Raw genomic sequence first — 144179 nt, 5'->3', positions numbered from 1 at the left:
GACACTTGAACTTCCAACATAGCTATTTTTGAATTTAAACCGGTGAAGTTTAAAGCAAACTCTTTGGTTACCTGCGCATGTCCTCCTTGCAGCTTTTTACAAAAGTTCCAGCACCCGGCATCTTTGAATGCTTTCTTCACACCTTCATCTCTCAATGCTATGTCCAAACCTTCAGGTTCGGTCCTCTGGCATTTTCCAGATCTGTGTTCTTTCCTCTCCATTTTGCTTTTGAAATCTTCACACACACAATGACCAACAGCTTCAGTTGAAATGGCGGTTCAGTTCTCTTTAACTCGGCCTCGCTTGTAATCAGGCTCGCTTGAAAACAGCCTCGCTTGAAAACTCAAATACATCATCATACAAGCTTGTCACTTATGCATCGCTTACGATCATCATAAAGATCCATGCACGGTAAAATCCATTGGAATGATATTTCTGTGCATTTCAACAAATCTATTGGTGGAGTAGTGACTAATGAGCGTTTAGACATGCTACGGGAGGTACACAAACTGACATGAGAGGACAGAATTGGTGACTCATCAACAGACTTGACACTTTGGGAAAGATTCGCTGCGAAATGCACGAATCCACGATTTCGCAGCGCGGTTAGTTTTGAATTCTAATAATGCGCTGCGAAACGGCTTAACGATAACGCTCTGCGGAATGGTTGAACAATGATTATGCTGCGAAACTGGCCAATAGGAGATTACGCTGCGAAATCACGAAAAGAATCGGTGACTAGGATAAGACAAGACATGACTTATGAAACCATGATGGTGGAGGAGGACCAATAGGATTCGAGTATAATTTAAATCAAACACCTTTAAAGCTCCAAACCTAAGTAAGAAACATAAAATGAAAACAATTTAACACATACTTTTGACATTGAACTAGGACAAAGGATTATATGCAAAAAAAAAAAAATTAGTTCTAAATGATAACAACGGCTTCCATGCCGTAGACTAACCTGAATGGTGTCTGCCCCGTCAATTTCTTGCATGTGGTTCTGTATGCCCATAGCATGGCAGGTATGCGTAAATCCCAATCGGTTCGATGTGCATTACATACTTTAGTCAACGCAGTCTCCAGAACCTTGTTAAATGCTTCTATGGTCTCGTTCACTTGCAGATGGTACAACGTGCTTTGCTGATGTTACACCTGGAAATCCTCAGTAAGTGCACTGATAGTTTCATTTAGGAAGTGTGTTCCGTGGTCACTCATTAAAATTTTCGAGCATCCAAACCATGTTAACACATTGTCGAATAAGTTGTAGCGAATGTGTAGTCCTTAACGGGCTGTGATTCCGCCCATCTAGTCAAATACTCTGTCGCAGTGATAATGTAGTGCACACCCATCTTCCCTTGAGGTGTGATAGGCCCCACAAAGTCTATCGCCCATTTTTTGAATGGATGCAACGTCATCTGTGGATTGAGTGGCATCTCATCCCTTTGCGATGGTTTCCCAGTTCGTTGACATACGTCACAGGCCTGACGGTACGCTTTCGAGTCTTGATGTAGGGTTGGCCACCATAGTCCGGTGCGAAGAATCTTCTGTGCTGTCGCCCGTCCTACATAATGTCCTCCTACAGCCGCCCCATGTGCTTCTGCGAGGATCTGTCCTCGTTCAAATTCAGGTACATATCTTCGTAATATTTCATTGTTTCCCATTTTGTAGAGGTGCCCCGTGGTAACATTAAAATCCGTTGCGCACACCACCAATTCTTTCCTATGCTAAACTGAATATCCCTGTGGCGCGGTCCTTGTGGTTAAGAAGTGGATTATATCCTCGAAGTGGCCATCCGCGATGTGCACTGCATAGAGCTGTGCATCAGGTAGTCCTTCCTCCAAATTTGTTGTCTCCTCACCATTCTCAATTTGCGACAGGTGATCTGGTCCTGCATTTAGGCATCCCGGATTTACGATGACCTCGAAGTCATATTCTTGAAATAGTAATGACCATCTACAAATGTGCCCCCCAACACAGGCTTTTACACCAGGTATTTCAATGCAGAATGATCGGTATACATCTTGAAGTGTCCCTCGAATAGATAGTGGTGGTATTTCTGGAGTGCGTATACCATTGCCAATCCCTCACGCTCAGTAGTAGAGTAGTTATTTTCGGCTTTGGACAATCATCAACTTGCGAACACGATCAGGTGATCAATGCCTTCCACTCCTTCCTGCGTGAGTACAACGCCCAGCGCGATACATAACGCATCAACATGTACATGAAATTCGATGTCCCATTTTGGGAAAACCAAAATGGGGGCGGATGCCATCTTTTCCTTGAGAATCTCCAGGCTTTTCTTACAATCATCATTCCAACAAGATGTAGTGTCCTTTTTCAACAATTGTTCCATTGGTGTCGTGATTTGTGCATAGCCCTTAATAAACTTCCGATAGTAGCCAGTGTGCCTCAACGTGGTGCGGAGTTGTTCGAAACTTTACGGTGCTTGCAAATTGAGTATGACAACAATCTTCGCAGGGTCCACCATCAGGCCTTGTCTGCAGACCACATGGCCGAGCAAATTTCCAAAGGGGATGAGGAAGATGCACTTCTTAAGATTCAGCGTAATCTGGTGTCGTCGGCAAGTATCCAACATCAACTGTAAGCTCGCTATATGTTTCTTGACTGGCCCAAATACAGTCCAATCGTCAAAATAAACCTCCAAAAACATATGGATGAATTCCTTGAATGCGGCCACTACTACGCGTGAAAATATCGCTGGCGCGTTCTTCAACCCAAATGGCATAACAGTTTACTAAAAACATCCCCATTCGTTCGTGAAGGTTGTATTGCTTCTATCTTCTGGCGCGATCTTGATCTGATGGTACCCTGAGAACCCATCCATGAATGAGTACGCTTCTTGTCCGCCAACATTCTCCAGGACTTCATCTATAAATGGTGTCGGGAATGGATTATGAACACAGGCATCATTCAGTTTTCGGAGGTCCATGCAGATTCGAATTTCACCCTTCTATTTTTTCTCCTGCACTATCATAGGACTCACCCAGTCAGACTCTTCTACTGGTTCAATAATTCCTGCTGCAAGCATTTTGTCCAATTCTCCGCGGACCTTTTCCTTATACTTCGGATTCAAACGGTAAGGACGCTTCTTAACTGCCTTTGCGTCCGGTTTCAGAGTTATCTTCATCATCCCTAGGTCACCGAGGATCCCTTTTAACTCTATTATTTTGGTTGGGAATAAGTCTTGATATTGAGAGTAACTCGATGACCTTATCCACCATGGCATCATCCTAATAGTCCCCAAGTGTTGCGTACTTCGGCTCTGCATCTATACCAATGTTCACCTGTTTCGTTTTCAGTGGCACGGTGATGTCGGGGTCCTTGATTGATGGTCCTTGAACTTCACGACTCCCTTCTGTTTTCTGAATATTAATATTTTGGGGGTCATCATCATCATCCTCCACTTGCATGTTATAACATTCTAGGGCATGGCTTAACTAATGTGACCATACTGGTTGAACTATTTCTTGTGGTTCCTGCGGTATTTTGAAAATGGTGGCTTTCACGACTTGTAGCGCATCGTCAACAGTATCCGCCCATTGTTCTTCAAATAAGAACGTTAACAAAAATCCCTTGTGCAAGATATCCCATTCGCTCGTACCATGTCAGAGTTCTGTATCGGAATACCAGTTTCTTGGGATGACATCCAGGGTATGATAAAATAAGTATACCCATTCAGGCTGGGGCTCTTCACCATAGGCTTTGGTCCATTTTGTGAGGTGCATGCGTAGGTCATCACGTCCATCATACTTCTCGGTTATTTGTAGTTCTGACTTCCCAAACCTTAGCTGCATCATCCTTCTTCAGTCACGCTAGTTTTCAAAATTTCCTTCATGTGTTCCCCACCAACGCGTAGGTGTTGCGCGCAACACCCACTTTAATGCATCGAACCTCTAGTGCTCTGGTACTGCATTCTCAAACTTGTTCAAGAATTCATCCACCGCTGTCAATCCATCATATGTTGGTAGATCTCGAGCCTGGGCGGTTACGCAACACAGTAATTTGGTCATCATATTACAATTTAGCGTCATCACTTCACTCAACCAATTGTGCCATCGTTCATCTTCTTCGTCTCAATCTGACAGGCAGGACTCTGCATGCCCCCACAAGACCCTTCCATCTGCAGTCAGATTTAGCCAATCCTGGTTTCACGCGGTTATTTTTAGATACAATCCAGCTCCTCATCATTGTCATCCTCGCACACAGGTTTTGTTGTCGGGGTTGAGATCTGCAGTTAACCCATCGTGTAGCTAGTATAGGGTTTCTCTAGGAAGGGCAGCCAAATTCAATCCCCAGCCCCTCATGTCTCCTTTCACTTCTGCGAAGACGGCGCCATCTAGTAACACCAAAGTGTTCATTTTGTGGGCGCGCACCATCTACTCAGATTCAGCTATACCTTCTGCAAGGTGCGGTGTCATTTCTCCTAGGGGTTACACCTGTAATGTCTGCAATTGTACTATGAGCGCCCCCAACATAGTGGTTTGCTCCATCATCAACTCCGTCAGAGCATCCTTAGTGACTTAACGAACTGGTTCGTTACTGACAATGAGGTTTCCCTCTGCAGTCTTTGTTGTCTTTGTCTTTTTGCGCGCGAGTAGCTGCTCTTGGACGCGCGACCTCTTGGTTTGGGTCAATTTTGTTGTAAGGTTCGTGCATTCTGGTGTCTCCTCCTCCTCTTGTATGTCATGCTCCATGGACAATTCCTAACCTTCCTTGGTTTCCTTAGTGGGCGTGGCCGTGGTTCGTACCCTATGCTATGTTGATGCTGCCTCAGCCATATTCTTCTACGTGACCGCGCCTTGTTCCTGATGCTTTGACTCCACCAACTTCGTGATGCGTAGCTTTGTATCCTTATTCCTTTGCTGTGTTGCGATCTTTTCTAGTTCCACTAGGTCCAGGGCGCGCCACTCCGGGGACCATGACGCCATGACATCGAAGATCGCATCATCTATGGCAATGAATGGTATTTTTACCCATTCTCGGGTTGGATCCTTGAGCGCCCGGATATACAAGTTATGCATGTCCGCCTTGAATTCTGCTGCACTTTGTAAACTATTATATACTGTCGAGGACAAGCGCGGCGTGCGGTGGATCCATGTTCGTAAAATCGCCTCTATGAATGCCCAAAACACTTTTATCTCTAGAATTCGCGCTGCATCTTTTATTGCCTAGAGCGAGGTATACCTCACGACCTCGGTAGGTTCCTTTCAATGGCGGGAAACTGGCTGGCCGCCGACAGCTCTCTGGAAACTAGCAGGATAGATAACAGTAACCATGTGTAGTGGAAGGTCTTACCCTGGTCCTGGGCTTCCCTACAATTCGTCAAAAATTCCTCGCAGAGAAACTGTGCCTAGTTGAACTGGACCCCTTCTCCATACTGCTCCGCCAACGCAATTACAGATGCTAGCATTTCGTCTACGCGGCATTTCCTCATGAGCTTGCCAGCCAGTAGCTGGGTGGAGACGTGCACCCCTCGGTCCTTGATGCTTGCTATTACATACCCTCACTTCCTCTTCTCTAGCTTATATTTGGGCTTCATAGCTTCTACGAGGCCCAAGTCACTGCTCTTTCCTACAATGTCTGCAGGATTGCTTCCTTTAATAGGCAGTCGTGATAGTCAGTGAATTAATTCGGCCGTGATAGGAATTGACTCATCTAGCCACATATACCCATCATGTACTAGACACAGTAGCTGCCGGATTACAAAAATTGTGATGGGCGCGTGGTGGTAGTAGGGTATCCACCGCAGATGGAGTAACCCAACCATCTCCACACCATGCAACCATTTCTGCTGTAGTAATTTCTCCACGGCCAACTATGGGAACTTCTCATTATCTGCGAGGTCCTAGTCTTCAAATTTGATGTTCGGTACCTATCCCTGAGGCGGACCGTCAAATCTTATCTCGTTCGGAAGAAGCAAGGTCTGGAGCGCACGCTTCGTGGCTTCCAGGTCCTTCAGTATTTTGGCTGTCCCTTTCCACGGGGGAATTTAGGGGGGTAACTCTATCGCCGACAGTGCTTGGGAGACATTCTCCGCCTCATCGTCCTGTGCCTCAATTTGGGCTATTAGGGCTTGCAAATCTTCCTCCTCCTCCTCTGTTTCAGTGGTGACAACTTTTCCCTTCTCTGTTAGTGACAATTTACTAACTTTTGCGTTGCGTGGTGATACCTGGACTAGCCCCATTGGCTATTTGTTTTTCTGTGGTCGCGGAGTGCGTGGGGACTTCAGTACCTCTGGTGCACTTGCTACCTCTCCAGGCTCTTCCTGGGTCACCCGGGCTTCTGGGTTAACTTCTATGAATCACACTCTGGTTCTGGACATTGTGTCACTAGTGGGTTTGTTTGTTCGTGTCCTTACAGGTGACGAGGTAGCTTGGCTCTCGCCGTTATGTACTGGCTCAAAGCTCAACCCACCAAGTGTCGTTCCGCAGCTACCACATGGGATTTTATGGTAACTTTTGAATTTGAACTCGAGTGTTCCCTCCATATCTAAATCAGCAGTTCCTACTTGGCGGCAGATCATCTGTTGAAAAGTGTGCAACAAGAAATGCTTGTTGAGAATGCAACAAGATGATGGAGCTTAGTGAAAAGAGTCGCCTTCACTAAGTGGGCCCGCAAGCAAATTATGGCGCAAGTTCTATTTTTGATCCCAGAAGGGATGATCACAGTATGGGTGATCACGGTATGGGTGATCACAGTATGGGTGACCACAGTATGAGTGATCACAGTATGAGTGATCAAAGTCTACTTTTAGACTAGCTGTCAAAAATAGAAAAGTCAAATATTATTGTCTCATAATAATAGTTGGACTATAAACTTGATCTTATTCTCTTGGAGCACTTCAGGATGAGCTACGGATGTGGTACATGCAGATCCCAGAAGGAAATACGTGGTTACCTATGGGATAACTAATTTTTGCATGCAGGACTTCAGTTAGAACTCAAGTGAGTTGAGTTTAGTGCACTGGAGGTGCAATTGATGGAGTTGTGTTCAGTTTAGCTTTGTTAAACTAGTTGTATTTAGTCTAACTGATCAATAGACTAGAGATGAGTTAGGTGAATTAGTTATTAATTAATTCACAAGTTATTAACGCATAATGCAACTATAGAATACATCAGTTAACTTATTTTCATGTCAGTGCATGTTCAGTTCAGTAGGGACAGGTGTTAGAGGATCAGATTGCTATCAGTTGTGACTATAGCTGTGCATGATGATTTTCATAATCAGAGGGATTGAGTATGCCAATGAATTGGCCAATACCAAGAATTGTAGCCTATGCTCACGTCCAACACAGTGTGAGTGATTATTTGCAGGTCAAATACGAGTTTGGTAAACCATTCTCATCAATTCTTGAGCAGGTATTGAGCTGTGGAGGCAGGCAAGCAGCGGGGGAGATTTGGAGATTAGATCTGAGATGTATTGTGTGTAGCATGTGGAGATAGTACTGAGTACTTGTGAGGAGTGTTGTACTATGTATTGTTACATGATTCAATCAATATAATATACAGATAGTTGGGGTTTTTAGCGAGATGCTTTCCCCAGGAAAATACTGTGTTGATATGTGTGATTGATGCTTCTATGTGCGCCTGTGAATGTTTCTGCTTCTGTAAATTGATGATCAACGTAGAGGAGGTTATGTATTATGCATGTTCCGATTATAAGTGTATAATTAGGATAATCTCTATGAATATGTGTCATATTATTCAAAATTTCTACATCATCCCGAATCTAGCTCTTAATTGTTGTCTTAATGGCCTGTCATCCGCTACTTTCTACCTTAAATTAGCCCTCTTGTCATGAACAGTGACATCAACGGTCACTACCCAGCCTACCCACGCAACAACATAGGTTCTTAGGCGCGACCACGATTCTTATGACAAACTGACCCTGCACGGAACCTCCTTTCCGCGCATTTCTTCTGCAGACTTGTTTATAGTCTCGTGCCTTCTTTCAATTGCGTGGGGCGCTGAGACTGTGGTTCCTAATGATAGTTAGGTGGCCGCACCCCTGGTGCGAGGCTTCAATTTTCCTGCTAGCTCGGGTTGCGGGCATCCTTCAAATACTCTTATGGCCGGTGGTGCGTCGTGCTCGTCTTTATGTGGTACGCTCCTTTGTTCAATAAGGTGTGGTTGCAGCCATGATAGCAGGGTCACTACTCCTAATGCAGTAGTAGGGCTGGCTAGCCTTTTTCAGGCTAGGCAGTAACTCCTCAAGGCAAAAATGATTCGTATGTATTATTCCATCAGGTAGGTCTTCATTATATACATGAGGGAGAGACTGTTCACTTCATCTCCCATTGACTGTTCATATTACTTATTTATCTATTTACATTATATTCACCCAATCCTGACGATTAGGTGTCAACGTTCCCCCCCTTAATCTGAAGGGATGTTGGTGAGTCCAAGCATCATTCTGAATCGTTCAAGCTTTTCTCTTCCAAGTGCTTTGGTGAAGATGTTTGCAATTTTCTCATTAGTGGAACAATGACGGAGATGGATTGTTTTGGCCTCAACATGATGTCGAATTAGATGATGTTTAGTATTGATGTGCTTCATTCGATCATGGAACTTTGGGTTCTTGGCCAACTTTATTGCAGAGGTATTGTCAATCATGAGTGGAGTTGATTGTACTTGTTTTACCTACAAATCTTCAAGAATATTCCTGAGCCACACAATTTCTTTTGTTGCTTCAGCTGCTGCCATGTATTCTGCTTCTGCTATGGAATCTGCTGGAACTGATTGTTTGCGTGATCTCCAGGAGACAGCTCCTGATCCAAGACTCATAGCATATCTTGAAGTAGGTACCCCAGTTTCTTTGTCTCCATCGAAGTCTGAATCAAAGTATCCAATCAAGTTGAAGTTGTCCACTTGTGTATACTTGATTCCAAAGTCTTGAGTTCCCTTCAAGTACCTTAGAACTCTTTTTGTAGTAGACCAATGTCCCTCACAATGCTTTTGCATAAACCTGGAGAGGCTTCCAACAACAAACGAAATGTCTGGTCTCGTAGTAGTTAGGTAGTTGAGACTTCCTACAAGCTGTCTATACTTTGTTGCATCCTCAAATTCTTTTCCTTCAATAGATGTGAGCTTTAAGTTTTGTTTCATTGGAGTAGTAAGAGGATTTCATTTTGTCATGCCAAACTTGTTCAACATATCTCTAATGTATTTCTTTTGAGAAAGAAATATGGACTTCAAATGTTGGTTTACTTCAATGCCAAGATAGTAATGAACATAGCCCAAATCAGTCATTTCAAAACTTTTCCCCAATTCCTTCTTTATGGATGCAATGTAGCTTTCATTGTTCCCTATCATCAAAAGATCATCTACATATACCACAAGATATACAACTGTTTTGCCAACTTTCTTGACAAATAAAGTTGCATCATCAAGATCATAATGTTTGAAATTTAGTTTCAGAAGATGCTCAGTTAGTTTTTAATACCAGGCTCGCGATGCTTGTTTGAGGCCATACAAGGACTTCACAAGTTTGCATACTTTATGTTCATGTCCTTTCACAACAAATCCTTCGGGCTGAGACATAAAAACATTCTATTTTAGATCTCCATTTAAGAAAGCAGTGTTTACATCCATTTGATGGACTTTCCAACCATTTTGAGCTGCTATGGCAAAGAGTGTCCAGATGGTAGCCCATTTTGAGGTGGGGGCAAAAGTCTCCTCATAATCGACCCCTTTCTTCTGTGCAAAACCTTTTGCCACAAGCCTAGCTTTGTGCTTGTCAAGTGAGACATCAGCTTTATACTTGTTCTTGTAGACTTACTTGTAGCCAATTGGTTTGGTTCCTAATGGAGGATCAACCAGATTCCAAGTGTCGTTCTTTATGAGGGCATCATACTCCTTTTGCATCGCTTCTTTCCATTCATCATGAGAAGCAGCTTATTTGAAGGAAGTTGGTTCAAAATATAGAGATAAGTTCAACTCACAATCATAAGAAACATCCATATCAACAGGTGAATTAGAGTCATCCACATCACCTCCATTCTGCCGGTTTGAATTTCTAGTTCCTGTCTTTCCAACTTCATCAGGATGAACACTTTCAAGTGTCTTTGTCAGCCACTTTGGGGGGCCTTTTTTAGATGGTCCAGGCTTCTCCGCTGATTGGGTTGGGACTGAATCAAGATTGAGTCTCCCAATTCTATCAATCACATCACTTAAAGTATCATCTGTTGTTGGAGTTTCATGCGGGGGAGAGTGTTCCTTAGAAGAAGATTCCACATGTTGATCTAGTATAGGAATCCCCCCTTCAAGATGTGGAATTTGATTATCAAATTCTTGAAATGATTTTGCTTTTGCGAATCTATCCAAGCGATCAAGTTGCCGCTCAACAACAGTGTCAGTTTTGGATGATTCAAGAAAAATTACATCTATAGATACAACAAACTTTTTATTTACTTCATCATAGAGACGGTATGCCTTGGAGGTGTTTGAATACCCCAGGAAGATACACTTATGACTTCTAGCACCAAGTTTGTTTCTATGTACCTTTGGTATCAAAGCATAACAGGTGGAACCAAAGACCCTGAGATGCCATACCACATTTCATAAGGAGTCTTGTTTCTAATAGCATTAGATGGACATCTATTCCTTATATATGCAACACATAGAACAACATCAACCCAAAACATTATCTTTACATTTTTTAAGAAGAGCATGGATCGTACCATATTTAAGATTGTCCTATTCATTCTTTTAGCTACACCATTCTGTTGGGGATTATAAGGCACAGTTGTTTGATGTTTGATCCCATGTTGGCGAAGATAGTTTTCGAATTCATTTGATGTGTATTCTTTTCCATTATCAGTGCGAATAGACCCAATATGAGATTGTGCATCATTTTCAATCCATTTATGAAAATTCTTGAATGTTTGAGAAGCATTAGATTTGTTCTTCAATAAATAAACCCAACACATTCTGGTGTAGTCATCAATAAATGTCATCATATATTTATTTCCATTTGCAGAAGGAACATGCATTGGACCACATAAATATGAATGAATGAGTTCAAGTTTTCTATGTGCTCTTGAATGTGAATCATGAAAAGAATGCTTTCTATGCTTTCCTAGAATGCAAGCATCACATTGCTTAAGTTTCCTAGCAATTGTAGGCAAACCAGCAACACCATTTTTCTTCAACAAGCGGAGGCTGCCATAGTTCAAATGTCCAAATCTAGAATGCCATAATAAACTTGATGGAAGAGTACCTTCTTCATGATGAGAATTGTATGAGAAATGTTGTGCACGAGCAGAGGTTCCTTGCAGCTTGATAAGCCTTTCTTCTTATATTCTCCTCGTGACAAGTGAGTGGTCAGATGCTTTTCTTACCTCAAGTTTGCCATTAAACATATGAATGGAGTGACCTTGCTGACAGATGTGGACCAAGGACAACAAGTTTCTCTTGAGTTGTGGGAGATATAGAACATGATGCGGAAGAAAGTCTGGAAGACCAGGCAGTTGAAGCCTGATTGTGCCAAGCCCTGATGGCTTGAATTTTGATTGGTTTGCAAAGTATACTGCTCCATCAACATTGTCAGCAAATTCTTCAAAAAAATCTTTTCTATGAGTCATGTGGTAGGTTGCTCCTGAATCAAGCAACCAATCATTTTTCCAAGAAGCAAGTGAAGCATTAAATAACTCTTCATTTACTCCAATGTTACATTGTGCCACAACATAGTGAGCGGATTCAGGTGCTTTACCTTTGTCTGTATCATCAATTTTATCTTTCTGTTGGTTTCTTTGCTGCTCAATTTTGTCCCATGGTAGCTTGCATGTAGAGGCATCATGTGATCCATTTCTTTTGCAGCTTATGCAGTGAAAATCTGCCTTTTCTCCTTGAGAGTGTTTGCCCCCCCTGCCTCTGAAATATCTTCCTCTTCCTCTTTGACCACCTCTTCCTCTTGAAGAATCTTGAGCAGGATGCTTTATGAGCAAGGCACACAGCCTCTTTAGAAGATTCAGGGGTTGTCTTCTTTCCAAAAACTTTCTCTCTTTCAGCAAACTTTTTCACAAGAGAGTCAAAGGTGATATCTTTGAGATTTCCATTTGCTTGCAATGACTCAAGATAATTGGAGTAAGTAGGATAAAGTGCCTTGAGAAAAGCGATAAGAGGAATATCCAATTAAACCTTAATGGATTTAATATCATGCATTATAGACTTTACTTCAGATGAAAGAGCAAGAGGATCATTATTTTGCAGTTCAGGAGTGAAGAGCTTAATCATGAGTTGAACAACTTCAAGTGCAGAATGTGAGTCATAGAGTTCTTTCAGCTTTTGTAAGGTTTCAAAGGCAGTTGAAAATGACGAATTATGGCGACTCACCTCTTCATTTACAGATGTTGCGGTTAATGCATAAGCTTTCTTGTTCTTGTTTTCCCAAATCATGAGCTCTTTGTCTGAGGTAGGCTATTCTGGTTCATTGTCTCTGTCTCCGACACACACTCCTTTCCACAACTCATTGAAAATGAGGGTGTGTTTTATCATCCGGGACCACTCAAGATAGTTCTCCTTGCCATTGAGAACTATTCCCACAATAGATATGATTGAATGCATACTGTAAAAAAAATTACTTCTGCTGATAGAAAAATACTTTTGCTGGAAAAGAAATGCACTGTAGTAGCAATATTCTGAAAAATGAAATAATGGTAGCAATAGGACAAAGGTATTATTGCGGGAGGTATTATATGGAGGAGGTATTAGCTGGAATGGCACAAGTGTCAGGCTCCACACAATTAATAATCATGTACGGGAATCATACCACTACACAATACAAGAGTCATACCTCATTATATGGGAGTCATTCATATATATGGTATACGAAGGGTGTTATAGCGGAGGTATATAACACAACGGACATCAAAAATATAATTCAACATATTATACTGTGGACGGAGAGCAGTGCTCAAGCCTTCATTGTATCATAGTCACCAAAGTGTGGACATAAGAGCCGACTGTGGTGGAGGAACAACATTTGCTGTGCAATGTGAATACCAAGGAAACCAATGTATATCAAGGAGGCTGATGTATACCAAGGCAGTGTTACCCTGTCGCTGCCATACGCTCCATGTCAGACCGTTTTATCATCATCTGGCCAGCATAAACGCTTCTTTGTTCTTCCAGTCCACGTGCACAACTAATAACAAGCTGTCTGTCGGCCTGCTGACTAATAAGCAAGTTGTCCGTCGGTCTGCTGACTGATAAAAAAACGTAAGGGAGCCTGTCAAAGGAATGGATAATGGCGGAGAGGTTGCATTGTATATTTTTTTATGGAACACTAAGGGTTCAAGCCTGTCGTGCGAGGGATCTGTTACCAATGTTATTGTAACCACGATTGAAAGGCGTATATAAATTGAATGGTATGTAGAGGCCGAGGTGTATAACGCAATTTTAATACACAACTCACAGCAAAAGGGTTTTATACCACTACGTACAACTCAATACCATTTGCGCAGGAACTCACAGCAAAAGGGTTTTATACCACTACGTACAACTCAATACCATTTGCGCAGGAACTCACAGCAAAAGGGTTTTATACCACTACATACAACTCAATACCATTTTCGCAGGAACTCACAACAAATGAACTCACAGTAAAAGGGTTTTATACCACTACATAATACAATCAAGATATACGTACAACTCAATATCATTTGCGTAGGAAGAAATAACACCTCTAGGAAGCAGTGCCATACACCACAACACCTTCGGCTTCAGTGCATTCGATGCAACAACCAGCTCCAATGCAACGAATAGACTCCTTCAAGAGGTAACGCACTTCAACGAATATATTAAACAATGAATGAGATTTCGTAGGGATTTGACAAAGATGTTAGCCTGCAGAACATGGGCAGAATATAGGCAGAATATGCAGAAGGGAGTTACAAAGCAGAGGGAAGATAAAAAAATGGTGTTGTGTCTGATACCATGTCAGGCCAGGCAGTAACTCCTTAAGGCAAAAATGATTCGTATGTATTATTCCATCAGGTAGGTCTTCATTATATACATGAGGGAGAGACTTTTCACTTCATCTCCCGATGACTGTTCATATTACTTATTTATCTATTTACATTATATTTACCCAATCCTGAGGATTAGGTGTCAACAGCCTTGATCCCAACATGCTTAGTTTCTCGCGGCCTGCTTGCACGACTTCGGTGTTTAGTTCGTCAATTTCTTCGTCCATTGTCACAATTCCATTCCTTAGCTGTGCCCACTTGTCATCGGGTTCACGAAGTCTCATGACCCTTCTCCGAAGGTCTTCTTGCAACTGCCTAATTCCTTTACTCAGGTCCTCACGTCCTGTCCCTACCGTGGTCTAGGGCCTCTTCTCTGTCTTCCTGGTTTCATTTCTTCTTGATACTGTTGCACTAGGGTTTTTTCTTATGGTCCTATAGGCCCATCGAACTACTGGTACACACAGGTCCCAATCCGTTCGTCCCGCCTGGTAGACTTTATCCATTATTTCATGTAGCCTTGTGAATGCTTCATCATGGGGCATTTGTGGGGTGTGTCGCTTTTCCTGCTGCTACGTCGGGTTGATCCTTAGCCTGTGATGTGCTTGCCCAACATTCGTCTGTACCCATCGACACAGGTGGCTGTGGAAACTGCTTTTCCCTGGCTGCCTGGCTAGCTTTCGACGCCGGGGACTTCCAAATCGTAAGTGCATCCGTCTTCTGCATTCATGCCAGTTCCCAATATTTCTCTGGTGTGTCTGCCACCATCGTGCTGGTGTCGCGCTCAACGCCCATTTCATTGCACCGTACCTCTACTGTTTTGGTACTGACCATTCAAATTTGTCTAGGAATTCATCCACACCGGTCCCCCCCTTATATGTTGGTAGTTACCTTGCTTCAGACCTCATGCACCACAATGATTTAATCATCATGTTGCAACTTAGCGTTGTTACTTCATGCAACCGGTTCTACCAGCGTTCTATTTCTTCATCCGAATCCAAAGTACATGAACTGTCGCACTCCCATGAGATTCTTCCATCTTCTGTTGGGTTCACGCGATCCTAGTCTTGCGCCATTATCTAATAAACGCAATCCAGCTCATCGTCGCTGTCATCCTCGTGCACAGGTTCTATGTAGCATGCCCCTTCGGCCGGATCAAGCGGAACTATTACATGTAGGGCCTTTTTCTCAAAAATCATTTCCCGCTTCTTCAGGTTGATGACCCCATTCATATGCGTGGCCCAATCGATCCCTAACAGCACGGGGTAAGGGTTACTATCATCCACAATCTCTATTACTTCAAAATTGGTTTGTGTGCTCACAACTTCGATATCCACTGTTACCCCTTGCAATCTTCCCATGGGCACGATCTTTTGTTGGTTCGCCATCCGTAATTGAATAGGAGACCACTGTAGCGCAGGCCTACCCATGCGTTCCCATGTCTGCTTTGGTAACACATTCGCGTCTGAGCCCAGGTCTAGGATGACCTGATCCATCTCGTATTCACCAATTTGTGTCGTCAATTGCATTTCTCTCCCAGTGCGCAAGGCATGCTTCCCCAACTTTCGAACTATGCGTGATTCCCCTGACCCTGCACACCTAGTGATCAACTCTTGTAGTCCTTTAACTACCTTATTGTCATGTAGCAGCTTCATGCATGTCTCTAAAAAGGTAGTAAGCATAGAAGGATCTATTCCCGGCTCTGGTTGATCCTTACTATTTGAAGTAGAGGCCTCCATGAAGCTCTTCTTAGCTTCCATAAATGCGTCCTTTGTGCGCTCCACGTCAAACTCGAGTTCTTTCATGGGAGCCTTGCCAACCCATGTATCGCCCTCAGGTTGCTTTCCCTTATTGTCCCCTATAATCGCACCGCTTCTGAGTACCATGTTCACATTAGGGTCTTCTTCATACGGTTTTGACCTCATCATTTGGATATTGTGTCGGAGGAGGCTATAGTACCCCTTTCTTGCGCATCTATGCGATCAACGTTGGGCAATCTACTGCTTCATGGTTAAACTGATAGCAATACGGACAACATATTATGGTCGGATTTGTACAGTCACTCGCGTAGTGCCCAGGGCCTCCACAATTGTAGCAGATTAACTGTCCGCGCCCTCGTCTGGGTCCCATTCCTCGTCCCCGTCCACGCCCTTGGAATCCACCGCGCACTACGACTGCAGCTGGATCCTGACCTCGTGCCTAGATCTGCATCCTGTAGGCAGGCGTTCGATCCATCAATAATTCATAGCTCCAACAGTTTCTCTCATCGTGGCTTATTGATCTACAGAAATTACAAAATAGTTGCTGCGGAGGCTGCGTATACTTCTGCAACAGGTGATAGTTGTCTGTCGTGTGTTTTCCTCCCACTTGACAGATCGCACACCACAACGCGGGTGCCACGCTTGGGCCCACCTTTGCCTCTGGCCTCAACGTCATCGGTCCTCCTCTCGTCAAATAGTTTGCAAATATAGGGTAGTGATCCTTATCATGACCATGACCTTTACATTTTATGCACCACACTTCTTCACGCGCTTCCGGTCGAGGTGCCCTATCCTGCTTCAAACTCTGCATCTCCAAGCATAGGTTTTGTAGCTGCGCGTGGATTTGTTGGACTCCCAACCCTGGATCCTGTATAGGTGTCTCATGCAACCTCATCGCCATCTCCAATGCTTTCGCCTGGGTTGAGAGTTTTTGTTGTGACAATGCCATCCTCAGGTGTGGTGTCAAAGATGCCACAAACCACGCACAGTGTTGCGCATCTGTCAGTGTCATATTAGCCTCACGGATCATACTCTTTAGCCTCTGATCCAGATCCCAGGGGGTTTTGCCTAGGAGCATCGCAATCTCCTTAAATCTGATGATCGACTGCGTTTCAGATTTCAGCTGGCTAAACTCTCTATTCAACACGATCTAGATCTTCGCTATTCCTGCATTTGGGTGATCATTTGAGTGCTTGATATACCAAGTCAGCGAGCGGTCTTGCAACACGCTTACCAATGTGGTCTTCTTAATATTATCATTCGTAACCCCATGTGCTTCCCATATGGCTCTTACTACAAACCAAAACTGATCTGGATCTTCGTTCCCTACTCCTTTGAATACAGGTAGCTTGATCGCGCTCGCCATGCTAAACTACTGGTTTGGTGGAGGTGATGTGGGCGAAGATGGAGGCGAATGCGGTGACATGGGTGGCGGAGTACATGGGGATGGTAACTACGGAATGCATTTGTTGAAATTTGGTACCGGAGGACAGGTGGTTCCCTAAGGCTTTGATCTTTGGCCTAGGGAAAAGTGTCCAAAAGAATTTAATTTTTCTCCTAAAGTGACTTTATAATTTTTATAAAGCTAAATCTAACTTAAAAGTGATTTTAAGTGATAAAGTTACCAAAGTGTAATTCTAAAGTGACTTTGTTATAGACATTTTTGTGCCTTACAGCATGGAGCATGAAATGTCAATAATCCAAGGGATCCAAAGTCCCTAAAAATGTTGTTCTTACCCTTAGAGGAACAAGGTCAGCAAACCACAGCACTGCAAATCAGTTCTCCCCTGAAAAACACTCAAAAACAGGTCAATTTAGGATCAGAGCAGCTGCTCCACTAAGCATCTGCGCTGCATAGCAAGTGCAACAAAGGCTACCTGCACTACATAGCAAGTGCAACAAAGGCTACCTGCGCTGGGTGTACTTTGACATGTGGAGGAATCTTTTTCTCAATGTGCCAGTGCCCAGGAAGCTTCCAAAAAGACACTTGATCAAAAGATTCGCCTAATGATGAGTTAAGAGCTTCTAAAACTCCAAGTGGAAGGTAGAAACTCCGAGTGAAGGACTGAAGAACAACTGGAGTTGAAGAGGACAACAAGTCACACATCAAGCTGGCTTATCTTCACTCCAAAACTCTATATAAGGATCTCATCCCATGGGATCTAAAAAGGGCAGAATTTAGTGCAGAGAATTGCTGTTGGTTTACAGTTGTGAGCATTGGGTGATTTCTTGAGGGAGGTGAAGAAGAGATTTCTCTTCGTCGGGAAGGTGATGCTGGATTGGACCTCTCATGGTTGTATCACCGCCTGAACCTTACTTCCATATATTAATAAAGCATTTGAGGTTCTTCTATTCGCATGTGTTTCAATGATGTGTTGTCTTACTTGCGTATTTGATTTATGCTAATCCTTGAATCAGTTATGAATGCATGCTTCTTGTAGTTTCCTTTCTTTGTCTTGTTTGCAGGATCTCGTGTAGCTGGGCCCGTGAAAAGACTTGGAGCTGGGAGCAAGCGGCAAATAGAGGAGATTGGATCGACCATTTGTGCAAGACATCGGTAAGTGGATCTCTTCCTTTCATTCCTTGCATGTCATAAAGAAGAAACTTTAGATAGCTTTGCTTTCAGCTGTTGCTAAGGAACTGTCACCCTTAGAGTGGGTTAGGGTCATTCCGAGTTGGATACTTTCCCCCACAACAGACTGGCGACTCCGCTGGGGATCGTGTCTTGTTGGTAGCTTGTGTTTCTTGCTATTCATTTCTTAAACAAAGGGAGTACCGAATCGAACTGCATTCGAGTCCTTCGAATGCAAAGTAGAGGGCAGCTACTCTAGCCCAGTGCTGGGCATGTTTATGATTTGAAGAGCTGGTCCACAAGGACTCTTTTTAGCTCTTTGTGATAGTGTTCATCTTCCTTTAATCATCCTCTAGTGTATACTTGACTGATAGCCTCTGATTTGGCCAAAAACCATTGATTTTTGAGCAAACTGTGACCCGGAATCTGAGAGAGACGAGAGTTGTCTCATCAGTGTAGCTGCAGCAAAGGCTACCTGCACTGCAACGCAGGTCCCGAAGGGGCTACCTGCGCTGCATCTCAGATTGACAGTGCAGCACCTGCGCTGATCCAGTTTTGCCTTGTGCAACTGGGATTCCCCACTGTCTGTTGCCCAGTTTTCAGTATTGTTTTTGCAGCCTGTTGTCAACCTGTATACCCAGCTGAAACCACTTCTCTTTGCCTTCATTCCCCCTCAGTTGTATGAAGAAACCGTGATTGTTCTTATTGTATTTCTTGCTTTCATTCACAGTTTCCCATAACGAAAGTGAACTAGTCTTGCTATGACCTCTTGGATCTAGACCTATGAGAAAGTATCGTTGTGATTCTAAGAGCTAGTTTATTGCTGTTCATAGCTGCTTGAGCATTTGCTTTCGTTATATGGTTCGAATTTCAGTATTTCTTGTGTTGAAATGAGTGAATCTTAAGGTGTTCTTTTGATTATTGGACAAACACTTGTTTGCTTTCGCTTGAAATTGAATTCAAAATTATACAACAGCTTCCTTTTTGTAATACATCAACATTAAGGAAGAAGAAAAGAAATACTTGCATTGTGCATGTGCATTTTGATAGTTTGCATGTCGATTTAGGAAAAGTGCATCAGTGTGTGCTCTATGATCTGTTTGAAAAGATGATGTCTTTCTTTTCCTGCAGTAGTTAAGGTTTTCATAAGTTGAAAGAATTGAAAAAGCTTGCTTATCATTCTTAGACTGCATTTAGGAGTTGTATCATACATCACGTGGTGATCCATAAAGGCAAACTGCTAAGCAAGATCAACCTAAAAAGAACTGAATTTATCTAACAACGCTTTGAAACATAACGAAACACAGTAGAGGTCTAGGTAGAGACGTGAACCGGCGTCTTTAAACATAGTGACTGTCGATCTCTACGAAGGTGGGTGATTCCTCCTGAGGGACGATAGCACTAATACGGACTTGTGCCCCCGCGTACCGTCGCGTATATTGGGGGACCCCTATAGGAACAAAGCCTTTATCCATAGGAAGCCGTGTCGGCCGCCCTACTGATCGCGATGCAGTGAACACAACATTCACGAAGATCGACCACTCGTACCGTAAAACGTATTCTGTGGTTTCGCGAAAGGTTTGGCACACCCTCTGCCTAGAACTCCAGAGTAGTTTCTTTTGGCCTTTTTCAAACTCTATAACTGAAAAAGTCCATCCGAGCATTTGTCACTTAGGGCTCGTTAATACATCGAAGGAGACTAGAGTCAACTTCAGCTTTTTCTCGACTCTTAAAAAGTGAAAAAGCAAGTTGTGTCTTAAAAAGCGTCTAAAATTAATTCATTTCGAAAACACATTTTACCCTGTGCATTGTTGGTTGATCAAGTAATCCGCAACCGTGGAAGAAAGTCAATCGATGAACCGTCATTCGCGGAGGCGTACGAGTCAACCGTCTTTGTCTCCGGAATCAAAAACAACCCGGGCAAAGCAATCTCGTTCAACTGGTTCCAAATCTCCTGTCAAAGTTAGAACAAGTGTTCCGACGACATCTGAGGTTCCGGTTACTCCAAACATTTCTGGAAACCCTGCCCCTATTGAAGAAGTTCAACAGCCCCAGAAGGACAGTAACACTGATCCTAGTCTGAGAGCAAATACTTGTGTTACTGAATCAGTTCCATCAGTGATCGGTTCAGAGAGTCTTGCTCCTCAAATGACTGTCGCTGTCGAAACAACCCCTTCTTCGGCACCAGAAATATTCTACCGACCTGACGGTCTTCCTCTTCCACCCGGTCTGATCGCAATAGAAGAAATTGTAGAAGATCCGCAAGCAACTACTCCAACACATTTTGGAGCAGGGATCACTCTACTTCCTATTGCATCAGAAGCTAGCCTATCACCCAGAGAAGTTCCTGAAGAATCACTAGGCAATCTATTGGATAGACTCAAAATGTCTGAACAACCGTCAACATCTAGGACTGTGCCAAATGACACAGTGACAGCAGAACTACCTGCAGTCATTCCGACAATGTTCGCCGGCATACCATCTGTCCCTAACTCTCAACAGCTGGAGGGGGTCCCTTCGGGGGCCATGACGACAGTATGGTCTGTTCCTGTTTGTTCTCCCGGTATAATACCCAGTAACTCCTATGTTGGAACTCAACAGATTGATCCTTTCGGAAATCAGTTTGGGCAATCCGGTCCTCGAGGTGTGATAAATCCTCTCGGTTCTGGACCACCACCGTATGGGGGGCAATATGCTTTTTCATTACCCCCTCCGGGAGGTTACCCATACGGGAGCTCACAACCATACTCAGGTTATACTGGAATAACTACAAGTGGTTGGATACCTATGCCACCCCAGCAACCAAGAGTTGTGTATTCTATGCAACAACAGATGCCTGTGACGAACATCCCGACGACACCAGCAATTGTGACTGTGTCGCAAGTTCAAACGATACCTGTTGCATGTCAACCTCAGTTTTCTCAGGTTGTAATGCAACAACCCTTTGACCCTACAACCCAACCACAATCGCCGACTGGCGGGGCGACACAAGCACAAACGGGTACCCTTACCCCTCATCTTGGCCCAGTGGTAAGCATCGCACAACAACCAATGGTATCACAACCATGGTTGGTGCAGTATCAACAACCGCAGTTCCAGCAAGTGTACCAAGGTACCGAGCAACAAATTTTTGCGAATAATGGACAACCGTACCTACAATACGGTCAAAACCAACCACTTTACAGTGGGGTAGTCCACCAACCGTATCAATCATACCAGCATCAAATACATTATGCCGGTATGCAAAGACCAACTGCTCAGGCGATCCCTTCGTATCCTGGGTACGCTTCGCCTAATCTGAGTCAACAACTGCCATTCGTGGCAACTCTAGAGTTACTTGATTTACATCGGTTGACGAACGATCCGATTGCTTATGCCCCTTGGTGGCCAGCGATTCCTCACAAACTTCCCTCCGACATTCCTAAATTCAATGGAAATTCGGGCGAAGACCCGTCGAATCACGTCATGACCTTTCATCTATGGTGTTCATCGAACACTCTGAACGATGATTCGATAAGACTTCGCCTCTTCCAGAGGACATTGACAGGTCCGGTGGCCAAATGGTATATAGAATTTCCAAGAGCCTCTTTCGACAATTTCAGCTCCTTAGCCACGATTTTCTTAACCCATTTTCAATTACCTATCAGGTATGAAACAGGAACCGAGATACTAACCAACTTCAAACAGATGACAGCTACTCACATATCAGATCATATACATGAGTGGCGTCGCCATCGTAGGATGGTGAAAACATACGTTCCTGATCAGCTATTAGCCGAATGGTTTATAAAGTCATTACTTCCAGCTATAACGGAAGATGTGGCCAAGGGGGGAGTCGTAACAGAGGAGCAAGTCATTGCTCGTGCTCAATATTTAGACTTAGTATATACTCAGTCTGGCACGCTCTACGACAAAATACCTGACGCCCCTAGACCTGAATTTTCAATTCCTCCACCTCCTAAATCGAATATTGACTCTCATGCCGGAGATGGCATGATTGGCACTGCAAGCGCGAAGTCGAAAAAGGCTTCACCTCAGAAAGCCCGTAAGACTTCAGATCGAAATGCCCATGAAGAGATTCTTGCTTCGGAAGTAAATGCCATATCAGCAGATAAAGGCAAAGAAACCAATCAACCAGGAAGCAAGAAGAAGCAAAACAAAGGGAAGAAGAAGCAACAGGATGATCCGTCACCTGAAAAAACTTCTTCGAACTCTCCTGAGAAAGGGAAAAAGAAATGGCCCTGTATGATATGTGACGAAGATCACAAGACATCAGAGTGTCCGTACAAAGCTGAGCTCAAGAGATTCTTTAAAAGTCCAAAGAACCCAGCTGTATTGACTGATCCATTTCCCAATCCAGGTCAAAATATGGTTGATAGTGGAAATGCTTCCCCGTCGCAAGTACTAATGTTATCGATCTCCAAGCAGCAAAATGATGCTTTGATTTCGACAAGGAACAAAGATTATGGGAATCCGCAACTGTCAAACGAAAAAGGTAAAGATCAACCTAGTAGTTCGACAACAACTTCGACAGAAGTTGTCCCACCCATAATGCCAGAATTAACGATAAAACCACCTAAGGGTGTAGTACACAAGTCGACTTTTAATCCTCGTGCCAGAGCGGCGCAGCATTATAACATAGTGGAAGATTTGGCTCAATCGCCATCCACTATGTCGACTCTAGAAGTACTACAAAATTGTCCATCCCAAAGGCAGGCATTGTTATCGGCAATAGGGGGGGTTGATCCTAAGGATTCCAATCTTGTGTCCTTTGATCACAAAGGGTATGACCCTTAGTTACCAGCTCAACTAGCTTTCCTTATTCAAGTGAAGGCCCTCAACAAAACTGTTCACAGAACAATTATTGATGAGGGGGCATCGACATGTATTATGTCAATGAGCTGCTGGAAAACGTTAGGGTCACCAACCTTGTCGAGATCTTCGACAACACTAAAGGCTTTCGACGGTAGGACATATACCCCTTACGGTATCCTAAGTAACTTGAAAGTTGAACTAGGTGGAAAAACAGTAGAGATTGATGTTGAAGTCATAGATGGAAATCTGGATTACAACATCCTACTGGGAAGACCATGGATTTATGCCATGGCAGCTGTCGTGTCGACTTATTTTAGGAAGATCGCTTTCCCGTTTGAAGGAGGGATTACGGTCGTCGACCAACAGAACTTCCTCCTTAATGGTTCACAAGTTACGGGAAGCATTCCCATGATCCATGAAAGCGACCATTCAATTCAAGATATAGGAGTAGGCCTGTTGAAAGACCCCACGATGATGGGGACTTTCTCGCTACCAAATCATATGTACATAGTAAATGTACCATTGGTGGCTACCTGCAACATGATATCTTCCACGAAGGTCGCAAAAGACAAAGTCGTCATGGATCAGGCAATGGTGTTACACCCAAGCCCAATCGAAATATTGTAGCAATCAATGTTTCAGGCATGGGAGGCGAGCCCAAATCAATGATCGTCAAGCGTTTGGGTAGATAGGTCAGGAGAATGTGGTACCCCCTTGGATCCTTGGTCACGAGTGCATGCAAGTGACGAAGGAATCCTTCAGTCAATGTTGATTGAGGGGGCACCATGGGATGATAACCACCATCGTTCCCTTCCTCAGGAAGATACTCAAGGCGACCTGTATCACCCTTCAGTATTTGAATTCCTAACAAATACTGTAAATACGGTGGACTCCGAGAGAAACCTATCCAATATAGAAGAAACTATAGCCATAAATATCTCGACCAAAACAGACATTGTAGAGAATATTTATATCGGCAAAGGTTGTTCCCCTTCAGAACAAGAAATATATAAAGCTCTTTTCCGCGAATTTAGAGATGTCTTTGCTTGGTCATATGATGAAATGCCAGGCATTGACTCGAGTATCGTTGAACATGAAATTAAGATGTATCCTGATGTCAAACCAGTAAGACAACGGCTTCGGCAGGTACACCCCAAGAAAGCCGCTGCCATTAAAGCGGAAGTTGAGAAGCTTCTCCATGCTGGTTTCATCTACCCGGTTCCTCTAACCGATTGGGTATCGAATATTGTCCCTGTTATGAAAAAACAAGGAACAATACGAGTGTGCGTCGATTATAGGGATGTAAATCAAGCTGTCCAAAGGACAACTACCCTACACCCTTCATTGACCAGATAATTGATGAATGCGCCGGATGTGAAATCTTTTCGTTTATGGACGGATTTTCCGGGTATAATCAAATTAATATCCGCCCACAGGACCAGTCAAAGACTGCATTTATTTGTCCGTGGGGCACCTTCGCTTATCGAAAATTACCCTTTGGTTTAAAGAATGCAGGGGCGACGTTTCAGAGAGCAATGAATTATGCTTTCCATGACATCAAGAGCATCGTTCAACCTTATCTTGATGATCTTCCGGATCATTCGCAAAAGCGGACTGATCATCTGCATCATTTAAGAGCAATATTTCTACGTTGCCGACACTACAAGATAAGACTCAATCCGCACAAATGTGTGTTTTGCGTCGGTTCTGGTCGTTTACTTGGTTTTATAGTCTCCAAGGATGGGATTCGTCTCGACCCTTGCAAGGTGCAGGCAATCATTAATTTGCCTCCACCTTCAAACTTGCTTCAGATTCAGAAACTCCAAGGGAAAGCAAACTTTCTGAGGAGGTTCATTCCAAATTACGCAGAACTTGCTAAAGGTTATACCCGTCTCCTGAAAAAGGATGTACCTTTCGTCTGGGACCAGGTTGCACAAGCTTCCTTTGATGCTTTGAAAGAAGCGCTAGTCAAAGCATCATTAATGTACGCCCCAGACTATCTAAGGGACTTTAACCTGTATCTGGCTGCAGCAGATACGACCATAGCAATGGTTTTAGTTCAAGAAGTCGATGGAATTGAACACCCTATATATTATTTAAGTAAAAACTTAAATGATACGGAAAGTAGATATTCTCATGTTGAAAAGCTGGCATTGGCAGCTGTTCAAGCGATTCAAAGATTTCGACATTATGTCCTCTTTAGGAAGACCACCGTATTGTCAGATTGCAACCCCATGACTTATATACTGTCGCGACAGTTGCTTGGGGGCAAATATTCAAAGTGGATAGCTATCCTTCAAGAGTTTGATCTGGAATTTGTGAAATCCAAATCAAAGAAAGCTTTAGTTTTCGCAGAATTATTATGCGATCTCCCGTCATCATCCAACGATGAAACGTCCAAAGAATCGATCGTGGACGAAAGTTTGTTTCTGATATCAGCAAGTGATGAGTGGTATGGAGATATAAAAGTTTATCTCCAAACCCAAAAATTTCGGCCAGACACCTCTCACTCAGAACAAAAACGCATTCGATACCAAGCAAAAGACTACATGATCGTCGGTGATACGCTTTACCGTCGTGGTGTCGATACGGTCCTGAGAAGGTGTCTAACCCATGAGGAGGCCGAAAAAGCCCTAAATGAATGTCATTCAGGCACCTGTGGGGGGCATCAATCTGGATATGCTACAGCACAAAGAATCTTACGAGCAGGATACTTCTGGCCAACCATGTTCAAAGATTGCATAACCGCAGTTAGAAGTTGCCATGCATGTCAGATTTTTGATAGCAAAACCAGAAGACCCCCCGCTCCTTTACAGCCAATAATAGCTGTGGGGCCTTTCGCCAAGTGGGGCATCGATTTCATGCAATGTAACCCCACCTCGACCGGGGGGCATGGGTATATTATAGTCGCAGTTGACTATTTTACCAAATGGGCCGAGGCGATGCCTACATTGGATAACACTGGTGAAACAACAGCCCTATTCTTTTTTAATCATGTAGTCGCCAGATTCGGCATGCCACAAGCCATAGTAACAAATCATGGATCGCATTTTCACAATCACATGATGGTTGAATTAACTGCCAAACTAGGATTGTCTCACGACAGCTCTACTCCGTACTATCCGCAAACTAACGGACAAGTTGAAGCGATCAACAAAGTCCTGAAGCGCATGCTGCAAAGGATGGTGGGGGTTCACAAAAGAAGATGGCATTTGATCCTGTACTCGGCTTTGTGGGCCTACCGAACATCGGTAAGGAATGCCACTGGGTTCACACCGTTTCAACTGGTGTATGGCCTGGAAGCAATCCTACCAATCCAGTGCGAAATTTCGTCCCTTAAACTCGCAATTGATCTCCTCCCCGGAACCTCAGAAGAAGAAGCTCGTTTCTTGGAATTAATCCAGTTGGATGAAACCCGTCGTGATGCCGCCTTGGCCAACGAAGCCCATAAGAAACAAGTCAAAGCGCAGTTCGACAAAAATGTCAAACCCCGTGTCTTCTCGGAAGGTGATTTGGTCTTGCTTTATGACCAAGAATCCGATAAATTGGGAGCTGGGAAATTCAAGTCCTTATGGATGGGCCCTTATATTGTTAAAAGGGTGTTAGCAAAAGGTGCCTACGAGTTGGTAGATTATGACGGAATTCCACTGGCGTAACCCCACAACGGGTTGTACCATAAGCGTTATTATGCCTAATAGTAACCTGTATGCTTTTGTTACATTTTTGTTTTCGCTAAAGCGTTTGTTCGGGTTTAAGTAATCCGCTTTTTACACTTATTGCAGATGTCAAATCCATTGGAACCATGGGTTGGATATGCTGACGGAGCGAGTCGTAGTTCGAGGAACCTATCCTCAGCAGCATGGGCCATTTTTAACCCAAGCGGCGAGTTAATGAGTTTCAGGGGGGTATGTATTGGTCAATCAACAAATAATATCGTTGAATACAGCGCGTTGATAGAGCTCCTCTCTGATGCCATCACACGTGGCATATGCCGGCTAGTCGTCAGGCTAGACTCACAGCTCGTGGTACTACAGCTCAATGGTACCTACTCTGTCCGAAATCCAGCTATTTATCGCAAGTTCCTAAGAGTTAAAATCTTGGAAAGACAGTTTGATTTTATCCAATATCAACACATTTCCAGAAACTTAAACACATTAACCGACTCATTAGCAAACTATGTGTTAGATAGACATTTGCAAAATTGATAAAAAGAGAAGCATCATCGATGTTTCATATATGGATCACATAAAAACTGGAATAAACCCCGAAAATCAAAAATATATATAACTGTTTATGGTTTACATATAATGTTCTGTAACCAAGACATAATCGGTCATACGACCCCAAAACTCAAAAATGGCTGGGGGGCACCCTAGCCTAGTGATGCTCATGATAACATGTCACGGCCTGTGCGATCATGCACAGAAGACGAGACCATCTTCTAGGAACACCAGCAGTATGTCGCTGCAATCGCAGAGGCAACTCGTCAATCCGTGCATCCGGAATCCCGAAGGTAAGACCCTCGACCTGTTCTTGCACAGCAGCAAGAGTCTCGGCCAAGTCAAGGTCATGGAGAATAGCCCTCCCTGGAGCCTCCCCTGCTGGGGCAGCGGCCGGAACTCTCGGACGAACTGCTGGACGGACGGGGCCCACATCTGCATGCACACATGAGTTTGATTAGAGTCTTGATAGAGTAAAGCACAAGGACATTATAAATAAAAAACAGTAAACGGTGATAAGGTCAAAATATTTACCAAGATCACCCCACTGCTCGCCATCCGGTAGTACCAAATCCGGATCACCTCGGAAATCCATGCCAATATATGGATACTCGGAAAAAGCCATATCCTGCCGCTCGAACCACCTAAAGAAGGCATCAGTAAAGGTAATCCGAGATTGACCTGCATGTCTAGCCATGTGGTCAACCCACCTCTGCATGCGTGGCTCAGTAAGAGATGGCAAGTCGAGAACAATGTACTGAGGTTGCATCAGGGGTATCTTCTCCAAAGCGAAGGCAGTCAAAACTGAACCAAAGCCAAAATTCTTCAGTCTCCTGTCCTTTACTTTGGTCAACTGGTTTTTCATCTGAACCAGTACTGCATCACACCAGTTAAAAACTTTCGGCTGAAGACACTCCAGGGCGTGCTACACATATGACCTGTTGGCAACATGAGGGGATGCACTACCGGCCATCCTACAAATCGTGTACAGAATAGACCTGAGAGACCTGTCAGTAACATCACGGATAGAAACCTTGCCGTCTCTGCTCGGCTGGGATCCCTCCCTACAATACTGACGGATATAATCTTTCACGGAATCGCTCCCTCGGGCCGAACCGGACAAGGAAATGGGGGCACCCCGCCTTGACAACCCAGTCAAGAAGTAAATGTCCACTATGGTCAAGGGGATGGGCCTGCCCCTAATCTGGAACACTTGGTTAACAGGATCAAGCAGGTACTGCAGTAAACGTATCTGTGCCCTCATGCTAGATATACGGAAGAATTTTAGCAAGCCACAGTTCCGCAACGCGCTCACAGTAACAGGATCATGGAGGGCAATCATGTCCTCCTCTTCATGCTCTCGTTCTCGCCACGTAAGAGTCATTCTGCTCCAATAAACTCTGCAAAACCAACAAGAGGAGGAGTAAGATCCCTGACTGAGTAAAGAAAATGGCAAAAATCTCATGAAAAATTGTGCAATCAAGATGTTTTCTGCGCCCAACGCAGGTAGAGAAGGGTCTCACCTGCGTTGGGAGACAAACTGCCTTTGAAAAAGAGGACCCCCAACGCAAGTTTCGATATGGGGCACCTGCGCTGATGGCAGAACGCCCTAGAGAAACCCCAGGGGCTCATGGGGGCAGGAAAACAAGCATAAAACTGAGAAATAAGACCATGAAAAGATAGAGCTAGGGTTTAGCTCCTACCTGGTGGAAACGGCGCTGAAAATCATCCACAGAGTCTCCCGAAATCAGCTGGTGAAGAATCAAGAGGAAGGGGCACCTCCAAAGCTCCAACAAACCAAATGCACATGAAATGGTAAAATGAGAGGTAAAAACATCTTTTAAATTGCTTTTTACGTAGTTCAAAGTGAAATATTAGTATTTTTACTTCATGTTATCTGTTTCTAACAAGTTTGTTGCAGCAAATTGATGAAAACAGTACTATCTCTGGAAAAGAAAAACTAGTCATGGTAAAATATGAATTTGACCTTATCAAACGAGCAGTTTTGGCAAAGTTCATGCTCGTTAAAAAAATAAACGCAAGATCCGAGCAGTTTTAATGCGGAAATTCATGCTCGTTAAAAAATAAACATAAGCTAGTGAGCAGGATTCCCCTAGAGTTCAAGCTCATCCAGAAAAAAATGAACCGGTAAATAACCATTTGAGACCGTAAATTCATCAGCCATAAAAGCCTTGGTCGTGTTTGTGCACCGTCACCTCCACTTTTCATTTGGCCGATCATTCACATCCACTTGATTGTTTACCTATTTTGAGGAACAGCTGCGAAGAGTGATCCCACCTAGCCATCCTTGTAATACTGCCGTGATTGGAAAATTCCAACCTGTACCTGGAATCTGCTGCTATCCCTGTTTATCACTCGTTCCTCAAAATACGAGTCTTCTTTGAGCTCTTTTCACTGACTCGTAAAAAATGAAAAGTTTGCCGAGTTTTGACCTTCCAGCTCGTTAAAAGGACCGAAGAGCTATCCCTCCTCTAGATTTTAATCTTTTTGGACCTGAGGGATTATTGCACAAAAAGATCGAGTGCTTGTCTAGTTCGGCTCGATAAAGATATCGAACATTCATCCCTTCTGTATTGTTTTATACTTTTTCGGACTTAAGGGATTAGATGACGAAAAAGGACCCCTGGAGTCCACTTTATGTACCCTTTTCAGACTCTCTAAAAATGAAAAGGACCGAGTTGTCTTTGTCGCTGGGCTCGTTAAAAATATTAGATAGCGACAAACTTGTCTTTAGACGAGAACGAGTTTCCCTATCGCTAGGCTCGTTAAAGCATAGCGATGGGCTTGCCCGAAGGGCAGGTTATAGAACAAGCATATGTTATCCTCCTCAAGCTTGACAAAAATAAAGAGGTACTGGTCAGAAATGACTGGGGAAAAATTGGAAGAACCTCAAAGCTTAATGGTAGCAAGTCGCTCTTGAACATGACACTTTTGCCTCCGTAAATATCGGGTTGGGTTATTATCATTCACCGGTCCCTTCACCATGGTCTCGCCATACCATCCATACATGGGGTAATGCTACCGATCCATCACATCAGTGTCATTATATGTTCAAGAGATGTCATTCAGAAAGTGTCAACCGGGTCCCATCCACTACCATACATCATCTTTCATCCTTCCATGACCGCCACCCTGAATCATATTTCACAGATCGTTTTCACCATCATCACTAGCTCCGTTCCGTGTCACTGATGTGGGATTCATTAAGGCCCTCCTTTGACGGATCACTTCTTGTCGACATCAGCTCATTATCCAAGAAGTTGATCTAGGAACACCCCCTCAGTACTTTGAAGCTTGCATGCCTCAATGGCAAGTTTCTCACTTCCGGCGATAGGTATACATTAATGACCTTCGACCAGGAGACTTTGCGTGGTGTTCGACGTCAGATCCTATATTCACACCACGTGAATTGTGCTGGTGTACCTTGAGGGTCATCATCATTATCGGCGATTCCTCTCGCGCTTGTTAACAGTTTACATTATTGACTGGTAATCAAGCGATGTCTTTCCATGTTCGACTTCAAGAAATTCTCACATGGATCGACTTGTACTAGAGTGAAGATCGGACAAGTTTGAAGACCCTGGATCTAGTTTCATCCATCCGGGCTGCGATATATATTCAGGAGATAAAACATAGACATGTGCAGCAGATGATCATCCTCCTAAAAGGATGATAATTAAAAGCAGAGAATTATCAGTCTATTGTCAGACGATCGTCTGTTTATGTACATCAAATGTATTTATAAAGATGAGCATGGGAAATGCCCGCATCAGCTAGATCATGAAAAGAAAGTATGAAAAGATAATGTATTGTACTGTATTTTGTTACAGGTCACCTCCCGACGATTGAATGAACTTCGGATCCTCCTAATAAAGCATTTCACCCGATAAACGACCTCATACTTTAGGGGGCAACTGTTATAGACATTTTTGTGCCTTACAGCATGGAGCATGAAATGTCAATAATCCAAGGGATCCAAAGTCCCTAAACATGTTGTTCTTACCCTTAGAGGAACAAGGTCAGCAAACCACAGCACTGCAAATCAGTTCTCCACTGAAAAACACTCAAAAACAGGTCAATTTTGGATCAAAGCAGCTGCTCCACTAAGCATCTGCGCTGCATAGCAAGTGCAACAAAGGCTACCTGCGCTGCATAGCAAGTGCAACAAAGGCTACCTGCGCTGGGCGTACTTTGACATGTGGAGGAATCTTTTTCTCAATGTGCCAGTGCCCAGGAAGCTTCCAAAAAGACACTTGATCAAAAGATTCGCCTAATGATGAGTTAAGAGCTTCTAAAACTCCAAGTGGAAGGTAGAAACTCCGAGTGAAGGACTGAAGAACAACTGGAGTTGAAGAGGACAACAAGTCACACATCAAGCTGACTTATCTTCACTCCAAAACTCTATATAAGGATCTCATCCCATGGGATCTAAAAAGGGTGGAATTTAGTGCAGAGAATTGCTGTTGGTTTACAGTTGTGAGCATTGGGTGATTGCTTGAGGGAGGTGAAGAAGAGATTTCTCTTCGTCGGGAAGGTGATGCTGGATTGGACCTCTCATGGTTGTATCACCGCCTAAACCTTACTTCCATATATTAATAAAGCATTTGAGGTTCTTCTATTCGCATGTGTTTCAATGATGTGTTGTCTTACTTGCGTATTTGATTTATGTTAATCCTTGAATCAGTTATGAATGCATGCTTCTTGTAGTTTCCTTTCTTTATCTTGTTTGCAGGATCTCGTGTAGCTGGGCCCGTGAAAAGACTTGGAGCTGGGAGCAAGCGGCAAATAGAGGAGATTGGATCGACCATTTGCGCAAGACATCGGTAAGTGGATCTCTTCCTTTCATTCCTTGCATGTCATAAAGAAGAAACTTTAGATAGCTTTGCTTTCAGCTGTTGCTAAGGAACTGTCACCCTTAGAGTGGGTTAGGGTCATTCCGAGTTGGATACTTTCCCCCACAACAGACTTTATTAAAGTCAATGTAAAATTAGAAAGGAAAAATGACTTTGGAAATAAATGACTAAGTGGGTCTTTATTAAAGTGGGGTGAATTAAAAAATAGAAAGTGAGATTTAAATGAGCATTTAATCTCAGCCATAGATCTAAATCTATTTCAGCCATTGGATTTAGGCATTACCCAAAAGTCACTTAGGGTTAGATTAAAGGAGGAAAAGGAGGAAGAGGTCATTCATTCTTTCATGAGCAGATTGAGAGAAGGAGAGCAAGAGAGCAAGAGAGATTTCTGAACAGGGAGGAGAAGGAGACAGCAGCTTGGCACACATTCCAAGACAACAGTTGAGCAGATTTGTACAACTGATTCAACACACAGTGAAAGGCATATTTTGGCACGATTTTCTAGAATTCCGTACAGCTGGTTTGCACAAAAATCGAGGAGTGGTTTGCATAGAAATCAAGGAGCAGTTTGTTGTTTTTCTGCACGCAAATCAAGGTCTGTACAGTGCATTTATTGCAGTCCGCACAACACATTCAATGCACGCCGTACAACAACATTTAATGTTGAAAGTCGGCACAAAAATCGAGGAGGTCGTACAACATTTATTGTTGTCCTGTTTGCTGTAATTTCTAGTTTGTTGTGAGGCACGAGAAAAGAGATAAGTTGTAAATTTGCTTGCTGATTTTTTGCTGAATATTTCTCACTGAAAAAAGGCCTTTTTCAGAAATAAAGAAGAGCTCTCAAACTGGTTTTCCCCAAGAGTTGTAGGGGGTTTTTCCAGGGTCAAATTGACCAAAAATCACTGTGTTCAAATGTGTTAAATGACTGTTTGTACCTGCTGATTTTTTATTTCTACATTTTCTAGCATTCTGTAAAATTTCCAGAATTTGTGTTTTCAGCAAAATTTATTTTTCCAGCTTGTTGAATGTATGGATATGGGAAAGGGAATTTAACTATATGGGAGAAATAAGGTGAAACTGAAAACCGGGGTGGGAAAGCAGAAATTTTTACATGGTATCATAGCTTGAGTGCTGAAGTGCAGTTTGGGACAACAAGGAGGAAAATTACAACCTGCTGATTTTTCACTCAGAAAATTCCAGCAAGCTGATTTTTCACAAACATCAGTTTTTATCTTTACTACAGAAATGCTATTTTTCAGTTTTAGGACAGCAGGATGTCATTGGGATCAAGGGTGGAGGATAGGTTGGATGGGCATACAAATTACAACGTTTGGAAGGAGAAAATGCAGAGCATCTTTGAGGAGGCAGAAGTCTGGGGTATCATGGTGCATACCACACAAAACTCTCTTGTTGTGCCTACTGATGCTACTCAGTTCACTGCTTATAATAAAAAGAACAACAAGGGTAAAAGACTAATTCTAGACGGATTCAAAGACCATTGCATTCCTCATGTGAGAGGAAAGAGCAATGCCCATGAGATGTGGACAGCATTGTCCAATCTCTACCAGAGTACCAATGAGAACCGGAAAATGGTCCTGAAGGAGAAGCTGAAGAACATTAAAATGGGTAATGATAGTGCAGCTGGATATCTCACAAAGATTACTAATGTGAGATATGAGTTGGCAGCAATTGGAGAGGCCATTCAAACCATTGAGTTGGTGCGGATTGCAGTGAATGGCCTCCCCCGTTCATGGATGAACTCTGCTGATGGGGTTGTGCACGTGAGACCCTTCCCACATGGGAGAGGTTTTGGGATGATTGCATTCAAACAGAGATCAGGAAAGGTCAGCTTGGGGCAGCCAAGCCAGTTGAGCAAGAAGAGGATGCAACACTATCAGCACGAGGCAAGAAAGGCAAAGGGAAGAAGCAGGCTTCCACAAGAAATGGTGGGGGCAAAGGCAAAGGTAAAGGTAAATAGGGTAACACGCAGAAGGACTATTCCAAGGTGAAGTGTTGGAATTGTCAAAAGATGGGACACTATGCAGTTGTGTGTCCGGAGAAGAAGAAGAAGAAGGGGAAGGACCAGAACGTGGCAGCTTCAGCAGAGGTTGAAGACTTTGCAGTTCGTTTTGACCGAGAGTTTGGGTTCACTGCGTATGAGTCCTCTAGTGCAGGATCACCTGCCACACAAGTTCAGAGGGAGCATGCTTTTCCCTCGATTAGCGGAGCATCTTTGGGTATCTGGTATGTGGATAGTGGGGCTTCACGTCACATGACAGGAGTCCATGAGTACTTCTCAGAGCTTTCAGAGAGTGGCACTGATATTGAGGTATTACTCGGTGATGACAGAGTTGTTAGAGCAGTCGGGGTGTGGACACTGACATTTCAGAGGGAGTCCAAACCTCCCTTGAAGGTGACAGATGTTCTTTATGTGTCAGGGATGAGGAAGAACCTCATATCCGTATCAGCTTTGGAGGATAGAGGATATGAGGTACTGTTCAGGGGAGGACAAGTGTTGATGTATCCCAAGGGCACTCCAGCTGATTCAGCTAGAGTGATAGGTGTACGCCATGCAAAGGTGTACAAGTTTGCATTCCAGTCCCTTGTGGCATTGAGCAGTAGTACCAACAGCAGAGCTAGCAGTTCTGAGCTGTGTGAGATTTGGCACCGCAGAATGGGACATATGTATCATGGAGCCTTGAGGACCTTGCGGGAGATCACTACAGGTGTGCCAGATTTCAGTACTGATGATCTGAATTTGAAACTACTTGTAAATGGTTTGCAAGGTATTCAATTCAGATATATACATATTTAAAAGATGTCCATGTCTTGCAGAAAGAAAACAAATGAAATTTTCAGTTGTTCATGACCCATTTAAGCATAGCAGATTTATTTCCTTTTACTGTTTAACACACTAAAACGAATTTGTTCTGGAAAATAAATCAACCACAGATGCAAAAGAAGTTGATAAAGCAGTTCACCCCTCCTGGGCTACGTCTGCTGGGTCCAAAGCTCCCAAATGGGCCTGTACTTGTTTTAATTAAATGCTCAAATTGAATATACAGCTGAATAGAAGTATCTACAGGTGGAATAGATGGTAAAAATGGATTCAGAACACTTGAATCCTTCAGGATTGACTACTGGTTCACCTCCAATGGATACCTACAACCCTATACAGTCTTCACAATACTGGGCCCTCGTGGCTCTTAGAACTTTCATGGCTCCAAAACCTCTGCAAATGACCTCAGATGGCTATAAGACCTACACCAATGGCTTCAGAAGGTCAAAAATACCCAAAATAAAAAAGAAAATTCGTCCAAAACCGCCTTTCCTAGCCAAAGTTATGGCCCATTAAAGATTTCCTCCAGTTTGGCCTAAAAAAACTCCAGCTAACTGTAGTTACGACCAGATAGGCCCGCCAAATATGGAGCGGCCGCCAAATTTGGCACGCTCTGCCAAATATTCCACCATGCTAACTACAGTTAATAAATACATGTGAACAGATTTGTGGGGCGGCGGTTAGGCGCCTCGGATTTTGTGCCCGACGGTTAAAGGTTTGGCCCACGGTTTTTGGGTTGTGGTCACATGGTATGGGGGCTGGCCCCCTTCAGGCCCCACCTCAACACAAATTTAAACTTTAAATAAACTTGTCTCCGCCCTTAATTCACGACTCACACCATTGGCGCAACGGTAAAACGTTGTCTTTGCTCTAGTGAGGTCGCGGGTTCAAACCACAGACCTTGCCATATAATTTTTTCAAACATGCGCCCATATAATGCTTGCTGACGTCATCCTGGGCCACGTGGCGGCCTCTGGGCCTGCCACGTGGCAGCTTTCTATTGGCTGTTCAAAGGGAATATTCCCTAGAATATTCCAAGGAATATTCTATGGAATATTCTTTTTTTTTTTTTTTTTTGAAAAATTCAAAATTCCAATGTTACTGAGAAATTATTCTTTTTGCCATAACTTTCTCATACGGCGGCCGTTTTTCGAACCGTTTGCGGCACCGAAATTAGGAAGATGAGAACTTTCTAGTCGTTCAACTTTGAACCAGTTCTGAGCATTTTAAATTTTGAGCATTTTACGACACTTAGGACATGAGCATCTGATCACGCCTCCCCATTGGGAAGCTTTTGGACCCCAAAAACCTTCAACTACGTGTTAAAGAGGTGAGGGTACAGCTCCCTCACTCTGTCCACCTCCATCCACTTTTCCTTGTTTGGTTTGCTGCCTATGAAACCAACCCGAACATAATCTACACTGCCCCTCCTTGAAGTGCGTGTCCTTCTGTCAAGGATTGTATCTTCTTTCAGCTCATCTAAGAATTCTGGCGAGAAATCTTCTATAGATGGCAGCTGAATAGCACTTTCATGATCAACAATCAAAGGAGGTTCATACAAACGTAAGTTCTCCACATTGACAATAGAATACATTTGCATGTAGGAAGACAAATCTAATTGAAAAGCATTATTTCCAACCTTCTTGAGGATTTTGAATGGACCATAACGAATAGGCTTCAACTTTTTACCTTCTCCTTGCATCCTTTCCTTACTAATGTACAACCATACCTCATCCCCTTCTTGAAACTTGTGATTGACTCTATGCTTGTCGTGTCTTTCCTTGTACCTGCCTTGACTCTTCTCAAGTTGTTCTTGAATTTGCTGATGTATTTGCTGAATTCTTTCAATGAATGAACGAGCTTTGTCAATATCACTATGTCCCTCAATGGCAACATCTTTCTCAAGAATGAAATCAAGAGGTGATTTTGGCAAGTAACCAAAGCAAGCTTCAAACAGTGAGGTGTTTGTGGAAGAGTGCTTGGCACGATTGTAAGCATGCTGTAGGTAGTGCAAATGTTCATCCCACAGCTTGGGATGCTTGCTGCAATATCCTCTCAAGAGGTGCACAATGGTTCTGTTCACAACTTTTGTTTGTCCATCTGTTTGCGGATTGAAAGCAGTACTTTTCTTCAACTTGGTGTCCATCATCTCCCATAGGTTGGACCAAAAATTCCCCACGAATCTGGAATCCCTGTCACTAATAATGGAAGTAGGCAAACCAAAGTGAATCCATACATGATGAAAAAATAATTCAGCAGTTATAGTTTTCTTACAAGGCATAAGTATACACATTTTGCTGAAACGATCAACTACTACATATAAATAATCATGCTGCTTTCTAGATTTTGGCAAACCTCCTACAAAATCCATAGAGATGCTCTCCCATGGTCTAGAAGGTACCGGCAAAGGAATATACAAGCCAAGATTCCTATTACTAGGCTTGCTTGTAGCACATAATGAACATCCTCTTATGAATCTTGAAACAGAATCTACCATGTGAGGCCAATAGCAATACCTCTGTAGATGTGCAACTGTTTTGCTTACCCCAAAATGGCCAACAATAAGAGAAGAATGAGCTTCTCTTATGACATTTATTCTCTCCCCCTGTGGTATACACAACTTTCCCAAATGAAACAGCAAATTGTTATGCATGTGATATTCATTTTCCTCTACATGATTCCCTTTACTCAAGTTAGCATACACATCTTTAAAGTCATCATCAGATGCATATTGTTCTATGTAACTATCATGTACAATGGAATCATTCTTAAGTAAAGAAACAACACCAATAATAGGCCTTGAAAGCATATCAGCAACCTTAGTCAAAGTACCTTTCTTGTACATTATTACCAAATGGAACTGTTGCAAGAAGCCCATCCATCTGAAGTGTCGTGACTGTTGTAACTTGCTTTGTGATTGCAAGTATTGTAAGGGCTGATGGTCGGTATGACAGTTTCTTTGCCCATCAAATAGTGTTTCCACTTTTTGACGCTTTGCACCAATGCATACAACTCCTTATCATATGTAGGATAATTTACAACAGCACCATTAAAAGTTTCAGAATGAAAAGCAATAGGCTTACCATGCTGTAGAAGAACTGCACCCATGGCATAATCACTAGCATCGGTTTGTATCTCAAATGGCTGTCTCAAATCCGGTAATGCAAGGACCAGAGCTGAACTAATCTTCTCTTTCAAAGATTCGAAAGCTTTTTGCTGCTTGCCTCCCCATTGGAAAGCATGCTTCACACTTGTCACTGCATGCATAGGAGCTGCTATAGAAGAGAAGTTAGAGATGAACTTCCTCCAATATTGAGTTGCACCCAAAAAACTTCTTACCTATGTTATGGATTTGGGAGTAGGCCACTTCACAATAGCCTCGATCTTAGCAGGATCAATTCTCAAAGAACCTCCCCCTACTATGTGTCCCAAATAAACCAAATAAGTCTTTCCAAATTCACACTTTGACATTTTAAGAAATAACTGATTCTTCTTCAAAACATCAAGTACTTTCCTAACATGCATGACATGATCTTCTCTAGACTTGCTGAAAATTAAGATGTCATCTAAGTAGACAATAACAAAATCATCAAGAAAAGGACGCAAGACATCATCCATTACCCGCATGAAAGTTTCAAGTGCATTACACAAACCAAATGGCATCACAAGCCACTCAAATAGTCCTTGTTTGGTTTTAAAGGCTGTCTTCCAAATGTCACTTTCTTCAATTCTTACTTGATGATATCCACTGCGCAAGTCTAGCTTAGTGAAATATCGAGCATCTTTCAGTTGGTCTAGAAAATCATCTATCCTTGGGAGTGGGTAACGGTTCTTTACCGTTATCTTGTTCAAGGCCCTGAAATCGACACACATACGCCAAGTGCCATCTTTCTTTGGAATCAATACAATCGGTGACCCACATGGCGAAGTACTTGGCCTTATGAAACCCTTGTCCAACAAGTCCTTGATTTGGTTCTTTATTTCAACATTCTCCATAATAGACATGCGGTACATGCCTATGTTTGGAAGAGGACAATCTGGATGCAAATGAATTTCATGTTGAATCTCCCTCTTAGGAAGCAAACATGTTGGCTCCTGAAACATCTCATGATATGCATCAACTACATCATATAGTTCTAACTTAAGTTTTGGATCACAATTGTCAAATGACTCATGATTCACATCAACCTTGGGCTTAATCATAAGAAGAACAAAATTCTTACTTGAATTGACCAGCCTTTTTACATGTCCTGCATTCACCATCGCTATATTTGTCTTCTTGCGATGAGCTCTAACAATGAACTCCTTTCCATCTTTGAAAAGATGATACTTGTTTTCATGGCGATGAAAGATAGCTTTCCTGTCAAACAAGTAAGGACTTCCCAAAACAATTCCTGCTTTATCAAAAGGTACCACATCAAGTGCAACTATGTCAATAAAATGTGCAGTAATTGCAAAGCGCAATGTGCACTTCCTTGAAACTTGTAAATTTGCATCCTTGCAAATCCAAAGTGGATATGGCTTTGGATGTGGAATGGTCTCAAGTTTAAGCTGCTTGACCAAGTCCTCTGATATAAGGTTTGCTTGTGACTGACTATCAAAAAGTGTGTCAATTTTAGTATGTTTTGAAATCACCCTCACATGAAACAGTTCAATTCTTTCTTCCTCATTAGGAGCTTGTACATGACAGTTTGAGGTACTAGTGCTGGCTTGAGTTTCAATTTCTTTTCCCTTCAATTTTTTCAAACCCATGGCTGCAATTTTGGTTTCATCACCTGAATCATCCCCTAAATCTTGTGGTGTAGATGTAGTAGCAGCAGTTTTCTGTTTCCCTTTGGATTTGTTAGATTGAGGTCTTTTTTCAGGATGTAATTTCCAACAGTTTTTCTCCTCATGGCCTGGTTTAGAACAGTGTTTACAGATCACTTTCTCACTCTCCTGTTTGATAGATGCATTATTTTTTCCCTTTCCCTTGGAGGTTTTCTCTTTGTTTTTCCCCTTGGGGGGCTTGTTTCTACCCTCTTCAAATGTGGTTTTTCCCCTTGTCTCTAAATGGGTAGCTTGGACACAAACCTCGTCCAGGATAGTAGGGTTAAACATCAAGATGGTGTGTCTAAGGTAGCTATGCAAGCCACCAATGTATTTCAGCAAGGTTTCTTGGGTCTATAAATCTACCCCTAACAAGAGAGCTCTTCTCCTGAATTCTTGGGTGTAGTCTTGGACACTCTGACCCTTAAGTTGTCTGAAATTTTGCCAGTTCATAATGGCTTTCTGCATGTGAGCAAGAGGATAAAACTGTTTTTTAATGGCTAACAAAAATTCAGGCCATGTTAAGATAACCTTACCAAATTTCTTGATCTCCTCTTTAGTCTTGGCCTCCCACCAGACCAATGCTACTCCATCCATTCTCAAAGAAGCCAACTGAATCTTTGTGGCATCATCATGCATATTCTGGATCCTCAAGTAAACTTCCAACTGCCTAATCTAGTTGTCAAGCTTTTCTGCATTCACTTCACCATTAAACATAGGTAATTCGAATTTTACATCAAGCTTCAAAAAAGGACTTTTTCCAGAGGATCTATGCTTATGCACAGAAGAAGAAGACGAGGATGAAGAGAAAGAAGGTGACGGTGGGGGTGGTGGATCACCATTACCTCCATTTCCTTTCTTGGAATGATCATCATCCTTCTTACCTCCTGAAGAGCCCTCTCCTTCATGAGGATGTTTGGACCCTTCACCAGCCAATTTCTCATTTCTTTCTTGGTACAATATCCTCACCATTGCAGTGAGGTCCAAGAAAGCCTTTCTAAAGACTCTTTCTTCTTCTTTTGGATCCATGTCTGCAGTAATTTCTCCTTCATGTGCAGACATTCTTGAAGCTTCTGCTGAGACTCTTGAGGGTGAAATTGAAGGTGGAGGTGATGGCTCTCTGGCCTTCCTTGACTGAGGATTCTCTCGTTCTCTAGTCAACTGTCCTTCCCCTCTTTTAAGTTTCAACCTGGTAAGCATCAATACTTGCAAGACAGTTAGAAGATCTTTGCACAAAAACAATCAAAAGACAACTACACCAGAGATTGACTGAAAGAGCATTTATCTACTTTGCAATTGTATAACAAGAGCATTTCGAAGGCTTCCTGGCTCGTTTCAGGCTCTGTCTATAGTTTATTTGACTACTTTTGATACAAAGAAACAACAACATAGCTCTGATACCAACTTGATATGAATTTGAAACTACTTGTAAATGGTTTGCAAGGTATCCAATTCAGATATATACATATTTAAAAGATGTCCATGTCTTGCAGAAAGAAAACAAATGAAATTTTCAGCTGTTCATGACCCATTTAAGCATAGCAGATTTATTTCCTTTTACTATTTAACACACTAAAACGAATTTGTTCTGCAAAATAAATCAACCACAGATGCAAAAGAAGTTGATAAAGCAGTTCACCCCTCCTGGGCTACGTCTGCTGGGTCCAAAGCTCCCAAATGGGCCTATCCTTGTTTTAATTAAATGGTCAAATTGAATATACAGCTGAATAGAAGCATCTACAGGTGAAATAGATGCTAAAAACCGATTCAGAACACTTGAATCCTTCAGGATTGACTACTAGTTCACCTCCAATGGATACCTGCAACCCTATATAGTCTTCACAATACTGGGCCCTAGTGGCTCCTAGAACTTTCACGGCTCCAAAACCTCTACAAATGACCTCAGATGGCTGTAAGACTTGCACCAATGGCTTCAGAAGGTCGAAAATACCCAAAAAAAAAAAAAAAAAATCGTCCAAAACTGCCTTTCCTAGCCAAAGTTATGGCCCATTAAAGATTTCCTCCAGTTTGGCCTAAAAAAACTCCAGCTAACTGTAGTTACGGCCAGATAGGCCCGCCAAATATGGAGCGGCTGCCAAATTTGGCGTGCTCTGCCAAATATTCCGCCATGCTAACTGCAGTTAATAAATACATGTGAACGGATTTGTGGGGCGGCGGTTAGGTGCCTCGGATTTTGTGCCCGGCGGTTAAAGGTTTGGCCCACGGTTTTTGGGTTGTGGTCACATGGTATGGGGGCTGGCCCCCTTCGGGCCCAGCCTCAACACAAATTTAAACTTTAAATAAACTTGTCTCTGACCTTAATTCACAACTCACACCATTGGCGCAACGGTAAAATGTTGTCTTTGCTCTAGTGAAGTCGCGGGTTCAAACCACAGACCTTGCCATATAATTTTTTCAAACATGCGCCCATATAATGCTTGCTGACGTCATCCTGGGCCACGTGGCGGCCTCCGGGCCTGCCACGTGGCAGATTTCTATTGGTTGTTCAAAGGGAATATTCCCTAGAATATTCCAAGGAATATTCTGTGGAATATTCTATGGAATATTCTTTTTTTAATTTTTTTTGAAAAATTCAAAATTCCAATGTTACTGAGAAATTCTTCTTTTTGCCATAACTTTCTCATACGGTGACCGTTTTTCGAACCGTTTGCGGTGCCGGAATCAAGAAAACGAGCACTTTCTAGTTGTTCAACTTTGAACCAGTTCTGAGCATTTTAAATTTTGAGCATTTTACGACACTTAGGACATGAGCACCTGATCAACTGATCACTTTGATACTTGCAGAGGATGTGCGATGGGAAAGTTTGCCAAATCCCCTTTTCCCAGCAGTGACAGCAGAGCAACTGTGATACTTGATTTGATTCATTCCGATGTGAGCGGTCGGATGTCTCATGTTTCCTTGAGTGGATATGAGTACTATGTTTTATTCATTGATGATCACTCCAGGAGGACCTAGATTTATTTCTTGAAGACCAAGAGTGAGGTCTTCAAGCGGTTTCAAGAGTTTAGAGCTCTTGTGGAGACACAGATAGGTCGGAAGATCAAGTCCCTTAGGTCGGACAATGGGGGAGAGTACACCCTTGGAGAGTTTGTTGACTATTGTGCGGAGGCAGGCATTAGGAGGGAGTTCACTATTCCTTACAACCCCCATCAGAACAGGGTTGCGGAGAGGAAGAACAGATCCATCGTAGGGGCTACCAAAGCCATGTTACATGATCAAGGATTTCCACTGTTCTTGTTGGCAGAGGCCTACAACACAACTGTTTACTTGCAGAACAGGAGTCTGCATCGTGCCTTGGGGCACATGACTCCAAAGGAGGATTTCTCTGGGAAGAAGCCTGATATTGGTCATCTTCATATCTTTGGATGCATTACATACTCCTACATACCCAAGGAGAAGAGGACCAAACTAGAGCCCACCACAGAGAAGGGTATCTTTGTGGGCTACAGTGAGACCTCAAAGGCCTTTCGGATTTACATTCCTGCACAAAGGAGAGTTGTTGTCAGACGTGATGTGAAGTTTGAGGAAGACAGGGCCTTTAGGAGATCACGGGAGTTAGAGTATCTGGATCAGCCAGACCCTCAGCAGTAGTTGAGTCAGTCGCAGGGATCCAGTGGGCAGGGATGAGGAGGATCCGGAGGTACATCTATGAGGATGTCAGGTCCGTCAGTGAGCAGTGGTTCGCTGAGCCAGAGAGGTGGTGCTTCGGGCAGCATGCAGAGCAGTTCACAGAGCAGTTCACTAGGGAGTCCACTGATGGATAGTTCACACGGTACCTTAACTTCTACAGGTTCAGGTGCAGGCAGGAGGACAACAGACAAACAGTCAAGAGTTCAGGCTCCTGATGATGATGGGGAGGAGGAGTTTCATTCTCCTATGGGAGAAGTGCACTTAGGGAAGAGGAAGCCCAAGTGGCTTCAGGACACCTTGAGAGATGCCACATCTGTTGCTGAGCCAAAGAGGCCGGTCAGAGAGAGTAGACCACATGAGAGGTTTTGTAGCTATATGGCAATGGTTACCAGCATCCTTGACTTTGAGCCTTCTAGTTATGAGGAGGCAGCTAGCGAGCAGGTCTGGAGAGAGGCCATGCAGGAGGAGTATTCTTCTATCATGAAGAATGATGTTTGGGAGGTGGTGCTGAGGCCTGAGGGCAAATCCGTGGTTACTTCCAGATGGCTTTACAAGGTAAAGCATGCTGCAGATGGCAGCATTGAGAAATTCAAAGCGAGGTTTGTGGCTAGAGGGTTCTCCCAGGTAGAGGGAGTTGATTATGAGGAGACCTTCGCTCCCATGGCTCGATATACTTCGATCCGCTCCATTATATCGATAGCAGCAGAGATGGGTTGGAAGATCCACCAGATGGATGTGAAGACTGCATTTCTCAATGGCTTCATATAGGAGGAGGTGCACATTGAGAAGCCACAGGGCTTTGAGGTGCATGGGAAGGAGTCCCATGTGTGCAGACTAAAGAAGGCCCTTTATGGCCTGAAGCAAGCTCCCAGAGCTTGGTACTCCAGGATAGATACATACTTGGAGGGGTTGCGTTTCACAAAGAGTGAGGCAGATCCGAACCTTTAATTTATTGTGATAGTTGAGGAGCCTCTCATTCTGGTGTTGTATGTGGATGACTTGGTCATTACAGGTGCAGAGAGACTCATAGAGCACTACAAGAGAAATCTTGCGGTGGAGTTTGAGATGAAGGACATCGGCTTGATGCATTACTTTTTGGGTTTGGAGGTGTGGCAGGAGGAGGGGCATTTCTTCCTGGGGCAAGGGAAGTATATTGTGGACATCCTTAGCAGATTCGGAGGATTGTAGACCCATGTCGACACCAATGATCACCAATTGGAAGAAGCTTCATGCTTCGGATTCCGAGTTGGTGGATCCCACATTGTACAGGCAGCTGATTGGTTCCTTGATGTATTTCGTCAACACTAGACCAGATATCTGTTTTGAAGTCAACACGATGAGTCAGTTTATGTGTGAGCCTAGGAAGGTTCACTGGGTGGCTGCAAAACACATTTTGCGGTACTTGCAGGGGACAGTGGATTATGGTCTGGACTACAGGCAAGGGGATGGAGTGAGATTGGCAGGTTATACTGATTCTGACTGGGCAGGTTGTGCTTCTAATAGGAAGAGCACTTCAGGGTGTTGTTTTGGGTTGGGTTCAGCAGTAGTGTCATGGTTCAGTCGGAAGCAGCAGTCAGTAGCATTGAGTTCAGTGGAAGCAGAGTATATGGCAGCCAGTCTAGCTAGTTGTGAGGCCATCTGGCTTCGCAAGATGTTGTTTGGATTATTTGGTCAGCCGTTGAGACCTTCAGTGATTTACTGTGATAATCAGAGTTGCATTAAACTCACGGAGAATCCAGTATTTCATGATAGGTCAAAGCATATCAGGATCAAATATCATTTCATCAAAGACTTTGTTCAGAAGGGAGCTGTGAAGCTTGAGTATATTTCCACTGATGAGCAGGTTGCAGATATTCTTACTAAACCCTTACCATGGGGCAAGCATGACCACTTCAGAGACAAGATGGGTGTGGTGAGGAACACCTTCCTCGGTAAGAGGGAGTGTTGAAATTTGGTACCAGAGGACATGTGGTTCCCTAAGGCTTTGATCTTTGGCCTAGGGAAAAGTGTCCAAAAGAATTTAATTTTTCTCCTAAAGTGACTTTATAATTTTTATAAAGTTAAATCTAATTTAAAAGTGACTTTAAGTGATAAAGTTACTAAAGTCTAATTTTAAAGTGACTGGTCTTTATTAAAGTGGGGTGAATTAAAAAATAGAAAGTGAGATTTAAATGAACATTTAATCTCAGCCATAGATCTAAATCTATTTCAGCCATTGGATTATGGGATCACCCAAAAGTCACTTAGGGTTAGATTAAATGAGGAAAAGGAGGAAAAGATCATTCATTCTTTCAAGCAGATTGAGAGAAGGAGAGCAAGAGAGCAAGAGAGATTTCTGAATAGGGAGGAGAAGGAGACGGCAGCTTGGCACACATTCCAAGATAGCAATTGAACAGATTTGTACAGCTGATTCAGCACACAGTGAAAGGCAGATTTTGGCACGATTTTCTAGAAATCCGTACAGCTGGTTTGCACAGAAATCGAGGAGCAGTTTGTTGTTTTTTCTGCACTCAAATCGAGGTCCGTACAACGCATTTATTACAGTCTGTACAACGCATTTAATGTAGTCCATACAACAGCATTTAATGTTGAAATTGGGCATGAAAATCGAGGAGGTCGTACAACATTTATTGCTGTCCTGTTTGCTGTGAGGCACGGGAAAAGAGATAAGTTGTAAATTTGCTTGCTGATTTTTTGCTGAATATTTCTCACTGAAAAAAGGCATTTTTCAGAAATAAAAAAGAGCTCTCGAACTGGTTTTCCCCAAGAGTTGTAGGGGGTTTTTCCAGGGTCACATTGACAAAAAATCACTGTGTTCAAATGTGTTAAATGACTGTTTGTACCTGCTGATTTTTTATTTCTGCATTTTCCAGCATTCTGTAAAATTTCCAGAATTTGTGTTTTCAGCAAAATTTATTTTTCCAGCTTGTTGAATGTATGAATATGGGAAAGGGCATTTAACTATATGGGAGAAATAAGGTGAAACTGAAAACCGGGGTGGGAAAACAGAAATTTTTACAGCATTGCTTTATCAAACTGATCGCACTCCTCGGAGAAACCCACGCGCGCTCTTCCTCTCTCACTCGCGGAGGTGAAATTAAAGGATTGTTTCCTAACCTTTCAATACCTTTGTAGACCTTCCCATTCCGCGTTGTTCCACTCATTAATGGATTCGCATCACCCATTTTTCACATAACAACATCTTAATCCAGGTATTCAAAGATTTTATGTACTTACCTCACGGTCCCTTGAGAAAACGCCTTTCTGCTTTGCTGTAGCTGACAGTCGTGTCTATCGCAAATTCAGTGATAAACCCTCCTATTATTTGCTCTAGCCAATGGTCTACAGCCCGCGCGATCTTATCTTCAAATGCCTTTAGCCTGCGCACCAACTTTGGAGTCCACATTATGGGTTGATCAGGTTTGTACCTTCCCTAGCTGTCTGCTAGCCTTGCGATCCAATCATACAGCTCTGAAGAGAAAGACACAAAGAAGATCTCATGGATTTCCATATATACATAGCGATCCAACCACCTCTTCTCAGATCTCTGCGGGGTTTTGTTTTCCTATACCACGAACTCGTGAAGCTTTTGATCCAACCAATCTTCAATTTCCTTCTTCATAGGGTTCCAGTGCTCCGACATCCGCCATCTCTTAGGCAGATCTTGGTCCCGGCAACAGAACCATTTGTTGGCTTGATGGGGCCTGACCCATGTTCAGAGTGTTTTAGCCACACAAATCCTGAACTACCGGCCCTTTCGACAACTGTCTGCAGAGCGCGGATTGAGGTCTCACCCGAGGTAGTATGGGAGGGTGCTGGAACCAGGTTTCCACACCCTATGGATGTCTGGATGAGGTCTGGAAAGCTCACGAACCGATCCTACGCACTGTGCTTCTTCAGCGCAGCCGTCTGTTCAGTGCAGCTACCTTTGCGCAGTCAAGATAACGAGAGCAAATGTTCTTTACCCCTTTCTATGCTTAGTATTATTATAGATCTTGAATTAAATTAAGTAAGCCCAATACTTTCAGTTATCAATTTACATAAACTAATACGCGCGTAATCATAAACCATAACAGATGCATAAACCAGAATATAGGAACAAATACGCAATATTCCAAAACCAACTTAACTTTATTAATGCTTTTTCCGGTTACAATCCAATTCCTACCCTGCGCACTCAGCTGCAGGGGTCTGCGCACACAGCTGCGGACTCTACTAGGCCTCTGCGCACACAGCTGCAGAGCCTCTTCTACTACTATGACCCATGACTTCTGACTCACCGACTTAGATCGACTATTACTTTCAGAAACCCATACCTAGCTGATCTCTACATCAAAAGCTACTTTCTACACTTAGAGCCTCACTCTATTTATACATTCCCATGGTCCGCGGACCATGGGTAGGCCGACACATTCTAGATTAGATTACAATATTTTAGGGCAGACTACCCTTTGACTTGACTCATTAAAACTCACGCTCCGCGCACTTCATGGAGCCTTTACAATACCAATACCCAAAATTGTGGGCTTTAGGCCCCAAAACCGTCACACGGGGGATCCGCTGCCCAACAACCATCAAAATTGAGAAAAAATATATTGATGTAGACAACACCATTGGAACATGGATTCTATTTCGATAACTCAGCACACATAGTTCACAAACACAAAATCGACATTGATTAGCCATACAATTAAATCTTTTATATTTGAAGCACTTTGGTTGCAATCTAACATTACACAACGAAACATGAATCAAAACCAATAATTTGACAATTGTTACTGAAATTGCATTCAAAGTACTAATTATTTCCTGAAACAAAGTTTGTAAAACAACAATGCTTGCAAGCCCACTATGCATAGAATAGACAATAAGAGGGTGCTTTGTTAAGACACTTTGTGGTGAAAAAATGACTAATTCGAAATCCCGTGGGAAAAATTCAGTGATGCTAAGAGTGGATGTCGTGGAGGTTGGGTGCGATCCCGGGTGATTTTGACAACTTAGATGCCCTTGGGTCGCAGCTAATCAAGCCATAGATTAATTGTGTCAGTCACCTCAGGACTCACATTACATAACAAACAAAAAGGAACAACAAATATGCTTGCAAAACTCGTGGACTTAGCAAAGCTTCCTTTAAAGATACCTATGAAATCACGCTTAGCTAAATTTAGATTCTCAATGTACCAGAAAAGAGAAATTATTTCTTTTCAAATTGAATTAACAATTCTCTAGAAACAGTGCCTTTTATGAATGATGACAAAAGTATCAATAGTTTTAACCTGCTACTTTGTTCAGACTTTCTACCTTCCATTGATATCTGTTGGGTAATCAACAAAGTGAACTCACACACCCAGACACATTTTTAAAATAATGGTTGAAACTGTAAGACACACATATCACTACAAATGGGCTACTAAGGCTAGATGTGCGTCATATAGCTCTCAAGGGTTTGGGGAAACTGATGTCATACATTGGCATCATAATTAAATTTGTTTTGAAGAATTCTTACCGGAATTCAATTCTCAGTTCCAAGATTAAATATAAATAAATGCTCATAGTTTTAAATTACAGATTGCATATAAAAAGAAGATTTTTAATGTTCATCAGATTCCATTGCTAGAGCGGATTTTTAATGTTCATCAGATTCCATTGCTAGAGCGGAATTTTACCCACATATATGTGAGACAAACAAAGATGAAAAAATGCAAAAATTAAAAGCAGCAACCTTAGTCCATAATACTACCCTTATAACAAAATAGAGATCCTTTTTGATGTTTAAATTATACCCATGCATTTCCTGAAAAAACAGCTTATATTGCCAGCCAAGATGAGCAATATTTCAATCTCCAAAATCATATGTTATTAGTGTAGTGCATACATTTTTGAAAGGTTTCAATTAACATCACAAGATGGCTTCAGTTCACCTAAAGCTAAATGGTTTCATTTCACCTCCCACTGTTTTCAAAGTGCATGTACTTATGATCAAAGGTCTAGATTTTCAAACTAAAACTAGAGAGCATAAACGAGATCAGGATTCTCTCTTGAAGAATCAACTTTTCATCAAACTGAGATGATAACCGTCTGCCACCTTTTCTTTTCAAACAGTTTCTGAGTTGTCATCTCTTTCCATTCTTCATTGTAGTACTGCACAGGAAACAAAGATTGGTTTACCATATAACAATGCAGAAACAATAATCACTAACCTATTTTACAATATAACTTCTTACCTTTTCAAGCAGAAACTAAAGTACATATGTAGTTATACTTATAACCAGCCATAAAAAGCAAATTAGAATCATTACCATAAACTAACATCTAATCCTTCTTATGGACTGTAAGGCTATTTGACACATTATAATGTTTTAATGATTCATTTGGTACAAACTACTTCCTCATTGCATTTGATAGTTTGAAGTAATACATTTTTTTAGAAGTGTATGTTATTTAATTGAATAAAAGGCTAAAGCTAGTCAATTTTATAACCAAGTCGTTTTGTAGATTACTTCAGGAATAGTAAGATTAAAATATTTAAAAAGGAAGAACCCGACAGAAATGATCAAGCTCAGAGATATACCGAAAAGGTTACCAATCTGGAATAGCATATCCAAAAATGTAAAACCATATCTGACCTTGTTTTCAGGGAGGCTAAATCAGGAACCAATGTATTATTCTGGGATGATCCATGGAATGGCCACAAACTATTCAAAGAAGAGGAGAATGAAAGGAAGTCAGGAATAAGATAAAGGAGACAGGATGAAAAAAAACAGTGACTACTAGGAAGAAAATCAAGACCCATCCAAGTCATTGCAAACCTGGAAAATGATCTCTAATTAGTCCATTGAGATTGATGAGGAAAGAAACTCTACAATAGAAGCAATTCTGTCCCTAAGAAGATTTCTCAAGAGGAAAAGGGAGGACAGTCTTGGCTGGAACAAAGATGCAAATGGCAGTCACGGTGTCAAAGAAGGCGACATGGTGTGCTTTAGTCTGGAGAAAGGTATGGAATCCAATGACACTTTTCCTCAGAATTTTAATGAAAAATCCTGACAGAAGAAGCTTTGAAATTCAGAAGCAATATTGGTCTTTCGAGGTGTAATGTATGATTCGAAGTAGAAGAAAGTAGCAGACTTCTACACTAGTGTTTTTGCATTTAATGGATAATTTTTATTGAGAATCAGCCTATTCTAATGAACCATACTTATTGGTTCGAAACACCTTCATTTAATACAAAAATAGTTAAAGTGAAATCTATAAAAAACCAAAATACATGATAACAGATTTATGAAGATGCCGTCAAATCAGTCTCAGAAAAATCCAGTCAGGACCACTTACTCTATAAAAGATGAGAGGCCCCGCGAGTAATCAGTCGTAATCAGTGCGTTATGTAGTCCCAAACTCAGAGCGTGGCCGACGAAATAAATATCATTTCGAGAAGAAGATGAAAAATCGAATAATCAATGCCGTATCATAACAAAGGAAGGTTTTTCGAGAAATAGAATTTTGTCATAACGTATAAAATGTATTGTAACGAAAGAATGGTTGCCGTTATTATCCGTTTACAAACATTGCTTCCATATAACTACTTTAAATCATATAACTTTAGAGTAGAGATATAAATATAAATATTATATTAAAATAAGTGCCATGTAGTCGCTAGAACTGATTTTTCAGTTTACATACAAGGAAATTGAAATTTAGACGGTTGAAAGGTAAAACTGTTAGGCTCACTTTAAATATAAAGAAATTGAAATTTAGATTGTTAAAAGGTGAAATTGTTATGAAATTATATAATTTTATTTAGTGATAAGTTTAAGTTAGGGATCAATTTTTTATTAACAACTAAATTAATATACTCATTGACTTAATTTTTGGGAAAAAAATAATATATTCATTACAAATGAAATTATGAGAATCTAGATAAGTTTGTTTTGTGATCATTGTTATAATTAATAGAAATAAAACAAAAAATCAAAGTCTATGAATTTTGTTGAGATTTTAAATTTATTAATTCTCTATCATTTAAAAAAAAGTATGAGTATTTAAAAAAATAATAATAACAATGTTTATTGAATAATCCATATTTTAATTTTGAATTAAAACCATTATTATTTAAATAAATCTGATGATGATGATGATGATAATGGTTAACGTCCACTGAGACCAAATAATGGTCTATCGGACCTAAAGAAACAAGTTATCTATTTTGATTTAAGATTTTATTCCTATGATCAAAAAGCTTGGAGAGAAGCCTCCCGAGCTCACTATAATTTTGACATTGTAAAAGGCTAGGAAGGTCAGTATTGTAACAAAGATTTTGAAACTGAGATCTAATGTGGTTATACGCAAGGCACTCTAAGAGAAGTGGTTTTCATCCTCGATGTTCCTATTCTCACATATATGGTAGATCCTTTCCATCCATGGCGTTTTAGGAACTGCCCAACGACCTGTTTTACTATGGAGCTCATGAGAATTCGTTCTAATCTTTGCTATATTAATTTTCTTCTTTGAGCTAGTTAAAATAGAGAGATACTTTTGATCTTCTAAGGTGGGGTTGATGACTTTCTTATAATAACTTAATTTTCTTTTAGCCGCTAAGTCTTTTTCACACCACATTTTTTTTTTGAACTTAGAAGTAACAATATCTTTAATGTTATTTATGTTTTGCAATGCATCATTTTCGTTGATCTCCCAATAGTTTAACCAGGCCCTTGTGTCTTTATGCCACCCTCGATTGAGCCTTAGGTGGTTTTGGCTAGAATTTAAAGCTAGCTTAGGAAGTCTATGATCGTCTATGTTACTGATTTTGTGCTTGTACAACAGAAACCTAAGCATAGCTAGGCTCTCAATAGGGGAAAGACCTGCTTCTATAAGGAGAATATGATAGGGTGTATTACTTTTAATTTTCAGGTTATAAGTTATAAAACGCTTCTAGATTTGCTCAATATTTCTCCATGATTCTCTGGAGATGCTGCAACCCCAAACCTCACAGCCATATAAGATAACAGGAGTGACAAAAGTTTCAAAGAGGAACTTCTTTTTATCCCACATTACAAGGTTTGCTATTTTACAATTATTTTCAAGACCAAAGTAAGCTTTCCACCCCCCATTAATCCTTTTCTCAATGCTATGGTTCCAGTTGAGCTTGTGATGAATATCAATTCCTAGGTACTTGTAATAATACCCTTCCTCCAAGTTATTATTGTCATACATAAAATTAGCGTAAGTGTCCTTCTTGGATTTGATAATCATATCTTTTGTTTTGTCAGTGTTAACAGTCATACCCATGGTAGAGCAGAAATCCTTAAGAAGCCTGAGTTGCTTATTAAGATCAGATGGGCATCTTGCCAAAAGAACAATATCTTCAACATAAAGAAGAAGGATGATGACTATCCCAGCTAAGATCGTGCCATCACATCCTGCTTCCTCTAAATAGCCTTCGAGCTTATCGATGTAAATGCCAAATAGGGTAGGGGAGAGGGGGCAACCTTGTTTAACTCCGATGTTACACTTAATATCTTTCGACCACCCTTCATTGCTCTTTAGCTTGGCAATTACATTCTCGTATAACCTTATAGCGGCAGCTCTCAACTCGAGAGGAACCTTTAGCTCTTCTAATCTATTCTAAAGGTTGTATCTAGGAACCGTATCGAAAGCCTTTCTAAAGTCCACAAAGCAACAAAATAAATTGGATTTATCATTACGACATTCCTCCGCAATGATCCTAAGCGTAACAAGGTGGTATGTTGTTGAGTGATGCCTTCTGAAACCTGCTTGGCCTTTAGCCCGCTTACCTTCACTTTCAAGCCATATGCTTAACTTCTTTTCCAAAATACTACCATATAACTTGGCTAAGAGAGGGCTGATCATAATTGTTCGATAATTAGAGGGGTTATTTGTATCCCCACTTTTAAAAATAGGGATAATGAGGCTCTCAGTCCAAGGTTTAGGGAACCCTTGCTTGACTGCTTGATTGAAAAGCTTGTGGATGTGGGGGATGAGGACAAGACCTCCAATTTTTAAGATTTCCGCTTGCTAACCTTCAATGTCCTTAGCTTTCCCATTAGCGAGGCGATTAACCCCAAACTTCATGTCTTCTAAAGAGAAAACTTCTTTCGTTATGAAAAGGGTTTCCAAATTATCCATGACATTTGGAGATTCATAAAGCTTTTTAAGATAGGAATTCCAATCGTGAAGAGCAATTTTATTATTATCCTTAGTCTTCCTAGTCAGAATCTGCCTCCAAAATTTCTTAGGAGCTACCTTAGAGAGGTGTAAGAGATTCTCCTGTCTTTGACAAATGTACTGCCTCTTTTTCCTTTTAGTTAGGGCTTTGTATATTTTTATCTTGTCCATTTTAAGAGATTCATCAACAGCTTCCTTAATTGCTCTCCTTGCACTTTTACAATTTTTGTCATACCATGGATTGGTTTTGCTATTTCTTTTATTATTTGAAACTTCAATTGAGAACTTGTTAATAGAATATGAGAGGGTTGTAGTAAAATTATGATAGAGGTCTTCTATGTTGTCTATATTAGATAAAGGAAGCAAATTAGTTTTTAATTCATTTAGAAAGAGATCATTTTTATTTCTATCAAATATTAAGTTCTTTTGGCTATAAGTATTATTTTCTATGGGAACTCTATGCATGACAAAATTGAGAGTTATAAGTAAAGGCCTATGATCAGAGTCAGGTTCGTGGTCATTTAAGATGTCAAAATTTATTATTTCATTGTATAATGGGAGATCAGAAATAACGTAGTCTACCACGCTGCTACCAAGTCCATGGATGCAGGTCATCTTGCTAGAATTGGGCCACTTCTTTAGACCGTTGCAAATTATGAGATCCTGAGCACTACAGAGCTTGACTAGCTCCGACCCATTATAGCCAAAAAATCTCAAACCACAAAGTACACAATTTCAACAATTAGAAAAATATTTTAATATTTTATTATTAAATTTAAATTTAATAAAAATCTTCACATACAATCTTTGGGCTAAAATAAATAAAAGATATTTGAATTTAATTGTATTTAATAAGGCATGTGAATAAATAATGTGGAATTACTTCAATGGATGATTTTTTTTTATAAAATTAGGTAAATATATAAATTTTCAAATTTTTTACAAACTAGTTATTCGTTGTGAACCTTAGAGGTTTAAATTGTCTAAAACCAATTTGTATTCCAAATAACAAAATTCTCGTTTAAAATTATCTTTGGTAAAAAATAAAAAAATACCAATTTGTACTCCAAATAACAAAACTCCCTTTTCAAATTATCCTTCGGAAAAAACAAGGGAAAAAAAGTTATCTCTGAATTAGAGGTCAGAGGCGGCGGGTGGGAATCAAGCAGATCCCTGGGTCCTCTAATCTTGAACGCAGGGTAGTGACATGCGAGAGAGAAAGGCATTTTTGGTCGTGTTAAAAGTGCCCAGCCAAACTCAACAACATAAGTGACAACTCTTCTTTCCCATGAATTCTGCAGAAAAGAGAGTATTTGCTTCTATTGGTAGTACAATAATTAGTACAAGAATAATTGCACATTTTATATATCTCATATTCATCTTTGCATTTCCTACATTAAGTCAAAGTATAGCCTATAGATACCAGTTGAAAATAATTAAATTCTAAGAATAGCAAATGTTGTAATACTTGACTCCAGATATAGGTGCAAACTAATGGATGAGGAAGCCCAATTGAGAATTTGAAGCCAGTTCTTTTGGACACCTAGCCCCTGATATCATTCATAAAATATCAGTGCATCTCAAATTCAACTTTGATACAACCACAAATCCAATCTCTTAACTTGGGCAATTTATATTGGATTTAGAGATAAAATACTAGGGTGTGAATAAAAATGGTGATTTGGAGGTTACATATGTTTTTAGGTAATTCATTAAAAATATAGTAACCTATCCAAATGTTGGTAATGATCTCATCCAAGGGAGCTAAATCCATAATCTTGAGACCAATTGGAGTTCTCTTCCACTTCCACTTAGCCTAATATTTCTATTATAAAACCAAAAAAAAGAAAGAAACAGTAACAAAAAAAAAAACTGTGATAATTAGAAAAAAATTATATTTAATCTCATTTGTATGAAAGTAATATTAAAATTTCACATCCACCTTTAAATACTTATTTTTTTATATTGATATGGATTTTATATATTATGTTTTAATAGAAAATTAAAAATTAACAATTTTCTAATAAAATTTATTAGATGACAAATCATTTATAAAATCAAGATTAATATTGATTTTTTATAGTTTTTTTTTTTTTTTTTTAAATCATAGGCTTTCTTATTTCCTTTTACTTCTAAAAAACCAAAAAATTAAATAAAAATCATAAAATAAAACTAAAAAATAGCAACTATTAAATTAAGAAGTTACTAAAAATCTCATAATAAGGCCCAACGAATCAATTTACGAATAAATAAATTTAAATATTAATAATAAAAATTGATTTCTTAGCATTAAATTATAGATAAATCACAAAAAAAATTAGTCAAAGACAAACTAATAAGCAGACAAAGGCAAAATTTAACGAGGATAAATATCTCTTTTTGTATAAAGATTTAATTACCAAAGTCTCCAATAAATTACATATTCACTTAAAATATATATATTCACAATCTTTGTTACAATACTGACCTTCCTAGCCTCTTACAATGTCAAAATTATAGTGACCTCGGGAGGCTTCTCTCCAAGTTTTTTGAGCATAGGAATAAAATCTTAAATCAAAATAAATAATTTGTTTATTTAGGTCCTATAGATCATTGCTTGGTCTTAAACATTAACCACCACCACCATCATCATCATCATAAATGCACATATTCTATTTTTCAAATTTAAACATATAATTTGGTAGGATTAAATATATATTCTTAAATGTTAAACTTACTGATAAACAATTTACATCACATTTTCTATACAATAAAATAAAATAGAAATAAATTTACTAATATCCATTAATAATCTAAAAAGTATTAAAATAAATAAATAAATTAATATAATTTAATTAAAATACAAAAATATAAACGAAGGTTTCCTAACCTAAATCACCAAAGATACCAATCCTATGAAAAAATGAAAGATAAATATGAAAATGTTCTCAAAGCGAAAGGGATGAACCTTGACTTATACTTGGATAATGGACTATGAAATTATTATATTTACATCACATCACATGCTACAACAATAGGGTTTGGAATCTCTCAACAGGGGCCCAATCATGTGCTTAAAAAGTAAGCTTCGATGTTAATACCATATAATATTATGGTGGGTGAGATATTTTGTATCAAAGAGATGCATTTTAGAAAAGATATTCTAAAAATGAAAATGCGTGTGGAAGCTCTCTAGCTCAAGTAGGGAGGGAACCACTCCCCTTCTTAAGTTTTAGATTGAAAAGTGAGTCTTACCCTGAAGAGAACCAAACCCTTATTTGGATTTAGGTTGAAAAGTGGATCTTAACAAGAACTTAAGACTTATGAATTGGCCAATTATTAATGGAAATCTCCACTTTTGAAGTTTGATAAGATGTTTTTGGATATGAAAAAGTAGAAGTTTGATAAGGTTTGGTTTTTTTTTTTTTTTTTTTTAGGATATATTAAATATTACAAATTATTTATGACTACAAAAAATTACAAGTTAATCAAGTTGATTTTCAAAACTTTTGGGGAAGGAGGTTAAAAGGGTCACATCCATGTAAATAGAATATTTCACGAGGCATGCTTCTAACTTATCAACATATATTCCAAATAAGTTCAATGAGAAGGGACAACTTTTTTTACATAATTAGTGCTCCTAATGAAGTCAAGGAGTCCATGGAAAGTGTGAAGCTAACCTATAACTATCTCATAAAGTCTCATGCTAACAATTATGAGAGACTCAAAGATTCTAATATAGCATTTTGTGTGGAACAATGAGTTCCTTGGGACAGAGTCAAAAGCTTTCCAAAAATATAGAGAGCAATAGAAAGCTTTTGGTTAAATCATAATCACTTAATTCGACCTTGACCTTATCTCCTGGTCATAGTGACCATGCGTATGGCATTTGAAGCACTCAACTTTAGGCATGTTTTTTCTATACCTTCTCTTGGAGTCCTTGAATTTAGGAGAATAATGCCTTGGATTAGATGGTCTCCCTCTATATTTCCTATTCTTGGCTTGAGCAGCAAATGCATAGTGCTCTCCTTCTTCGTTCTTTTGAATCTCCCCCCTAAAAATCATCCTAGTTTATTCTTGAGTGCATTTACAAATGAGCTCATCAAAAGTTGGGAACTTGTCATTGTTTCTTATAGTAGTGATGAAGGTTTCCCAAATAAGAGGAAGACCTTGAAGAGTGACCAACCCCAGCTCTTTGTCAAATATGGGCTAACCAGCAGTTTGCAATTGATCTCTTAGTTCGGATACCCTCATGACATAGGACTGCACATATTCCCCCTTGTTCATCTTCAATTCATGGAGTTTATTCTTCAAGGAGAGGATATGATTCAAGTTGTCGACCTCATACATCCCAATCGGCTTATCATAGATGTCCTTAGACTTCTTCAATTTTCTAACATAAACAAGCAAATGATCTTACGAGGAATCAATAAGAATTTTCTTAGATTTGATCTCCCCTTTCTTATACTTAGCTTGGTAGCAGCAAGGGCATTCTTTGGAGACTTAGGAACTTTTCCTTCCATATATTCTACGACATCATTTTCATCCAATATCACTTCCAACCTGATCTTCCAAGCAACAATATTTGATGAGTCACCCACCTTCTTAGAATCCTTGAAGTAAGAGGTAGACATCTTGGCCAAGTCAAATAGGTTCCTTCAGCTTCTTCTAAAGATGATTTCTTTAGTCTCTTGTCTCTTTGGGCTTGTCTTCACCTTAGCTCTAATACCATGTTAATTTTCCATTGTTCTATGTTGTTACAATCACTTTAGCCCAATTCTTTTCATCAGTTAGTAATCACTTTCAATTCAATTTAATCTTGTAGTATCAAATAGCAAATGTAGATAGAACAATAAATGCACTTAACAATAGAAGTCAATTCAATTTAATCTTGTAGTATCAAATAGCAAATGTAGATAGAACAGTAAATGCACTTAACAATAGAAGATAATTAAGAGCAGTAAGTGACATAGGGTTTGGTTAAAGACCAGGGAAAAACTCACAAGGGGGAAAACCCTTTCAAATTCTTCTTCTTATTAGATTGTCATAAAAAATTTAGAAGAGAGATTACGATAATCCAATTCAACAACAAAAGAGTCAAAGTCAATTCTTTTACCATCCAAGATATCTACAACCCAATATCCAATAGATGAGCCTCAAAGTCAAATCTAGTCAATAAGTACATTTCTACAATTCTAGTCAAAATCAACGACAATAGCATTATTCCCAAAACCTTAATGGTCAACGGTCAACTTGCCTTCAAAGGAGCTCGGTCAACTATCCAAAATTTTTCCCTTGAATGCTATTCAAAATGCAATTAAAATAATCCCAAAATAGCCCTCCAAAATTGATCAAAGTCAAAGTCAAAATTTGCAAAAACCCTAGTTGTAAAATTGCAGTCAACCAAGGTTAAAGTGCCTAGTTCATCCTCCTTGCCAAAGAATTCGACCTCCAAAACATATCCAAAATATGAATTCAAACCAAGTCAAAATGCTCCCAAACACCAAAAAGTCAATGTTGGTCAAAGACAAATTTTGGCTCCCTCTCAAATTTTCTTTCTCCTATTCACACATGTGAAAGAAAACCTGCAATTTCAAACTTATATGAACCTCCAAGAGAAGAAGAAGATGTGTGTGATGTGTGTTGACTTGACTTGTATTTATATGTGATTTTGGAGACCCAGTTTGTCCTTTAGGTTGACTTGTACTTTTGTGCACATGTGGGTTTTCACATGACCAAATTAAATTCTTCAAAGGGAAAGAGGGTCTTCTATAGATGAGGAAGGTTGTCCAAAGGAGAGAATTTGTCCCTAAGCTGTCAAATCAACAGAAGGGAGGTTAGTGACCATGAGGCACATGTTGATTTTGGGTAGCATCGGATGTGATCTAGCTCCGAAATTTTGTGGACGGGTTAGAATACATCAGATATCCAAGACCCAGAAATTGTTTAGAGAAATTCCACCCAGATGATGAGTTATTAAAATAATTAATATTTTTAATGGGGTTCCTAAGTCTAAACTTAGGAAAATAGAAATATTAATGGGTATTAATAAAGATATGGGTGAGAAGCTTCTAAGAGACGAGGATCAAGTCTATTTTAATAATAGCCGTTGATTAGGGACTTAATTTCGGTCGTTGATTCATCAACATGAAAAGTATAAGAGAAGACTTGAGAGTCATTTGGAGACACATTGGGCAAATACTCAGTACCCCGAGGGAAATCGATTCTCAAGGAGGAGTTGGATTTCAGAGGGAGAGTTGCAGGGTGAAGGAAGAGGGCATCAACATCATTCAGAGACTGAGGAGGAGGTGACACAAACCATCCTAGAGACAGCGTAGAGGGAAGATCAAAGAGACAACGCAGCTGGAGACACAGTCCTCATGCAAGCCTCACGTAGAAGTGACGCAAAGGGAAGGGCATAGGGTCTCCGGGTTGTCAAAACTTCTCCGGGTAGAGGAGGAAAATTGTCTCAAGTGTTTCTCTTAGAAGTGTCTCAATATTCTATAGAATCCTTCTTTGTAAAGAGATTGTTGCTGAAGATTAATAAATAAACCCTCATCTGCTGCACTGGTTTTCCCGCATTGGGTTTTTTTGGGGACAATTGTCCAAAAATAGCTGTGTTGATGTGATTGATTCTTGTGCTTGTATATCACTGTTATTTTCTCTATGCTATTATGTGACTACTGTAGTAGAATTTATTTTAATGTTTACTGAAGGGTTTTGTAAATAACTTATTGTGGAAGATAAGTAGGAGAAATAAATCAGTTACTGCAAAAGAATTTTGTGTTAGAAAATTTCACAGTACATTAGCCATCGTTTCATACGAGGTGATCACATTCAATGTTTTAGGTATCAAATTAAGGATCATGGGTTGAAATTTGATTATGGATCATGAGGGTTGGAAGTTGTACTTACTTCCTCATTTCACCTTGGTGGTCATCCTTTTCTCCTAGTCCACTTTGGGGTCTTTCTTTCACTTGCCAGTAGGGGAACAAATAGGAGGCCTTGATAGAGGTAGTGTGTCCATATCCTTTCATACTTAAGACTTTCCATTTATTCTTGATTCATTTTCCTTTCTTTTGTTTGGTTGTTGTCAATCATTCATACTAGTTCCATGTTTGACTCATCCTATCAAAAGAAGGGTTTGGAAAATGCCTAGAGGTTGATGCAACTACAAAAAGAAAGAATGTTAAAGTAATGTGCCAATTATTAAAATGAAAAAAGGTGGAAAGCGGTGAATGAAAATTAAAATCCAAGTAACTTGAGCTCTACCCCCTCATGTGAGGGCATCACACTAGTACCATGCATATCATGTCTATCAACGTAAAAGGAATTGAAAGAAACATCCAACCCCTATGAGCAATAAACTACATATTACCCCTCTATCAGTGGGGCTACATATACTTTTTCAGTTACATCATTCATTGCCATTATAAGCCCAAGGTCACAAGTCAAAGCCTTGTAAAAACCATATTAGGTCTCCTAGACTTGTGTCTTGTTAGTTTGAGTTTGTATTCATTGTGATTGGTCAGACCATGCCCTATCCCTTGAAAGTCTCGTCTTGGCTATCTCGTCCTTGACTAGATTGGAGGACCTTGGGAGGCGTAGCGTGAGGACTCATGGTTTTATGGGAGCCTTTCTTTCTATAGGGGTGATCACCAGTGTATGGGCCAAACTAGCTTGTGTCAAGGTGCGTCTATGTCATTCCACATGGCTAGTGCCTATAGAGTCTATAGGTGACCTTGGCCTTAGTGTAATATTACTCATGAAAAATCTCACATCATAATAGTCTCTTGTGAAAACTTTCACATTTCCCAAGATAGTTCATGCTTTCTAATGCAAAATGGTGTAGGTGGTACAAAATTCAACCTAGGCTCAGATTGTAGAGCAATACTAGATGATTCCATGTCACATTGAAGTTTTCTAATCATAGCATTTGGCGAAAAATTATGGCATGGTCAAACTTGGTTAGCAATACATGGATTATTTTAGGTGGATTTTTAGGCATAGCATTGGGAAAAATCATGCATGCATTATGTCAAAAGTGATCAACATGACAAGATAAAGAAAACCCAGATATTAGAATTCTGATATTATGCAAGGCATTGGAGATCACACATAGAGGCAAGATAACATGGCATTCTAGTGATGATGTGGCAACGCCCTAGAGGTTGAGAAAAAACAAAGACAAGCCCATCACAAATCAAGACCGGAGCAACAAAACCCAAGTTTCAGATTTACCAAGAGGGTAAGGAAGTTGGAGGTTTATCCATCTAATGTGGATAATCTCCAACTAATGTTATTTTCCATTGAGGAGCTAATACACTATGTGGAAGAAAACAACTAGAGTTTCCACTTGTTTGTTCTAGTTTTGCAGGTAAATTAGTTTGAGTGTTCTAAACCACTCCTAAAGAGAGCTTTATTTTCTCAAGGGCTTCGTATCTTGCTGCACATAGATAGAAAAGGTTGGAGATGTCACATAAGAGGGTTGCTCCCAAGGAGAATCAAAGATTGCAGGATGAATTAAGTTAAAGTGGAAACGACTTCCAAAAGGACCAAGCCTACTCCCTAGACATAAACTACGCATAGTGATTTAGAGTGATATCTACTTCACACCCTAGCTAAGGGTGAGACTCCAAGGCATATGTAAAACTTGCAACAACAAAAAACATACAATTTTTCAAAGTTATTTTACTTTTCTGCATTAGAGTAGGATTTTTGCTTGGTCATCTCCCATTGGATATCGACATCAAGATGTATAAATTCTCTAGGTTATGTTTCTTAATACATCTATGGAGATAACCTCTACATATTTCCTTTTGTTGGATCCCCTCATCTAGCCCAGTTAATTAGGTAGCTAATTTGATGGTCACACCAAGATCCAAAAGAACTCATGCGTCACATTGGAATATCCTTGACCTTAGATCATCCAAGCTCATAAATATTCATGCTATATGTAGTGCCCGCTCTAGTTGACTGACAGTGATATGACACAAACATTTATTTAGCCATAAGGCCCACACTTTATTCTTTGAGGACCTCAGGTTAAGGATCCGGGCACTTGACACTATTATTAGTGATTGAGATATTCAGGGTTGTGATGTTTATAGATGTTTTCCGTTGATATTATGATAACATGAATGGTTATGTATCTTATCTGTTGGTGTTTTGATGATTACAACATTAAATAGTTTATGTATCTTATCTATTGGTGTTCTGATGATTGCAACATTAAATAGTTTTTGTATCTTATCTGTTGGTGTTCTGATGATTGCAACATTAAATAGTTAAGTTGGGTCTTTAGTCGAATTTATGATGATGAGGGTAGTAAAGAATATGTATGCTCTCTACTAAAAGCATGATGATGAAAATTTGATGGTTAGGTATATTTCTAATTGCTGTTACGATGTTGATAGATTAATAAATATGTATTCTTCCATTGATGTTTAATGATGATAGCCATGATGGATATGTACATACTTCCTTTAGTTCAGGCTTACAACAGACAATAATGTGAATGACTAGGAATTGTCAATGATGCTATTATGACAATGACTAACATTGGGAAACCTTGTTACTGATGATTATTGAGTATGGCAGGAAACCACCAGAGGCACTCGCATACGACGAGTTGATGACACCTGGTTTGATGAAAATTCATATTATTTTATATTTGAAAGTCTAAGTCGAGCTTGAAATATGCCATATATGTTAACTATATTCTGATGATATGTTAATGGTTGCAGGCACAGATTAGTTGCTTGACCGAATGACTCACATAGGGTGATGGGGTTGTACAAGTGGATGGAGCTACATGGGAGGGGTGAGACAGAGTCCCTGATCTCACCCACTAGCACTCCCGTCGTGACTTGGGTTGGAAGGGTTGAAACACCTTCGCCTTGAAGATCACGATGCCATGAGGGCAGGTCCCAAAGTTGGGTCGCTCATGAGGACTTTACTGGGGGGCGCGCATCAAGGCGGATCCCTTGATCCCTAACACCATTAGTCTCACTATAGCAGGCAAAATAAGAGATGATAGTAGTCTATGATGTTGCACTATACTTTCCCCTCGTAGTCACTAGATGCTTGAAGGGCAAGTGGTGTGGCACCCTTGGAACGTCAGGGGAATTTCTTGAAGGGCACAACAAACTTGGCACCCTTGGCATCACAAATAAACTATTAGGTGTGGCACCCTTGGAACTTCTAGGGAAGTTCTTGAAGGGCACAACCAAACTGGCACCCCTGACATCACAAATAAACTATTAGGTGTGGCACCCTTGGAACTTCTAGGGAAGTTCTTGAAGGGCACAACCAAACTTGGCACCCTTGGAATCTTTAAAAAAATAAATAAATATAAGCAAGGAATGAAAACTAGGTAAATTTACATCAAGGGTAAATGATGATTAGAAACCAATGTAATTAAACCAAAAATAAAACTTGGAATAAGGAGGATCATAGGAAGAATTAAAATAGAGTACCTTAAAAGTTCTATCCTTCCCATGTTGGTAAGTACTAGGAAGATTATGTGGTTTAATTAGGAAAAAGGGGAAAGACAAACATAATGGTAAGGATAAAGATTAATCCTAAACTAATTTAAACCTAATTAAGAAAAGGGAAAGGTGAATTAAAATGAGAATAATAAATTAAATTAGAGAAATGTAGAGAAGCTCCATGTGTCAACAACCAACATAAGAATATCCATCTAGGAGATAACCTGAGTTAAATTAGGGAGTAGATTGGGGATAAAATCTTGACTCATTAATTGACTTCAAGTAATGAACACAAATTAAGGAATAAAAGGAGGGAATAAAGAGACAACTAGGAGAAGAAATAGGAATCTTGTTGAGGTGAGGAAAATATTAGTTTTAAATAAAAATTTAAGTAAATAATTTTGGGAGACCCTTGATGTGAGAATGACACATGGGTGGGTGAATAATCAAGCTATTAAATTATAAAAAATAATTAATTATGCATGACATGACAAGTGTCACCTATGAGGACTCCTATAAAAGAAGGGGCAAGCCATGGGAGAGGGGACTTTTGGGAACCCTATTGTTGGATGGATGAGATGATGTCAGAGCAGTGATTATGAAGCTATAGTGAGTTTGGTGAGGTAGAGGATTTATAGAGGGGACTCTTGAGCCAAGGTGTGCTCTCCTCTACTAGCTAATGTTTTTCTCCATTGTACAACCCCATTGCAGCTCGGGGGTCCACGGGGAAGAAGAGTACCCAAGGAGTAGGCAGGGAGGTTAATCGGAGGGTCTTCGCATTCGGATCAAGTGCGTCATCATTCACTCGCGGAGGTGACCGGCTACAAGGGAATACCAGTAACAACAGAGCAAGCGGAGTCTCGCCTTCTGGTGAACGGTACACATGTATTTCATTACTATTGATCTTAGTTAAACGTATGTAAAAGTTATGATATGTTTTCCTGAAATGAGTGTTAGGAATATGTGTGCTAAATTAATTTGAAATTTCAATGCGTTTCTTTTCTGGTTGTATTTGCTGTTAAAAAAAAATAATATGTAAATAGTCTGAATATGGTCGTTACACTATAGAGGTACCACCCTATTGAACCCCATGATCTCAACTTTCTATCCAGCTGCAACAACAAGCCATCTACTCATGCCTCAATGTGATTAAAACGAGTGTTGTTCATGGTGATCTCTACCCGCATCTCCCATATGCTCACTTGGAATCACTCCTCCATACTTCCTTGTTACATAAATCAACAAAGGTGGATATGACTCTATCTTTCTCTCTGCCTCCCCAACAAGTTTCTCTAGCTCAGGGTCTCATGCCCAACCTCCTAAGGTCAATGTTGATGTACCATCTCTCTCCTTGGCCTCAACATACCAAGGAAAACTTCCTCAATCACACCTCTAACATATTGTTTCCATCACAAACTCCCCTTTCAGCTCTAAATTATCCATCCTCTTCTCCAACCTCTGTATCATGTCTGTCAAAGTAGAAATAGTATCCACATGTTGTGAAAGAATATACTCTTCATCACTAATAGTCATATATCCACGTGTAGCTCCAAAATATTGTTTCTTATCATCGAATATGGTAGCCATATTCACTGTTGCATTAGGGTCTCCTCTCTAAGACTTCACTACAATCAACTCAGGTCCCAACAAAATGAACGTATGCCCCACAAGAGGCACATGGAAAAATCTATCATCAATCAATAATTCCTTCCCTAACATCAAGTTATAATCATCAAGTTACACTATTGTAAGGTCCACCTTTCCCTGCCAATCTCCCATGCAGATATGTACATCGTCAACTAAACCAGTCACCCACATATCTCTGGAGTTGATAGCCTTAAAGGAGGCCTTCTCAAGCTTGAATCCAATTTCAAGCTTCCTCACTACTTTGACAAAGTTGTGGGTAGCTCCACTACCAACCATCACTATCACTTGGATCCCTCCTAGTTCTACCCCAACAAAATCCAATTGGATTCTTTCCTTACCCTTATCTTCTTCTTGATCAGACATAGGGGCAAGATAATGTGGCAATCTAGTGATGATGAGGCAATTCCCTAGAGGTTGAGAAAAAACAAAGACAAGCCTATCACAAATCAAGACCAGGTCAGAAAAACCCAGGTTTCATATTTACGTGGAGGGTAAGGAGGTTGGAGATTTATCTATCTAATGTGGATAATATCCAACTAATGTTTCTTTTCCATTGAGGATCTAATATGATATGTGGAAGAAAACAACTAGAGTTCTCCATTTGTTCATTTTGGTTTTGCAGGTAAATTAGTCTGAGGGTTCTAAACCATTTCCAAAGAGAGATTTATTATCTAAAGGGCTTCGTATCTTACTGCACATAGAGAGCAAAGGTTGGAGACGTCACACAAGAGGGTTTCTCCCGAGGAGAATCAAATATTGCAGGATGAATTAAGCTAAAGTGGAAATGACTTCCAAAAGGACCCAACCTACTCCTTGGACATAAACTAGGCGTAGTGATTTAGAGGGATATATACTTCACACTCCAACAAAGGGTGAGACTCCAAGGCATAGGTAAAAATCGCAATGTCCAAAAACATACGATTCTTAAAAATTCTTTTACTTTTCTACATTAGAGTAGTAATTTTCTTGGTCATCTCCATTGGATATCAACATCAAGAGGTATATCTTCTCTGGATGGTTTTTCTTACTACATCTCTGGAAATAACCTCTACATATCACCATGTGTTGGGTCCCCTCATCTTGCCCAGCTAATCAGGTAGTTAATTTGATGGTCACACCAAGCTCCATAAGAACTCATGCGTCACAGTGAAATATCCTTGACCTTAGATTGTCCAATCTCATCAATCTTCCTACTATAAAGGTACCACCCTAGGCAACCCCATGATCTCAACTCGTTATCCAGCTGCAAAAACGAGCCATCTACTCATGGCTCAATGTGATGAAAATGAGTGTTGGTCATGGTGATCTCCACCCGTGTCTCTCATATGCTCGCTTGGAAGCACTCCTACATACTTCCTTGTTACATAAGTCAACAAAGGTGGATATGAATCTATCTTTCTCTTTGCCACCCCAACAAGTCTCTCTAGCTCAGGGTCTCGTGCCCAACCTCCTAGGGTCAATGTTGATGTGCCATCTCTCTCCCTGGCCTCAACATACCAACACAAACTTCCTCGATCACACCTTTAAAGCATTGTTTCGATAACAAACACCCCTTTTTGCTCTAAATTTTCCATCCTCTTCTCCAACCTATTTATCATGTTTGTCAAAGAAAACATAATATCCACATGTCGTGAAAGAATAGAATTTGCATCATGATTACTCATATATCCACATGTAGCTCCAAAATATTGTTGCTTATCATCGAATATGGTAGCCATATTCACCATTGCAATAGGGTCTCCTCTCTAAGACTTCACTACAATCTTAGATCTCGACAAAATGAATGTATGCCCCAATGAGGCACAGGGACAACTCTCTCATCAATCATGAATTCCTACCCCAACATCAAGTCATAATAATTAATTTTCACTATTGTAAGGTCCACCTTTCCCTGCCAATCTCCCGTGAAGATAGGTACATCGTCAATTGAACAAAGTACCCACATACCTCTGGAGTTGATAGCCTTAAAGGAGGCATTTTCATGCTTGAAACTAAGTTCAAGCTTCCTTACTACTTTGACAAAGTTATAAGTAGCTCCATTATCGACCATCAGTATCACTTGGATCCCTCCTAGTTCTACCCCAACAAACTCCAATTGGGTTCCTTCCTTACCCTTATCTTCTTCTTTCTTCTTGTGGAAAGATACTTCTCCTAGTACCTATAACATCCCCACTTTTGCTGCCTCTTGTGGCTCTAAAGAAGCCACCTTCTACTTAATGGGGCAATTTATTGCCAAGTGATATTCTCACACATCCAACATGATATGGGTCTATTCTTTTTGGTTGCACCTACTAGTTTTCCTTCTTTGGAAACTAATTTATAGAGCTCGTGGATAATCTCCAACAAATGTTCTTTTCCATTGAGGAGCTAATATGCTACATGGAAGACAACAACTAGGGTTCTCCACTTGTTTGTTTTGGTTTTGCAGGTAAATTAGTTCAAGATTTCTAAACCATTTTGAAAGAGGAATTTATAATCTCAAGGGATACATATCTTGTTGCACATAGAGATCAAAGGTTGGAGATGTCACATAAGAGGGATGTTCCTTAGAAGAATCAAAGATTGTAGGGCGAACTAAGAAAAACTGGGGATGACTTCCAAAAGGACCAAGCCCACTCCCTAGACATAAAATGGGCATGGTGATTTAGAAGGATATCTACTTCATACTCCAACAAAGGGTAGATTCCAAGGCATTGGTACAAATCCCAACAACCTAAAATATACAATTCTTCAAAATTATTTTACTTTTCTACATTAGAGTAGGATTTTTGTTTAGTGGTTTTTATTATCATATTAATTTACAACAAGTTTTTTGTTGGGGAATACTAAAATAATTTCTAGATCTAAACCCCACTTAGATACAAATTATTATTTCTTACATTTTACACTTGTGTCTAGCTTCTAGTTGTAGATTTCTAGGTTACCAAACTTGCGTTTTTAGCCATCAGAAACAAGTTCTACATACCTACAATTAAGTATATGACACTAGAACTTATATTTTTCAGCTCTATACTTGTTTATCATCAAAATTTTCACATTAGAGTTGAATAAAAATTATTTTATAGCCATCAAAATTGTATAATAATTTTCTAGAAAAATTTATGTTTATTAAACATAACGCAAAAATCTGAAAATTAATTTCCAGCTAGATGGAAATTTCCTTTTCATCCCAAATGCAATAAAGGGCGGGCCCAAAGGCTCTATAATCACCTTTATCCCTCCTACACTCTGGTAACTCCCTAGAGGTTTTTTTTCATACAGTAGAATGGTTGTTACAACAAAATATGTTGTTGTCCTTGCGATTTTAGGTTGGTTTTATAGATTATCATATGAGACATCAAGTTATTTTGACTCAAAGATCCTTTAAAATAAATTCATAATTAATATATAATCACATATTTGGTTAGGATATCTCTAATAAACCAAAATACATAGGTTATATTTGAAGTATTTGTCTATTAATATATTTGATAGAAATATGCTATGTTTTTAACATTATTTTTACACTGGACAACAAACAATTCAAGAATAACTCCACCCAATTGACTCCATACAAGGAAATGACATAAAACATAGTTGTTGGGGGTATTTAGGGACTCCTCCCTTAGCCTTTTAGGAGTTGTTGAGCCTTAAATATCAAGGGCTTGGGTCAAGGTGACAATGTGTCCTTGCCCTGTGTGTAACCATATAGGGAGGTTGTGAGGACTCTATCGACCCTGTTAAAAATATTGGTAACATTTTTTGGTCCCATTACTAGGGATAATTTCTTTCAACCTAGTTTCATACAACATTATTCCACTTGGGTGAAATTGTATATAATTCTTGTGCATTTTTATGAGATTATTATAAAGGACTAATAAGCAAGATCTCCTCTAAAAACTCCAACTCAGGGTGCTTCAACAAAAGCCATTCAAACAAAAAGGTACACAACAATATCTTCAACCAAAGGTGAGTTTGTTTTTGTTCCCTAACCTAAGGTATTTTACCAAAGAAAAAAAAATTGAGCTAAGAGTAAGGAACAAAATTCAATTGAATTCCATTTTGTTTTAGTTACACTTAGAGATTTCTTTGAAAGACATGAATCTTTAGATCTATGTACATCTCAACAGAACACATGTACAATAATAAAATGGACTTACCTTGATTAATGGATTTGCATAAACCACTTAATTTAACTCAAATATAGGGTCAACCCCATGCCCTCCCCAATAATATTGATAAAGTACCAATTTTTAAGGGTGGTCATTAAATTTCTACACATGATTTTTGGGACTCTTTTACTAGAGAAATGGAAGAACTAAAAGTGGACATGAAGATGTAACCATGAAATGTTTTTTTCTTGCTCTGAATGGTGATGTTGTTAAATGGTTTGTTAGTTTACCTAATAATAGCATTAGTGGATTTACTCAAATTAAAACCAATTTCTTTAAAAAATGGCCAGCATTAAAGGATCCTAGATTTTGTTAAATGCATTACAAGAAATTGAAAGAAGAGAGAATGAATATATTGATTAATTCAATCTTAGTTTTGATAAAGTAGTTCAAGATATATCTCAAGATTTTATACCTCCAAAAAAGGATCTTCTAACTTATTATCTCCAAGCTTTTAAAGTATCTTTTTCTTTTAACTTAAATCTCACTAAACCAGATTCTATCAATGCTGCTAAAATTAGTGCTAAGAACATGGATGATAGTTGGGCTCTAGAAAACAAATAGGCCTGCCAAAATCTTTTGAGAATGTTACCCACCAAAAATGGGGAGCCTTAGGACAACCTTTCTCCTATTCATCTTCTTCCAGTTGGTAGCCAAGAGCCCTTGACCGCCACCTCGTAGTCGATATGATGTCCCACTTTATCTCTGACACTTACATTAGTTGTATGTTTTTGTTGTCGCTGCTACAACACCCTCCAAAATTTTGGTATACACCAAATTTCGGAGCCTACTTTGATCTTGTATATTGTCGTTGTAAACATTAAGACTTATCACATGTGTTTTCTCTAAGTGTTTTTCTCCCATTTGAAAGAAAATCAAAGTGTCGTCTTTTAACATGTTAGGTGTTGCACGATGTACATAAGTTGGTTTTCGAGGTTTCAAGGGGTTATCTTTGTGTAAATGAGTTGGTCTTACCATGTAAGCATCTGTTGCACTCATTTCCAAAGTTTTAAACACTATCACACAAGTGTCGTCACGGTCGTCACAAAGTGTATCTTTGGTGTCGCACTTGTCGTAAGTTGTCACACTAAGGGAAGTATGTTGTTCATGTGTTCTGGATGATTTATGTTGCGTCGTCAAGTGTTCTAAGTGCATGATCACAGTCAAGTCTTATCACTATTCATATTGGCTTCATCGATCGCACACTTAGCGAAATTCACAAAACTCCCCAACCAAGCAACTTAGCCTCATCCAACCCTCCTAAATTGTGCATTGTGTAGTCTCAGCCCTCAAGAAGCAACCCTGCCTCTTGACACTTCGCAATGCACAGTTCCTGCCTCCTAGCACTATGCACTGCGTAGTATCAATGCTCAAGTCCGGCCCCTGAGCTCCAAAACTATGCAATCCTTCCCTCCAGTCAGGCCTGAACTATGTATTGCGCAGTCTTAGTCCTCAAGCCTAGCCCTTGAGCTCTTGAACTGTGCAATTGTGTAGTCACCTAGCCTCCTTGTCCCCCCAGCACTACGTAGTAGGCAACTTCAGGCATCAAGCCCTCAACCTGGCTCCTTGAGCTCCCCAATTGCGTAATCATCATGCTCAGTCCAACCTAAACTATGCATTGCATAGTCTCAAGGCTCAATCCTGACCTTTAACTGCTTGAGCTACACAATTGCATGGTCACTGAGCCTCTCCCTCAATCTGCCACCTGGTTCCCTCTCAATTACTCGATCATCATGCAACATTTTAGACTAGGGGTTTATCAAACTAATGTCATCTTTTCATGAGTGAATTGTAGATGCAGGTACTCTATCATTCCATGACAGGATGATGAAGAACGAGATGGAGAAGGGGAATATGCTAGAAGACACCTTTGTAGCTGAATATGCAAGTTGATCAATCAGGAGAAAACAAAGGGACACCAGTTTGCCACCGCAACTCAAGACCTGATATCATTGAAGACTCTTTATCTCTAAGCCATATGGAGGTGGACAGAAGAACATTCTCAAGAAGACACATAGAAAGAAGAAACAAGAATGAGTTGACATCGCCATGTCATCAAGCAGTCCATGTCATCAGTGTCATGTCATGAGTCACCATATTCCACATCATTTTTGTGGATTATATAAATTTCTATTCGAAAATGTATTGTAAAGTGGAAGTCTAAAGGACATGTACAGAATATGAAGAGTCATGTCAAGTCGAAAAGTCATAAGAAGTCAAACAATCATGAAGGTAGTCAAAGAGTCATAAGGGAGGTGAAGCATCACCCCATTGGTTATGGATACACCCTCATTGTATGAGCAAAGGACTTTTCACCTTGGTTCCTCCCACAAGGCATCAGAGAGACAAGCTAGTTCTTTTGAGGAGCGAGTGGTGGCTCCAATGCTCCACTATTAGAGCTAGTGGTGTTCGATGTATACATGTGCCTTGGGAATTCTACTTAATATATGAAGCTTGATGGCCAACATGTTCTTCACGCATGTATTATGAATATTTGTAAGATTGTTCTGTGAATGTTTATGATTCATGTTTGTTTTCAATTGTACTAAAGTAGTTGAACTATTTCAGTTATTTTAGTGCTTATCATATTGATAAGGTGTTGTAATGGTTGCAATGACTGTCACATCTTTGTGGATTAATCCGTTGGATATTAGATGGATATTTTCTATTCTTTTGTGTCTCTACTAGGGTGGTACTATTACCTCTCTCTTAGAGGCTTACTTTCGTTTCCCTCCATAGTAGAAGAACGTTGACACGCATACAACTGAGCGCTCACCAGGCAGACTCACTTGTTTTTCGAAGGCACACATGCATTCCTCTCTCTTGCTAATAGTTAGAGCCAAGGAAAATCTTTAAGAAAACGGTAACCGAATCGTATTCTAGATGGGGATCCTATCCCAAACGATGTGAGGTCTAATTGGTATCACATATCGAGGAGACCCCTTGAATGTTGGCAGGTCCAACATTGTCAATATTTATGGCGCTAGAAGGAGGGTAGCTAGATTTTTATGGCTGATAACCTCACCCACCCTCATCATACTTCTTCTGGTCAAGGAAGTAATATTCCCGACACCTTCCCTTCTCATATTCCTGAGTTTGGCGGATCTTTCCAACCTGGTATTGGACAAATTTGTGAAATCTCTTATGAGCAGATCCAGGGCATCCAACCTATAACCCATAAGTTTTCAAAGGTTATTGGATTGATCCCTGGAGTACACAATCTTCCTTATTTTCCAAAGAAGAACATAACCACTCCTACTGGGATAATGGTTTCTACAGTCGAAGATTTGGTTCTTTCCACCCTTGAAGAGCTAGTAGAGACTGTGGAAAACATAGATAAATCATAGCAGCCTCCATATTTTAACAGTGGTGATAGAAAAGACATTGTACTCTCAGATGACACTTTCCAAGGGTTAGGCAGTTATGAAGAGGAGGAAGAAGATCCATCAGATTCTGATGAGGAAGAGGAGCACAAATATGAAGATATGGTAGACCAAGATCTAGATTGGATGTATCAGGGCCCATATGCTCTTTGGGGTGTTTTACACAAGATGCCGAGGCACCTAGAGAAACTGTTAATGAAGTATGACCCTAACAAAGAAGTGAAAGCGGAGGACCATTTGGAAAACTTCTACGTATATCTATAAATGCTTGAGGTACGTTACGATGATGTTTCATGTAGACTTTTCCCTTGTACCTTAGATGGTAGAGCATTTGTATGGTACCGCAGTCTTCCTCCAAACTCAATCCAAAATTGGAAGGGGTTTAAAAGGTTGTTCCTTGAAACGTTTGTCGACATAAAACCCCTACCATGTTATTAAAGCGCTGGGTAATTTGAAGATGGAGAAGAAAGAGAAAGTTAAATATTTTATCCAGAGGTTTAATCGCACATTGAAAAAATTTCCTACAAATACAAAACCTCATGACTCCATCACCATTTATTACTACACTTTTTCCTTACCAACAAGCATCACATAGTTCGTGAATAGAACTGTGAAATAAATTCTGGGAGAAAATTACAAAGAAGTTATTGCATGTGAAAGGACTTGTGCGCAATTGTACTGATTTTTGACGATGAACCATCAAAAGACTCCAAAGACACATGCAAAAGGTCTCAGGCCTCCTCAAGTAAGGCCAAGGATAAATAAGCTACCGATCTTGAAAGCTTGACCTGGACCATTAAGTCTTTGTCCAATGAGCTGGCAAAGTTAAAACAGAGGTCAAGTGAGACCATCGTAAGCAGTAAGCCCCCTAAATTCAACTTCCTAAGAAGAGCTACCAACACAAGCAACAACAAAAATAAACAAGCCAAGTCTGCACAAAGCTCTAATGTCGTGTTGAACGTTGAAAGCATGGACATGGACCAATATTATTCATTTCATCAAGAGTATCATTCAGAAAATACATGTCCGCAATAGAATCACAACATGAACGTTCTCGCTCTGCACATCATTGATACAGTACTTTCAGATGATCAGACTGAGCCAACGGAAGAGAAGGAAGAAACCGTTGCAGTTGAAGAAACTGTGAGTGTTGGACATGCAGTGAATACATTTAGTTGTGTATATGCAGCTGAAAAGAAAAATGTTGAAGAACCGCCATTGAATGAGGATTGAGCTCAAAACCAGAATAGTTGATATAAGTTGAGAAGCCAAGGGTTGGTCTTCAAACAAGAGTTGACGAGGCAGAAATTGAAAGAACAGGTGTTAAGGAATATCACATGCCTGTCAACACTTAGAGAAAGTAACGAAACACTGCTTCAGTGAAAAATACTTTCGCTAATAACAAAAGAAAACCTACCATTCTGGAAGTATCAAATAAGGTTACTCCTCAAGACACTTCGAAATTGCCCACCGTGCTTGATTATAACATAATCAAAGACATGAAGAAAGCTTGCGGTAACATTTCACTCTTCGAACTTACAAGAATCGCGAGCCAACGGGAACTACTTGTCCACGCTCTTGAACAACCTACCTCAGGTAACAACGCTTCTTCGCAAAAGGGATCTGGTAAGTCTTCTGGTCCCCTAGAATCTTTTCTTAATGCATTAACATTAAATGCTAACACACTCTACCCTCTGTTTTTATTGACATTCGAAATTTTTAATTACAATGTACACAATTTCTTAGTCGACTCCAGTGCATCTGTAAACGTAACGCCACTATTTGTAGCTAAGAAAATCAATGCAAAATGGGATAAGACAGATGCGCAAATCATTCAGCTGGATAGGACTCTTGTCCATGCTATTGGGGAACTCAGAAATATGCATATTCGCCTACCATCCGACCAAAACATTCACCAATATATAAACATAGTACTTGTAGACATCCCGGGAGCATGTGGTGTATTGTTGAGTATATACTAGTCCAACAAATTACAAGGGTATTTTGCTACCGATTAGTCACATGTATGGCTTCTGTACAAGGGAAAAACAACCAAATCTGGGTAGACTTAAAACCTTAAACGAGCCAGTTGCTTTAGCAGATCTAATCTTTGTTAATTTCTTCATGAAGACTAACCTAGGGTGCTACCTGGCTCAGCCTTCCCTAGTCGCACCAGACACACACTTGGAACTCCTTCCTAGTCCAACTGGCGCAAATGAACTTTGTATAGTAGATAGTAGTAGTGTTGGTACTAGTGTAGGGCGTAGCTCTTGTACATATGATGTTTGGAACTTTTTTTTTACGGTTCAAAGATGCAGGAGGGATCTGGAGCTGGTTGTGTTTTAGTAGACCCGTGACAGAGAAAACACCTAATCTCAAGCTGCTTGGAATTCAAGTGCACTAATAACACGAAGGAATACAAAGCACTCATCCTGGGCTTATAGAAGACCATTGACCTCAATTTTAGAGTCCTTAAAGCAATAGGTGATTAAGAGATTGTCGTGTGACAGGTACATAATAATATACATTGTGTATTGCCTAATTTGAAAAGCTATCAACAAGAGGTATGGCGTTTAATTTATCAATTCCAAGCTTTTAACATTATATTTGTTCCTAGAATGTGTAACGTAGTTGCGAATGCATTAGAAAATGCTGCTACTAGGTTGTCACTGCTTAGGGATGTTTATTTTGTTGGAATTGTTTATAAACCATATGTCCCTAATAATATCACTAATTTACGCGCTTTTAATGATGAACAACAAATAATACATTTCATGGCGAACACTAATGTATTCAAAGATGTAGCCATTGATGAAGACGAGCACAAAAAAACATTGCAAGATGCAACTCACGCGAGTAAGGAGAACCCCATGCTGAAGAGCACAGTATCATTAGAGAGTTGTATGACTTGCAAAATCACTTTAGAGGACCATTCAACGTCAAAATGCACAGTTCAATGTTGTCGCATGAGCAAATCAATATTGGAACCGAAAAGGACCCAAAGTTTATTAATCTTTGTACTTGCTGCACACCACAAGAGTGACAAGCCTTCATCCACATATTTAAGCAGTGTCGAGATGTTTTCGCATGGACATATGATGAGCTCAAAACTTAAGACATGCAAATAATCCAACATATTATCCCAATAAAGGAAGGGGCCAAGCCTTTTCAGCAAAAGTTGCGAAAGGTACATCCAACGCGAGCCCCTGACTCAAAAGGAGTTAAGGAAGTTGTTGGATGCTCATATCATTTACAAGGTGCAACATTCAACCTGGGTATCTAATCTAGTCCCAGTGAGGAGGAAGTCTATGGAAATATGTTTGTGCATAGATTTATGAAATCTCAACTACGCCTCAAATAAAGACAACTACCCTGTGCCATCTATGGAACAAATATTGTAGACAATATTGGAGTCATAAATGTTCTCTTTTCTTGATCGTTATTTCTAGATAAAAACAAGTTCTGTTCTCGGAGCCTGACAAGCTTAAGACTCCCTTTCAAACGAAGTGGGGAACGTTCACATTTAGAAGAATACATTTTGGGCTAGTTAATGTTGGTGTGACCTCTCAATGTGTGCGATGGACATCGTATTTCATGGATTGATTGGTCAAATCATAGTGCATTTTGATTATGTAATGGTTATTTCGAAGAAGAGATCCAACCACCTACGCCACTTGAAGCAAATCCTAGAGCGATGTCGAAAATATGGGATATCTCTTAATCCCAACAAGAAAATTTTTGCGGTATCCGAGGGAAACCTCTTGGGCCATATCATCGCAAAGAGTGGGATCAAAGTGGACCCTAATAGGGTCAGAGCTATTATGTAGATTCCCTTCCTAGTGAACAAGAAATCCATGCATTCCTTCCTATGGAAGATCAACTTTCTTTGCAAGTTCATCTTTGATTATGCTCAAATTGTCAAACCTATACAGGAGATGTAAAGAAGGATGCAATATACAAGTGGGATAAAAGGAAAAATAATGCATTTTCCTGTATTAAGCAAGCTATTACAATAGCCCCAGCCTTATACAACCCAAATTTCAACAAGGATTTTATGCTATATACCTTCGCTTCTGACACTTCTCTTGCCATTGTGCTTACGCAGAAATATGTTCAGAATAATGAGCGACCAATATCTTTTATGTGTGCTAGCCTACAAGGACCTGAACTTAACTATCCCACCATTAATAAGCAGGCATATGTAGTCTATAAGGTGGTAAAGAACTTCCAGCCCTATCTCTTGAAGAATCATTGTATTATCTTTGTCCCACACCAAGTAGTCATATCGTTGTTTGTCCAACAAGAGTTGGGTGACAAAAGAGCGAAGTGGATGATTGGTTTACAAGAGTATGATCTAGAATTTAAACCACTTCACACCATCAAGGGCCATGATCATTGATCTATTCATCATTGTGATTCCTCTTATATCAGGTCTCCTCCCATCAATGAAATTTCATAAAGGGCAGGGATCCTTAGCTAAGGTGACAATGGGTTATTGCTCCATTGTTGCCCCTTGACCTAGTAGTTTCTCTGTAGGATCCCTTCCTAGGACCCCTGCTAGGTAGAGCAGTAACATGATCAAAACCCTAAATTTGGAAGGGAAGCCCCATATGAAATATCAATTTTCCCTTGATTAACAAGATTGGTTCACTTAGATTCACAAAAGATTAATGTTACCTGATGGTGAAGATGCGACACTGGACATTATGTGTGATTGGTAGGTGGTTTCATCATGGTTTGGGCAACTTAATTGGGGCCTAAGTCCACTAGAGGAGGATATGAAACCCTACAGGTGAAGCATTGAGATCCATGGGATTCTTGACAATTGTAGAGAATCATTGCATTCCATGGGAACCTTCAATACCAAAATAGTTTGTACTTTGCTCCACATTATTTGTGAGATGATGCACTTTGACTAGCATGCACCAGCCGACTTAGCAGTGTGTTGATGGTTTGGTAAATGATCTTAGGATCAATTGAGGTTTTCTCACCCTGAGCCCTCAATGTTGGAGTAGAGTCAATATATTTGATCATCAGGGGACACTTGCGACCCATTTTGTTCCCCAAACACAAAATTGGGGTCCATGTGATGATTTGCATGGATGCCTAGGGGTCAACCCCTAGAGGATGAATTTAGAAACCTCTTGAGTTAGTTTGGCATCAAGGGATCTCAACGCATGCCTCCATGAGGCCCACACAGTGATGACATTAGCATTTAGACCCTATTGTGGATTAAATTTTATGATTTCACATTGGTTATGTGGTTGGCTTGTAATCACACTTAGTTTTTTCCCATGATTTGACAACTAAGAGGGGCTTTAGGCTAAAATTAGAATTGATTAGAAATGTATAGATAGAAGAGACCTCAGTTGAGTCTCTCATCATCATCACACTTGGAATTTGACCTCTTAGAGGAATTTTGCACTTGTTCCTTCTTGGCTACTAGAGATCTATTGGATGCATTTTCATATTTGGAAGCTATTTTTTATTGTATTCGAAGCTACTTCTTTGGATAAAGGATGGATATACCGCATGTTGGTCTGAGTTGATTATTGTTGAATATTTTCTATCATGAAATTATCTAATGTATGAAATTATTGTTTCTAGGTTATGCTATCTTGTGCCCTAATCGTTGAAAATTAATTTATTGTACAATTTTAATGAATGTTCCTAGTGGAGGAAATCATTAATCTCTTGATCAAACTCCATTTTCTTTTGAAGTGGGTAAATGTTAAGATTTGATACCTAGGGCATCAAGTTTTAGCCTCCTTAGAAAATATCTAGTTTATCTATTTAAGCCTTAACTCCATATGCCTAAAGGATAATGAACTATTCCAAGTCACTGGTGATCAACCCTAAATTTTCTCCATATGTTTCTCCCCTAAAATTGGTCCTTTTAAGGCTAGGGCGAAAATTTAGGGCTTGTAGCAAAATTTTAGGGAGGAGGATTTTTAGTGATTTGAGAGCCTAAACATCAAGCTTATGGTATAGGCTACCTATTTTCCAAGTTTGGTGGGAATCCACTCAAATTTCATCTATAAAATCTCTTGCCCTAGGTGTTGCTCCAAGAAGGAAACGCTAATTCTTTTCCCCTCAACTTGAGGACCTCCTTGAAGGTTGTATGAACTTAGTACTGTTATTTTTTGTAGCATCGGAGGTGTTCTAGTCTTGAAAATTTGTAGAGAGGCTAAAACACATGAGCTCTCCATAACCCAAAAATTGTTTATGGAAATTCCACCTAGAAGTGTCTCAATTAGATTATTATTTTATTGTTAAATATTTCCTAAGTCTAAACTTAGGAAATTTGGTTAATGAATCAATATCAATTGGGATAAGGTGAGAATTCTCTAGAAACTCGCACAAATCGATTGGGAAATGATTTGGGCCCTTGATTAAGTTTTAATATTGGTCGTTGGTGCTCCAACAGCGGATATCGGTAGATGGAGAACGCACTTGAGGGTTTCGATTTCTTTGGCAGTTCGATTTCTAGAGAGCAACAGTAGTTGTTGGAAAGTCGGAGAAGGAAGCATAAACATTGAGGGGCAAAGGCAGTGAGTCGGAGGAAGTTCTCCATATTCGGTGAAGTACATCACAAAGAGGCAGAAAGAGCCACAATGACGTTGACGCGGGGGTTGTGCAGAAGCCTCTAGAGGGAAATTCAATTTAGTTGGAGGAAGAGTCATTTTAGGTGCTAGTGGCTAGAAGAATTTCTAGAGAGCCAAGCCAGAGGATTCCAGACTAGTAGAAATCAATCAGAAATAGATCAAAGGTAATTTCAAGGCAGCATATTTCAGGCCGGCATAGAGGTTGATGTAGGGCCCACACAAAGGCAGTTGGGAAGCCAATTCGATTGGCTTGATTGTGTTAGGATATCTTGAGGGGGTGAGGAAAATTACTCACAATATTTTTTCCATTCTTTTTTCTCTGTTTGGATTCCCTGTTGGGCATTCATAGATTGTACTCACTTAATAATAAAACCCTCAGTTGCTGCACTGGTTTTCCCAAGTTTTGTTTTTCCAAAGACATTTGTCCAAAAATAACTTTGTTAATTTTTATGTGTGTTTTCTAGAATTTCTCAGTTTCTAGAGTTGTTTTCTTCTGCATTTTTATTTGTGAAGGTTGCAATGTGATTTATTTAATATTTATCATTAGCAGATAAATTGTTAAATTAATTAACAATTAGAAAAATAAATTACAGTTGCTACAATAGGATTTTAGTATTGAAATTTTCACAAGTACTTGTCGAAGTATATCACAAGAAGCCATTTCTTTCGAGCCTTGACCTTGTGAATAACTATTACCATTAAAAAGCCTCAAAACCCAAGGTCTTTGTTTTCTTTTCTTAGGATTTTCTTAGAGATTAATTTTCTTCTTTGAAACCTTGTACCTTTATTGAGCCTCTCTTTTGAATGAGCTCTAACTTGATTACTTCGTGCCCTATACCTAACCTATCTATTCTAAGTATCTCTTTCCTACCGGGACTCCTCCCATTGGTGAAATTTTGTAAAGAGTAGGGGATTTTGGCTAAGGTGACATTGGGCCTTTACCCCATTGTTATCCCTTTATCTAGTTTTTGTCTTATAGAGTTTCTCTCTCCAAGGCTTGCTAGATTTTGTGGTAACATAGCCTAGAGCCAAACCTCAAACTAAAGCATCTAAAAATAAAGGCAAGCCTTCAACATCCAACTTAGATGATTCTATGTCCCAATTAACTCACCAAAATAAAGAGTTGCAACTATCCATGAGGGAAATGTTGCAAATCCATCAAGATGTTAAAAAACAGTGGTTAAAATGGAACATTGTTAACAGTCCTTTCAACCATGAAATAGTTTCTCTCCTACGACAGCCCTTAAACCTTTGTACCAAGATCATAAACCTCCTAATCCTTTGGAATCTAACAATGTTGTTGAGCAGTTTAGTCATATTTTTTGTAGGGTATGCAATACTTTCCACTTTGAGTTCACATTCCAAGATTTTCTAGAATAATACAACATAGGCAACATAGGACCCCTTTAAATGATCAACTAAAACATATGTATGTCAAACATTTCATAGGAAAAACTTATCAATGCAAATATAAAGAAACATCCTAAACGAATCCTCGCTCAATCACCTAACCAATCATCTAGTCAAACATCCTATTTTTCTAAAGCAGTAGTGGAATCTCTCAAGTCTTCACGGTCCACTAAATTAAATGTAGATATCACCGGATGGAAAAATATTGCTAAAGTTTCTATCCATTTGGTTGAAATTGTCAAGATCCCTACCTTTAGAATTCAAATAGGGAAGGCCTTAGGTAATTGATGGAATTTTTCTTGCTAGGCCATCAAAATTATGGTTTCTGTATAAGCTCTTTGGTTGATCTATTGCATTAAGGACTCCATACTCCAAAGGAACAAGGGACTGGTCCATTTTGTTGGTGTTCACATCTTAATTTTATCCATATTTTCTCTCTCCAAATTCAGCCTTTCAAAGCTAAGTTAGGAAACTAGGGCTTGGTGTGAATGCCTAGGCAAGAGGAATTATGGTGGTTGAAGAGCCTAAACATCAAGAGGATATTATTTTACATTAAATCTATCATTTTTGTAGATATCCACTTCAATTTCATCCATAAATTTCCTTTCCCTAGTTTTTTTGCCTAAACGAGAAACCTTAGTTCTCCTTCCTTCAACTTAAGGGTTTCCTTGAAGGTTTCATGAGCCTTGGCATTGTTGATATACATTGTAAGAAACATTTTCTCCTAGCCTTGACCTTGAGTTACTCCAACACTTGTCAAATTTATCAAACCCTAGGTCTTCTGCCCTTATTTCTAGGCCTCTTTATTGAAAGTGAATTGCCTCCTTATGAAGGCTTGAGCATAAATTGTGTCTCCCTTGAAGAGTTCCTAGCGTAATCATTTCATTAGAGGAAATTTTAGCCTAAAGTGCCCATGAAATTTTCACATAATTTCCACGTCATAATATGTAAACCAATCAAAATTCTTTAAATTTAAAAAGAGGTACATGTAAGTATTTTGGAGGGAAAAGAAGAAAAACTATTTTTTTAATTGTATTTTTGGATTATCTCCTTATAGGTTTACTCAAATTTCAAGTGTGGACACTTGTTGGATGCATAATTAAATTTTGCATCCAAAGAGTACTCATTATGTATAATTTTGAGAAGACCCACATTGGTCAAAATTGCAGATACATTGAAAAAGTGTGTCCAACACACATTTTTAATGTATCTACAATTTTTATCAATGTGGGTCTTCTCAAAAGTATGCATAATTGGTACTCATTGGATGTGAAATTAAATTCCGTATCCAACGAGTGTCTACACTTGAAATTTGAGTAAACCTATAAGGAGATAAGCCAAAAATGCAATTAAAAAAAAATAGTTGTTCTTCTTTTCCCTCCAAAATTCATGACTCTTATTTTATTATTTTAACTACTATTTTATTATTTTTCCTTCGAAGGCCACTTTTAGGCTTAAATTTCCTCTAATTCACACATTAACCCTATAATACTTTATTATAAGTGATCTCTCTCCTTTCGGGACTCCTCCCATTAGTGAAAGTCTATGAAGAGAAGGGGGTTTTGGATGTGGTGAGAGTGGGCCACCAACCAATTGTTGTTTCTTGGTCTATTTTCTACCTTATAGTGTTTCCCTCTCCAAGGCCTACTAGATTTTGCAGCAAAAGGCCTCTCACAAGGCCTACTATATTTTGAGGCAACAAGCCCCCATATAATTGTTGTAGTTGTGTGTAACAATTAATTTTGCATTGGCCATCTAGATGGTGAGAGGTTTCCTTTACCTATCAATGTGCAAGCTTTAAAATTGTTCTAGAAAGATATAACTTAGTGTTATAAAGGGTGCATTTCTCACTGTAACATAGTTTTCATTTTCACTTGTATGACTTCATGCTCATTTATTGTGTTGTTATTTAATTTTTGTAGTTAATTGTATTTCACATTGGCTATGTTATTTCATTTTTTTAAATAGTTGTCTATTCATTTCAATTGTATTTCTATATTAGGGAGGGATAGGACTTCCTTCCAATTCTCTCATAGGGTATTGATGTTTTGATGATGATTTTTTGGGTGACAGGTGGAATATTTTGAGGTTCTCACATCCTCTTGGGTAGAGCATATGTTCCGCAGTTGGAGCATATTATTACCCCTTTGTTAATGGGGGTAGATATATTTTTTCGTTGCATCATTCACCACCATTGTAAGCTTAAGGCCACACATTAAAGCCATCTAAAACCTGTTGAAAATGCAACAAGAAAATCCTAATTTAATTTTGCCTTTGAATTAAATTAGGAATAAAATTGTAATTCCACATCACAAGACAACTTGTACGAGTTAACTAAGTTAAATTGACTTAGTTGGCTCAATTAATTCGAGTTGAGGGTCTAACTTGAGTCATGTAGAGTGTCTCCTACATTATAGGAGCCCTGGTTGACTTTATTTTGAGTTGTAATTAATTAATTTAGTTTAACTAAGTTAAAGTTACTTAAACTAGTTCCAACCAATGGAGGAACTAGTAGGAGGTCAGACAGTGGGGTGTTACTTCATGTTGTCAAACAGTTAACAGATTATTCACTCATAAATAACTCATGCGTGTCAGATTTGAGAGTTACCTAGTTGAGATTGGAGTTCAAGGACAATGTACGATCAGTTGTATAATCATCTGAATTGTACAGGTGGTGCATGCAGTCAAGGAAGGCCTATGAGGATTGTGCAATTCCAATTAAGGAATTTCCCTAATTAATAGGGGCTAATTCCCAAAGGAAATAGTGCAAGGAAATAGGGACTTGGGCAAGCGAGAAATTGGTTAAGTATTGGCCTAGGCTTGTCTAGGAAGCTGTGAGACAAATAGAGATAGTGCAAAGGTTGCTCGGGCTTGAGAAAAGCATTGTAATATTCTCATATTTTCTGATTAATGCAATATATAGATAGCAAGGGTTTTTTAGTTGTGGCTTTCCTCAGGAAATCATTATGTAAAGTGTTGATTGAATTCTTTCTCTTGTGTGCTTCGTGATTTCGTGATCATTTAATTGTTTCTGTTGATGAGTAGACTAGACTCAAGTCTTTTGTTTTAGAAAATTACATAAGTAGTTTGAATATAAAAGGAATTTCTACATGGTATCAGAGCAGAAATCACTCTAGAAGAGGAGAATACGAGTTTTCCTTTTGCAGGTGAAATCGAATTTGCCGTATAATTCTACAGAGCCAACCGGATGTCATTCTACGGATTGAGACTCGAATATGCCCTTGAGTGTAGTTCAAACTATATTTCTTGGAAGGATAGGATAGAGGAAATGTTGGAGGACAACGGGCTTAAGGAATTCATATACAAAGATATTCCTAAGCCTCCACTTAACTAATGCTCAAGATCTGGCAGAGTGGAGAAAATGTGTTGCAAAGGTGAGAAGGATCATACTAGAAGGAGATCGAGATCATATTGTCTCAAACCTCCATGGTAAGGAGACTCCATATGCAATGTGGAAGGCCTTGACAATACTATTTCAAAAGAGCAGTGACCACAGGAAACTGGCACTGAAGAACAAGCTTAGGAAAATCAAGATGGAGAAGGGTGACACAATACCAAAGTACTTGACCAAGTTCACCCAATGTAGGAATGAGCTTGGAAGTGTTGGTGTTATAGTTGTTGAAGATGATCTGGTCAGCCTAGCACTTCTAGGCCTTCCCAAGAGCTTACATGGCTACCAGGCTTCGGTAAATGGGAGGGAGAAGCTACCAGAGTGGGAGCGTTTGTGGTCCGACTTGGTGCAAGAAGAGATTCGGTGGAACACCAAAGATGGATCCTCATCCAAGCATGATGACGAGGAGAACTATGCCTTAGCTGGAAAGGAAAGAAATGGAAAGGGAAGCGATCCCATTCCAAATCAGATTCTAGTCAAGGAAACAAGAAGAAGGACTTGTCGAAGATTAAATGTTCTCACTTTCACGAGTTGGGACATTATGCCATGAAGTGTCCCCACAAGAAGGCCAGCAAGAAGCGCTTGGGACGAGCAGAAAGTGAAGATCTTGCTTCATAATTCAAGTTGGATTTCACCCTCATCGCTTGCATGGTGACATTGGTGATGGGTAGTGTGTGGTATCTAGATAGTGGAGCCTCATTCCATATGACCGACAACAAATAATTCTTCAGTGACTTGGAGGAGAAGGACCTCTAGATGCACATCGAAATGGGAGATGATGGAAGGTATAATGCGACTGACATCGGTATTGTTACTTTTCAGAGGGAGTTTGGTTCTCCTCTCACATTAAAAGATGTCATGTATGTTCCGAGTCTTAAGAATAGTTTGGTTTCAGTTGCTATGTTGGAGGATAGTGCCTGTGATGTGATATTTAGCAAAGGTGAGGCTTTCCTTCGTCGCATAGCCTCAAGACAAGTGAAGCAGATTAGGGTTAGGCTGAAGAACCTCTATAAATTGGATGTAGAAGATTTTTATGCTTTGAGCACAAAAGCAGAGAAGGTGTAGAGTCGAGACATCAGTGAGTTGTGGCATAGAATATTGGGCCACTTGCACCACAAATCTTTGAAGATCATGCAACAGATTTCTACAGGACTTCCCAAGGGTGCACTACAATAGAGAGATGCATGCAAATGGTGTACATTGGGGAAGTACACTAAAGCCACTTTTCATGATAACAGTCAAGCACAAGTGATCCTTGAAAGAGTTCACTTAGATTTGTATGGATCGTTCTCGACAGCCTCCACAACCAAGCACAGGTATTATGTAATATTTGTAGATGATTTCTCACGTAAGTGTTGGATTTTATTCATGTAGAAGAAAGATTAGATGTTCTCTAAATTTTGTGAATTTAAAGCACTTGTTGAGATAGAAACTCTAGGAAAGTGAAGGCTCTCAGGAGCGATAACAGTGGAAAATATGTGTCGAATGAATTCAAGAACTTTTGTGCATCAAAAGGAATTTGATGGGAGTTAATAACACCCCATAACCCACAAAAAAATGAGGTGGCTGAAAGGAAGAACATAAGTATTGTGGGAGATGCATGGGCGATGTTACATGACCAGGGCCTACCATTGCACTTGTGGGCTGAAGCATGCAACACAGTTGTATATGTGCAGAAAAGGGGTCCTCATCGGATTCTTGGGATGAGTACACCAGAAGAAGTTTTTTAGGTAAGAAACTAGATGTGGCACCCTTCATGATATTTGGTTCACTAGTTTACCGTCATGTCACCAAGGATGCAAGGAAAAAGCTAGAACCTACAACTGAGTTGGGCATATTTGTGGGATACACTGATACACCTCACAATTATCGCGTGTACCTTCCATCTCACAGGATGACAGTAGTTCGTAGAGATGTGAAGTTGGATGAAGAGAAAACCATGAGATGTTCCCTTCAGAGGGAGCTTCAGTTACATGTAGATGAGGAGCTTTTAGCTCGAAAGGAAGAACCTCAAGATGATGTGGAGCAGCCACATGTAGAGGAGCGGAGAGTGGAAGCACCCACTCATGCAAAGACTTCCAGAGATGGAAGGAAGTGCACCAGAGAGAATTCCAGATTAATGCATGATGCTAGAGAGAATGTGGGAGCATCCACATCATAGCATAGGCAGAGGAGGTCACCAGGTCGGTATACTAGCTACATGGCTCTGATGAACGAGAGTGTAGAGATTGAGCCATCCTAATTCGAGGAAGCAATGCAGAAACCAGTATGGGTTGATGCCATGGTTGAGGAGTGTGTCTCCATTATCAGAAACAGTGTTTGGCAAGTGGTCCCAAGACCAGCTAACAAGTTAGTATTGAGTTTTAGATGGCTTACAAGGTAAAGAAAGCAACATATGGGAGTGTGGAGAAACACAAGGCCATATTTGTGGCCATAGGGTTCTCTCAGGTGGAGGGAATTGATTATGAGGAGAATTTTCTCCAGTAGCAAGGTACTCTTCAATCATATCTATTCTAGCACTTTCAGCACAAATGGGATGGAAGATACATTAGATGGATGTGAAGACAACATTTCCCAACGGAGTGATTGAGGAAGAGGTGTACATTGAGCAGCCAGAAGGATTTGAGACCTTCAACAGAGAGTTGCATGTATGCAGAAACAAGCGAGCATTATATGGATTGAAACAAGCACCCCATGCTTGGTACACCAAGATTGACAACTATTTCACCAGGTTGGGCTTCACCAAAAGTGAAGCAGATGCAAACCTTTACCATATTGTGGTTGAAGGTAAATTGTTGATTATAGTATTATATGTCGATGATTTAATTCTAACAGGTGATGAGAAGCTAGTAAAATCTTGCAAAGAGGATCTTGCAAGAGAATTCGAGATGAAGGACCTGGGTCTCATGCATTATTTCCTTGGTATAGAAGTATGGCAAGGAGATGAGGAACTATTTGTCTCTTAGGGAAAGTATGCCAATGAGATACTGAAGAAGTTCCACATGGAGAGTAACAAATCCATGGAGACTCCTCTTGTTAAGTTAAAGTCAGTTAAACTATTTTGACCTGATGGAGGAACTAGTAGGAGGTCAGACAGTGGGGTGTTGCTTCAGGTGGTCAAACAGTTAATTGTCTCATGCATGTCAGATCTGAGAGTTACCTAGTTGAGATTGGAGTTCAGGGACAATGTACTATAAGGTGTATAATCATCTGAATTGTACAAGTGGTGCATGTAGATAGAGGAAGGCCTATGAGGATTGCGTAATTCCAACTGAGGAATTTCCCTAATCAATAGGGGCTAATTCCCAAGGAAACAACACAAGGAAATATGGACTTGGGCAAGCGATAAATTGGTTAATTATTGGCCTATGATTGTCTAGGAAGTAGTGAGACAAATAGAGATAGTGCAGAGGTTGTTCGGGCATGAGCAAAGCATTGTAATCTTCTCATATTTTCTGATTAATGCAATATACAGATAGCAGGGGTTTTCTAGCTATGACTTTCCCCAGGAAATCATTGTGTAATGCGTTTATTGAATTCTTTATCTTGTACACTTTGTGATTTCATGATTGTTTAATTGTTTCCGCTGATGAGTAGAGTAGATTCAAGTCTTTTGTTTTAGAAAATTACATAAGCAGTTTGAATCTACAAGGAATTTCTATAAAACCATGTAAGACCCTATCTTAGGTATTTTAGACCTGTGTCTTGTTAGTTTGAATTATATCCATTTTTTTGGTCGGACCATGCCCTGTCCCCTTAAAATCTTTACCTAAGCAGTTTCATCCCTAATCAGATTGGATGACCTTAGTAGGATTCTCATGATGATTCATGGTTTTATGGGATGTTGCATTTGTAGGTGTGATAACCAATGTATGGGCTAGTCCACCCTATGTCAAGGTGCACCTATGTTGTTCCACATGGTTAGTATATATAGAGTCTATAGGTGACATTAGCCTTGGTGCAATATTACTCATGATAGCTCTCTGAACATAGTAGTCTATTGTGACAACTTTCATGTTTCCCAAGTTAGTTCATGCTTCCTAATACAAAATGGTCGATGTGGTCAAAAAGTCAACCTAGGCTCATATTGCAAAGCAGGGCCAGAGGATTCCATGTCATGTGGAAATTTTTTGATCGAAGCAATTGGTGAAAAGTTATGGCTCAGTCAAGGTTCATCAAGAGTATAAGGAATTTCTAGGTTGATTTTCAGGTAGAGCATTGATCAAAGTCTTGCATACATTACGTTAAAATTGATCAAACATGACAAGACAAAGAAGACCCAAGTGTCAGAATTTTGAGATCATGCAAGGCATTGGAGGTCAGGCTTGCAGGTAGGATGACATGGCAATCAAGGTGATGATCTAGAAATTCCCTAGAGGATGGGGAAAATTAGATACATACCTGTATAGATTAGGGTTTGAGTAGCAAAACCGATATTCCAGATTTGCTAGGAGGGAATGAGCATTGAAGATCTAGCATTTTGGGCCCAAGTCAAATTGTACAAGTGAAAATCAATGTGGAATTAAGTCAAAAATATCAATTGGGTCAAAACTAGCCATTAGAAAGGGGTCAATTAGTCATTGCAACTACCTTAGACCGAGCAAGTATGAAAATGGACTAAAAATATAGTTGTTAGAGACAAATAACAACCAAGAGAACCAATTTGAATTCCTAAGAACAAATTGCACCCCCTTGTGTGGATAAATCAAATGGGAAATGGACTGAGGATACTAGACGTTGGGGAGGAGAAGTTGCTATCTTGACTTTTGACCATTAAAATCCATTTTCGAAGGGAATTCGTGGCCTCTCTTTGGAAGATTGAGTTAATTCAACCTCCCTTAGGGAATAATTAAATATATTTTGTAATATTTTTAAGGAATTAAAATATTGCTAATTCCCAATATGTGGAAGAATACCAATATTTTTATTGAAGAGACTTTCTAGTAGTTAACTAGACATTATAGATTTTTCTATAAAAGGATACACTCTCATCCATTGTAATTGTTGTTGTTTAGTTGTGACAAGTGCTACCATTAATAAAGAGCTCATATATTTTCAAACTCTTCTGCTCTTTTGTATAATTGGGGAGTGATTTTTGTTATTGTTACTTTTTTGCTATTGTTCCTTTTGTGCTATTGTTCTACAGAATCATTTTTTAATCTAATTCTATATTGTTAACAAGTAATTATATCCTAAGACTAATGTTCTCTGCTAATGTGGAGATAATATACTACATGGAAGTAAGAAACTAGGGTCTTATTGCTTGTTTGTTTTGTTTTGCAAGTGAATCAATCCAAGGCGTTTTAAATTACTTCAAAAGGAGGATTTACTACTCCGAGGGTTTTTTATTTTGTCACACATACACCAAAAGAGGAGGTTACTCCTAAGGAGGGTTGAAAGTTTACATGGTGAATTAAGCAATAGCGGGGGGAATTTCTAGAAGGACCAAGCCCACTCCCTTGAAACCAAAGCATAGCGACTTTATAGGGACATCTACTTCACACTTAGGCAAGAGGTAAGACTCCAAGGCACAAATATAATTTCAACAACAAAAAATCCAAAAAATATCAAATTTATTTTTTATTTTTTACAAGTAGGGAAGGATTTGCTTACTTGTTTTTATTTACATATCAATATTCTATAGAAATTCTCATTGTAGATTAATCTGATTATGCAATGTACGAAAGAAAAATACTTAATCTACTTCTACAATCAAACTTGCGGAAGCTTAATCGATTTGAGCAAGATCAAACAGAACACATATAACAGAGAAGAAGATTCAATCACACATGAAACAAAAAAGAATACTCTGGGGAAAGCCTTAGCTAAAAACCCCGCTATTTGTATTATCATACAATGGAAATATCTCAGAAATTACACACAACGTTAGCTCTCACATAGCTATCCAGCTCTTATTATAATCTCTCACTGCTCATAGACAGACCAGACAACTCATATGTCTTTCCCTCTGTCCTCCAAGCCTCTTATTTCCTTGCGCAGTTTTCCCTAGGAGCTCCTCCTATAACCTTGAGTGACACTGATCTCACACACTGTCAAACTGTACAGTCCTGAAGGAATGAATTCCTTTTGCATGGATGAGTTTCCTTTATAGGAAAATTCCTCCAACTTATAGTACAATGTCCCTATCTTTAATCTCAACTGGGCCTTTGTCTGGACTGACATGCATGAGTTATTTATGAGAAAATATTTAGTTATCTAGAGAACACTAGTTGCATGCATGCATGCATTAACTGACTGAACTCACAATTAGTTCCTCCAACTGTTTGGAACTAATTTAACTGGACTTAACTCAGTTAACTCAGCTAACTAATTACAACTCAAATACAACTCATCCTTATCTCCTTAATTAAGGGATAACTTCCTCAATCAAAGGGACAATTGTTGCATGTCTTCACAAAGACTTCATGTTTGAATTTCTCTAACTAATTAACTGAAGATGAGTTAATTAATTATTATTCAAATAGCTGGTGAGACTAAATTCGAATTTTAATTCACAATTCTAATTCAAGGACAAACCAAAATTGGAATATTCTGAATGTTATTTATAGCAATGCTATTTTTAGCATTTCTTGTTGCTATTTTCAACACTCCCTCTCAACAAGAAAGGAATTCAACTCGATCCCGATTCTGAACCTTTGGAATGGTCTACATGCCACACTACTCTCTAGTGTTGTTGCTCCAGCAACTCTAGAAACAAAAAAAATATCCAACCTGAATCAAAATGATGTCTCTGTCATCAAAGTCTCTGACTGCTATTGCCTCTGTCGACTGAAAACTATGCACCTCTATGCTCTTCAGTATTTGACTACTCTAGCCTCTGTTGCTTTGATCTATGATTGCATCAATCCCCCTAATTCCTCCTCTCATCATGTTGCATCGTGCTACCCACTGCTGCACTGCAACTCAGTTACTGAGAAGTAAGTAACTGATTTCCCAACTGACCTCCCTGTTGAGCTAGAAACACCCTTTGGTGCTGAAGCTCCCTCTGTCGCTGACAAGTGCTCCCTCTCTGACCTCTGTGTTGCTGCAACAACTCCCTTCATCTTGCATCGTTGCACACCTCTCTGTGCCATCCTGCACTGGTGTAACACTCTTGTGCCTCTCGCATTGTTGCAGCCTGCTAGCTCTGCGTTGTCTTGGGACTCCTGCACTGTAGCTCTCTCTGTCGCTCCATCCGCATCCGTCTCTACCCACTCAGACAGTCCTGCTACTCCTCATCGGGGCTCGCGTAGCAAGGTCTAATCCAAGAGGCTAGGTACCTCGAGGATCCTACCCCTATTTTAGCCTTCTGGGGACAATCACTTCACATTGCCCCACCTCACATTTGGAGGTATGGATGCATGTGATCCTTCTACCCACTTGACTCGAAATTTCCACCTACTAGAGGTCTCTGCATGAGTGGATGCCTCCACTCGGTCTCCTCTCAGCTTCTCTAGTTTTGGCTGCTCCACAACTTCCTGAAGCTGCTTCACCAATTGTGGCTCCTCCACAATTGTCTGAGACTTCTTTTGTGGCTGCATGTTGAGACATAATTTACTCTCCTTCTCAACCACCAAGTCTCTAATAGTTGCCTTGCTCCTCAAGGCTTTGCATGCATCTTGAACCTCAAGAGCATACAGGTTCTTGACTCGTGAACCGATTTGCTTCACCTGTCTCGTGGTGATGTGTTTAAGGAAAACTTTTCCCTTACTAAAGACAACATCGTAGCCTTTATCCTCCAACATCGCGATCGATACCAAATTATTCTTCAGTCCAGGCACATACTTCACATCTGTCAAAGTAATAAGAGTTCCATGCTCCCTCTGAAAAGCAACCGTACCCACCCCTGAAACACTATACTTCTCATCATTACCCATATCTATGCACATCTGGAGGTCTTTCTCCTCTAAGGTACTGAACAAACTCTTATCGCCGGTCATGTGGAATGAGGCTCCACTGTCAAGAAACCAACCACAACCCATCATCGATGAAACCATGCATGCGATGAGGGTAAAATCCAATTCGAACTGAGAGGCCAGTGCCTCACCTTCTAATCCTTTCAAGGATCCCTTCTTGAATTTCTTCAATGGACAATTAGCAGCATAATGGCCCACCTCATGACAATTAAAGCATCTCACTTTAGATTTGTCAGTCTTCTTCCCTCCATGAGAAGAATTCGATTTGGGATGAGAATCCTTCTCCTTCCCTTTCCTTGCCTCACTGGTTAAGGATAGATTTTCTTCATCATCATCCTTAGATGAAGAACCATCTCTGGTGCTCCTCCTGATCTCCTCCTACATCAGATCCGACCACAGTTGTTCCCAATCTGGAAGTTGCTCTCTTCCATTCATTGAGTCCTGGTAACTATTCCAACTCTTTGGAAGATCGAGGAGAGCAAGGCTCACCATATCATTATTGGTTGTTGTGATTCCTACACTACCAAGCTCATCCCTGCAGGTGGTGAGCTTGTTCAGATATGTAGAAATGTTGTCACCCTTTTCCATTTGATTTTCCGAAGCTTATCCTTGAGCGCCAGCTTCCTCTGGTCGCTACTGTTCTGATATAGGTCCTTCAATGTCTTCCACATTGAATACGGAGTCTCATTCCCATGGAGACTCGAGACAATATGGTCTCAAACTCCCTCTAGAAGAATCCTCCTCACTCTTGCCACACATTTCTTCCATTCCGCCAATTCTTGGGCATTAGCTGTTGATGGTTTAGGGACTTCTTGATCAATGAAGTCCTTCAAACCATTGTCCTCTATTACCGCTTCCATGCAATCCTTCCAAGCTATGTAATTCGAGCTGCCATCCAGGGCATACTCTAGTCTCAAGCCATTAAATGCCATTGTGAACTTTGAGATGTGATAAGAAATCGATTTTGTACCTGCAATCAAGAACTTCAAATTTCGAACTTCTCCCTTCTTAGTATGTTGTTTACAGCTCTGATCACCTTTTCTCCGATACCATGTAGAAATTCTCACTGTAGATTAATCTGATTATGTAATGTACTAAAGAAAAATACTTAATCTACTTCTACAATCAAACTTGCGGAAGCTTAATCGATTTGAGCAAGATCAAACAGAACACATATAACAAAGAAGAAGATTCAATCACACATGAAACACAAAAGAATACTCTGGGGAAAGCCTCAGCTAAAAACCCCGCTATCTGTATTATCATACAATGGAAATATCTCAGAGATTACACACAACGTTAGCTCTCACACAACTATCCAACTCTTAGTACAATCTCTCACTGCTCATAGACAGACCAGACAACTCATATGTCTTTCCCTCTATCCTCCAAGCCTCTTATTTCCTTGCACAGTTTTCCCTAGGTTCTCCTCCTGTAACCTTGTGTGACACTGATCTCACACACTGCTCCAACACACTGTCAAACTGTGCAATCCTGAAGGAATGAATTCCTTTTGCATGGATGAGTTTCCTTTATAGGAAAATTCCTCCAACTTATAGTACAATGTCCCTATCTTTAATCTAAGTTGGGCCTTTGTCTGAACTGATATGCATGAGTTATTTATGAGAGAATATTGAGTTATCTGGAGAACACTAGTTGCATGCATGCATGCATTAACTGACTGAACTCACAATTAGTTCCTCCCACTGTTTGGAACTAATTTAACTGGACTTAACTCAGTTAACTGAGCTAAATAATTACAACTCAAATACAACTCATCCTTATCTCCTTAATTAAGGGATAACTTCCTCAATCAAAGGGACAATTGTTGCATGTCTTCAAAAAGACTTCATGTTTGAATTTCTCCAATTAATTAACATAAGATGAATTAATTAATTATTATTCAAACAACTGGTGAGACTAAATTCAAATTTTAATTCACAATTCTAATTCAAGGAAAAATCAAAATTGGAATATTCTCAATGCTATTTATAATACTTCTATTTTTAGCATTTCTTGTTGCTATTTTCAACATATTCAACAAGTTATTTATTGGGGAAAACATAGAAAAATTGTCAAATCTAATCTCCATTTTGATACAAGTTCCCATTTCCTCCATGTTATACCTATATCTAGTCTTTTGGTTGCAAATATGGAAGTTAAGAGGATTTTTTGTTTGCTAAACCTGCATTATCTAGCCATCATAAACAACCTCTACATGCCTATAGGATAATACCTACAACTAGAACTTGATATTTTCAGCTCTACGTTGATTTATAGTCACTTTTTAAAAATTATAATTCAATTTCTTTCATTTTCTAGCTATTGAAATTGTTAAATAAATTTCTAGGTAAATAAACATAACCCACAAATTTGAGAATCAATTTCCAACTACTTGAAATTGTATTTTCAGTCAAAATTTAATAGAGGGGAGGCTCCAAAGCCTCTAATCACCCTTTATCCATCCCACATGTTAGTGTAACTCCCTAGAGGTGTTTTTAACATAGTGGATTGGCTGATAAAATAAAATGGATTATTGTCCCTGTGTTTTAACGCAAAGATTACAGTTTGTCATAGAGGACAACAAGTTTTTTCATCCTTAACAACATAACTAGGTATCAAAACTGATAAATAATCAGATAGTTGGTTAGGATAAAATTAATAGACCAAAATCCATAGGTCACATGCCATATTTTTTGAGTTATTTTGTTTATTAACATCTGTTGTTATAAACATGCATTTCTTTTACACAAGACAACATATAGATTAAGAACACCTACACCCCATTGATTGCATATAATGAAATGTATAGTTAGGGGGAATTTAGGGACTCCTCCCTTGGATGTTTAGGGGGTGTTGGGCATAAATAATGGGGGTTTGGGCCAAGGTGATAACGGGCCCCTGTCTTGCGTGTTCCCCTAGCCTGTGTGTGCCCATTTAGTAAGGTTGTTGGGACCTTAGTAGCCAAGCTAGACAGATCAATAACAAGGTCACTTTTGTCTCAGTAAATCCTCTTTGCAGACAAAGACAATCCCTCTAGCCCAATGAGTGGGACTAGCAACCAATGTGACAATCTAGGAGACACTTTCCTAAATTACAATCAAAATGAGAGAAGAGGAAGGAGACCTACTTCGTTCAGATACTACAACACACTCCTTTGTCGAAGAGCTTGATCGCTTGCTCCTTAGGTTCAGTCCTTACTTTTTACAGCGTTTGAATACATGCACAAGGTGCCAAAGACACAACAAAGCATACAAGTGCAACAAGCATAATCGAATGTAATCCACCTAACAGGTCAAGTAGCATTAAGATAAATGATGCGTTAAAACAAGCATTTATGGAAAGTGAACCAACAGTTGTATATATTAAGAAATAAAAGAGGAAGCATAGAACCTAGGCCTTGATGTTAGTAAGCCCTCCTTAAGTGAATGTCCAAGTCTAAGCTCAAGCTCTCCAAGCACTCCTTCTCCAAGCCAAAGTGAATAGCATGTAGGCACTATCTTAGCATAAGGGTGAAAATAATCAGAGACAAACCATTTGAGAATAGAAGAGGATGAATATATAGGGAGGGAGAGGGAGTTAGGATCTCATCAAAGATAGGGGAAGGCCCTCATCTCAAGGAGGAAGTCCATAGCGATAAGATCAAAGAGAAATATTGGGAGAATTCGACCACATCCACACCAAACAACCTCCAACTCATCGTTATGGAAGCCTCTAGATCACGAAGCTTTTTGTCCTCTTTCGGAAAAATTTCCTTTTAGGGATTAGTGCAAGTATCCGAGTAAAAATCGCACTAGCAGCGTGAGGCTAGTATGGTGCAACCTACCATCAGCACGAGTTGGCAGTGTCACAGTCGCGTTGGTCTTGAAATTAGGGTTTTTGAGCTTACTTCTTCAGGGAAGGCTCAAGGCATGTTTTCATCAGTTCTCGAGGGAGGATCTAGACTGCATATCAGAATGGGTACATTGCATAATTGCCAAGTTTCGGGCACTCTGGGGTATGACACAGGGAAGTGCAGGATGCATGACAAAATATTGTTGAACAGATGCCTCCTAAAGCATGAAGGCAGAACATGGAGTGATCGTTGAGATGCTTTACAAGCTTTTGCAAGGACAAGAACAAACACTATCAGGAGACCTGCAAATCAAGGATGCATATACATATACATACCTGATATCAAAACATGAATCCATGGTAAGGACGTAGCCATCCGGATAGGAAGGACCATGTGAAAAGATCCATGGTATGGGCGCAGCCATCCAAATCAAAAGGATCGCCTGGAAGTCTAAGATCCAAGGTATGGACACAACCACCTGATATAGAGGGATCATCATCATCATAAATATAAGGTCCTACGGTATGGTCACAACCATCCATATAGAGGAACCATGTATACAATCATGAATAATACATAACTCCTGTGCAACCTGAGTTGCATCAGACAAAACTTAGGGTCTTGCGCTCCATCCCAACCCAGTCAAAGTACGAATTCTAACATGCGAATGAATGTGTCGAAGTCGAACATGCTAGAAAACCACCTGATTACCAGCCAATGAGGTGGACCGTTAATAGGCACGATAGCAACCACCTATAATGAAAATGGTCCTCAAGGTACGACAGTACAATCCGTGAATGTGAAAATGAAGCTAAAGTCAAACACTCGTGGAAACATCTGATTGAAGGCCAATGATGAAAACTTGTTGTCAGATGTGAAGAAATTTCCATTAAGGCATGCAACCTCTAAGGTACTGAAAGGGAGTCTCTAAGTCATCTTCTTAGATAATGAGCTGAATTCGACAGGAAGTGACTCGTCGAAGGAGGGCCATAGTGATTACCCCATCATCGACACGAAACAAGAAATAAAGTGGAACAAATGAGTATGATACAGGACTGTGGCAAAAAGTCAGACAATGTATAGGTAATAAACTGCAGATACTTCTCTTGAACATATCGGTGACACGACTCCGGAGTGTGGTAGCATTTGACTCAACATAGGATCAAGGGTCATGATGATGAAGTGGAATAGTCAGATGAGAGACAAAATGGATCACCCAAACCTAGAAAAACAAGTAACTGAGTGAGGATATCCCAAACCCAACATGAGAAACAAATGAGTGTCATGTTCAAGAGCGATATGCTACCTATACAAGAGATGTTTCACTTTCATTTTTCCCCACTATTTCTAGCGAGTACACCAATTATTTTTAATCACAAGTTTGAACGGGATAACATATGCTTGTCGTATAAGTTCATTCTTCAAATGAATCCATCCTAGTAAGTTTTACGAGTCCTAGGAAGGAGAAACTTCGTCTCATCATGGTGATAAGTCTTTCATCCTTTAATTTTTACGAGTCTGATGGAAGAATAACTCAGGGTCTTTTTCATATTTAGAAAAACTCCATCAGGGCCCTTTTCGTAATTTGTCTCTCGAACCAGAAAAGGTAGAAAACAATCCCAGACTGAAAAAGGGGTAAATGTATATTGAGATGATGTTAATTCATTTAATTTAACGAGTTCAAAAAGACAAGTACTCGACAATCTTTTCATATTTCGAGAGTCAGAAAAGAGCTTAAAGATGACTCCAATGGGGTTCCTTTTTCGTTTATTTTTAAACGAGTCTGGAAAAGAGATAAAACAAAAACTCGTTGAATCGATAAAAAATGATCATTGTTACCACCAAAGAGATCCTTCAACTGCACAAAGACAACCACAAATTGTTAAAATTGGCAACCAGGGAAAAACTTCATGTGGGTCATCTTATTCATGGCTAATAATATTTTTTTTAGATTCCTCTCGTCGAGAGGTGTAGGATTGATATAAAGATCATCAAATTCCGATAAGTATTCATGGAGATATGAATTTATTTTGATTATGGAATTATTATCAAGTCGACCTACAACTCATGTAGGCTCAGAAGCCCAACAGTCGCATCTATTCATCCACCAACGTTGTGTATAAATATAAGAGGACTTTTCCCCATTTAGACTCATCTCATCACATCTCTCTCTCTCTCTACTGCGCAGATATGAGTCTCTTCTCTACTGCGTTGAAATGGGTCTCTCTCTCTCTCACATGTGAAGCCGGAAGCTGTTGAATCTGAAGCTGCAACTGCAAAGTAAAGATTGACTTGCGTGGCCTAGAAGATCTCCTCATCTGAATTGCGTCGTAGGTTCATCTGAACCTCCTCTGGAAGCCGAAAATTTTGGTGGTGGAATGAATTCAATCCGACTATCGGTTTGTGAGATATGGTCTACCCTAGTTTGATAATGAAGCCACTAATGTTGATGCTACTGATCTAGGGTTTTGCTAGTGCTGATATGAATCAGATTTATTGTACTATTTCTCTCTGCTGAATTATTGCAGATAAAAGAAGATTTGATCAAAGGGTTTCCCCACACATTGTTGGGTTTGTCCCTGGCTAGCCGCCACATCTTGTGTCTCTTGTCTTGGCTTGTTTTATGTCGATCGTTTAATTTTCTATCTGCACTTTACTTTATGTACATGTGATTGCTAATCAGTGGAATATAATAAGAAAAAGAAGTAAACTGTAATAAGCATAGAACATACCATAACTTAACATGGTATCGGAGCTGAGGTGAAGACAAAGCCCAAGCAAGAGCAAGAGCAATCATTGAAGAGAAGATTGGCAAGGCTATCCTAAAAGAACTATGGGGTCCTCAACACTCTTTCCTGCCGAAGACAAGCTCCGTGAGAAAGATGACTATCACGGATGGAAGATGTCTATCGATCTAACCCTTGAAGATCAAGGAGTGCTGGACCATGTAAGAGGCAATATTGTTGAACCTTCATCAAATGCAACTGTTGCTGCCTGGAACAAATGGAAAAATGGAGAAGTCAAAACAAAGAACATCATCAGGGACTCTATCGACAAGTGCTTGGTGGCCTACATCTCTGATCTAGACACCTCCAAGGAAATCTACGACAAACTGGTGAGTTTATTTAAAGTTAATGATGCAAATCAAGTTTTGTTTCTTAGAAATAAGTTGAGGGAAATCAAGAAGGGTAAAGATGAAAGTATGCAAGCATACTTCTTAAGAATCACCGAGATCAAGAACGACCTCCTATCTATTGGGGAAACTATTACTGACAGAGAAATGGCACTCACAACTCTTGAAGGATTACCATCTGAATGGTATGTGTTCAAGACTACTCTTCTGAACTATAATGTAATTCCCGGTTTCGAGGAATTAATGGCTAGATGCATTCAAGAAGAAACAAGGGAAGAAGTGTAAGAAATGCCCATGCCTAAAGGTCCTCCTGCTGCCTTTTCTTTTCATGCAAAGAAAATAAATAATTCCGGGACTAAATCAAAAGGAAAGGCTGGACCTAAGGCTAGAAGAAAATGACGATGTTACATTTGCGATAAAGCAAGTCATTATGCAAGGGAGTGCCCTGATAGAAAGGACTCACTCTAGGATGATGATCAAAATCCCTCTGATGGCAAGGAATGACAAATTCAACAGCAAAGGTAAGAGGAGAGCTGGGAATCAAGGAAGAGGACAAGCATTCAAGAAGGCCAGAAATTCCAGGATGTATTAAATGCACCTGACCTCAAAAAGAACCTAGTGTCCATCTCGGGAACGGAAGACAAAGGCTACAAGGTAACCTTCAGCGATGGCAAGGTATGTATATGGAAAAATAATGTTAAAGATTCCTTTACTCTTGGGTGTAGTGATTCATTATATCAGGTCGATGGAAGTCTGCTAGGTGTCATGTCTTATGACACATCTCTTCAGCCTGAATTTTGGCATTATAGGTTTTCCCCCCTTCATTATAAAGCTATACTCGGTGTAAGACAAATGGTGATAGGGATGCCCAAATTCTGAATAGAGAATGAAGATGTATGTCCAGCATGTGCTGAAGGAAAGCTCAAAAGGGGACCATTCCCCTCAAGCCAAAGCACGACCTCTAATATATTACAATTGGTTCACTCAGGCATACCTGAGGTTGGCATTAAGAGGGAGACTACTACACCACATACTCCTGAGCAGAATGGTTTGGTGGGAAGGAAGAACCGCACGATGATGGAAGCTGTCTGGGCCATGCTACATGATCAAAGACTTCTGATGTTTCTATGGGCTGAAACTACAATCATCGTCGTATATGTACAAAATTGATGCCCTCATCAAGAATTGGGTTCCAAGACTCCTAAAGAAAAGTTCACCGCAAGGTGAACAATCTTTCGACTTTGAGGAGCTCTCAAGAAGCCAACACCAGGGAATCAAAAGAAAAGGATGATGAATCAATGCCTGATGTAGAAGAACCCATTGATTTGATAGATTCTCATCCACATGAGCCTTCCTCTTCTAGGAAGAGGCCTTCATGGCTTAGGGGGATACTTGATGATGCTAAAGGACATGCTGCACCCTAAGGAACCTTCCGTCAAAGTAAGAAACTTAATAGGTATCAAAGATACTTGACCATCATGAGAACAATCATACAAAATGAGCCTTCGTCATTCTCAGATGCCGTCAAGCATCAAGTATGGAAGGATGCTATGACCGTAGAATATGAGTCTATTATGGAGAATGATGTCTGGGAAGTAGTTCCCAGACCCAGGACAAGACAATTGTTACTTCAAAATGGCTTTACAAGATAAATCATGCAGCAGATGGAAGCACGGAAAAGTATAAGGTTCATTTTGTTGCTCGAGGTTTCTCCCAAAAGGAAGGTATAGACTATGATGAGATATTTTCACCTGTTGCCAGATATACAACCATCTGCTCGATCATAGCCCTTTCCGCTTCACAAGGATGGAACCTACATCAGATGGATGTCAAGACTGCGTTCTTGCATGGCTCGATCAAAGAAGAGGTCTACGTGGAGCAACCCGAAGGATTTGAGATTTAGGATCGAAAATCTCATGTATGTAGGTTGAAGAAATCTCTCTATGGGCTGAAGCAAGCATCCCGAGCATGGTATGATAGGATCGATAGCTACTTGATGAAGCTGGGATTCACTAGGAGTGAAGCCGATCCTAACCTTTACATTAAGGTTAAAGATGACAAGCCTCTCATATTGGTATTGTATGTGGATGACCTCTTTCTAACAGGTGCAGACCCTCTCATTCACAAATGTAAGAGGGAGCTGGCCTCTGAATTTGGAATGAAAGACCTAGGACTGATGCACTACTTCCTAGGACTTGAAGTATGGCAGAAGCCAAGGGAAATTTTCCTATCTCAAGGGAAATATGTGGTAAAGATATTGGAAAGATTTGGTATGATGGACTGCAAGCCTGTGACTACCTCGAGGATCTTAACTTTTAGAAGTTATATGGTAGTGATGTCGGACCAGATTTGGGAAATGCCTCTGAGTTTCATAAACTCATTCGCATTGATGTTCTTGGTGAACCTCCGTCCGAACATATTTTTTGCAGTTAGCATTGTGAGCTCATACTTGGTTGAGCCTCACTGGATTGATGCCAGGAATCTTCTGAGATGTCTTCAGGACACAATCTCTCATGGATTAAGATACATTGTCGGAGATGTGAGACTACTTGGATATACTGATGTTGATTGGGCAGGCAGTGTGGTGGACTGTAAGAGCACTTCCGGGTGCTGTTTCACCTTGGGATCTGCTTCGATATCCTGGATGAGCAGGAAGCAGAAGTCGGTGGCTTTGAGCACCACCGAAGCAGGATATATTGTTGCTAGCATAACCTCGTGTGAGGTAGTCTGGTTGTGAAAGCTCTTCAGTGAGTTGTTTGGATTTACATTGGATACCACCATGATTCTCTATAACAACCAGAGGTGGGATTCGATTATTGAGAAATCCCGTATTCGTCGATTGCTCCAGCAGATAGACATCATCTTGGATATGGTAAGTTGATGAGCAAGGAGGCTCCATCGCATTAATATGATGTACAGGTTGATACACCTTGTCAAAGCCCCGAGGAAAGATCTAATCTGTGATTTTCCCAAACGACTTGGAGTCGGTAAGAAACCCTTGTACAAGGGTCCTGTATGTTGCATACATTGAGCTCTGGGAGCTCTGAGGGCTTGCGGTTATTACTGAAGCAACATACGACCACAAGGTGACTCACCCTCCCCTGGTGGTACACACTGGAACAAGATGATTCGCTCTCTTGTGGGACAAGATGATTCGCTCTCTTGTGGAACAGGATGATTTGCTCTCCTGTGTAGCAGGATGATTAGTTCTCTTGTGAGGCCTGGATTGATGTGTTCTACATGGCGATTGTAGCAGGATTGATGTGTTCTCCTGTGAGGCCTGGATTGATGTGTTCTCCATTGCGATTGTAGCAGGATTGATGTGTTCTCCTGTGAGGCCTGGATTGATGTGTTCTCCATGGCGATTGTAGCAGGATTGATGTGTTCTCCTGTGAGGCCTAGATTGATGTGTTCTCCATCGCAGCCTGGATTGATGTGTTCTCCATGGAAATTGTAGCAGGATTGATGTGTTCTCCTGTGAGGACGGGATTGATTAGTTCTCCTGTCGAGGCATCCTACCCATGCAGTCTGGGACTCATGGGAAGTACCTCTCATCTGATCAATGAGCAGGGAAATGAAGTTAGGGACCATAGTAGTACCGATGGATGCATCGTTGTAACTACCATACTCCCTATGCTAGGATGACCTCCATTGATCTGGGATCAATGATACTGGTCTGGGACCAGTGGTAGGAGTTGTACCATACTATGACGTTGACTTCGGGTCGGTTGAGACTGGTCTGGGATCAGTGGTACATACTCTGAGACTGACTTTGAGTCAGTGGAGGATGATATTGGTCTGGGACCATTGGAGTTGTACTCACTATCACGTTGACTTTGGGTTGCTTGATACTGGTCTGGGACCAGTGGTACATACTCTGAGACTGACTTTGAGTCAGTATGATACACCCTCGATCATTTCTTCTTCTTCATAATTCAGACAAAAGCAGAGTAGAACAGAACAATGCAAGAGTAGAGCAGAATAGAACAAAATAGTACAGATCAGTGCAGGGCAGAACAAGACAAAGTAGAATAGGCAAAATAGATTAGAGTAGGGCAAGGGTCAGGCTATTCAAGGCAGTGCATTTGATGGATGAATAGTAACAACCGATAGACAGATTGCAGATGAAGTTCTCCATGGCTGAGAGGGAGTGTTAAAATTGGAAACCAGGGAAAAACTTCATGTGGGTCATCTTATTCATGGTTAATAATATTTTTATTAGATTCCTCTCGTCGAGAGGTGTAGGATTGATATAAAGATCATCCAATTCCGATAAGTATTCATGGAGATATGAATTTATTTTGATTATGGAATTATTATCAAGCCGACCTACAACTCATGTAGGCTCAGAAGCCCAACTTTCGCATCTATTCACCCACCAACGTTGTGTATAAATATAAGAGGACTTTTCCTCATTTAGACTCATCTCATCACATCTCTCTCTCTCTACTGCGCAGATATGAGTCTCTTCTCTACTGCGTTGAAATGGGTCTCTTTCTCTCACACATGTGAAGCCGGAAGCTGTTGAATCTGAAGCTGCAACTGCAGAAGTAATGATTGACTTGCGTGGCCTAGATGATCTCCTCGTCTGAACTATGCTGTAGGTTCATCTGAACCTCCTCTGGAAGCCAAAACTTTTGGTGGTGGAATGAAGTCAATCCGACTGTCGGTTTGTCAGATATGGTCTGCCCTAGTTTGATAATGAAGCCGCTAATGTTGATGCTACTGATCTAGGGTTTTGCTACTGCTGATATGAATCAGATTTATTGTACTATTTCTCTCTGTTGAATTATTGAAGATAAAAGAAGATTTGATCAAAGGGTTTCCCCACACATTGTGGGGTTTGTCCCTAGCTAGCCGCCACATCTTGTGTCTCTTGTCTTGGCTTATTTTCTGTCGATCGTTTAATGTTCTATCTGCACTTTACTTTATGTACATGTGATTGCTAATCGGTGGAATATAATAAGAAAAATAAGTAAACTGTTATAAGCATAGAACATACCATAACTTAACACAAATCACTGATATCGAATAAATAATAAAATATTGACAAAAATGTGTTTAAAACTTATAAATAGACCAAAAGTAAAAACATTTTACCATTTCACTTGAAGTAAATTGGAGAGTGCATTTTACCCCATTTTCCTTGATTCTTCAGGCAAGTAGTGTGGGAGATCTAGGGCACCATTTCATGAACCGTCAGCTCCAGGTAAGATATCTTAATTTTCTCTTTCTTTTCATACTTATTTCATGCCATTTCATAGGAATTTTAGTTGGTTAAGGGGAGGATTTTCATTTTTAAAATCAGGGGCGACCAGCGCGAGTATGATAATCAGATCCACGCTGATCGCCCCTGAGCCCAAAAGGCTCCCACGCTGCCAGCGCAAGATTAATTTAGATAGTCACGCTAGAAGCAGAGTGGAAAATAGAATGAAAATCCTCTCCCTTGATCGATTATTTCAAGATTTTGATCCATGGAAAGGCATCTAACTGATGTTTATGGGTTGTTTGTAGGATATTTCGATAGACATGGCCATCGAATGGAAGGAAAGGGGCCATGAGGCAGAAGATCACCAAGTTGCCCAAAGCTTTGAGTGTGTCAATGCTTTGAGGGATTGTAGATTACTAAAGTTCTTTCGAACCCCAGGACTCAGAGCTCAAAATGAGCTGTTAGAATATCTCATTGGACTATGGGATGTCAACCAACAAATCTTCATCATTGGAGATCAAGAACTAGAGTTGGAAATAACCAATATCTACGTCATCATTGGATTGTCCAGTAGAGGGGAGAGGTTCCAACTCTTTGGAGCTTGTATTGGAGGAGGGAGAACCAATACTTTGATCAGAAGGCATTGCCCGGGTGAAGAGACAACTGTGAGAGGGAATGTGAAGATAGAAACCATTGACAACCTTCCCTTGAGGATGATTCTACACACCATTTCCCATATAGCTAGGGTGTAAGCGTTGCATGAGGCAATGAAATCACAATTCCAATATGCAGTGCATTGTCTTGCTCCAACAGTGTTCAACTGGTGCAAAGGATTGTTGGTCAACCTGAAGAGACAACTCACCAAAGACAAGTTGGGAAAATTGAAGCAATTCGGCTTTGGGTCGATTTTGGTCACTTTCGTTTTGGAGCATGTGCCCCTATTTCAATACCAGTGGGTAGAGGTGGACGATCAAGCTCCACAAGATCTAAGGTTGCTCAGATGGAGTGAGATCATGCCTTGAGGGGGAGGAGGTCAACGGATGCATTTCCCTCCATCGTTCTTTGGTTGGCTACACCAACAACTGATCGTCATGGATGACTATGCCTATGCGGGCACAAACTTCAGAGGAGATCCATATCTTCTTCTACCACCGAGTGCACAGTGGACCGATGTAGGTAAAACTTGTTTTTTGGAATTTTTCGAGTTTTATGATTTTTTTTGTTTGAAGTGTATCTGAGAGTTTACTTGTGATAATTTTGTAGATGTAGGACCGGAAAGGCCTCCTGGCATGTCTCCAATAGCACGATGAGTAGCACGTCAAATAGAAGATGCTCCATATGAGGAAGGAGTAGATCCTATGGTAGAAATGGAACAAAATCTGGAAGTGAATACTCGGGAGATTCCAGAGTATGTGACTATAGATGACGAGCCACTGCAGTACTAGAGGCATACAGTAGGAGTGTCTACGAGACTACATCGGTTGTTAGTGTTATCACTTAGAATTAAAAAAAAAAAAATTGCATATAATCCTTTGTCCTAGTTCAATGTCAAAAGTCTGTGTCAAATTGTTTTCGTTTTATGTTTCTTACTTAGGGTTGGAGCTTTAAAGGTGTTTGATTTAAATTATACTCGAATCCTATTGGTCCTCCTCCACCATCATGGTTTCATAAGTCATGTCTTGTCTTATCCTAGTCACCGATTCTTTTCGTGATTTCGCAGCGTAATCTCCTATTGCCCAGTTTCGTAGCGTAATCATTGTTCAGCCATTCCGCAGCGCGTTATCGTTAAGCCGTTTCGCAGCGCATTATTAGAATTCAAAACTAACCGCGCTGCGAAATCGTGGATTCATGCATTTCGCAGTGAATCTTTCCCAAAGTGTCAAGTCTGTTGATGAGTCACCAATTCTGTCCTCTCATGTCAGTTTGTGTACCTCCCGTAGCATGTCTAAACGCTTATTAGTCACTACTCCACCAATAGATTTGTTGAAATGCACAGAAATATCATTCCAATGGATTTTACCGTGCATGGATCTTGATGATGATCGTAAACGATGCATAAGTGACAAGCTTGTATGCTGATGTATTTGAGTTTTCAAGCGAGGCTATTTTCAAGCGAGCCTGATTACAAGCGAGGCCGAGTTAAAGAGAACTGAACCGCCATTTCAACTGAAGCTGTTGGTCATTGTGTGTGTGAAGATTTCAAAAGAAAAATGGAGAGGAAAGAACACAAATCTGGAAAATGCCAGAGGACTGAACCTGAAGGTTTGGACATAGCATTGAGAGATGAAGGCGTGAAGAAAGCATTCAAAGATGCCAGGTGCTGGAACTTTTGTAAAAAGCTGCAAGGAGGACATGCGCAGGTAACCAAAGAGTTTGCTTTAAACTTCACCGGTTTAAATTCAAAAATAGCTATGTTGGAAGTTCAAGTGTCTCTGGAGGCAATAGCTGCTGTAACAGAGATCCCAAGAGGGCGGCAAGAATGGTTTAAGAATTTTAAGTTTGATATGAATCCATGCAAAGAGTTTTTAAAAGAGGCATATGTGAATGAAGACCTAACAAAAGCAGTGCCCAGAAACTATGTCAAGGAGCATTATGCCCTTCTTCTCACCTGTATTCAGAAATACTTGACCTGTGAAGGAAGATACATAAAGGTCTACTCTTATCACTTCAAGCTGCTTTTACATTTCACTGGGAAAGCTTCCCTAGACATTCCTTTTTACTTATTTCGCAGTTTGAGTAAAATGTGTGATAAGGTGCAGCTGAGGAAAGGGGATTGTGAAACCTCTTTGTTTCACCATGGTTTGGTTAAATTGTTAGTTTTAGATGGCCTCTAGAAGATAGGCAGAGACTGGAATTCGTTCATTTTCATGGCTGGTTTCCAAAGCAAAACTGGCCTTACTCCACAACCAGTCAAAGAACTCACGATAGCTGAGCTTCAAAAAGAGGCAAGAGATAAAAAGCAAGCCAAGTCACAGCTAAGAAAACCAGTGAAGCCACTGATCATTAGAGAACAAGCCCAGCAATCAACAAAATAAGAAGCTCCGCATAAGAGGACTGTACCTGAAACAAGTAGATCTGAAACAGTGTCAAGGGTAAGGACAAGAAGCCAAATAAGTAAATAAAAGGGTAAAGCCATAGCTGTTGAAGAAAGCCCAGTATCTAAGGCAAGCCTGAATGATTTATTGGAGGCCATTGAGTTTGGGCAAATTGAACCAGTGCATATTGATTTGACACAATCATCACCAGAAAGTACCAAGAAGTCTAAGGCCTCAAAAAGGCTGAATTTTGATGAGCCAGGTGAAGAATTCATTTTCAAACCCAGAAGACCTATTACAAGGAAGCAAGTAAAGGAAGCCGAGGAATTGCCCAGAACAGAGGAGGCGGAGAAAATTAAGCAAAAAGACACAAATAGAACAGTCATCATATCTCAAGGAGGTAATATTATAGCTATAAGGAACCAGTTAGAAGCAGCTAAACATGAGATTGCTAAGGTGAAGAATGCCACTAGGGAGTCTGCAGTCAGGTATGCAAATTATCGTAAAGCTGTATGGAAAGGAAGTGAAAACCTAGTAAACCAGTTGGATTCAGTAGCCGATGTTTACACATGGACAGTTCCAGCAATCAAAGAGGCCAAATTCATCAGAAAGATAAATATGCATCTAAGAGCTGAAAATAAAGCTATGAGGAAGAAAGTTGAAGACTTGAAGGCACAGCTAGGCCAGTTAGCTGCTAAATGAAGTTGCTGTTCAAAGAAAGGTTTTGTTCCAAATTTTGTCAAATTTTGCTTAGTTTTATTGTTTTGAGGACATGTAGATCCCTGCTATATGTATCAAAGATCAAAAGGAGTTTTGGCAATCAAATGTCTAGGCGGTAAATACCTCAGGGCAAAGACAAGCGGTTTAAACAATTCAGCAGTTTCGTAGCGCGCTACGAAAGTGCTGTAGGTGGTGTTTTCAACGCAGACAAACAGTTTGGTAATATGTGCGGGAATTTTCAAAAGGAAACACCTAAATGATATGTAAGAGACCAAATGAAGCCATCACAACCATTCAGATCAAGACAGGTGTACCTTTAAAAGGTGGAATGCTTTAACTCAAGTTTAAAGTTTCTGTTATAAAGCCACTTTATTACCGGTCATAGGGTATTGAATGAGTTGCATACAAGGAATTTTGGCTTGCACACTTGGCCATCGATGAAGCCTCCAACACATCAGGAACATGGTGGTGTTCTATATTTTTGGGTTATTAAAAGGGCTAAAAGACATGCTGCTGTATATTCGAAGTTATGGAGGACTGGAACCGAAAAGCAAGGGATATCATCTAACATCACTAAGCAGTTAAAGCATTTAGCATAGAAGGCCAACATGGAGCATTAAATACTCATCTCAGCCATCATCTCAGCCATCTCAGCCAAACTGAAAGGAGACCAGGTGTCAAAGAACAAGGAGGAATCATTCTACGAAGAAGATAGAGTTAGAGTCATAGTCAAATTAGAACTCTTTAGAACTCCAATTAGCACATATTGTATTTAATAGCTTGTTGCAAAGCAGATAGGTGTCATAAAAAGTAGTTATTGAATTCCCCTCATGCTGGAGGAGGAATCTCGAATTATGTAGAATAAGAATTCTATATATAGCTAAGACAGTGATGTAATGAGGGTTGGATATTTGATGAAACAGAGGACTGTTTTGGCTTATGTAAAAACAGAGTTCAGTAATATAAATGACTGTTTTACTTCTTAGGATTCATAAGGGATTTTCTTGTTCAGAATGTGTGATGGTATATTTTCTTTAGTGTTCTTTTACAGTTGTACAAATGCATAATCACTCAGAATTCATTGATCATGCTCTAACTTCCTGTATGTCTTTGTAAACTGTGGTTTTATATAAGTGGTATTCTGAACATCCAAATTCTAAATGCCCTGACTTCTATGTAAGGCATCATCATTGTTTGTTGTAGTATGTTTGACTCCATAGGCCCAATGGAAACTTATGTAATGTTTGTCCAGCCTTCATTATTTGTCAATGTTATTCACAAGAGTTAGCCATCTTATTAATAGTCAAAATTAATAATCCTTTGAGAGAGCCCTCTCAGGCTAAGGAGGCTAAGCCTTAGTCAAAATATTGGTGTGAAATAGTTACTTTAAGTCTTCCTGGGTTGCAGCCTTCCAGGGCTTGATTTTGAGATAACATTTTGGTGCGTCTGCCGGGAGCCTGAAGATTACTCATTCCTGAAATTATGAAGCTGAACTTCTGAAGGTAGCAGGAGCTCAGAAAGGTTTTCGAGGCTGCATTCTACCTTGGTGACTCCATTCAATCTTAAAGTTAAAAAGGTGGCTTCGAGAGGAAGATATACAAGGAGTAATCCTGACCCAAACCCACCTAGTCCTGTGGATAATCCCAACATTATCTCAAGGAGTAGACAAAGATTTTCTGATATACCAGGTACTTCAAACATTTCAAAATCTTTGTTTCCTGAATTTTCTAGAAGTCCTGAAGATAAAATTGTTGATGATAAAATTCAAGAGGTATTGTTGAGGTCTGAAAACGAAGAAGAGCTTATTGGAATTATTTTAGATTTACAAAAGAGAGGCATTGATACTTCATCTTTAGTGTCACAAAAAGATAAGGAAGAGTTTTGGGAGGTTGTTACTTCAGAATTGCTATTAGAGGAAGAGGACTTGAATCAGCTCAAAGAGCTTGACCCTTTTGAAGTTTTGCTTAAATCTAAAACTGGTTTACCTCTCCCAAATTGGAGTTCTTTTGTCAGTGGTTTACAAAGTCCAAATAGCCCTTTTCATACCCATACTTTATCTTCTGCCTCTGCTAGTTCAAATAGTCCTCAGACAACATCTCATACTAGTTCTGGTTCCACTGGTCATACAATACCTGTTATCACTGTTCCCCCATTCACTATGGCTATACCTGCTAGGTATGCCCCTCTAGCTCTCCCTGCTGTTTTGCATGATCTTCCTAGTAAATATGCTGCCAGAATTCCAACATGGGGAGGAGATGAAGATATTACAGCCGAGGAACATGTAGATAGGTTCAATGATTTTGTTGACAGGGAAGAAGTGGATGATGAAGATGTAAAATTAAGACTGTTTGCTCAAACTTTCATTGGGGAAGTCAGAAAATGGTTTAAAGCCCTTAGAGCTGGAAGCATTCATAGTTGGGTAGAATTTGAAGACAGCTTTCTAAGGAAATGGGGAAACAGAACTAACCCTGTCCAAGCCCTTACTGAGTATAACAATCTTAGGAGAGCTCCAGAGGAAACTGTTCAAAGTTTCTCTAAGAGGTTTAACAAAGTTTATAATTCTATTCCAGCTCATCTGAAGCCTCCTGGAGCTTTGGCACAGTTGAGATATGCTGAGTCCTTTGATTCAGATTTTTCTCTTTTACTCAGAGAAAGGGAGTCAGCCTCTCTTGCTGACATGCAAAATGATGCAATTAAGGTAGAAGTGAATATGCTTGCTGCTAAGAAATCAAAGATGGCAAAGACAAAGATAAAGGAAGAAGAGAAGCCTTCTACCTCTGCTCAAGAAGACAAGTTTGAAACAATGATGAAAACCATGGAGAAATTGATGGACCGATTAGCTCTTGGGAATACTTCTGCTCCTCAAGCACAACAAGAACCTCAATTTAGAAACCCACAGTTCAGAAGACCTCAGAATCAGCAAAGGCCAAGAGACAACAGAAATCAGCAGGCAGATCCTCCAGTGAGACCTCCTTTCCAACAAAACTTGGTGGATGAAGAAGAAGAACCTGAAGTCCCTGAGGAATCTATCCATTGCTTTGATGAAGAAGATTCAGGAATTTTCTTAACTAAGGAGGAACATGATGAGTCTAGCATGATAAAATCAGAAGAGGAGCCTTCAGATTTCTTAAAAGGTTATCAGCATGCTATATTTGAGATACAGAAGCAGTACAATCTTAGGAATAGAGATGTTCCTATCACAGCAAACAAGGCACAGTCCAAGAAGAATTCCTCAAGAACAGCTGATGATAAAAAGGAAAAAGCAAAGGTAGGTGAAAGTAAAGATGATCCTCCTCTTGACAAAAGGGACATTCAAATTTCTTCTCCTCCCAAAGAAAGTGACAAGTCTACCTCTGTTTTTAATATTGAGAATGAGATTGCAAAAATTAAAATATCAGTTCCTTTTAATGAAATTCTCAAGGTAGATAAATACAGAAGCAAGATTGTTGAAATGCTTAATTCTCCACCAGGAGTGGCTGATATCCTAAGTGTACAAGAGGATAGTCCAATTATCTGTTTAGGACCAAGACTTGAGGATGAAAAAAATGATGAGTTTCCCCCCTTTTACATAAGCATTAATATTCATTAGATATCATTTATATTCATGATATGACTTTACATAATGCTATGTTGGATTCAGGGGCATCACATAATCTCATGCCTAAGGTAATTATGGAAAGACTGGGGTTAGAAGTAACCAGACCATACAAGGACTTATTTTCCTTTGATTCAAAAAGAGTTCATTGCATTGGTTTAAAAAAGGATGTTGTTGTGACACTCACACAAATCCCAGCAAAAACAACTGTCATGGACATTGTTGTTGCAGATATTCCACCTAAGTTTGGGATGCTTCTTTCAAGGTCATGGGCAGCAAAAATAAAGGGTACCATGCAAATGGATCTAACATATGCTACCATCCCAGTGTTTGGTGAACAAAGGAGGTTGTATCGTGAAACAAGGATGGCCTACATGGTAAGCAGCAAAGAAAAGCCTCAGCATTTTCCTATTTACTCATGTGATACCGGTCTTGGTTCAGCTATCCTTTTCAATGAATCAGTTGGGAGAGAATTAGAAGATAAACCTGCAGAAAATCAGAGTCATGAAGGACAGCAAGGAGATGAAAAGGATATCATGGGCTGTTGGTCATTGTACTTTGATGGATCAGCAGGAAAAGAAGGGGCAGGAACTGGCATTTGGATCACTAGTCCAACTGAAGAAAGTAAGTTTCTCTCATACAAATTAAATTTTGATTGTACCAACAACATGGCTGAGTACGAATCTCTAGTTTTAGGTCTAGAAGCCTTGATAAAGTTGAAAGCCAAAAACATTGTTGTTTGTGGAGATTCTGAATTGGTAATTAAACAAATAGAGGGTGCATATCAAACCAAGGATGCAAGAATGAGAGCATACAGAAATTTAGTGTTGGAGATGTTAGAAAAATTTCAGACTTACTCTTTTAGCATCAAAACTAGAGACCAAAACTCTATTGCAGATTCTCTTGCTGTTTCAGCCAGTTTATTTGTCATTCCTAAGCACTCTTCTGATAGTTATGAGGTGGAGGTTCGCCATAGACCAGTCATACCAGATAATATCATAAATTGGCAAGTCTTTGAGGATGATCAGCAGGTAAGGAATTTCATTGAATTAAAAGAAGAGTTTGAGCACAATCAAATAGATCAGCAGAATATGTTAACAGAGTCAAGGGGAAGTTCTGAAGTTTTACAGCTACAAAACAACTTAATCCCTAAAGGCCTCATTCCCCTTGAAAAATTATTTGATCAAAATGATGTATTCAAAGCACCAAGGCTGCAAGCTAATGAAGAGGAAGTAGAAAACTGTAATTTAGGTGACTCAGTTGTGCCTAAAATAGTCAAGATTTCAAAGTTCCTATCAGCAGATATGAAGACCAAATATATTGAAATGATGAAAAAATTCATTGATGTTTTTGCATGGAGCTATGCTGATTTGAAACAGTATGATTCTTCAATCATACAACATACCATCCCAATTAAGCAAAATGAGAAGCCTTTTAAGCAGAAGCTAAGGAGGATTAATCCTCTTCTAATGCCACTGATTGAAAAAGAAGTAAAAAAGCTTTTTGATGCCAAAATTATTGTTCCAATCAGATTCTCAAATTGGCTTGCTAACTTGGTACCAGTCAGGAAAAAGAATGGGGAGATCAGAATTTGTATAGACTTCAGGAACTTAAACAAAGCTTCATTGAAAGATAACTACCCTCTCCCCAAAATGGATTTTATTCTGCAAAACATTGTTGGTTCACAAAGGATGTCTATGCTTGATGGCTTCTCAGGGTACAATCAGATTCTTGTTCACCCAGATGATCAGGAGAAGACAGCTTTCACTACACCATGGGGAACGTTCATGTATGCAAAAATGCCCTTTGGCCTCATGAATGCAGGAGCAACTTTCCAGAGAGCAATGGATATTGCTTTTGCTGAAGAGAAGGACAAATCAGTGGTGGTTTATCTTGATGATATCACAGTCTTTTCAAAAAAGGAAGAAGACCACTTAAAGCACCTTGAAAGGGTCCTACTGAAATGTAGAAGGTTTGGTATTTCTCTAAACCCAACCAAAAGTATTTTTGCTTTAACTTCTGGCAAACTGCTTGGACATATTATTTCTGAAAAAGGAATTAGGATTGATCCTAATAGAGTTAGTGCAATTCAAAAGTTAGATTTACCAAGGAGTAAGAAGGAGATTCAATCCTTTCTTGGAAAAGTTAACTTTGTTAGAAGATTCATTCCTAACTTTGCTGAAGTGGTCAAGAACATAACAAAGATGTTAAGGAAAGGAGCAGATTTTAAATGGACAGCTGAAGCAAAGAAATCATTTGAAGAGATCAAGAAAGCACTCACTCAAGCACCAGTCCTCATTAGCCCGGATTTTACCAAGGAATTTTTGATCTTCACATTTGCTTCTGAAGACACAATTGCTGGAGTCTTACTGCAAAAAGGAGGTCAAGGTACTGAACAGCCCATTTCTTTCTTTAGCAAGACATTGGCTAATGCTGAATTGAAATATAATATCTTAGAAAAACAAGCATATGCATTGGTGAAAGCAATTAAGGATTTCAGGATTTATGTTTTGCACTCTCACATTGTTGCATACGTGCCAAACGCTGTTATAAAAGACATCCTTACACAAGCTGATCCAGATGGAAAAAGGGGAAAGTGGATAGCAAAGTTGTTGGAGTATGACATTGAGATCAAACCCACCAAGTTGGTAAAGGGTCAAGGCCTAGCCAAATTGTTGACTCAGTCAAATCTGGACTGTATTGATATTAATTTAAGCACAGAAATCTCAGAAATTTCTGAAAATGAAGAAGAGTTGGTCCAAATAAATGAGAAATTCCTGATTTCAGAATGGTATAAGGATATAGCATTTGTCTTGCAGCATAATAGAGCTCCTGATAACCTTTCAAAATCCAAAGCTAGGTTCACCAAGTTGAAATCTCTCAGATATTTTGTATATGACCAAAATCTGTTTTGGAAGGATGCAGGAGGAATATTATTAAATTGTCTCATTGAAGAAGAAGTTGATAAAGTAATTGATGAGTTTCATAAAGGGGATTGTGGAGGTCATCACTATTGGAAAGCCACTGCAAACAAGGTCTTGAGAGCTGGCTATTTTTGGCCAACTATGTTTAGAGATATCTATAGAAAGATAGCCACATGTCATGAATGTCAGCTGTTTGAGGGAAAGAGAAAGCTCATGCCAATGCCTTTGGTTCCCATTTATGTTGAAGCACCTTTCCAGCAGTGGGGATTAGATTTTATAGGGGAAATCCATCCTCCTTCATCAGGACAACATCGCTGGATTCTCACAACCACCGATTAATTTACAAAATGGATAGAGGCAATACCCACAAGGCAAGCAAATGATTCTGTGATTATTTCTTTCTTAGAAAATAACATATTATCAAGGTTTGGTTGTCCAATCAAGATCATTACAGATAATGCTCAGGCTTTCAAGTCCAAAAGAATGATTACTTTTTGTCATCGGTATCATATTTCCCTTGGACATTCCACTGCTTATTATCCGCAGGGAAATGGTTTAGCTGAAAGCTCAAACAAGAGTCTTATGAGAATCATTAAAAAACTGCTGCAAGAAAATAAAAAGGCTTGGCATCTGAAACTGAAATATGCCTTGTGGGCTGACCGGATTTGCACAAAAAGGTCCATTGGAACATCACCATATGAGCTTGTGTATGGGGCAGAGGCTATATTTCCAACATCTCTCGGAGTACCAGTAATGAAGCTGATTCAAGGATTAGAAGAGGAACCAAATGCTATACAGCGAAGGATCAATCAGCTAATAGCTTTGCAGGAGAAAAGAAGTGAGGTGTTTGACAGTCATCAACAAAACCAGAACAGGGTCAAGAGAGAATTTGACAAAAAGATCAAAGAGGTTACATTTCAGATTCATGATAAGGTCCTGAAATGGGAAGCCAGAATTGAAGAGAAAGGTAAACATGGTAAATTTGAAAATTTGTGGAAAGGGCCATATCAGATTTCTGCTTTCCATGGAAATAACACCTACATTCTGCAGGAAGTTGATGGAACACCATATGCTGGAGGACCTGTTAATGGCAGGTTCTTAAAGCATTACAATTAATGAATTTCTGCCAAGTGTCTCACAAACATTGTATATAACCGTTTTATGAATCTTTCTTGTTGAAAATAAATGACAAGCTGAACAGAAAGCTTAAGCCCGAGGTGAAGGCCCACAAAGCTAGAAAGGAATGCTTGTCAACTCTGTGTGTTTTTAAGAAATTGAACAAAGCACTAGACCTACGAGTTCTTAGTGTACTACAGGAGCACACTATCCCAAGTGGAGCCACTGTTATCACTTAGAATTTAAAAAAAAAAAATTGCATATAATCCTTTGTCCTAGTTCAATGTCAAAAGTCTGTGTCAAATTGTTTTCGTTTTATGTTTCTTACTTAGGGTTGGAGCTTTAAAGGTGTTTGATTTAAATTATACTCGAATCCTATTGGTCCTCCTCCACCATCATGGTTTCATAAGTCATGTCTTGTCTTATCCTAGTCACCGATTCTTTTCATGATTTCGCAGCGTAATCTCCTATTGGCCAGTTTCGCAGCGTAATCATTGTTCAGCCATTCCGCAGCGCGTTATCGTTAAGCCATTTCGCAGCGCATTATTAGAATTCAAAACTAACCGCGCTGCGAAATCGTGGATTCGTGCATTTCGCAGCGAATCTTTCCCAAAGTGTCAAGTCTGTTGATGAGTCACCAATTCTGTCCTCTCATGTCAGTTTGTGTACCTCCCGTAGCATGTCTAAACGCTCATTAGTCACTACTCCACCAATAGATTTGTTGAAATGCACAGAAATATCATTCCAATGGATTTTACCGTGCATGGATCTTTATGATGATCGTAAGCGATGCATAAGTGACAAGCTTGTATGATGATGTATTTGAGTTTTCAAGCAAGGCTGTTTTCAAGCGAGCCTGATTACAAGCGAGGCCAAGTTAAAGAGAACTGAACCGCCATTTCAACTGAAGTTGTTGGTCATTGTGTGTGTGAAGATTTCAAAAGCAAAATGGAGAGGAAAGAACATAGATCTGGAAAATGCCAGAGGACCGAACCTGAAGGTTTGGACATAGCATTGAGAGATGAAGGCGTGAAGAAAGCATTCAAAGATGCCGGGTGCTGGAACTTTTGTAAAAAGCTGCAAGGAGGACATGCGCAGGTAACCAAAGAGTTTGCTTTAAACTTCACCGGTTTAAATTCAAAAATAGCTATGTTGGAAGTTCAAGTGTCTCCGGAGGCAATAGCTGCTGTAACAGAGATCCCAAGAGGGCGGCAAGAATGGTTTAAGAATTTTAAGTTTGATATCAATCCATGCAAAGAGTTTTTAAAAGAGGCATATGTGAATGAAGACCTAACAAAAGCAGTGCCCAGAAACTATGTCAAGGAGCTTTATGCCCTTCTTCTCACCTGTATTCAAAAATACCTGACCTGTGAAGGAAGATACAATAAGGTCTACTCTTATCACTTCAAGCTGCTTTTACATTTCACTCGGAAAGCTTCCATAGACATTCCTTTTTACTTATTTCGCAGTTTGAGTAAAATGTGTGATAAGGTGCAGCTGAGGAAAGAGGATTGTGAAACCTCTTTGTTTCACCATGGTTTGGTTAAATTGTTAGTTTTAGATGGCCTCCAGAAGATAGGCAGAGACTGGAATTCGTTCATTTTCATGGCTGGTTTCCAAAGCAAAACTGGCCTTACTCCACAACCAGTCAAAGAACTCATGATAACTGAGCTTCAAAAAGAGGCAAGAGATAAAAAGCAAGCCAAGTCACAGCTAAGAAAACCAGTGAAGCCACTGATCATTAGAGAACAACCCCAGCAATCAACAAAAGAAGAAGCTCCGCATAAGAGGACTATACCTGAAACAAGTAGATCTGAAACAGTGTCAAGGGTAAGGACAAGAAGCCAAATAAGTAAAGAAAAAGGTAAATCCATAGCTGTTGAAGAAAGCCCAGTATCTAAGGCAAGCCTGAATGATTTATTGGAGGCCATTGAGTTTGAGCAAATTGAACCAGTGCATATTGATTTGACACAGTCATCACCAGAAAGTACCAAGAAGTCTAAGGCCTCAAAAAGGCTGAAGTTTGATGAGCCAGGTGAAGAATTCATTTTCAAACCCAGAAGACCTATTACAAGGAAGCAAGTAAAGGAAGCCGAGGAATTGCCCAGAACAGAGGAGGCAGAGAAAATTAAGCAAAAAGACACAAATAGAACAGTCATCATATCTCAAGGAGGTAATATTATAGCTATAAGGAACCAGTTAGAAGCAGCTAAACATGAGATTGCTAAGGTGAAGAATGCCACTAGGGAGTCTGCAGTCAGGTATGCAAATTATCGTAAAGCTGTATGGAAAGGAAGTGAAAACCTAGTAAACCAGTTGGATTCAGTAGCCGATGTTTACACATGGACAGTTCCAGCAATCAAAGAGGCCAAATTCATCAGAAAGATAAATATGCATCTAAGAGCTGAAAATAAAGCTATGAGGAAGAAAGTTGAAGACTTGAAGGCACAACTAGGCCAGTTAGCTGCTAAATGAAGTTGTTGTTCAAAGAAAGGTTTTGTTCCAAATTTTGTCAAATTTTTCTTAGTTTTATTGTTTTGAGGACATGTAGATCCCTGCTATATGTATCAAAGATCAAAAGGAGTTTTGGCAATCAAATGTCTAGGCGGTAAATACCTCAGGGCAAAGACAAGTGGTTTAAACAATTCAGCAGTTTCGTAGCGCGCTACGAAACTGCGGTAGGTGGTGTTTTCAACGCAGACAAACAGTTTGGTAATATGTGCGGGAATTTTCAAAAGGAAACACCTAAAGGATATGTAAGAGACCAAATGAAGCCATCACAACCATTCAGATCAAGACATGTGTACCTTTAAAAGGTGGAATGCTTTAACTCAAGTTTAAAGTTTCTGTTATAAAGCCACTTTATTACCGGTCATAGGGTATTGAATGAGTTGCATACAAGGAATTTTGGCTTGCACACTTGGCCATCGATGAAGCCTCCAACACATCAGGAACATGGTGGTGTTCTATATTTTTGGGTTATTAAAAGGGCTAAAAGACATGCTGCTGTATATTCGAAGTTATGGAGGACTGGAACCGAAAAGCAAGGGATATCATCTAACATCACTGAGCAGTTAAAGCATTCAGCATCCAAGGCCAACATGGAGCATTAAATACTCATCTCAGCCATCATCTCAGCCATCTCAGCCAAACTGAAAGGAGACCAGGTGTCAAAGAACAAGGAGGAATCATTCTACGAAGAAGATAGAGTTAGAGTCATAGTCAAATTAGAACTCTTTAGAACTCCAGTTAGCACTTATTGTATTTAATAGTTTGTTGCAAAGCAGATAGGTGTCATAAAAAGTAGTTATTGAATTCCCCTCATGCTGTAGGAGGAATCTCGAATTAGGTAGAATAAGAATTCTATATATAGCTAAGACAGTGATGTAATGAGGGTTGGATATTTGATAAAACAGAGGACTGTTTTGGCTTATGTAAAAACAGAGTTCAGTAATATAAATGACTGTTTTACTTCTCAGGATTCATAAGGGATTTTCTTGTTCAGAATGTGTGATGGTATATTTTCTTTAGTGTTCTTTTACAGTTGTACAAATGCATAATCACTCAGAATTCATTGATCATGCTCTAACTTCCTGTATGTCTTTGTAAACTGTGGTTTTATATAAGTGGTATTCTGAACATCCAAATTCTAAATGCCCTGACTTCTATGTAAGGCATCATCATTGTTTGCTGTAGTATGTTTGACTCCATAGGCCCAATGGAAACTTATGTAATGTTTGTCCAGCCTTCATTATTTGTCAATGTTATTCACAAGAGTTAGCCATCTTATTAATAGTCAAAATTAATAATCCTTTGAGAGAGCCCTCTCAGGCTAAGGAGGCTAAGCCTTAGTCAAAAGATTGGTGTGAAATAGTTACTTTAAGTCTTCCTGGGTTGCAGCCTTCCAGGGCTTGATTTTGAGATAACAGTTAGGCCGAGTGATCAAGGAGGTCTCATACTATCGCAAGCATCATGTGGGCGAATAGCCTTTTCCTAGCCGTGCTTATCTGCACTATTGTAGGTTTTGAAAGCCATGTGTGTCAACACAGTTATTTTTTGGGATTTTGATGAACAAAATTTGACAGACTCGATATATATATATATATATATATATATATATATATATATATATATATATATATATATATATATATTTGCATGTTTCTATTATTTACCTATGTGTTGATATATCATGATGATGTGATCATTTTTTTCATAAATGACGCTAATGTCTATCTAAAACATAATTTGCCAATGCATCTGTTAATGTATTCAAATTTTGTGGAATGTGTTGATATGTGATATAAACACGTAGATACATGCGCAAAATTTGTGGATTTCTTAGTGAGTAATGATCATTTAATTGTAGCACAACGAGTTGTGAATCTAACTTAACAACCAAATTTCTAATTCGGAGAGCAACTGCTTCTGATAACATTTCAATAATTGCATTGTAGTAGAGTTTAGGCTTCTGTGATCCATATCAAGTTTATAAAGGATTTTTCGGTGAAGATCACATGAGACATCATTTGTCGACGCGTTTCGAACCAACCAGTGTGGTTCATCGTCAGGACAAGTTGAACTGACGATGAACCACACTGGTTGGTTCGAAACGCGTCGACAAATGATGTCTCATGTGATCTTCGCCGAAAAATCCTTTATAAAATTGCATTGTACTTGGCAATATTATTAGTTGTTCGTCCCAGGCAAATACCTAGTAAATTGATCAACTCGCCATCAGGGGTGAAGAGTGTCCAAGTTGCGGAGGATAAGTTCTGTGTGCTATGACAAGCACCATAAGCAAAACAAACATAATGGTTTGATGACATCTGCGAACCGAGTGGAACACAAGGTAAGCAGAGGAAACACGTCTGCAAAGAAAACAATCACACCAAGAAATCAAAAAATGCACATGAATGAATTCACACATTAATGTACAAAAGTAATTACACGAAATTCATGCATAATACTTTTTTAGATAAAGTCTGTTGCAGGGTTGTATTAATGCATTGCCTTCGTAGTCGACCAGCTCATAGGCACTTTTTTACAAGACACGTTTAACGATGTATGGCCCATGCCACATACGTTCGAACTTCCCAGCTCCCAACTTATCGTTGGCTTGGTCATACAGCAAGACCAAGTCACCTTCAGCGAAAACTCGTGGAGAAACAGTTTATCATAATGAGCTTTAACCAGTTTTTTCTATGCTTCGATAACCATTGCAGCGATATGATGGGTCTCATCAAGCCTCTTGAGATAAAGTAATCATTCCTCTTCCGGTGAGGTATCGGGGAGTAGCTCGATAGCTAGCTTTAACGAAGGAATCTCTGACTCGATAGGGAGTGTTGCCTCTAAACCATATACCAACTGGAATGGAGTGAAACCAGTGGTTGTCTTAGCCGAGGTTCAATAAGCCCAAAGAGCCAAGAACAACATGAGATGTCAATCATTTTTATGCTTCCCAATGTGTTATAGACATTTTTGTGCCCTGCAACCCCAAGCATGAAATGTCCATAAACCAAGGGCTCCTAAGTCCCTAAAAGTGTTGTTCTAACCCCTAAAGGAACAAGGTCAACATATTACAGCTTCTCCCAGAAGTTCTCCATGAGAAACTACTTAGAATTGGTCAAAACAGGATCATTACAGTTGCTACACTAGCTAGGTGCGTTGCATCTCACCCAAATACACTGTGAGGGTGCGTTGCATTTCAAAAGTCCCTTCTGTGGGGTGTGATGGGCGAGAAATGACAAATGGAAGTGTCATTCCGTGAGGTGGAGAGGCAATGGAAGCTTCAAGAATCTTCTCCTGTGACACTTGCCTCACTGAATTCGACCAAGGATGAGTAAGAGGCCCTCAATCTCCAAGTGGAAGCAAGAACTGTCAGAGAGAAGACACTAATCAAATCACAAGTTGGCTCATTCCCCTTACAGATATCTATATATGGATCCCTCATCCCAGAGATCCGGAGGCTAGAATTTTGCATATTGTAAGGAATTGCTGTTGGTTTCTAGAGACAAACATCAGATTGTTGGGTGATCTAAGCTTTGTTTGAGGTGAAGAAGGGCTTCTTTGCTGGGAGGTTGATGCTAGGTCAGGACAACTGGTTGTAACTCCTCCTGGATCTTTTCTTGTTTTATCAATAAAAGCTATTTGAGTTTTCCTCCATGCTTTTGTATCATTGATGCTTGTTACATTTGTATCGCCAATTTACATCTGATCCTATATTGTATATGATTATAGATCCATGTCTTTGTATAGTGCTATGCTTCTGTGATCTTACAGGTACTTTGTGAAGCTAGGCGTGCAAGGGAGCAGGTAGCTGGGGACTATCAAAGAAGAGAGGAATCGAATCGAAGGATTAGCGCAAGACAGAGGTTGGTCTTTCTGTTCCTCTCTATCTATAATTCATAAAGGAAATACACAAGTAGTTTTTCTCTGTTTGTTTCTAAGGCAGTTGTCACACCTTAGTGGGATAGAGCAGTTCTAAATAGACACTTTTCCCTGTAACAAAATGGCGACTCCGTTGGGGAGATAATTAGTTTGTTTGTTTATCATTCTTTGTTGTCTATTTCATAAACTTACAAGTAGAATTTGAACTGCATTTGCCATAACAAATGCAAAGTAGACAACTGCTACTTCAATCCATCTACTGGATCTGTTTATGATTTAAACAACTAATTCACAAACTATCTGATTGCCCTTGTGATAGCTCTTAGATCCTCCTTAGATCTACCCTTGATTGTTGCATTACTGATTGCTTTTTACTCGGCCAAAACCCAAGAACTGAACTGCAAACTGTGACCCGGAACCCGGACAGAGTCTCGTTTCTGGCCCAGCGTAGGTACTGTTCAGAGATTCTGAATTTCAGCGCACTTCCCGAGTGGACAACCTGCGCTGCATTTCAGATTCTCTGTGTTACAGGTGCGCTGATCAGAATAGCTCTGTGCGGCCGTGGCTTTTGTGATTCATTCTTTCCAGTTCTATTCCTGAATTTTGCTGCCTGTGATCAGTATATGTCTGTTTGAAACCCCTTTTCCTTACTGTTATTCTGCCTCCTTTGTACAAAAGAACTGTAGATGTTTTTGTGTGTTTGTTGAGTCATTTACAGTTCTCCTTTGCAAAAGTAGCATAGTCATACTGTCGTCCTTTGATTTGAATCTGTCGCAAGTGTCGATTTTGATTGTAGGAAAAAGTTTGATTGCTGTTGACGGTCGATTATCCTTTTACTATTGCTTTTGGTCTGAATTTTTAATTTTCTAGTGTCAAGAACAAGTATTCAGTTCAAAATCGTAAGGCATCGTAATCGTCTCCATTTTTTATTTCGAAAAGAAACTTTTTTATATTTGTCGCTTGAAAAGAAATTCAGATTTGTACATCAATTTTCTTTTTAGCATCCATATACTAAGAAAGTCGAAAACAAGTACATGCATGTGCATTTGCATATAGACAGTCTGATTGGCTTGATTTAGGAAAGTGCATTTAGAGTGTGCTCTTTGCTCTTTGTGAAAAGATTATGTCTTTCTTTTCCCTAGTATCTAGGATTTTCATTACATAAAAGAGATAAAAAGTTTGTTTATCATCTTAGATTGCATTTTAGGAATTACATCTACATCTCATGGTGAACCCGAAAGGCAAACTTCATAAACAAGATCAACTTAAAATAAATTCAATGAATCTAACAACGCTTTGGAACTTAATGCACAACATTTAGAAGTCTAGGCTAGAGACGTATTCTGGCGTCGTAAAGCTTGGTAACTGTTGTTCTCACTGATGGTTGGGTGATTCCTCCACTTTGAGACGATAAGTGCCAGTATGGACTTGTACTCCCACGTACCATCGAGTATATTTTGGGAGACCCCAATAGGCTTAATCCTTTATCCATAGGAAGCCGTGTCTGCCGCCCTATCGATCGCAATGCACTGAACACAGCATTCGGGAAGATTGATTGCCATGTCGTAAAAAGTATTCTACAGTTTTGCGATTGTTTTGGTACTCCCTCTACCTAGACTTCTAGAGTAGTCCCTTTCGTTCCTTTTCAGACTCCTTAACAGAAAAGGTCCATCTGAGCACTTGTCACTTCAGGCTCATTAAAAATCGAAGGAGACTAGAGTCATCTTTTGTTTTTTCTCGACTCTTAAAAACTGAAAAAACAAGTTGTGTCAAAGTGTCTAAAATTTATTTTAAACGGAATATTCATTACCCTTTCCTACGTTGATCTTGGGTTGAGAAAATGGAATCCACCAACCAAGGGATTCCCCTTGGAGGAAATCCTAGTCCCTTCTCCTCTTGGGGAGATGTTGGTGCACCCCATATGGCCACATTGTCGCTTCCAGGACTGACAATTGGTTTACCTGTATGGCTCTTCTCAACCTCTGTCGTTCAAAACACCGCAATTCCTGAAAAATCAAATCAGCAATTAGATGAGTCCAGAGTTACCCACCAACCTTCTACTTCCTCTAATTCTTCCTCTCCTCCTTCCTCTTCGCTTGATTGGGCTGGTAAAGCCAAAAGTCAAGTACCTAAGGAGAAGAAGGAAAAGAAGAAGAAAGAGAAGAAGAAGAAGGAGCCAAAAGCGAATGGGGGCAAACGAGTTTCGTCTAACGAAAATCCACACACTGCACCGACCAGGCCTAAATCGCCATGTGTCATTTGCAGAGGAGACCACTATCATAGAGATTGTCCTTGCATCCCTCAGATCTTAAGGGACTAGTCTCCTCATTTGCACAACCCGGTGTCGTCAACCTCTGATGATCATGTTGAAAACACACCGTCAACTAGTGAAAGTGAAGCCCCAGGACAAAAAGGAAAATATAGATTTCCTTGTAAACTGTGTGAAGGCAATCATGCCATCCACCGTTGTCCCTTCTTAGACGAAGCTAAAAGAGTTTTGGACGATCGTCCGGTTTCACCGTTATGACTTCCTCCTGGATATAAAAAACTCTTGCCGAGTCCGTCACTAGTTGAAAATCTACCTGGCCCGCTCAGGTGGTCGGCCGAAGCATCTATCATTGAAGATAAACCATTTGAACCCATACCAGATGAAAGTAAAAAGGTCGAGGTGGCAGTTGACCCGGTCTTGCCTTCAGAGGTTCCATCTTCAGATGCTACAATCACTGAAGAGAACAAGGATGACACCGTCCAAATTCTTTTCATAAGCACAGACTCCAACGAACAAGGGGGAAATTTACCCGTTCCTTTACCGCAGGAAGGAAGTTCGTCAGAGTCGTACCCGGCCGTCTATTCGGTCCCACCTCCAAGCAACCTAGTTGTCTCCTTCGACTGGAATCAACTAGGCAGACCCCGTTTACCAGCTAGTGTACCATTCTAAATCATTGTTCAAATATATAGAATGGTTATGGCTGGTACCATCATAGATGAAGGGGTTTTTGTGAGTATCCTTTCCTCAACTTCTTGGAAAGCGCTTGGTTCGCCATCACTTTTGCCTGAGATGGGAAATCTGACAGGCTTTGATAAAGGAACCAGTCGACCATTAGGGATCCTTCCCAATGTGCCCATAACATTGAGAGGGAAAACCGTTCACATGAATGTAATGGTAGTTCAAGGACCCTTGGATTACAATATACTCCTTGGACAAGACTATATTTATTGCATGAGAGCCATTGTCTCATCACTCTTTAGAGATGTGTTTTCCGCACAAAGGAAGAGTGGTCAAGCTCGTAGACCAGCTTTCATTTCCCGGATCACGCATAACAAATAGTCATATACCATCCCTGAATGGTCTTTTCACACAAGAAATGTCTCAATCTCCATTCCGTCCACCCGATGAGCATGAGTGATTCGGGGGGACATGACTGAAACCCAGGGGGCATGCATCCTGGTCTGCTTTGGCAGGAAAACTTCGGGTATAGGGTAGGTTTCCGCGAGAGAATATGACCTCCGTACTCCCGTCCGTGATTGGAAGGGGGAGTTGGACTGGAACAAGATTCTTTTGTCAAAGTTATGTGAGGTGGCGAGCACTACCGCTCACCTTTGTTTATCTCGGTAGACATCGCCAGAGAAGTGTTTTGTTTGCGCTGTGAATAGAACAATCTTTGGGTAACCTGTAAGAGGTAGGCCTCTCTCGCTAAAACAAATGTTTTATCGGAAAGAAGTAGGGGTAACCTTGAAACTCTGTTTTATACCTGGGGGCATGCAAACCTTTTGGAGTGCAAGCGAAGAGCGACTATTTTTTTTTTTTTTAATTTTTAGGACCTCTAACCCTTTAAACTCGTAGGATTGGTCGTCTCCTAACTTGCAGAAAGAAAGGATGTGGGGAAAAACTCTAAAAGTTGCCGTTTTATATGAGACATTCTTATCACACAACTGGATTAATCGAGCAGTGTTACCGCAAGGTTCAAGCTCGTTAAAAAATAAACCTGCATTGAGCCGTTTTAGCACATAGTTCAAGCTCGTTAAAAAATAAACATAAGACATGAGAAAATGTTTCTCCCCGCGTTTAAGCTCGTTAAAAAATGAACTATTCCCCGGTAAATAACCATCGTGAATGTAGTACTTCAGCCGTTAAAGCCTTGGTCGTGTTTGCACCGTCACCTCCACTTTTTCATTGGCCGATCATTCACCTCCATTTGATTGTTTACCCATTTTGAGGAACAACTGCGAAGAGTGATTTCACTAGCCATCCTTGTGACACTGCCGTGATTGGAAAATTCAAAACCTTACCTTGAATCAACTGCTACCCGTTTTATCACTCGTTCCTCAAAAGACGAGTCTCCTTTAAGCTCTTTTCAATTGACTCGTAAATATGAAAAGATTGTTGAGCCATTGGCCTCTCCAGCTCGTTAAAGGGATAGGAAGTGCTATCCCTCCTCTAGATTTTAATCTTTTTGGACCTGAGGGATTATTACACAAAAAGATTGAGCGCTTGTTTTGTTCGGCTTGTTAAAAGTATCGAAAATTCATCCCTTCTGTATTGTTTTATACTTTTTCGGACTTAAGGGATTAGATGACGAAAAAGGAATTTTGGAGTTACTTTTACGTTCCTTTTTAGACTCTCTAAAATTGAAAAGGACCGAGTTGTCTTTGTCGTTAAACTCGTTAAAAAAATTAATAGCGACAAACTTGTCTATAGACGAGAACGAGTTTCACTATCGCTAGGCTCGTTAAAACATAGCGATGGGTTTGCCCGAAGGGCAAATTATAGAACAAGAATATGTTATCCTCCTCAAGCTTGACAAAAATAAAGAGGTGCTGGTCAGCAATGACTGGGGAAAAAATTGGGAAGAAAACTTGAAGAAACTTTGTTGGTAGAAAGTCGCTCTTAAACATGACACTTCCACTCCATTTCCGAGTCGGGTTGGGTTGTTTCATTCACCGGTCACATTACCATGGTCATGCCATACCATCCACATTTGGGGTTAATGCTACCGATCCATCACATCAGTGTCTTCAATATGTTCAAGAGAAGTCATTCAGAGGATTCGCCTGTGTCTCACCCACTACCATACATTATACTCCATTCTTTCATGACCACCACCCTGAACCTTATATCATCAGATCGTTTTCACCTCCATTAAAATAATTTGCTCCGTTCCGTGTCATTGATGTGCAATTCATTAAGGCCCTCCTGTGACGGATCACTTCTTGTCGACATCAGCTCATTATCCAAGAAGAAGATCTAGAAACACCCCATTCAGTACTTTGAAGCTTGCATGCCTCAATGGCAAGTTTCTCACTTCCGGCGACAGGTTTACATCAATGGCCTTTGACCGAAATATTTTGCGTGGTGTTCGACGCCAAGTCCTTTATTCACACCACGTGAATTGTACTGCAGTACCTTGAGGGTCATTATCATTATCGGTGATTCCTCTCGTGCTTGTAAACTGTTTACATCATTGACTGGTAATCAAGCGATGTCTTTCCATGTTCGACTTCAGAACATTTCTCACATGGATCGACTTGTACTTTGAGTGAAGATCGGACGAGATTGAAGACCCCGGATCTAGTTTCATCCATCCGGGCTGCGATATATATTCAGGGAAATAAAAACATTAAATGTACATCATTACAGCACAGATAATCATCCTATCAAAAGGATGATGGCTCTACCAGAATCATCAGTCTACACTCAGACGATTGTCTGTCCTATGTACATGAAAATGAATTTATAAAGCTGAGCATGGGAATGCCCGCCTCAGCTAGATCATGAAAATATTATGTAGATAATGTATTGTATTGTATCTTATTACAGGTCTCCTCCCAGCATTGAAAGAACTTCGGATCCTCATAATAAAGCATTTCACCCGACACCAAAAGGTTAACGGCCTCATACTTTAGGGGGCAACTGTTATAGACACTTTTGTGCCCTACAACCCCAAGCATGAAATGTCCATAAACCAAGGGCTCCTAAGTCCCTAAAAGTGTTGTTCTAACCCCTAAAGGAACAAGGTCAACAGAATATAGCTTCTCCCAGAAGTTCTCCATGAGAAACTACTCAGAATTGGTCAAAACATGATCATTACAGCTGCTACACTGGCTAGGTGCGTTGCATCTCACCCAAATACACTGTGAGGGTGCGTTTCATTTCAAAAGTCCCTTCTGTGGGGTGCGATGGGCGAGAAATGACAAATGGCAGTGTCATTCCGCGAGGTGGAGAGACAATGGAAGCTTCCAGAATCTTCTCCTCTGACACCTGCCTCACTAAATTCGACCAAGGATGAGTAAGAGGCCCTCAGTCTCCAAGTGGAAGCAAGAACTGTCAGAGAGAAGACACTAATCAAATCACAAGTTGACTCATTCCCCTTATAGATATCTATATATGGATCCCTCATCCCAGAGATCCGGAGGCTGGAGTTTTGCATATTGTAAGGAATTGCTGTTGGTTTCTAGAGACAAACATCAGATTTTTGGGTGATCTAATCTTTGTTTGAGGTGAAGAGGGGCTTCTTTGCTGGGAGGTTGATGCTGGGTCAGAACAACCGGTTGTAACTCCTCCTGGATCTTTTCTTGTTTTATCAATAAAATCTATTTGAGTTTTCCTCCATGCTTTTGTATCATTGATGCTTGTTACATTTGTATGGTCAATTTACATCTGATCCTAGATTGTTTATGATTATAGATCCATGTCTTTGTATAGTGCTATGCTTCTGTGATCTTACAGGTACTTTGTGAAGCTGGGCGTGCAAGGGAGCAGGTAGCTGGGGACTATCAAAGAAGAGAGGAATCGAATCGAAGGATTAGCGCAAGATAGAGGTTGGTCTTTATGTTCCTCTCTATCTATAATCCATAAAGGAAATACAAAATTAGTTTTTCTCTGTTTGTTTCTAAGGAAGCTGTCACACCTTAGTGGGATAGAGCAGTTCTAAATAGACACTTTTCCCTGTAACACAATGGTATGTTGAAGCATAATAATTAAGACTTTATTAATCGCTTCAACTTGGCGATTGGCCTAAGGGTAGTAAGAATTTGAGCTGTCATGGTGAATACCCAATTGAGCAGTAAGCTCTACCATCATGTATTGACGAAAATGTGATCCGTGATCAGTGACAATGACAGAGACGATCCCTCTAGCCCAATGAGTGGGACTAGCAACCAACATGACAATCTATGAGACACTTTCCTAAATTACAATCGAAATGAGAGGAGGAAGGAGACCTACCTCGTTCTGATCATATAATGCACTCCTTTGTTAAAGAGATTGATCGCTTGCTCCTCAAGTTTAGTCCTTACTGTTCACAGCATTTGAATACCTGCACAAGGGGCCAAAGCCATAACAAAGCATACAAGTGCAACAAGCATAATCAAATGTAATCCACTTAACAGATCAAGGAGCATTAAGATAAACAATGCATTAACACAAGCATTTATGGAAAGTGAACCAATAGTTGTATATATTAAGAAATAAAAGAGGAAGCATACAACCTAGGCCTTGATGTTAGTAAGCCTTCCTTGAGTGAATGTCCAAGTCCAAGCTCAAGCTCTCCATGCACTCCTTCTCTAAGCCAAACTGAATAACATGTAGGCACTATCTCAGCATAAGGGTGCAAATAATCAGAGACCAATCATTTGGGAATGGAGGAGGATGAATATATAGGCAGGGAGAAGGAGTTAGGATCTCACCAAAGATAGGGGAAGGCCCTCATCTCAAGGAGGAAGTTCATAGGGATAAGATCAAATGGAAATATTGGGAGAATTCGACCACATCCACAATGAACAACCTCCAACGCATCGTTCTGGAAGCCTCTAGATCACGAAGCTTCTTGTCCTCTTTGGGAAAACTTGCCTTTTAGGGATCAACGTGAATATCCAAGTAAAAACCACGCTGGTAGCATGAGGTTAGTATGGTGTAACCCGCCATCAACACGATTTGGCAGTGTCATAGTTGCGCTGGTCCTGAAATTAGGGTTTTGAGCTTACTTCTTCAGGGAAGGCTCAAGGCATGTTTTCATCAGTTCTCCAAGGAAGATCTAGACTGCATATCAGGATGGGTACACTCCATAATTGCCAAGTTTTGAGCATTTTGGGGTATGAAACAGGGAAGTGCAAGAGGCGTGACAAAATATTGTGTAACAGTCACACACTAGAAATTCCTAAGAATCTATTGCACAAATATTTCTATATGGCCTCGAAGTTATTGATACCATTATGGTCATAACTTCAAGGGTCATTACATTCATGGCGACTCTAGAATCCAACATAAAATTATGTAAAATCTAGTTTGTAACTATGAATGAAATGAAAAATGGATAGTTCAATGGATTCTTAGCCCCATTTCCAATTATTTTTTGTAAGATGATTGGGGAATCTTACCATTCTTCAATGTTAAGGATCGAAGCTTCTTTAATTTCAAAACCAAGTACCTCTATAATCTATTTCTTGATCAATGGATGTTTGATTGATTCCTTTTTTAGCACCAATACCTTCAAATTACTCATCCAAGTTGTGATATCAAGATCGTCCTGAGGTGGGACCAGGGTTTCCTTGGTACTTTTCTTTTGAGGGACCTCAGGTTGATTTTCACCTTCTAGAGGAGTTGAATACTCTGATTGATTTGAGTTCTTTGTCATCCTTTGACTGTAAGCCATTCTTTTATACCTGTTTGCATACATCTAACATATTTCTTCTAGTGTAGGCATCTCAAAGAATAATTTTGTAGATATGTTTATTCCCATTATGCTTACTTGAAATGGTTGACTTTATTCATAAAAATAATCTCCATTCAATATTATGTTGCAAACATCTAGAAGATGAGTGTTGTTGTCTCTCATACTTTCCTAATATATGGCACAAGTTTATTTAGCATGAAAAGCTTTACAATCCTTGCAATAATATAAATGGGGGTGTTCCACCATGTTTTTTGGTTCCATAACTTGGATGTCTTAGATTTGTTGGTGTCCTTTGTATCCATTTCTTGGTGGAAATTTGAATTGTTGTTGACCCCTTTCAAGGGAATCCAAACCCTTTCTAATTTCTTCCAATACTCATACTAGAGTTGTATATCCCTTTACATATAGGAGGACCTTAGGCTTCATACCCACACTCTCCAGCCTCCACCTAGGCCAAATATTGTTCAATGGATCACCTCCTTCTTTGTGATGCTCCCATAAGCTAGAAGCATTAAGAGACGAGATGATGATAACATTACTTCTAGATCTAGATCAATGCCGACGAGAGGGGCCATTCTCCCTCCCTAGAGACCTCAAAGACATTTCCAAACAAGATCCCTTATGAGCAAGCAGATCAGATCGCCTAGATGTCAAAAAAAAGTTATAAAAGACGAGCATTAGCACAAGAGACAATCTAGACCTTCCCCTATTTCTTCTTCATGGCATCATCCTATCGTGAGGTTTCTTCATTCAACCTTGGATATTAGGAGAAGTATATCTAGTGGATCATGACCTAATCCCTAGATTATTTCCCCATGCACATGTCCCTCTTATTGCAGTAGTCTGCACTTGGATATGAGCATCTTTTCATGTTTCCTCATGTTTTCACATATAGAATTCATGCTTCTACTTTATTTCTTGTTCTGTATATAGGAGACTTCTTAGTAATCCTACTTTGTATTGACATCATTCTACTCAGTAGTCCTGTTGACCTACTTTTGTGGTCATTTGTTGGACATTAATATAATTATCTTATATTATCTAATTCTTTGAATTTTTCAATTAAGAAATATAAGGGATCTAGACCAGAAGGAGGAGGTGCCAAAGTTTGTACCTTATTCTTATGCTCAATCTTTGTTCTTGAGGGCATCAAAATATCTAGTTCGCCTATCAAGACCCAAAACTCATCCATACTTTTTGTTTTTTCTTGGCTTCATTCAATCTATTTTGCCTTTCTTCATTTAGGAAGAAACTAAATTTTCCTTGAAAAGCATTCATGTAGTACATCAATATAGTCTCTCTATTTGGTTGATGTGTCTATAGGATTTCCTGCACAAGCTTGTCAAACCTTGCATTAAAATCAATGGATTCATTTTCTTTTATTTCCATGTTAGTTAAAGCATTAAATAAGAAACATACATTTTTTTTCTCAAGCCATCTATAAAAATAAGTATCATGATATGATTCAAAAGAATCAATGTTATTATCAGACAAAATGAGAAGCTATTTTTAACATCTTTTTTAATGATTAGAGAGAAACATTTAAGTAAAACATCCAAATGAAAGACAACAAGAGAAGTCATATGTTCTAAAAATGCATCATAATTTTCTCTTGCTCCAACAACATTATCCCCACTAAAGGTGGGAATTTCTTATAATGAAGCTAGCATGTCATGAGGTTGACCTATAATGTTAGTGAAATTAAAAGGTTTAAAGGAATTAGTCAACCCTGGGGCATCCATTATGTCTTGAGCACGTAAATAATGTTCAAAACTTTTTCTTAAATCACATGAGGCTTGAAGGCCTTGATTATTTTCTTTCACTACCTTTCTTATTTGATAAACAAGTTCAAGCTTATGGACTTGAAAAAGAACACCTTGAGGGTTTGTTCTTGTAGATTATTTCTTCATATTTTGTTAATGCAGAGTCACCATATGAGACATATCAAGTTAGCTTGCATAAACACTCATCAAGACACAATATGAAGTGGAAAAAATTAACCGCAAATGTTGTTTAAGAGACCAGGATGAAGAGCTTCTCCCTAGAAATGGTGCCAAAAAAAATGCACCTCCTATATTAGAAGCTTTCACAAGTTCTATTCAAGGTGCTAAATTGTAAGTGTGCAAGAGATACACCCATTATTACCTCAACACAATCTCAGTCTCCTCTCACATTAGTCCAACTCCTAGAATGCCATGGTGGGTATCCCAATCTATACAAAATTCACCAATTATTTGAGAAAAACAATGCCTCTAAACAATCAAAATTATGAAGGTTAGGAGCAATACAAAATATATTCTAGGTTTGACATATAATATTCTATTGTAGAAAATACAAACAAGCAAACAAAACTCAATGAAAATACTTGATAAAAGGTTATCTTAGAAGCTTGAGAGTGAGGAAAAGGCACAAAATTCAAAGCCCTGGCCTCCCTGGCCTCGTTAGACTATGGCATTGTGGATATTACAAAGTGCACTTCTATGGCCTCTGCTTTTTTATTTGGCATGGGATTCTAAATCAAGTGTGCAACGGAGTTCTTCCAAAATGGTTGGATTTTCCATTCCTGGATAGTTTAACATTGTGCCGAGTAAGTGTGCAATAGAGTTCTTCCAAAAGGGTTGGGTCATCCATTCTTGATAGTTTAACATCGTGCCCCATTCTCTCGAAGATTCAGATTTTAAAGGCAGGTTCTATTGTTTATCCAGCGCAGCTTCATAGTTTTAGTTCCGTTTCTAAGGTGTTTTTCCACCTAATTTTAAAAGTTCAGACCATGCCATGCTTCCTCTTTTCTTTAGCTGTCAAGCCCTAGGCTTTGTGCTTTCCTTTGATTGCTTGAGCCTTGTCGTGAGTATAAGAGGGAAAACCTCTTTATATCTATTTGGCATGTACGAGAAAGGAAAATGTGTAGGGCCAAACACTTTCATCCTCAAAGGGTAGCAAAGATCTCCTCCAAAAAGGAAGATATGAGGAGCAACCTACGAAGCGAGTGGTAGACAGAATGGGCATCTTGCTCAAAACTGGGGGCAGAGTGGGAAACCAAAATAAAGAACAGGAAAATCCCCAATGTATCCCTCACAGACCCATTCCCCTGAAACTTAAAACAGAGAATTGGGACGTATTTTTACTAGGCTGCATTGGACTCTCATTCACATTCATGATGACCAAGCTACCCAGTCTATACTTGGCTGAAAATGTGTTATGAGGCACAACACAAGCACACTGAATGGACCATCAATCCTGCAAATGAAATGTTGGAGAATGGAGCTTTAATGAAGGACTAGAAGGAAGAAGTGGAATTAAGGTTGTACAACTTGAGGAATTCCATCAAGCGTGTATCCCACTAGATGAGAAAGACAAAGAGCCATCCTACAAATTTTGGGAATCTGGCTGCAAAGAAATCAAAGAGGGATGGAAAAGGTAAGGAGAATAAAAAAATAGAGACAAAACAGAGTACATACATTGCAAACACAACACTGATAGAGAGAGAAGAATGAAGCAAAAAGAGCCGAGGCATTCCTGGGAAGGTTTTACAGCCGTTTAATAAGGTTTTCTTATGTTATCAAAATACATAATATTTATCATTGGTTGCAAAATGGGGCCATCCAAGGTATTAAAATCTTAAAGGCTATCAATCTTTGGTTGCAAGATGGGGCCATCCAAGGTATTAAAATCTTAAAGGCTATCAATCTGATCTCTAGAAAGCAAATCAGTCCAACCATTAGGAGGCCAAATTTTGTTACAGGGCAGAAATATATATTGGAGAAATTCATATCATGTCATTGTAAAGATGGCTAGAATATCATGCATAAAAGTTTTAAAAGCCACTTCCAAACCACAACAGGGGGATTGGCTCTGGCCACCCCAGTTTTGTAATAAATTTTTTAGATCAGTAATAAGAACATCTTTTAATTACCAAAATAAAACAAGTTTGTATCACTATTGATATCAAAGAACATTGCAGAGCAAAGCAACTTTGCAGAGAAAAATGTAGATCTAAATAAGAGAGAAATCATGTTTAAAATGTTAGAAGATGGTGATGTGAAAGGAAAAGGAATGCATACCAGGCTTCACAGAACCCTCATGTCTGGCCTTGGTTCAAAGGCCATAACACTGCCTTCCCATACCTTGTGACCAGTTTCCTCATCTAAATGACAGCTGGGAAGACTGCTCCATGTCTTTTCACCAACATTGTAAACAACCACCTCTATCACTTGAATATCTCCATTACTTACAAAGCAGGCACAATCCCCAACTCCTACGCAACACATAAATGGGTATTCAGCATCAAATATAGTCCTGTTAACACCCTCACATAAGGGTGGAGGCATTCTGGTAATTTCCTTCCACCCTGATGATGAGGAAGATGAGGACTCCACCTTCACCTTCTCAAACTCCCATATGATCAACTCCTGTAGGAGCTGCTCCCTTGCTTTGAATATGCCCCTTGACAACAGAAGTCGCGATCCACAGGCTACCAGATAGGGGTAAGTTTTCTCTCCATTAGCCATCTTTGGCAAAGGTGTAGAGAAAGAAGTCCCCTCTCTGATGTTGAAAGCCAGAACGTTGTAGCCATCATAATCAACAGTACTCATCAAGCAGTACATGAAACCGCCACAGAAAACCATTTCGGTCCCCCGACCCATCATTATGGCATTCTCCTTTGGCACTTGCATTGCAATTCTCCATGCCTTGTCCTTGGAATCATATATTTCTATTAAATGCGCATTCAGAAGACTTGATATGCCCACCACTACTACCTTGTATGTGTCAGAGCTTTCGCCCTCCTCTGCCATGATCCCTGCGACATCAATTGTTGTGCATTTAATAGAGGGGAGTTCTAGCAAAGTTCTTGTAAGAGGATTGCATACAAATAAAACTGGTGCAGTTATTAGCAAGAACAAGCCTGCGGCTGATCCCAAGATTCGGTTTTCTCCATTATTATTTGCATTTTCAATGAAGATGGAGGAGGTCGTCTTCCAGGTTCGTGTGAAGAAGCAGTATGCCAAACCATCGGAGTTGACAGGGTGCACAACGAGCCATGGGTTCATGTTAGCAGGCTTCTTTCTCCATACCTTTGTTATGAAATTGTGTGATGACAGGAGATTATTCCACTGCTTCGAGACGCTACGAAATCTGCACACACATTCCACTGGCAGCCACGACAGTATTTCTTCTTTTAAATGATCATACAGATCATCATAGGTTCTTGAGCGTTTTTTCGACTGCGCCATTTTCAAACAAGGCTCGACACTCGTAGAGCCGGCAAAATTGGAATCTAAGGCGTTGAAGCGAGTTGTACAGAAAAAACTTAGCAAGGGTTTTAATAAAAGGAGGAAAAGGATAATAAGAGTGTATATTTGTCGAAGCTAGCAAGGGTTTTAATAAAAGGAGGAAAAGGATAATAAGAGTGTATATTTGTCGAAGCTAGGGCTTTAGCAAACCAATCACACTTAGATTTATCTTTGTACTAATAACAGATACATCTTAAATTTCTGATGTTATAGAATGACCTATAATCATGATAGAAATAAAATGCAGTATAAGTATAAATATATTTTTTTCATATGGAATATAATAGGGAAAAAAATATTAAAATATAAACTTCTGGAGTGTAAAATATTAAGTTTTAGATGGATTTAAATTAATTTATTTTATTAGTAAATTTGTTTTAACATTAAATGATTCAACTTGAACGGTTTGTTTTTTGAAAATATATATATATATTTTTTAACAGTAAAAATTTGCTAGTTTATTTTTCTAATGATTTGGGATTTTTCGCATCAAAGTGGTTTGGAATGCAGAAATTTGAAGATTTACGCCTCTAATGATTTAGGCCTTCCCATGGTTGTCAAGCTAAGATGGATTGTAACCAATGGTTTTTTATTTTTCATTTTTTTCTAATTATTATTAAACATATTATAAATTATAAACTAAAATAAATGTTGTTGTTGTCTCTTTTTCACATGTTAGCTTAAATTGTATCATTCTATATCCATTTTTCACTTCTTATCAATCAAACCCCTATAAGAGGAATTGACTACCTTGAGTTGCAAGTTTTTTTCACCATTTAATATGAATATTACCTTCTAAGTACAGTTTATAAAGATATGGATATGCTAAATATCTCTCTTTATTTAAAAGTGTTTCTATTTATTATGAATATGGTATTCCTTTCTTTTTATCATTTTATATAGAAGTTTTCTTATTATGTAAAATTCTTACAAACATCTTTGTGGTATAGATATAAGCCTTTTGGATTAATCACAATGTTAGGATTTGGTCCACGTTTTGAGCCAACTAATGTGAGCAACTAATGTGGTTTATCCTCACGACAAGGTGAAAAATCCACCCAGAGTTGGCGGTTAAAAATTAGTTGTTGGTAAATTAGTTAATAGGTAGAGAAAATACTTAGTTAGCAACTAATGTGATTCATCCTCAGGACAAGGTGAGAAATCCATCAATTAGAAGGAATAAATAGTACCTATTAACTAATTTACCAACAACTAATTTTTAACGGCCAACTTTGGGCAATGATGCATCCTTACTATTTATTCCTTCTGATCGATGGATTTCGCAATTTCTCACCTTGTCCTGAGGATGAACCACATTAGTTGGTTCGAAACGTCGACCAAATCCTAACAATGTGATTAATCCAAAAGACTTATATCTACATTATGGATAAAAAAGTCTTAGATCTAACATCTTTGTGGTATTTAGGAAAAGAGGGATATTTCGATTTGTATGTATATGTGCCCAACATATAGTATTATTAATATTAATTGTTATAAATATTATAGATTTTTTTTCAAATCCCATATATATTAGATTATAAAAGCTACTCTTGATGCAATAAAATAAATGTTTATGAAAAAAGAAGTTGATGGGTTTAGTCAATCATTATTAATGTATAGTATTTGGTAGATAGAGCTAAGAAGGCACATTACATTACACATCTCCTTACATCATAAGAGATGAAAATTGTAGCTTAACATTGGACTTTAGCTTGCAAAGAGGGAACTCATCATCCCAGTGGCTTAAGGGGATTTGGAGGTGTACCATGTGTTACCAATTCCCTTTTAGACAAAGTTTTAGGGGTTGCTTCAAAAGAGCACACCATATTCATGTGGATTTGAGGTCAAGGTACTACTCTATTTTAAGACATTTTCATTGTGACTTGCTACTTTCTCTACCTTTATTGAACTTCGTAGTCCAAGTTATTTCCTATGGGATCTATTCCTTGACTTGTACCCATACATTTCTCACTCCATTTTGGGTGATGCTATCCTTATGGAGCATTTTAGTGCTTGCACCAGGTACTTATTAATTCATGATAGCTCTGAGGATGCCCTTTTCTTAAGGAGACCAACAAGAGAATGGTGGGTTTTCAAAAGGTTTGAGATGATGGTTTTGGGCCATGTTGCCGCAAAATCTATCAACTGAGTGTGAAAACCTTGTTAAGCATTCTAGATTAAGGGCAACGATGGGATCAACCTCCATTGTCACATTAGAAACTATTCCCCTATTTTTCTTTGGATGAATATTATCCCCACAAGGAAGGCTTCTGTTAATTTTAGATAACAATGGTTTGTTCTATGCTTAAGACAATTTTCTTCAATTTTCCTTTAGCATCCCAATGACAAATTCCAATTATATCCAGTAGCAATCACATTAACATATAAACATTGATAGTAAATGCATATAGAACATAAAATCATATACATAAGACAAGCCAAGACAAGAGGACACAAGATATGGTGGATGTCAAGGACAAACCCCAACGTGGGGAAACCCTTTGATCAAATCTTCTTATTATTCTTCAATAGTTCAACAGAGAGAGAGAGAGTACAAATATAAGCCCAAAACAGATCTGCCAAATCAGTAGTCAAATCAGCACTAACTAGAAAGTCAACAGTGGTCAAAGCTACCCAAAAATGTCCTCCAATCAGTAGTTCAATTTGACCTTCAAATCAGCTCAAATTCTTTGGTCAAACCCAGTCAAAGGAGAGAGAAAGTCTGTTGTAATTTTTGAAGTCAAACCTAAAGTAAACATTGGTCAAACCACTCCAAATGCCTCGATTTTTGTGCCAATAAATGTGGCCTAGAAAAATCAAAATTCTGGCCCAAAAACCGAGGTCAACGCTAGTCAAAATCCCCTGGTCAACGCTTTGAAATAATGGTCTAATCTGCCTAGAAAGACTCGGTCTCCTACCACATGTGCGAAGTAGAGAGAAAGATGCCTAGCCACACATGCAAAGAAGAAGAGAGAAGCCTCCAATGTTGTACGACCCAATCAAGAGAGAGAAGTTGTGATGAGATGATCTCCAAATGAGGGAAAAGTCTCTCCTATTTATACACTTCGTTGAGGATGCAAAGACACATCTGTTGGGCTTCATGAGCCTACATTTGACTGGAGCCGACCTTGACAATTTGATCATAGGAGAAATAAATTCATAGTTCCATTTCTGCTTGTTATAATGAGATGATCTTTATATCAAAATTGTACCTCTCAGAAAGAGGAACCTAATGCAATAATCATCTCCATCATATGAGTTTTCCTAAGGTTGAATTTGGCCCTAGTTTCCAATTTTAATAGCTTCCCAACAAATCTTAGAGATTAGATAACACAAGAACTCCAAAGATAAATAACCCATAAGGGTTTTGCTAAATAAAACACCCAAATATGATATTCAATATAGAAGGCATAGGTGAGAGGAGAGATAATTCAAGGGAAGAATTTCAAAAGACCTATGGCTAAATCTAAAGGTATTGAATGGTATTGGAGAGGATCAGATAGATCCCAAACACATGTTACCTTCAAATTACCAGTTGATGTTATAAATTAGGGTTTTCTAGAAGCACAATTTACAACAAGCAAAATTTATGAGAACGATAAAAAAATAGCCTATAAATGATAATAAGCAAACAAGAGCTATTAAAAGAGTAAATAAGTAAATAGGTTGTAATAATCATTATTTTGAAATTCCATATCCATTGTTTAATTCCAAATTTATTGAAATATGTTTAAGGTTGAAAAATGCATAAAATAACCATGAAACAATAGACATCAATCCTAAAAAAGTAGCTTAAAAATGCACAAAAGATGATAATTTTGCTTTTTCAACTGATCATATTCAAAGCCTAACCCTAGGACTATGAGTTCCAAGGTATTTAATGTTATTAAATGTAGATTTTGTCGTAATCTAACCCAAAATTTCCTTAGAAAGCATAAAAAATATTTTTTAAGATTTTAGATTTTATTAGGATTGATATGTTAATGGCTTCATGCATTTTCTCAATCATGGGATAATGCAGTCAAAGGGTGAGGTCTATGGAAGAAATATTGATTAGAATGAGTTATGAGAGAAAAAATGCTACAAAGAGGTTTCTCTTCATCAAAACTCTAGCGACTTTTAGTCAACTGAAGATAAAAGAAGTCAAGGAAGCTATATACCAAGATTCCTTGATTGAAACTAGATGCTAATTTTGTAATAGGAGATGTTAAAGGCATAAAAGATTTAACAAATATGGTGAAAATTTCAACGAAACCCTAATTCTACGAAAGTTACAAAAAGGAAGAAGGTACTCACAATAAAATTTTACAATATCAAGATAGAATGACATCATCATCCAGGAGAAAATTTGAAAATTCACTCCAATCACAATATCTTCCCCAAGACAATTTGCCACATCAATGTTCCATTGCATGCAAGAGAAAAACAATCTACTAATGTGCACTCTCTAAGAGATAAATGAGTTCGTTATAATGATTCTCTCCAAATAAACTTCCTTCTATTTATGGGAGGGAAATCAAGTCATTTTAGGAGTAAAATTGACTAGAGTCCCTAAAAACAATAAAATATGTGATTACACATTAAGTAGGTCACAAACTGACCTAAAAAATGGTCATCTCAATGATAAAACATGGCAATAAGCCTCTTCTTAACCCACACATGTGATTAAAAAGGTATCCAAGGGTTACCTCATCCTATAAAAGTGAATATCACCATCAAAATGTGTGATAAGTGGGTCAAAAAGAGTGGTCCTCACTCAAAAATGCCATCTCCTCATCAACAAGATGTCCAATCATTAAATAAAAACCTCATGTTCAACATTTCATCATCAAACAAGCCTACCTCATTACTTAAGTCCACATGAAGGGGACCTCAAAAGACTATGGCATGATGTCATTATCTAGGAAAATGTATTATCCCATCCAAAGGGGTCTCAAGTCATCATCATCATCAAATCATCTCAGCAACAAGGAAATGGCCATCAAGAAGAGAAAATGCTATTTGGGGGTGTCATGTTATCTTTGGGGTACATCATCTCTTTAAGTAACATCCTAGTCTAAATGTATAACATTTTAGGCTTTGGAGGGAGAGGAGAAATTCATCATTAGTGTTGAATATATCCGCAGGTCAATGCTCCTAAAAAGGTGGTGAACGTCTTGGCTTTGGTGCCCAAAATGATCATTAAGTGGGGCTAGATGTCCTTTATGAAGTTTTGGAGAAATCTCTTCCAATCCCTCAAGGGATGGTAGGTGCACCTAGGGTAAGCATTTTAAACATACCCTCAAAATCAAGTGAGATCATCGTCATAGGCTAAGCTACCTTGTTTGAGGTCATGTTTGAATTCGAGAACCTTGAAATTAAAAAAAATGACAATAAGAATCTATATGTAAAAATTCGACTTGAAGTTCGACAAGTTATCTATCTATCTATCTATCTATCTATATATCTATCTATATATATATATAGATATATATATATATATATATATATATATATATATATATATATATATTATATATATATATATATCTATCTATATATATATATATATATATATATATATAGATATATATATATATATATATATATATATATATATATATATATTAATTTTTATTATATAACCTAACATTCATAATGTAATAAAAATATTAAATAACTAATATTAATTATATATTATAATTCAAATGATTAACTTTTCTAACTTAATTCTATAAATATATTAAAATTTATATATTATTATATATAATCTACAGTGATGAATAAATAAATTATATAAATCTAAATTATGATTATATAAAAATTTAAATTAGGATGGCATACAAAGAATATTAGCATGGCCCCTATGCAAGGATGATATGCACAATTCAAGAAATGACTCAATTCTTTTGCACATAGAATACAATTGGCACTATGTATGACATTTGTGCATTTTTGTTGTTAATTTCTAAAGTTTTCCATGTAATGGGAACCCACAGTGGATCTGAACACTAGCAGTGATATTTCGCACAGTCATTTGGATTCGAGAAAGTGACATACACATTGTGTATCCTTAAAAACATTTGGGTGTTCATATTTTTATTGTGAGGAGAAGCCATGTGATCAAGATGGAACTCCCTGGCTAGCCTTCTATAAGCCCTTTTTCTATCTTTTGTAGTTGTGTTGGGGTTTATTTCTAGTACTTCATACAAATTCTTTGATTTCATGTGGTCATACACTGAAATGGCCTATGCATACGCCTGGATCACAATTGGTATAAAAGAGAAACAAGGTGGCATAAACGCATGAGTAGAGTATGATTTGTTGTGAGTTCACCCCAATTAGCATAATTCTAAACTATATATAAATTTGAAAATAACCTCAATTGCATGGTCTTGGGAGTGGGGCAGCTGGAACCTTAGCTGCCATGGATCCATGGTTCCAAACCTCCACGTCCATGATGCTTGTGGCCTTTGACCTGTTACTTGGTATTTTTTTTCATTTCCTTACATGCTCTCTATGTTTGGTGTTTGTGTGGTGGGTTTCAGGTTTATGTGGGGCTTGGGGTTCTGCTTCCCTCTCTACGTGGGTTTTGAGTTTCTATGGCACTCAAGGTTTCACCGCTTCTCCTCATTGTTGTTTCCTACTCCTGGTCAATCGCTTTGCTCATTAGGCTTTGGGATTTTCATTGACATCGTGTTAGTTTCATGTCTCGTGCTTGCCACCTGAGGGATATACCTGTTAAAAATAACAACAATAAATTCCAATTTAATTTTTCCTTGCGTTAAGTTGTGAATTAAATCGAAATTCTATTCTCATAGCAACTTGTAATTGTTAATTAAGTTAAACTGACTTAATTGAATTAGGAAATTCGATTTGGAAGTCTATCTGGAATCATGTAGAGTGATTCCTAAATTTTAGGGGCCTAGGTTGAGTTCTTTTGAGTTGTAATTAGGTAACTCAGTCTGACTGAGTTATAGTCAGTTAAACTAGTTCTAATTGTTAGAGGAACTAGTAGAGGTCTAGTAGTGGAGTAATGCATGAGTGCATCACCAGTACCACACCAGTTAACTAAATATTCACTCACAAATAATTCATGCATGTCAGTTTAGATGAAGACCCGGTTGAGATTAGAGTTCAGGGACAATGTACTATCAGTTGTATAATTTTCTAAATTTTATAGATGGTGCATGCAATTAGTTGAGGACCTATGTTTGGATTGTGCAGTTATGGAGAGTGGATTTTCCAATTAAATATGGGCTAATTACTATAGGAATTGCAAAAGAAAGTAGGGGGTTAGCAAGCAACAGAATTGGCTAAGTGTTGGCTTGAGCTGGCTTGTGAGGTAGACAGTTAGATTGTGCTAGTGCAAGAATTGTTCAGGACAAACAAGCATTGTATTTTCTTCTTAGACCTTCTGGTTAATGCAATATAGATAGTCGGGGTTTTAAGCCCTCAGGAGGAGCGGCAGGTGAGGTTCTTGCCTCACAATTCGAACTAGACTTTAACCTAATTGCATGTATGGTGTCAACAATGATGGGTAGTATACGGTACCTGGACAGTGGAGCTTCTTTCCA

The 144179-nt window shown here is 39.6% G+C and overlaps 1 protein-coding gene and 1 pseudogene across 1 annotated transcript; one reads left to right on the top strand and one right to left on the bottom strand.

Moving 5' to 3' along the window:
* Positions 1-49356: 49356 nt before the first annotated feature.
* Positions 49357-136670, bottom strand: LOC149267091 (F-box only protein 6-like). The gene is made up of 2 exons (XM_089398064.1): positions 135394-136670; positions 49357-49672 (listed from the first exon to the last, which is right to left on the bottom strand). The coding sequence occupies exon 1, from the start codon at positions 136561-136563 to the stop codon at positions 135400-135402; it is 1164 nt and encodes a 387-aa protein (XP_089254190.1). The 5' UTR covers positions 136564-136670; the 3' UTR covers positions 49357-49672; positions 135394-135399.
* Positions 136671-142402: 5732 nt separating this feature from the next.
* LOC149267090 (U6 spliceosomal RNA) lies at positions 142403-142512 on the top strand (annotated as a pseudogene).
* Positions 142513-144179: the final 1667 nt, after the last annotated feature.

Source organism: Pinus tabuliformis, chromosome 6, assembly GCF_031772625.1.
Source record: "Pinus tabuliformis cultivar Carrire ecotype Pingquan chromosome 6, CPIR1, whole genome shotgun sequence".
Classification (NCBI taxonomy): Eukaryota; Viridiplantae; Streptophyta; class Pinopsida; order Pinales; family Pinaceae; genus Pinus; species Pinus tabuliformis.
The sequence above is the reverse complement of the archived record's forward strand: the minus strand, read 5'-3'. Positions and strand labels throughout refer to the sequence as shown.

Bases quoted from the DNA above. Each gene is read 5' to 3' on its own strand.
- LOC149267091 (XM_089398064.1), bottom strand. From the start codon at position 136,563: ATGGCGCAGTCGAAAAAACGCTCAAGAACCTATGATGATCTGTATGAT.